At 36.0% G+C, this 144,179-nt stretch overlaps 3 protein-coding genes across 5 annotated transcripts in view; 1 reads left to right on the top strand and 2 right to left on the bottom strand.

Moving 5' to 3' along the window:
• LOC145684322 (E3 ubiquitin-protein ligase AMFR-like) overlaps positions 1-10,058 on the bottom strand; it is a 271,548-nt gene extending 261,490 nt beyond the window's left edge. The window contains exon 1 of the mRNA XM_081756518.1: positions 9,596-10,058. Within this exon, the coding sequence (XP_081612644.1) occupies positions 9,596-9,883 (288 nt within the window). The 5' untranslated portion in view covers positions 9,884-10,058. The remainder of the gene's footprint in view (positions 1-9,595) is intronic.
• Positions 10,059-40,931: 30,873 nt separating this feature from the next.
• On the bottom strand, positions 40,932-118,141 carry mi (cyclin E-interacting protein minus). Of its 2 annotated transcripts, none has more exons than XM_081756497.1 (9): positions 117,989-118,141; positions 82,607-82,672; positions 71,505-71,627; positions 60,684-62,559; positions 59,575-59,790; positions 57,386-57,485; positions 52,404-52,655; positions 45,684-46,203; positions 40,932-42,310 (listed from the first exon to the last, which is right to left on the bottom strand). In XM_081756497.1, the coding sequence occupies exons 2-9, from the start codon at positions 82,616-82,618 to the stop codon at positions 41,927-41,929; spliced, it is 3,483 nt and encodes a 1,160-aa protein (XP_081612623.1). In that variant the 5' UTR covers positions 82,619-82,672; positions 117,989-118,141; the 3' UTR covers positions 40,932-41,926. The 2 variants fall into 2 exon arrangements, with proteins under 2 accessions (XP_081612623.1, XP_081612631.1); XM_081756505.1 differs by lacking the exon at positions 117,989-118,141 and adding an exon at positions 117,668-117,907.
• Positions 118,142-118,366: 225 nt separating this feature from the next.
• PIG-V (phosphatidylinositol glycan anchor biosynthesis class V) lies at positions 118,367-142,934 on the top strand. 2 transcript variants are annotated; one of them, XM_081756484.1, is made up of 2 exons: positions 118,367-120,619; positions 142,119-142,934. In XM_081756484.1, the coding sequence occupies exon 1, from the start codon at positions 118,709-118,711 to the stop codon at positions 120,260-120,262; it is 1,554 nt and encodes a 517-aa protein (XP_081612610.1). In that variant the 5' UTR covers positions 118,367-118,708; the 3' UTR covers positions 120,263-120,619; positions 142,119-142,934. The 2 variants fall into 2 exon arrangements, with proteins under 2 accessions (XP_081612610.1, XP_081612601.1); XM_081756475.1 differs by lacking the exon at positions 142,119-142,934 and adding an exon at positions 128,423-136,920.
• The last annotated feature ends 1,245 nt before the right edge of the window (positions 142,935-144,179 follow it).

The raw sequence follows: 144,179 nt of genomic DNA, 5'->3' as shown, positions 1-144,179 counted from the left end.
GTAATTCCGATTTACACATGTATAATCAATCTACACTGAACCTTAAAAAAAAAAAAAAAAAAAAAAAAAAAATGATAACTACATGGTTACCCATTTGACATGTAAAATATATTGTTCTATAATACTAGAAAAAAGAAATCAATCATTACACGTATGATGTGAAATACATGGTAATTCCTAGGCACAACCTACTGAAATGCTTTTCAAGTGAAGCAATAAGCTCACTCACTAGAAACATAAGAACTAGTATTATTATCCACATATGCAGAGGCGTCAATTACTTTCCTGAGTTAGATATAATAATATACAATGGAAAACTAGGAACTCTACTTATGTCTTGTTCCCCCTCTCTCCTCCTCTTTCCCACAAGCAAAACTTTAAATGACGTTACAGCGTCTTACTTTGTGGAAGTATACAAAAAGAACATAGTCTCTGTATGTAAGTCGATCTTGTAAGTGTGTGGGGTAATTAGCGTAAACTAAAAAGAGTAGGCCTAGTAGGTGTTTGAGTGTGATGAACTCTTCATAAGCGTTTGTACATACGGTGTAAGTACAACATAAGAACCAAACGGAATGTACGGTTTAAAGTCGTCCTCTATTATCATGCAGGCTGGATACTGGATATCTATGATCGAGAAGTTTCATCTGTATAATTTGTATGCATTTATATATATTCTCTCTGTTCGTAGTTCATCAGTTGAGATGCGAAACGAACAAGATACCAGAAACAGCCTACGTTGTCGCGGTCAGTTGATGTAGTCAAGAAAAAACAATACGGATTACGCAAAGATATTCCTATGCTTATATCATCTCACAATAAAATGATGACCATGCGTTAAAGTTTGCATACGAAGCAAGACGCATTATGTACAGTACGTTGAAACAATTTCTTCAATGTCATTTCTTGTCTTGAAGAAAAGATTAAAAATAATAATAATAAATCATTTAAGTCCTTGCTACACAATGAAAAAAAGCTATCTACTATACAACATGAAGTACCCATACTCCTATTAACCGCCATTGAACTTGCTGCTATAAATTTAAACTAATTAATGGAATAGATACGTGTACTATTGAATACTGAAACATTTCGTGAAACTTTTTTTTTTTTTTTTTTTTAACTCTGGTTTTGAATAGTGTGTCTGTAATTTCACGGTTCCTTTCGATCGTAAACTAGCGGAAGCTGAACAACTAACCAAAAGAGCAGGTGGTAGTTTGCCAGGATGTAAACCATCGTGCTCTCATGTGTTTAATACATGTCCACAACGTTGGAACACCGGGAATTTGTTAAATCGCACTGGCGGGAAAGAATAACTTAGTAGACTATGTATCCGGTACAGAAAGGGGGGAACAAGCCAGTGCACTTTCTTTTTATCGAAATGAAGAGCTTTGCTTCCGCTAACTTTGTCCCAAGCACAGTAAACTTGCCTCTGTCGATGATTTTTGGTAAATGTCTAACTTAGAAAGTAATGATTGGATATGATCATACCAACATCAGTGGCGTAGTAAAAGTAGGTAGTCTCCACTTTTGGGTCCTGCCACACACAGGATAGATAACTTCAACATTTCTTGAAAATAAAAATATAAGATTAAATTTTAAATATTGTTCATCTATAGTTCTTATCTACAGGAAGATGCAGTTCTTAAATACGTTGCAGTACCCTTAATCGTAATTCCCAACCTACCATCTCTTCATTTCCATTTCTCATAATACTAGAACCACAGGGTAAATGAACTGGTCATCCATCCACTACAAAAATACATCCATTTTATGCGGCAATTGTATACAATAAATACAACAGTTATAAATGTAAACATAGGCTAATAAAATCAAAATACTCTATTCAGGGAGGAATTTTCGAAACAGAGTGAGGAGAGAAAAATCTGTCACTGAAATTTAATCGTAAAACAAATGACTTTAGCTTCTTATCTTTGAAATTGCAAGCCCTAAGGAACAGAAAAGTGAATCTGCCAGGTAATTCAAGAAGTTCCGCATATAATCATTGGTCATTACTATATACAGAGAAAAGAAGAATTTCTAGTAATAGTCAGTAGACTCGCACCTATTCTGTATCGTGGTTCACGAAGTCATTGACTTGCGACCAAGGCATTTTAAGAGGAACGGCTTTTCTGTCTACTATACTGAATCGTAGATTTATTTTCGAATTCCAGTTATTTTCTGCACTAAATACATATGAACTGAGATTAATTCATGTCCCTCATGAAGAAGTTCTAAAACGCTGATGAGAAAAGAAGACTATCCGAACCTAAGAGTGTCCATAAAAAGAAAGTTCTGTCCCGCAATAATATGTTCACCGGAACAAAAAAATCTGACCGTATAACAGAGGTATCATCGTGTTTGTATTGTTAACATATATTTTCTGTATCTTTACAATTCTCTTAAATAAGTGAGCAATATTACCTTAGCATTGTTCCTGTGAAATAAGACACTTTTGCACAAGTAACGTACATCACTGTATATATTCCAATATTATTTATTGTTGGGTAGATAGTCATCATCCTACGGGTGAACATAGCCTCTTGGCTAAAGGTGTTTCAATTATACTTAAGTATCCAGTATTTTCTAACGGTAGGTTCAATTTGTACCTGCCATGCCCTGCAATCTCCATCCGAGTCAAATATCAGAATAGGACGGAAAGTTGTTAATTTGGGCTAATAAAATGACGACTCAAAATATTTTCTGGATTTTCAAAATCAATTACAATTCTTCTAGATTTATACTAGGTAAGTCCTTTAGCCTAGCCGACATAACCGTGGGAGGTAAAATTCAAAGATTTTTAAATTACGTAAACTCAAAAACCCAATCATCATCACATCCTAATAAAGAAAAGAATCTATAGCAATCTACCTTTTGGAATGGCAGCACACTACTGAGGTTTACTCTGAATTTTAAAAATTTATCTATTGCCATATAAATTAAAGAAAAATCAATACACATTTCAACGCAAAATGCAAATGCTACTACAGCCTCAATAGCTTCTCAATAATATTAAAGAAAAAGTACTTATGTACTACTATTCCGGGTTGTTGGAATTTTTCCCAGCCAAAAATCTCGTGCTTTTTTCTTTTTTTCAAAAAGGAGTAAAACCCAAAAAAAAAGTGCACCTCCAAAAATATACTTCAAAACTTGCACTGAAATAATAACCTTAATGTAATTATAATGACGGTACTCTTTTTTTTTTCAATCACGTTATTTAGTACATGCTTTAGTTTCAAAATTGGCTTAATATATGTATTTGGTAAGAGATCATCATCAGAACAGAATTCCACTGAAAAAAAAAGTTCCGGAATCAAACATAACGAATTTTGTTTGCGTTTGATCAAATTTGTTACAGATTAATTATTAAAATCTATTATATAAAAATTAAAAGGATCTTGACTGTGATTGCATCACGGGAAAATGGGGAAACTCTTTGAAATGGATTTTTTGGATGTACAGTACTTAACCATGTGCATACAACAGGTATTTATCATGTTACTTTGATTCAAGGCCACAACCTAGGAGGGATAGAGGTGTTTTTTTTAATTTTTTTTTTAAGTATGTCACAAGGACATTAAGTTAGGAAGATGAAACTCAATATATAAGCTTCTCATTAAAAGTAAATGGGGTCATGTTCCCGCGTTGTTTAATATTTTGTTTTAAGTGGAGGGAGATTCCTTCCGTCATATAGAAAGCGATGTTGCCTGTTGTTTGTGACTGTATCACGTGCAAACGGTTGAAAAGTCGGAAATGAAATTCCGAACATAGTACCCACCTTCAGCTGTTTTTTTCTTACATTGCTGAGATTAAAGGGCTCAGCCTAATGGAAGTAAGAAATTTAACATTTTTCCCAGAAAGGCATATCACAGGAGACTGTCAGGTTAGAAAGATTCCATTGGGTATATAAGCTCCTCATAAAAAATAAGAGGAAACATCTCTCTCAGTTTCTCAAAATTTCCGTTTTAAGGGGCCAAAACGAGTATTTTCTATTATCTCTCTCTTCACATTTGAATCGACGTTGCATGTTGTTTGTGATCGTGTCACGGGAAACAGCTGAACAGTTAGAAATGAGTTTCTGTACACAATTAATACCTACCTCAAGATGGGATTTTATCATGTAACTGGAAATGAGAATTTAAAAAAATCCATTTTCAACAATTCAGTTCCTCCAAATACAGGCCTATTAAATAACACCCATTTTAGTAGAGAACTTTTTATCTTTGGCTCCTGAACTTGAGGTACTATCCCAGTATTTAACTGGCATGTCTTGAGGGAAATTAAAGGCATCTTCCAGGGACTTGAATCCTGAGTGTATCAGGGGATTTTATTCCTATTATTATACAGAACTATTCATCTTTTTGTTTGTTATTCTACAAAATTGTCTACTTCCTTCTTTCTAGAAATCAGGGTTGATATGTTTAAAACAAAATGTTTAAAACAAGTGTTTAAAACATGTTTAAAACGAGGGCTGTTGTTTTATTCAGTTTGTTTTAAACGTTTTAAACAAATTGTTTTAAACGTGTTTTTTTTCGATGCTGGTTGGACATGTTTAAAACAACTAAAATATCAGATTGAAGAAGCTAATTTAATTTTCTAACAAACAACCCATCCTCCGCAGGGTTTGTGCATGGAGTAAATTACAAGCAGAGTTATATTCTTATTATAACAGCAATTACTGAACGAAATTCTGCACATCAGTGTGCTTATAACTAAACCAACAGAAGTTCAAGTGAAGTATTTGAACATTTCATGAGATATACACCATTGAAAAGCTTATAGACCACAACTTCCAACGAGATAATATGCGTCAAATTCCCGCCGTATTCGTAGAAAAAGAACAGACATAAAAAATCATTAAAAATATGAAAATATTGACTTTGCGGGGCCCTGGCAACCCTTGCAGTTACCTGCGCTGACAAAATGATGCTAATGTGTAGGCCACATACTTGTGACAATAATATAAGAAATGGTAGCCATTGCTGCCATTGCGTAATGAATTCGTTTTATGTAGGAAATATTTTTTTAAAAAATATGCGCAGAAAAACATTCATTGAATTAGACATTCTCTCCCCTCCCCCACTATAGTACCACGTCCATATGCAAATCATTTTTGCTGCACACATCATGTATACGAACAAGAATTATGCTTCTAGACCACTTCAGTGAAATATATCTTGTGTTATACGGGACCGTCCCGAAAATAAATGTAAATTAACCAAATTTGACCCCCTCTTCCTCTATAAACAACAAGTACACATACAGGTTACTATCATGTAGGGGACTACTTCATTGCTTCACATACCAATTTTTATGGATGTACCACACAGAGGGGAAGAATACCCGCCAAAACCTGATGAAAAAAAATTGATGAAAAAAAAATCCATCCTCCCTCTCTCGGCCGTACATACGTACCCCGTATATACATAAAATGCAAGTGACGGAAAGCTTTATCTCTCAAAAATACTTTGGTACCAAATCACCTTTCTAGCTTAATTAAGGACTGAGCTATTGATGTTTGTTGTAAAAATAAATGTAATTTACGTCAAAAAACTGAAACTCCAAAAATTGGCTAACTTTGTCCCCTCCCTGCTCCCCATAATAAGCAAGAAGTACAAATCAGGGTTGGCAAAAACCATGGTTTTTATTGAAAAAACAAAAAAAACATGGTTTTTTTTTTGGTTTAAACCAGGTTCTTTTGGTTTAAATAATTTGCTCTATATATTCATATCATATATGGACAGAAATAAGTTTGTTTCGCCTTGATGTTATTATGCAACTACCGGGTTATGCTGGAAGGGATCACATAAGCTTAAAGCGGAATAAAAATCGTTTCTCGAGTTACATCCGAGAGAAATTGTCCTCCATTTGAACTCGGAACCAGGACTAATTGGCCACAAATGCGATACGTCTGCCGACTCACTCACGAAGGAATCCTGATAAAAATACGTTGTACTGATCTTTACATGCTTCTTAATATAACTGTCAAGAATCATTTCAGAAGGACAAAAAGATAAACTGTTGCACAAGTGAAAGCATTATACAGAATTACATATGGACAATTTCAAAGTACTACGGAGTACAGAAGAACTAATTTAGTTCGAGTTAGTTAACAGCAACTTTTATTGGTCCAAATTAAAGAAATACAACGACTTAATTTGCATATTAGTAAGAAAAGTGAATAAAGATACGAATTATTTGAGTCCACTTTGGCTCAGACTCATTTATACATAAATAAATACCAAAGAGACTTCTCATTTCACTAAATGTCTCTCGTGGGGTCTGACCCCCCTCCCCCCACACAAAAAGTACGGCATTTCGATGTATTTTATCAATAGTAAACATTAAAACGAAACAATATTTAGAATTTTTCTTTGATTGCAATTAAATAAAAACAATAATAACAACTACAAAAAAAATCACAAAACAAACATTTATAAACTTATATATGTATATAAAGTTACTTATGCAGTATAATCTTTTTGAGTAATGAATGGGGAATTTAGGTCTGAATATAATACGAATAATATACGGGAGTGAAACGTGATAACCCACAAACGTGTGTTCATCAAGATTTTACAAACACTTACACTTTTAGGAACATTTTTCGTTTTTTGGTTTAAACCAGCCAACCCTGGTACAAAAACACGATATTACCATGTAGTAACCTACTTCATTGCTTCATGTAACAATTTTTATGAATCTATCCCCCAAGAGGGGGAACGGCCCCCAAAAAACTGTTGAAAACAAAAAAAAACACGATATTTACCCTCCTCCCACATACATAAAATGCACACCAGGAAAGTTGCATCTTTGAGGAATAAATTAGTACCAAAACCATATTCCAGCATTAATTTGAGGTTTAAGACAGCCATTGAGGTTTAAAGCTCTGACACAGCAGTTGAGTCAATGGGAGTTTAAAGATGAAGAATGCAGACTACCAGTAGAACGTAACACAAAGAAACTAAACTACATATTCTGTGAACGGAGATCGGGAAAATCCCGATTTTTTCTCCGGAATTGAACATTTGGGCGGATCGAGATTAGGGAAGTTCCCGAAATTTGATATAGCGGTTGAATATAGATGGCAAGCAGTACCTAAGAGTGTAAAAATGTAATATATATGCTTATGTAGATTATTGTTTTAAACAAAATAAACGTTTTAAACATGTTTTTTTCTTGTTTAAAACAAAGTACTTTGTTTTAAACATTAAAAACGTTTTAAACAAAAAAAAACATGTTTTAAACATAAAAAACGTTTTTTATGATTTTTTTTAAAAAAACATGTTTTTTTTCAACCCTGCTAGAAATCGAAATTAAAGCGAGTGTTAATGGTGCAAAGTGTGTCTCACGAAAGGCGATGGGGCTTTACGTTTCCCTTATGCGACATTTTTTTTTTCTCGTTATTTTTAAATTTAGTTCAATGTCTTACGATTACACATCGAGGTGTAAGGCAGACGGTGATGATGAGATGGATGATAATGGTGATATGACGAAGGTAGGAGGAAACGGGAGAATCCCCGAGAAAACTATGCACACGGTGTTTGTCCACCACAAAGCCCACTTGGTGGATGCTGGGATCGAAACCCACGTCTGAGGTGAGCCACCGCGATCTCACAAGTGAATTCCATCGTTTTATGTGTACAATAGAACATGAACGCTTAAATGGTATTTTAAGTATGAATGTGGGTTTAAATACACGTACAAAATAAACAAAACCCAATTTTGACCAATGAAATTCACCGGGTTTTTTCAAAAACTGGATTTTTCACAACCATCCTCCTCCTACTATTACTACTAATAATATAACTGGGATGGTGGCGGCTTCTTTATGACTGAATGCCTACAATATCATTTCACAGTTAACAGAAAGATATAAAACTGCCATTATTGGAGTGAGTTGCAAAATTTTACACTCACATTTCTATATACAGTGTCACATTCCATTTATTGGTTCCGTTTACCTTGGCATGAAGTTGCCATATAGAAGTTTCGAATATGGACATAAATCAGAAGGAACCCTCAAATATTGGATTTATCAGACAAAAATAAAATAAATAATAACAAATGTAATGAAAGGATATGGGGTACTGGTTCCTGACTGTATCTAGTAATTCTAAGCGCCAACAACGATACCTTTAGTTCATAAACAATGCTAAGACGACCTCAAAGAATGGAAGTATAAGGAAAAGTTCATATATAAAAGCGTGAAGTAAACTAATAGCTATGCTGAATATCTCCAGTAGGTAATAATTTACTCTATGCTTGTAGTTCATTATCTATGGTAAAAAGGTACTTCTCGAGATCTTCTACCGCACACAAAAACCGGTGACTAATCATGAATATGTGATGAGATTGTCATTCAATGTCTTCAAGCTGATAATTGTGGAAAAGGTCTTGGACATCCTTTTAGAATTTTAAAAATAGATACTTTCGGCTGTAAGAAATAACAAGCTGTGAATATTACCTCTGTATAATTCAGGATAAACACGTAACGCACTGAAATTGAGCACCTAGTCATATTTTACACTTGCAATTTGGTCATAGCTATAAAAACAAAACTATTGTCACCCTTTAAATTATATTTCGTCTACTTCCTCTGAAATCTGGAAAATACCAAATTACAATAATAAGCAATGTAACAAATATAAACGTTGATCCGGCATACAAAAAAATAAACTATTTGTCTCATCCTATATACTTCTATATCTTATGGGGGATCCCTAGCCGCTCCCATTATAGGAAATACAATAACAGTATGTGTCGTCAGTTATTTGCTCAGAGTACGGGAAAAACTTACCGAACCCAATAATGACTTAAAACGTCATATTATTTACTGCAAATCTGAGCTTCATAAAAAGTAATTATACTCTTCATCGCTCACAATTACAGACAACACCGCCACCACACACATTAGCATAACTATATAAGTATTCAGCAAATATAATTAATCCCTGAGAAATACCAATATCGCCAATAGTTTAAGTACCTTATATTATATTTATCTATATATAAGCCCAGAAACGAGTGTACACAGAAAAAACAAACTATACAGAAATAAATGTCACGTTGTGGAACGCCCACAAAAACTCTATTACGAACGTACGTACGTATAATCCTACCCAAAGTATTTTCCGTGCGTCAGGTCAGGTGAAATTGCCACTTAACGGATTACTGTTGATCTCGAAACAATAAAATATAAATTTGTTTCTGGACATTCCGTTGAACTAACTATATTATCCCTCAATGAACAAATCAAACAACCAGCAACATGAAAACATACGGTATACTTGTAAACAATTACGCATATTTACTGTACCTTAAAAATCATATTGTAAAGTTCGAAATACTAGGGGCATACACTTTACTCAAATAACATCGCTGTTTTCATGCGAGTTTTAACTCTTCCTTTTAATGTGCAAGGAAAATTCACTCTGAATAGTAAGTTTCAGCGTCATATTATTCCCAGACCTTATGTCAAACTGTTTTAGTTGTTCCATACATCTACTTGTATTAAAGAGCTTCTTTTTTTTAATTATGAATGTAACCTATATACATTGTTATGGTATGATTTTTGAGATAAAATTCAAAAACTTACCCATATGCATAGTGGTTCTTGGATCATGAAAGTTACTATCTCACTTGGTTGGAAACCCACTGATACATCTTCTTTGACAGAATTAGTACTTAACACGATTTCCGAATCATTTTTCTCTGTACCATCCTTTTCTTGTTGCACTAAAGTTGATGTATTGTTCAATTTCCAGTTCGGATCACTAGTTACTTGGGCTGCATAATAAACTGAGCATGATAATAACACAACACTGATCACTGTATACGCTTGTAAACTTGGTAAAGGTAGTCTGTCAAGTAAAATTACAGGCATTTTGCACAGCACGATAATTAACTTCGATAGAATATCTACTTCAAATCATATCAATACAACGACATAATAGCCTTTCACGCACCGTACTCGATCGCCGGTTACATTTACAACTAACCTTGTCTTGCAGCCATTCCCCATATACATCACACACGCCCAGTTTACACTAGCAGACGGAATGATTCAACACGAAAAGAAAATAGTTCCACACTTTGCGGAGGAATACAATAACACGAAAGAAAAAGACAGGTTTCAAAGGTCATATAGATAGTAATGTTGTAAATTTCTTCCTAAAAACATGCATACAAAGGTCAATATTGCAAAAATACTAACGCGCATTAATACATAACAGGATGGCAGCTGGTGATGACGAGTGTTTCGTCATATCCTTTATCATAAGCGACTGCGTTTAAAATGAAATATGTGTTATACAATTCTAATCCTTACTCAATTTATAAAACAAAAGTAACAATGCTAACTGAATTTTTCAAGGATGTTTATTATAATAATTTATATGATTACCAAAATAACTATGAAGCACTGTTAAACGTAAAGAAGCTTTCTCTCGAAACAGTATCCCCGGCCAAGTAGGTTTGAGGTGGACAACATCGTGACCGTGGGTTTTCTCGAAATACTCCCACTTTCTCATTCCACCAATTCTTCCACCATCATTCTCTTGCTTTAATTATCGTCAATCGTGGGACGATAAAATGTAAAATTTCAAAACAGAGCAGTGCGATGTCGAAAAACAAACAAACAATTACTTTTTAAAATGTACAATTTCTTTAGACCAGGCGTTCACAGATCATCTTGGGAGTTTAGAATATCTTTCTGAAGAATAATATAAATCAAAATTGCATAGTAAAAAAAAAAAATGTAATAATAAACTCAAGTGTTCTCCCTGTGCTCCCACTCATGGAGAATTAGAGCGGAAACATGAGTTTTCCAATCTGTTTAGGTTGCAGGACGTTTTGTAAGTTCTACAAGCCGCATCCTTTCTCGTTGGTTTAGTTCTGTAAATCCAGAGCTCAATAGTATGTTTTCATAGAACCCTGGTCTACCGTAGGGCCACATGCTAATCAGATGGATATGAAGGAGCTATTATTATTATTATTATTATTATTATTATTATTATTATTATTATTATTATTATTATTATTATTATTATTATTTGTAGTAGTAGTGGTAGTAGTAGTAGTTGTTGTTGTTGAGTTGATTTTGAGTTTAACGTCCCTCTCAGCAGCGAAGCTATATGAGACGGGACCTACTGATTAACGGGGAATCCGAACCATGTGAGCTTCCGCCGGGAATGTAGTAGTAGTTGTAATAATAATAATAATAATAATAATAATAATAATAATAATAATAATAATAATAATAATAATAATAATAATAATAATAATAATTTATGGATCTTGTTACATTTAAAGGTGACAAAATGTGTTTATTTCTCCATTCATATTCTCACTTTTACTTCTCGTTTATATTTTATATTTCTTTAATAATAATCGTAGGTTCCGTTAGTTACTTGTTTTCTGTGGCGTCTTTGGAGGGAAATAACATAGAGTAAAGATCAAATTTTACATCTACAAGCTAAAGTGGAGAAAATCTTAGGTAGTCTAAAAAGTGTTGAGCCTTTGTAGGTGGAAATTGAGAATAGCCTTATTGTGATTTGAAAATAATGTTATGAAATCATATAATATCCTAACTATTTATGAAACTACATGAACTAACATAAAACAACGGGTACTTCAAGTTGACGTGGAAAGTTGAAATTTGGCATTATTGTAGCTTTGCGGGACTAATCCACAGGAAAATTGCCAAAAGTGAATATTTTTAATTTTTAGGGAATTATAGGGGCGATTAAGAAATTCCCTATGTTATTTTAATTGGCCTTTTTTTGGACCTATAATCTCATATTTCAGGTACTTGGAATTGTAATAAAAACTTGAAATTCGGTATGCTTATACGTTTTCTATAGGATTATTTAACAAAATAACTAAAAATATGTTTTCAATTTTAGAGTGGTTTATGGGGGACTGAAAAATCTTCCTTCCCACGTTATTTATATGTAACATCTACACCCAAACTTATTGGGCACTTCTTGTAGGGCTACAATGATAAAATTTGGCATGATTGTAACTTTTCGGGATTAACCCACACGAAAATTGTCAAAAATAAATATTTTTAATTTTTAGGGAATCTAAAGGGGCGAAGAAATTCCCCCATGTTATTTAAATGGACTTTGGGGGGGGGCTATAATCTCAAATTTTAGGTACGGAATTGGAATTTTAAAAAACTGAAATTCGGTATGATTGTACGTTTTCGTAGTGTTACCCAAGTAAATCACTAAAAATAAAAATTTCCAACTTTAGAGAGGTTTTATGGGGGAAATGAAAAATCTTTTCCCATGTTATTTATATGGAACATCTTCTACACCCCAAAATGTTTAGGCACTTCCGGTAGGATTAGAATGACGAACTTTGGCATGATTGTAGCCTTCCGGGACTAACCCACAAGAAAATTGCCAAAAGTTAATATTTTTACTTTTTAAGGGGTCTAAGGGGTGTGTGAAGAAATTCTCGTTATTTAAATAAGCGTTTCTTTGGGATGCAAAATCTTATCTTTTAAATAGTTGAAATACGAAAACAAAATTGAAATTCGGTAGAAGTGTGGGTTTAAGAGGTGCGAGGGTCTTGGGGGCAAACCCCCAGCTGGGCCACATTCAGGAAATGTTAAGAGTACAGTAAATGCACGAAATTCTCTCTTGAAGTAAAGGTTATTACATAGGAGATGCCAGGCAGTAGGTCGAGCAAACGCAGGGGTCTGGGGGCGGAGCCCCCAGCTAACTAAGGCTACTATACCTAATATACACACAATAACTTTGTTCGATACTTCTGCCATTTTTCCGACAACACCATAATCCTGTCACTGTAGAACTTCCGTAGTTTCCGATCAAAAAATTGTGGCACGTGGTTATCACAGGCCTATTCTGGAATCAGCACCATTCAGGAAGTTTTCCAGAGTTTTGAAACAAATCATAGTCTGACGGTGTCAGGTCGGGCTATATAGTGGATGTATTAAAAGCTCTGACGGGTCGTTAAAGATGTATGCAGCACGGGATTGTCAGTGTTGTATACAACACCCTTTCTATTGACCAGTTGCAGTCGTTTCTTTTAACTTGCTACGTGCATTTGCGCTAATTGTAGTCACCTTGCACTTGCTAGTTTTAAATATACAGGTTCATATCTATTGTTCTGGCGGAAGCAGTTCGTGATGCACAATGCTTTTTCAATTCCACTAAACGCACAGCATAAGCTTCCTTGGACGTCAATGTGGGATTTGTCACCGACTGTGAAGCTTCTCGCTTCGACACGATCCTTTTCGCACACTGTTGTTCTAGCTTATCCACTTTAAATCACTTGTGAGCCGTGACTAACTGCTTCAGTATCGCTCTAGTCTGTTTCATTTCAGTAGAGATCCACAGACAGAAATGTTTTTGAGTCAGATCATGTGGCACCTTATCATTTAGCTAGTGATGTAACTAGAGGGGACGAACGGGCCTTGTGCCACCGGCGCCGGATTGGAAGGGCGCAAAATTGGGGAAATACTTGGGGAAGCGTTATGGTTTGATTGGTCAGAGGGGTGCTAAGGCGAGTTCTTGTCCCAGGCAACAACTAGATTAGTTGCGTCACTGTACCTAGCTACTTTCGGTAGCCAGCTTTCTCCAAATTGTTTAGGTCATTGGTGATGTCATGATTGCTTACGTGCCAATGTTGCTTACCAGAATATCATCCACCTTTTCTGTGATTGATCATCCACTGTGAGGAGCATCTTGGACATGGAAATTTCAGAAACGAAAGCGACTGAACCATCTTTTGGCTGTTGCTTTTGATAAGATATTTTGCCATAAACAGCCCAAATTTTTCCACGAGTTTGTGCAGCTTTTGTGCCTTTATTGAAAAAAAAAGTTGTAAAATATAGTGTGGTTTTGTGGAAAGTTCATTCATTTTCACGGCGCAACACCTTATGTCTTATAAAGAGAATTGTAATAGTTTCTGCATATCTACTAGTTTCGACTGTCAGCTGTCAAATGACGTTAGGGTGTCCTGCTGCAATTCATATACCTTGAGATTTGGGACACTAACACCATCTCGTGCGCAAAAGGCTCAATACTTTTTCTTAGTGCACCTGATATACCGGTATACGTATTCTTGTTTGTTGGGGGACCGGTCAAAACTCCCACAGCCAAAACACCTACACTCAAGAAATGTCAAAACGCCCACACAAACGGTCATAACCCCCACACAAATGGACAAATCTCCCAAATACACGAACGGTCATAAACCCCACAGCCACCCCACACTCAAGAAATGTCAAAACACCCACACGATCGGTCATAACCCCCACACAAATGGACAAATCTCCCAAATACACGAACGGTCATAACCCCCACACTGGTAATCGGTCATAGCCTCCAACCGTCATAACTCCCACACAAATGGACAAAACAGCCACACATAGCAACGGTCACAATCTCCACATAAATGGACAAAACCCCCACACAAATGGACAAAACTCCCACATGCAGAAATTGTCACAACTGCCACACAAATGGACAAAACTCCCACATGCAGAAATTGTCACAACTGCCACACAAATGGACAATACCCCCACACAATCGGACAAATCTCCCACACTCTGAAATGATCCTGGTTGCATGTCTTGCCCTTGTACTTTTTAATAACATTTTTTTTTTCACTTAAACTGATGTTGCAACTATTCTTCTTGTACTGTTTTCTAATGACAGAAACACTAAAGTAGGCGTCATAAAGAGCCGCAACAAAGACGTGCAAACACGATCATTTCAGAGTGTGGGGGATTTGTCCGATTGTGTGGGGGCTTTGTCCATTTGTGTGGCAGTTGTGACAATTTCTGCATGTGGGAGTTTTGACCATTTGTGTGGGGTTTTTGTCCATTTATGTGGGGATTATGACCGTTGCTATGTGTGGCTGTTTTGTCCATTTGTGTGGGAGTTTTGACCGATTTTGTGGGCGTTTTGACATTTCTTGAGTGTGGGGGTTTTGACCTAGACCCGTTTGTTGGTTATAGTTTAACGTCCCTCCTCAACAGTGTTTCTTTCAGGCATATTTTTTGCGGGGGGGAGAAGCAGTGCCTCAGGAACTCTGAGAGTGCTCCCCCAGAGGAGATATGATTAATATGTACTGTAAAAGTAATCAAGAAATATCTTTTTGTGAAGATCTGTGTTCCATTGGGGCCCTCACACCGTGAGTTAAATGAGAATGAAGATAAGGCGAAAATCATTTATTGGTGTGGGTATATCCAACATACTACTTGGTTGTGGCAGTTCAGTATCACCGTGAACTTGCATAAGGATAGAGTGAACATGGGACCTCCACAGAGCGTCATAAAGGCGTGTATGATGTACGAGTGTAACTGGGGCCAACCGTCGCTGCAGTGGGGCAGAAGATATGCCAGGCCTTTGGTGAGGGTGTCGTGACTACGCGGACAGTGCAGCGGTGGTTAACAAGTTTAAGGACGGTGACGAAACACTTGAAGACGCACCACGTACCGGAAGACCAACACATGTACAAAATGAAGATCTCCATGCAGCAATTGAGGCAAACAGTGACCAAACATGTGAGGAACTGGGACTACAAATCAGTGTGAGAGGAGAAACCATTCGGCAGCACCTCCATCAACTTCGGAAGCAATACTAGTTGAGTCGATGATCTCACATAATTTGACTCCGGACCAGAAGGCAACGCCAGCAAATACCTGTGTTTCTTTGCTATCTCGTCTGAGGAAGGAGACATTTCTGGACAGAGTGTTGACATGTGATGAGAAGTAGGTCTTGTACGAAGATCCACGGCGCCGTCATCATTGGTTAGCATCCTATGAACCGGTTCCAAAACAGCCGAAACCAGCGCTGAACCAGAAGAAGGTCCACCTATGTGTTAGGTGGATTGCTCACGGCATCGTGCATCGGGAACTGCTACCAGCTGTTCAGAGCATCAATGCAACTGTGTACTGTCAGCAGTTGAGCCGTGTTTAAAAAAAAAACTCAAAACTCTGGAGCCAGCACTTCTGAATCACAAAGGGGTCCTACTGTTACAAGACAACACCAAACCCCATGTGGCTAGGATGACCCGGGACACCATTCTACGCCTTGGATGGAAAACACTATTGCATCCGCCATACTCCCCGACATTGCACTGTCCAATTATAATCTGTTTCACTCCTTGGACAATCATCTTAGAGGCAGGAAGCCAGTTCAAATCCTTAGTAGAAGTGCAGAATGCACTTGATACCTTCTTCGCTTCACGGCCCACCAAGCTCTACCGCAATGTAATCCATGGAAGCCACCGAAGTCATCGTTTTCCGTTAATGTCTCGACTCCATTAACAAACTTGGCCGAGATAATCTCTGCATTCTTATCTATTGCAGAAAACAGAATTAAAAATTTGCTTACATGTATGAGATATGGTCTATAGATAGTCACCGTTAAAGTCGTTATCCGTTATTGTCTTGACTCCATTAACAAACTTGGCCGAGATAATCTCTGCATTCTTATCTATTGCAGAAAACAGAATTAAAGAAATACGTTGTTATCTTTTAGTAGATTGATTCCATGAACAAACTTGGTTGAGATCATCGCTGTGGCTATCTTAAGAGGCCTTATCACTGCGAAATTAAAATACCGCTAATTTTACAGTAATTATGTGATATCTTTAAATAGATAAAAGATAATCGAAATGTGGAACAAGAGCGCCCTAGACAATATTATTTTGCATGAGGTACCGTTATCACGAGTCACCTAGTAGCTTTCCGTTTGCAGTCATTTAGAAACGCGAAAATAAATGCCGGGTTTCTAAATGGCTTAAAATCGAAAGTAGATAAGTAAATGGTGATAATAATATCTCATGTAAAATAATATTGTCTAGGGAGGTCTTGTTCCACTTTTTGAATATCTTTTATCTATTTGAAGATATCACAGAATTACTGTAAAATTAGCGGTATTTTTAACTTCGCCGTGATGGGGCCTCTTAAAAACAGAATTAGAAAATTCACCTATATATATGTATGAGATATCGGCTATAGATGCCCACTTTTAAAGTCGAAGTTATTATTTAATCTGTTAACGGACTGATTCCATTAACGAACTTGTCCGTGAGCGAACTATTGTAATCCCTCTAGCTATCTATTGCAGAAAACAGAATTTAAAAGTTCGCTTATATGTATGGGTGTGGGCTATAGATAATTACCGTTATCCGTTAATCCTTTAACCTGATTCGCTACATTAACAACCTCATCTGAGACAATCGCTCTATTACAAATAACAGAATTCAAAATTTTGGATCCGTTCAAGAGTTACCGTGCGGAGTAGTAGATGTACAGTACGTAGTAACAACACGGTTCTATAATCTTCAGTGCGTGATCCTAATAAATGGTGGTAGTCCATTTGTAGTCATACATCCATGAGTTGTATAGCTGCAAAACCATCGACTGGGCTACACATGTTCTTGTTTACTTGTCACTACTATCTTTCATCAACGACAACTCCTTCTTCTCTCCTTGTTGATAGCTATGAAGGCGAGCAGGAAACAAATTGACATCACAGAGTGTTCAATCAGAAATGGGTGGTCTAGAAGATGCTGTTGTTCACAATTGAAGTCATGAATTTTTAGTGAAGGGCTTCCTTTACGCTGGATCAGATTTTGTACCGTTAGAAATGTTTTGACAAACTGATGTAATGTTTAGATGCTCTATTCCAAAGGTGAAAATCTGGGACATTGTACTTTCATCTGTTAAAATGCGCGAAGTGAAAGGGGTAAAGTTGCATTCATGTACCAAATATACAAACCTAAAACAAAATATTGTATATTGATGTACTTTATACAGGGTGGCCCAAAAGTAGGTATACAGTACCCTACTGATTAGCTCATTGCATTTTATATCATTTCTTATTGTTATCCTTCAGGTAGACTTAGTTACTTTATTATTTGTTCTTAATGTGTTCTTACATCTTAAGTTCGGAAGAGCTGAAGCAAATAAACCCATAAACTAGAATGTTATACTTGATCAATGCAGGGGTGTATACCTACTTTTGGACCAGCCTGTATATTGATGAAAATAACTAATGCAATCTTACAGTATTGAGAAATTCCTGCTCCTGCTCCATTTTCATCGCTCTGGGTACGGATGAATGAGTACTTTCTTGAATCATGCAGTTGTTGAAGTAATATCTTGTCTTTAAATATTTTCTGGTGAAACTGTACAAATGACAAATTGATAAAATGTGTCTTTATTTTTACACATGCTCCAATGATGTTGATGTTCAGTTTATTTCTTTCGTCTGTTCGTAATGAATTTATAACGAAAATCCACACTCCTCGGATAGCAGACGTTGGTACCGGGAAGAGCAAGGGCGAATTATTCTACTACAGATGAAAATGCTAAAAACATCGATTCCTTCGTTATGAAATGTTTTTAAAATTTATTCCCAGCTGTCTTCCATAGACAAATCATTTTAACTGGGATTCGATATCGGCCTCTTGGATTCTGTTACTTTTTTGACAAGTTTATATTGCTCGAAGTACTGGTAGTCATCTATGTATATAGTATGAATGACCGAAGTGTTTAGAATAACTGTCAATGATAATTAACTACAGCTCATCCGTATGCAATATTTTTTCTTCTTTTTGAGATCAAATAAAATCAGAATAACGATGTAAGATATTGAACACGATTTTTGAGACCTTTTTTTTTTTTTTTTTTTGAATATATCTCATGTAGAAATACGAAGCTACTTAGTGTAAGGAAATATTGTAATAAAACAAGTTTAAATATCAGTTTCTGATCTCTAGAAGGATGCAAAGAGAAATACCAACAATATTACAAGATATATTGTTATGGGTTTGTCAGTTAATGTTTTAACTCCTTTGCGCTTTGAGCTGCAATATCCATAAACTGAAGAGATTTTTTAAAATAAGATTTTTTTTCTCTTGTTCGATGAAAACGGATATTTATGTCCCGAAATTCTTTAACGTAATGTAGATTCCAGTACGATCCCTGAAATTCCGGGATGTATAGCGACCCTATAGTAGAAACGTTCCAATTATAAAGCATAGTAGTTAAGTTACTACAACGATCATCCACGCTTCGTTATTATTATGTTCTTGTGTCTAAGGCCGTGTCCAAAAGATACAAGTGCACATTCGAAGTACGCTTCTTTCCGGAACTGACGTCACCTAGTGTGCGTCAAAAGGTCCAAGTTCACAAGTCTGCGAGTGCATAGTGCGTAGTGTGCGAGGATGTACACTAGGTTCATTTACTTGTGTGCTTAATATGGCGGTTTCTCGTAAAATGACCTAATAAAATTTTAAAATGCATATTCTTAATGTTTTTGTTGAAGTGAATATATTTGTGGGCTAATCTAATAATAATTTACTTGATAAATATACAAATTAGTGATTTTACAAGTGGAATATAAAAATGTTACACAAAATATAAACATATTTACGTTATGTTCTTTGAGTATGCAATGGAAGTGTGTGGGGAAAGCAACCAAATAGTTTCTTTAATAATGATATAAAAACATTTGTGCTTAAATATTACATGGTTTATGTAGCTTAATTGAAATAATTACACTATCAGTAATGCAACTATTTGCACGCAAATGACGAATTTTAATGACGTATGAATTAAAATGTTAAGCCCTAGCATAAAATAACGAATATTTAGATTATTCATTTCTCTATAGCTGCAGCTGCAAATGTTAATTCGTAGGTAGATTGGCCTATATATATATATATATATATATATATATATATATATATATATATATATATATATATATATATATATATATATATATATATATATATATATATATATATATATATATATATATATATAGATATAGATATAGATATAGATATAGATATATATATAGATATAGATATATATATATAGATATATATTTTAGTTTTAATTCTAAACAAATTCCTTTCAAAGCTACCATATTTCCTTGCACTTGAAAAATATGTAATATGCCAACTACCGCACATTTTGCATGTCGGACACCTGCCCAAAAGTGAAATACAGATCAAGAACTTCTTTCTCCACATTTGTCAAAGTTTTCACAAATTCCTCTTGATAAGTCTTTACTTTGGCCATTTCATTTTTTTATGCTTCGATCTTTTGTTTCCGGTTTTGAAAACTTACTACGGCCTGTTGCCGTATATATGTGAGTTAGTAGCTAGGTTGGTTTCTTTCTGTACCAAAGTTTAATATTCAATTCACATAGTGTTCCCGAGCGAGCGTCAGCGAGTGAAGGCGGGTTAGAGCCTCGCAGAGCACGTTCTTTTCTGTCTTCGTTACGAATCGGTTCATTGAACGATTCATTGAATTAAATGGCCAAAGTAATTGCCCTTCTCTTAATTCATATAATCCCATTACCGTGCCCACTGTGAAACGATTATGAACAAATAATTCCTTCCATATAATTAAACATTGAGAGTCATTACATTACATACTGTATTTTTTCATGGAACCGTCTCTTAATTTTCATAAAATTCTTATTATATTAGTAGTAAGTTTTTTTTAAAGGTTATATTTGAACAAGGGGATTTGTTTCGTTACTAATAACCTTTTTCGCAGTGGGAAGTATGTAGGAGAGACAGTGGGTATATTTCAAGAGAGATGTAGGACGTCGAATGCGTAGTGAAGTGCACGCAAATGTTGAAGTGTATACAATGTACAGAACGCCATTTAAGCGGGCTTATAAGATAGTAACGTTACTATCTTATAAGCCCGGTTATTCACCTTATATGTGATCCTTGTAAATTGGTATCTCATAGTGACATAATAGCTTTTTCCTGTAAATTTTGGTCGTTATATTGTTGAACTACACCACTTCTTTCCTTGTCATTCTTGTTAGTGTTAACTTTTGGTGTAGATTAAGAATATGCAGAATCCGAAAATTTACGGGTAAAATCTATAGATTCGCAAAATAATGAGTAACATCTAAGGAAATTCAATATTAGCGCAATATGGTAGAAATAGTCCAATCAATATGCCTGTACCTGAAACAATATAGTAGAACTACGACAGCTATAGTGTTATTGTTGTGTATCTACCGTACAGGAAGCAATTGTACCCAATATGAACTCTCTCCCAAAGTAGTTTTGAGCCACATTATTGTAAATAGCGCTCCCCTTGGTATCTTCGATGTTCTAAGGCTCTTGTAAGTTGCCTACTTTCACTTGCAATAAAATTCCTAAGCTACTTCGCAACAGTGTCGTCAGCGCCCTAACCACCAGTGTTACTCTTCTTACGGGGGATTAATAAATATTCCCTCGCGCAACCATGTCTAATAGAAGGGAACATCGCCAATAGTTTAGTGGTTTTTATGCTGTTACGAGTTTATTGTGCACCAGGCCCGTAGCAAGCCCAAAAACTTAGGGGGGGGGGCGGTAGAAGTTAGAGGGGCCGACCCAATCATATACTTCATCACCATATTATAGTTCATTTGCAAGCCTACCGTGAAACTTTCTTAGGGGCCAGCCAGAGTTTGGGGGGGCCTAGCCCCCCGTTAATACGGACCTGTTGTGCACATAAGACAACACACACATATATATTATATATGTATTGCCTTTACGCTCCGCTCTTGTTAATCTGAGCGTGAAAGATCCGAAATGACAAATATATGCAAATACAGCAAAGCTGAAACTGTTGGCGTACATAAAAAAAAAAACTCTTAAGTCATTTCATGGTTACCCCATATTGTCAATCTGTACTGTATATTTATCTGTAATATAACTGGAAAGTCATAGACCTACATTTAAAAAAAGCATGTTTATTTTTTGTAGTACGCGAAATTCTCTCTTCTTTTGTTATCAATGTTCCACATTCCACCTCCATTAGGCGCTGTAAGCAAGTGCGGATCAAAAGCTAATTTGACGAAGTGTACACTATTTAGCGTGCACTCCATTCGTAGACTTCGAGTGTGCATCCTCGAAGTGTGCACTATGGACTTTTGGACACGGCCTAAGATTCATATTTATAATATACTTACATAATGTTAATTCCCTAAAATATCGGTATGAATCGTTTAGTAAAAATAGTCAATTATATATATAAAAATATGACTTTATATCTAGACTAGTGTTTGAAAATGTTTTTTCAAAATTGAGGGAAAGGGAAAAAAGAAAAATTAAACTATAGAAAAATCTTTCAATTTTATGTCCCACGATTATGCTCTTTCAGCTAAGGGAGACGATGATTGAAGTAAGTGAATGATGATGAAAGAGTGGTGGAATGAGAAAGTGGGAGGAAAGGGGAGGACACCGAGAAAGCGCACGAACACGATGTCGTCCACCACATGCTCACTTGCCGGGGATCAAACCAAGGTTACCATGCACCAAAGGTAAGCGCTCTACTATGGAGCCACTGTGGCCCTCAAACTAAACTATAGAGCTCAAAAGGCTTAATCCCTGCGAAATTAAAATACCGTTAATTTTACAGTAATTATGTGATATCTTCAAATAGATAAATGATAATGCGGAACAAGAGCGCGCTAGACAATATTATTTTGCATGGGGTACCGTTATCACGAGTCACCTAGTTGCTTTCCATTTGCAACCATTTAGAAACGCGAAAATAAATGCCGATTTTCTAAATGGCTGGAAATCGAAAGCAGATAAGTGAGTCCGTGATAACGGTATCTCATGTAAAATAATATTGCCTAGGGCGCTCTTGTTTCACATTTCGATTATCTTTTATCTATTTGAAGATATCACATAATTACTGTAAAATTAGCGGTATTTTAATTTCGCAGGGATTAGGCCTCTTAATGCAAACTTTGAATTATTTCCAGAGTAAATCCTCTTGGCATCAGAGCATTCTACACACAACTCGTTTAATCTGTAGTATAAGAAAGAAATAATACATACTAAACTGATTATGTCATGCTGAGAAACAGGTTTCGAAATCAGGTCAGGATCTGCAGGAAATTTTCCAGACGCAGATGTTGATACCTATGATGTGGATGGTTAACTATTATAATTTTGAGAATCATAACTCTAAGGAATACACACAAGTAGATACAGCATCCAAAAGGAAAAAAAATGCAAATTACTATTGATTGCAAGTTACTATTATTACATTGTAGATCAATAGCAGACGGTCTTTATGAAATGCGCTAGAATTATAATTTGTGCTTAATTTGAAGGGAAGTAACTACAATAATCTTGTTAAACGGAAAACAAGTTGTTACCGTACCAGACTTGCTCTATAATTCCGTCTTTACGAGAAACTTTGTGGAAGTGCATTGGTTCAAATTCCAAAGTAGTGTAAATATACGTTTCATATACACAAAATGATTTAAATGTCCTGCAACTTTTGGAGATTTTTTTTCTTTTGTTGCAGGTTGCAAGTGGTGTTAATTAAAGCAAGAAATTTGTAGTACAGTATTACAGCTGCATGGTGTACATTACACACTGCAGGAAAGAAGTTTCATTCTGGGAGTTTGAATTACGACACCACTGCGGTGCGCTATGCAGATACACATCCCTGGAAGGCATTCATAAGAACATAAACAACTAAACGCCTGATAAACTCAAGAAAACTGAGAGCGTGTGAGATGCCCCTAAAGTAGGGTTGCCATTCGTCCCGGAAAATTCGGGACAATCACGGAATCAAGATGTGCGTCCCGAAAATATTTCTCGGAACGCTTAAATGTCCCGGATTTCAGCGAAAAAGGAAGGTAGGGAATATTATATTTTGCTTTTTTCATAGGATTAGAGTATATAATTTTCTCTTCAACTTCTGATGCAAGCATACATGCAAGTTGTTAGTTTGTTAAAAATAACAGAAATAAATAAAAAAAATCAACGAAAGAAGTGTTTTGAAGATAACAAAAGCCGCCAGAACATGTTACCAATGAATTAATAGTTCTAAAAAAAAAACGTGTGAAAGGAAACGTCATACCTTAAATGAGTAAAAAAAAGACTAGGAAAGACATGAAACATAACAACAACAACAACAACAACAGATCCTGAGAAATTATATTTAAAAAATGCTTACCAGGGGGAGGGAGTAAATCATCTGCTTACGTTTGCTTAACTAGGGAGGAAGATCTACTAAAATAACTAAAAATGTGATTACGTAATACTTGCACAACTCTATCCGATGGAAGAAAGTAAATTAATATATAACACTTCTTTACATTTTAAGCATTTCAAAGATTCTCGTAGTTTAGTAGAGTCCCGGATTTACATTTTTGAAATATAGCAACCTTACTCCAAAGTGGCAGACCGACGGTACTTACTAGTATCTGCCTACAAGACCAGAAACTCGTCCCGTCTCGTTTCTCATTAAAAAAAAAAAAAAAAAAGTACGTTTTTAAATTCGAGACAACAAGATGTGAGAAACAATGCAATTCTCGTGTCGTTTTGGTGACGAGACGTTTTACGAGACTCGTGGACAAGTCTTAGATCTGAAACACTGTTTTAGTGTTACAGGACTCATAGTATAAAAACTATGAATTGATGAAGTGATTATACGAACACAATGAAGATTTTATCAACATTTAAAGATAGTAAATCATTACAGAACATACTCCAATAATAAAATGTTTTAAATCTTATTTTATCACACCTTTTGACGCGAAAGGATTCTGGTAACTTCTAGATTAGTTTTAAAAATAGGCCAAAAATTTTCTACATAAATTTACAGAGCGAGACGAGACGAGAAAAGCTCTCAGAATCAAAATGAGACGTGAAAGCATCTTATTTCTAATCTTACACTACTTCTCACGCAGAACAAAATGATACATATCAGTGTAGCAATGAAGAACAGTCAGCAGTCCTTGCTCAGGTTGTCTAATCAGGGTGGTGTATCTAGTGATGGGCACAAAAAGTTTTTTTTTTTTTTGGTTTTCGGTTTTTAGAAAAAACGGTTCGGTTTTTTTACCGGATCCGGATCCGGTTTTCTTCAAAACAGATTCCGTTTTTTTTTTCAAATTTGTTCTATTTCTGACCAGAATAATGTCTAGTTGTTCTCCGGAAACCGAATCCGTTTCCACAGATATAGTTTTACATGTTTTCCAAAAGATTTCACCGAAATGTCGGTTTTTCGCGTTTCCTAGAAACCGGTTTTGCCCATCCCTAGGTGTATCATACGCTACAGCACGTACGGCTGTGAGGAAATCATTACAAAAAGTTTGCGTACAAAATAAGAATTGTGCAGAAGTTAGTATTCCTAGAGCATGTTGAGTATAATCAATGGTTCGTAGAATATGTCACGCATGATGGGTTCATGGGTTCAAGTTGAATAACTGCTATTGCTGAGAGAAGGCTTCGTTTCATCTTCTTGGGTATGTGAATTCACAAAATTCCCGTTTATGGTCGACCGACATTCCACACGTACTGCATGAGTCTACTCTTTATACTCATATAACTGGCGCATGATGTGCCATGTTACGAAAGAGAATTTCCATTCTCTTCTTCCGTTAGACGATCAACACAAACATTATCTTCAGCTGGTCAGATATTTTTTTGCTACTCTCATTTACAAAGAAAATATCATGGTTTCAACAGGACACTGCAAGCTCTTAAGCCACTCATGTACCCATGAAGTAAGTATTTTAATTTGTTGTTACCAATTATGTGGACGAACTATTTCCAAGCCACAGTGGCCATTCCGGTCTCCTGACCTACTCCAATCAGACATCTTCTTATGGGGATATCTGAAGTCAGTAGCTTAAACAAGCACACAAGTGACCAAAGCGTTTGCCCTAACGTTGGTTTGCGGTTGTAAAACATCTTTGAGACATAAGCATTTTATGATAGGCAAAATCGTTTATTTCAAACAACGAATTTCACTTTTAATTCAACGACATTTTATGATTGCTAATTACCTTGAATTCAATCAACCAATATTCACCGTACGATCAACGTTTATTTTTGATGGTTAAGTTGAAACTGGTTGTCAATTTGGTTGCTTTTCTGGTGAAAATTGATTGGTTGAAAACTTATTGCGGCAAAGCTGGCTATGTTGGCTAATACTAATTTGTTTACTGAAGAAAAACATTCAATGAACTGAGAGCAACGCTCTACAGCGTATTCAGGAACATGATCTGAAGGGGGCGCATGTGTGAAGTAAATAGTGGCCGTGACTTTTTGATCACTCTGTAACTTGAGTGTAGAAAGAAAGGACAAAGATCTTACGTACTCAATGTTACAGTTAAGGTACGAGACGGTAGAAATCAGTTTTACTGAGATAACTTGCATTAGGTCAGGGTCCTCGAAACAGCTACAAGCACGAGTTACCGTACTTGTCGGACTTCCTTTCTTTCATGCCAATTGATAAGCATGGCCAACCAGATTGTGTCACATCCACGGAAGAATGATAAAGAGTAGGAAATAACCTTGGCCTATTATTATACCTTTCCTTCTTCACTATATCGGCAAAATGAGAGGTTCCATTGAGCTGAAAATCAACTATTTTGCTAATCACTTTCTTATATGGGAAAAAAATGTTAACATATAGACCACGGCGTCATGACCAAAGTAATGATACATTTTATTTCTAGAACAGGGTTTCTCAACCTGGGGATCGCAAGAGACTTTCATGGGGGACGCGAAGGTAAGCGGAAGAGAGAAATATAATTAGAATCTAATACCGGAAAATTTTATTTCGAATTTTGTTCTGACAGGCATATTTTTTTTAATTTTATACATACTGTTAACAACAAAAATATAGGTCTAAACATTATTTTTACAGGTACGTTTAAAAATCAATTTAAATGAAAGACGTACGATATGAAACTAATGAGAACTGCAACTTGAAATACCAGAAAAATACAAACGCAACAAAACCTGCATATTGAAACACAATTAAAATTGAAAGCTAATGAGATATCTGAGCATGGCATGATTTCACTAATACGTAAATGTCCGGTTCAATTTTCGTAAATGTTATCAAGTCATTTAAAATACTCGATAACTTTTTAACAACTGTCCAAGTTTTTTTAAAACCAAAATTAGAAATCATTTTTTTTTTATCATGTGACCCAAAATTAAGAGGTCATGGAAGTTTTAAAAATTTTCAAACGGACCTCATTTTGAAACAGTATGACGGATCGGATTCGATATTTGTAATATGAATGAACTGACCAAATTTGGTTTTAATCCATTCGCTTTTAGAGAAGTTACTGTATCCAGTATATACGTACTACAAGAAATGGTTTCTACTGTTATAGAAATGGATGATATTGTGAAATCTCCGCAATAGGTATGTTAAAACTCCCACACAAAGTTATTACAAACCAGAAATTATAAGAGGGACGCTGGCAAGAGGATGTGATAAAATGGGGGTCGTGATACGAATTAGATTAAGAATACAAAGTAGAGTCAAATGCTTCTTGTTTTTTGTCTTTCCGTCAACTTGAAGATAAGATATTTCCCGATTATGCATAATCCTCCAAAACAAGTGTAAATCATTAAGAGTTCAAGACATTTCTTGCATTTAAAGAGCTCGCACTGTAATGGTTAATCCCTAGGCCTACTGCTTGTTTGATTAAAGATTTGTCTGAAGTACACATCTGCTCTTATCATATCCTGAAAATACTCGTCTACTAATAGAAAGATACATATGCATACAGGTATAGCTGTAACATACGCGTATACATACGTGTGATTGTCCAGGATATAAATAAAAAGCAATTTAAATACATATTCTTAGCACTATGAAATTACATTCATGTGAATATTTAGAAATTCTCCTTCTCTGCTGGTTTAGTGGTTAGCGTGCGCGCCTTTGGTACAGTGGTTCGATTTCCAGAGGAAAATAATTATAATTTGAACACATCATGGCGGTTCAGATTCCACCTTAAACTGTAGATCCACGTCTCAGAGAACCTCGGTGCTGAAATGTGACGCTTAACTTCAATAAACAAACAAACCAATATCTAGAAATTCAAGCACAGAATAAATGCAGGGAGAAAATATTTTTTTTAACGTTCCACGTTATCCCTTTTACGTTAAGAGCTCCTTCCTGGCTAAGCGGTTAGCGTATGCATCTTCGACGAGTAAGATGTGGGATCGATTCCCGGCGGGAGTTAATGTGGTTCGGATACCACATTAAGCTATAGGTCCACGTTTTATATAACCTCGGTGAACTAAACTAACCTACCTGAAATTATATCAACCTGGGAGCTTGAACGCCTCTGCTCTGATGAAACGACATATGCTACTAAGCCTATATTGGATTTATTTCATGTTGTTTACTGGAGATTTTATTATCCTTGCGTCTATTTTCTATTTCTGTTAATGTGTTAACTTAATGTTGTTTTTAACAAAGAGCAACATACGAAATATATAGAGAAATGTATACGTAAAATTTTTAATTTCTTGAAAATTGACGTACACGAGTCAGAATTTATTTTGACGGAATAAGCACATCATACTGAGTTAAGTGATACCTTGGGTTTGGCTACACTGTATGTAGTTCTCCAGAAATAAGGCATAAAAGAAAATTTTTGATTGAAATATATTGTATCTTTTGATCCAAGAAAGAAAAAAGCGCACAATTACTGAACATAAGTTTGTTACACATCATTAGTGAAAAACATAGGTAAGTTTCTAAGTTTGAAGTTGATAATTGAAAAACAAGCACTCAAATCATCTTACTACTTTCATTTTAAATGTTCATAAAACATTCTTCGAAGTTCACTAACTCTTACCAGTATTCCTTTACTTTTTCCGGTCTTCTCAAATTCCCTAACTTTTCCAGATTTGTCACCACCCTCGAAATAATTACTAAACCCATTTGTTTCCGTGTTTCGACAAAATTATATTTCCTGAATGCCCTTATAGTTGTACCATCTACTTCTCAAACTTATTGGGGATTTATACATTAGATCTCAATATACAGGGTGTTTCAAAAAGAACCTTAAAAGTCCAGGGTGAAAAAAATGATAAAAACATACTACAAAAACGGGATAAACTGCAAAATACTCATAAGATCTTCAATTTTCAGCTAAGCTATTACAAATGCTCTATGCGTCCACCAGCTGAATTATTTCCACAATTTCATCGGAAGTGCGAGGGCGATGCACAAGCATCCTGTCTCTTCAGATTGGCGATACCAACGACGAATGTTTTTTTGGGTGCGGATGGATCAATGCCAAAACGTCGACGATAAACACGCTACACCGAAATCACTGACTCAGTCTTTGCAAACTGTAGCACACAGAACGCCTTCTATTGAGCGGACGCCATCTTACTTCTGACACTGCAAGCTGAGAAGACGCATTGACAGACATCTAACGGCGATTTTCCGAAACTCTCGACCACGCCTATTCAAACACTCATTTCCTTGCCGGCACGTCCCATGTTCCGAAAATTATTACCGCCTAAAATCAAGTCGTTCTCTTTAAAACACGGTGCACAACCCCCAAAACACTCAGCAGCCACTATTAACGAAAGTCTGTTCCGAAATAAAGACAGCATTTGTAAATCTACATTCTGTACCACAACTGTTGTTCAAGTAAAAACATACGACAAATTTTAAAATATTTCTCAAATAATAAAAGAACAATTAAACAAACTACTATTGGTACTGATATTTTATTCTCAAAACAGGTAACTACATAAACAGCATATTGGCAGTACTTTTATTTTTTTGGCATTAAACATACGTATTTATATCCCAACCATATAACATTTCTCCAGCATATATTGTTCATATATACATATATAAACACACTCAGTCACTCAACTACATATGTACACAGAGAGATATACCGGTATATACATAAGGTTCTCTGAAAATGTATACTACGTTTATCATTCATTCAACGAAATCTATACTCTGAGTAAAAATGTTTCTACAATGAAAAGATAAATTCACTCTTACTATTTTGGGATGTACTTTAGGTATGAAAACATAAGTCACATATTTTGTTTCAACCATAAAACAAATGATAAATAAGTTGAGGTAATTCTCAAAATAGAGTTATCTATTAACATTTATTACATTTTTAATTGCTTGCATTTTACGATATTTTTGACATCAGTAATATCTAAAATGCAAATAAACAGTCGATAGCAGACGTATCCCTTCTTCTACATATGTTATCATTTACTTCATTAACGAACAGATCAAACTGATACGTTACAATTCTCTAACTTACCAACAACATTGGTTCATTTTCTCCGAAGAACGTAGTATGCAATTTTTGCAGCAGACTGGATCAACATGTTATGTATGCCAGTTCTTAATTCATTCCAACTGCATTTAGAACTTCATATAAAATTCATTATAAGGACGTCTAACTATCAAGTTACAACGTACGCAGGGAAGCACAATAATTTTTGGATTAAAAATAAATACAGAAACTTATAGAAAAATAGTATATTATACTTTTACTCCATTCTCATACAACTTCAGTTAAATATGTATTTCCGAAGGTCACTTTCAAAGACACAACATTTGTTTTAACTATTATCCCTCCGTTTCAGCACAAGAACATAGCAGTAATGCAAAGCATGAGTAATGATTCATGGACATACACAATCAGCAAGTATTTACGATTTGTTGTACTACCATGTCACATGCTACTGAAGATCATTCTTGGAAGCATCCATGAACTGACAACCATCAGGCTATAAAACGGAACTGTCTTCAACCAAGTGAACCAACATTTCTTTACTACTGCACAGAAGCCCTTTCTAAGCGTTTAAAATGACTCTTTAAAAAATATTTAATTGAGAACAAGGCATAACATATACGCTTAACTATGGAAATAAATAAGACGAAGAAACAATAAGAGAAAAAGGAAAGAGCGAATGATGTGCAGGTGTTTTTAATCAGCGCAAGTTTATATTTTTGCACGTGCTTCAGAAAACGATTGGTAGGTAAAATACAGAGGCTGATCAGTTTCCATCCAAACAATAACATCTGTTAAACGCAGACCAACAAAACTACCCGAGTAAAGTGTATCAGTTTCTCAACTATTGTGTTGAAGGAGGCAAAATGCCGCTTGGGTACACGGTCTCTCTTTTCCATGCAACTTTTAGCATTTCCTGCATAGCCGAATAGTATTGGAAAAACGGCTTTGTGTTCTACTATTAACAACGGAACATTTTCATTGTTAACAGTAGTTAATTAAACTTATGCACAGCAGCCTCCTCCACAACCCACATCAATGAAATCGTATCCAAAAAGGTGGTCAATGAAAGTGCTACAGAAGATCCGAAAAAAAAGGAAAAATCAAAATCAATGCAGCTTGTTACTGTTTTATTCCCAGTATACACAGACGAAATACCGGGTGACGACATCCGTCTTGTGAACTAAGCTTAAAATCACACGGCTAGATCATCGGTGGACTTTACAGACGCATGGAAGCTGCAACTGGTATCCATGCAATACCCTTTAAGAGTCAAGATGCTAGCCATATGGATCACTGTATTTTCGGAAGCGGCGCCTTTCATTAGGCCGGCTTCGCACGATAAATTACGTCTAGAAAACCTAGTGGAACAAGATACTGTTGGTACAGATGTAGCAGAAACTGTATATTATGCAATAGTTTACACCAGTGGTAATCACATCAAGCATGATCCATATTGGTGAGGTGGAAAACATCAAGTAAGCATCAACTTCAATTTGTTCGAATAGAATCGGATCAACTTTTGTATTACTTTTAATATACGTTAAACGTTTTAAGTGCAAGTTCAGATGACTGGGTGTAATGGATTAATGGAGAATGTGAATGAACTTTTATGCTTCATGTACTTTTAGAGGCGTTTTTGTGTCTGATGAAGATACTGGTAATAGTACCGAAACGTTTCCTATTACGTATGTGTACCTTGGTTAAGATTATACTAGTTTACCAGTATAGAAGATCAAATAATAATTCAATAAAACATTCATTTATATTTAATACGTAGCCTTCGCTCTGTGGTATTTATTTCTCAAGTAGGGACGTTTATCGTGCTTTACATTACTGATATCTATGACTATCATCAATTACTATAATTTCGGACAACAATGTATGTATTTTCGTTGCTTATTCGCAACACTCTTTAATAAGCTCTAATGTATACAGATGCATTGCTAACAAATTGTCTTAATAGTATTACCAATAAATAACTCAAAATATTGTCAGAAATTATTTCAATTGACGATATTTGGTAATATGCTTCAATGTTTCCTATTCACGCTCTGTTACATTGCATTGAAGTCAACTTTTCTCCACACTTTCACAATACGGAGGAATCTAATAATCGCTTATATTATATGAGGCACATGTTTTCATCTTTTAAAGAAAACAACAATGCTATATAATACACAGTCTCCTTTTACACAAAAGTAAGCAGAAAATAAATTACGCCATATTGGAAATCTTGTTTTATATGTATATGAGCTTAATACTTTTAAAAATGTACCAATCGATAGGATTGTATTTGCTGAGCTATTTCTCCTTAATGATGGCGAAAAACCCTATTAATTAACAAGCAGGAGCTCAATCCTTCTCTTTCATAAGTCCGTCTCGAGATTTGGATACAGCATGAACAGGGTTTCCACTCAACCTAAATAATCGAACTTACGGCCTTTTAACAGAATTATATAAAGATGTAATGTAATGGTTATGTATTTACGTACGATGTAACATAGAGTTCCGATGATTTTCTTAAAGAGTGAAGTAAATTCCGGAATATATACATTAAAAATGTAACTTGAAGAGTTTTATATGTTATCGCAACCATGCCGTAAACGATTCAGCTAAGTATTTATCACTGATCTTTAAGATTAGAAAATGTTTCGTCTTACGTTACTAATATTCACACAAGAAAGCTATACACATACAAAGTAAGCGGAAACAGTTTTTAAGCTCTTGTATAACTTAAACGTATTTTTATTAGTCTGATTGAATTCTGTTCCTTTCGGAGCTAAGTTGGTTAATTTTGTTCTTAATCCTTAAGAAGATGACTTACTATTTACGTGAGCTCATAACCACGCTGGAAGTTTGATAAGGTAAAATTGACAGGTAACAGACCATCATGCAAGATAAAAAGATTTCCTCATTTAGCCAAAGAGAAAGCTGGACTACAGGACCAATTCAGCATTGAGATTTCACCAAATTTTCAGTCAATGTGTGGCGCTAATACATAGGTATACACATTTCTGATTACATGGATTAATATTTAGATACATTCCTTAGTTTAATTTATTAGACGTCTAAAGACTGTCTTCTGTTCCATGCATCTTAAAGACACAATTTGCGTATTATCTTTTAGCAGTTTTCATTTTAACTTCCAGGCAAAACAAGATGATGAAGCTAACAGTAAATAGTACATTTTCAATACATTTTTACTTCCTGCAATTCAACTTTGCAACACAACAGTGCCGATTCTATAGCCTGTTTTAATTATTTCGATAAACATAATCAATTCTTAAATTAATACACTAGCATTTTAAACTGTGGTTATTTCACGTATGGTGCTTCGAAGTCACAATTTTCGTATCATAAAAAATGTCTAGTTTTCATATCTTCTATATGCGTTCGATCTACTTGAAATATTTAATTTCGGATTTTAACATTTATTTCTGATTATACATAACTTTAGCTTTATTCAAACTCTTGTTCCTTGGAATACAATCTATCAATTAGTAATAGTTTTAACCTTGCACATCACTGAACCAATACACCACTTTTTGTTCTGTATAGGTCATATATTAATATCGATTTCTAACTACAAAAAAATATGTTTTACAAATCCCTGAAATCTTTAGTTGATGATTGAAAATATTAATCCTAAATATGTCTACAATATTATTTAAAATATTTAACAGCTTTGAATCATGATTGAAAATAAAGTTTTATTTTATTGAAATGCAACTATTTTACCTATGTAGTAGTATGCACTATTCAGTATGCATCAACATACTATTCAGTCTTTTGCCTATTAGTTTACATTACATGAAAATAGACGTATGAAGATTATACAACAACATAACAAATAATTATTTTTTTTTCCTAGGGAAGAAAGAAAACAGGGTAATCATCACTTCTTCTCTCAAGACATATGTTAACACTATATGAAGCTTACTGCCTCAAACACAAAACACAAAGAAATAAATAGAAGTTTAGTTGTTCTTTTGATTACAAAAGTGCTTTCCATAAACACTTAATAGCTTTTACAATAAAGAAACCATCAATGAGTATGTGACATCAGAGCAAAACAGTCTATAATTCATTGTATTAACCCTCGCACTACCAAAGGAAGTCATTTTGTGCCCACTTATTAAGATAAAATATATCTCACAAGAGAAACAAATTAGAACCTTCCACAAAAATCTACAGGGAACGAAGTGAACAATACACATAATAAAACTGTTATTTATTATGATGATATCTAGGAGGAACAGTTCTAAATGACAGTCACATCTCCTACCAACGGGAAGTACTCTGTGCCCACCACATAAGGTTGGTGTAAAGGGACAAGTTTTGCCGATAGATGTCACTACAGTTTTCGTATCTCTCCCTTGTTTTTATTATTATTATTATTATTATTATTATTATTATTATTATTATTATTTTTTAATTTGTATTTTTACCTTTCACGAAAATTTACGATTTCTGTTACAAATTTCAGCCTAGAGGCTTCAAAATTTTAAAGAAGGAACTTCATAACCTATCAAAGGGAACAATCCATGCTGATTTTTTATTTAGAATTTTCTTCATTGTTGAAACAGTTCCATTGTTAATGGTTTGGATATCCATTTCAACAATGAAGAAAATTCTAAAAAAAATCTGCATGGATTATTGCCTTCGATAGATTATGAAGTTCCTTTTCTAAAAATTTTAAGTCTGTAGGTTGAAATTTGTAAGAGAAATCGTGAATTTTCGTGAAAGGTAAAAAATACATGCGAGAGATACAAAGACTGTAGTGCCATCTATCGGGAAAACTTGTCCCTTTAAACCAACCTTAAAATAGCAAATTTTAAGACACACACTAACAAGTTCAATTTGAAACAACGTAAGGTATAGTTTTAGCTAAACATGTTGAGCAATAACATATTTTCTTACAATTTGTAAAGAAACGATTAGGAGAGTAATTACATAAATTTTCTGAGGTGAGCACAAAGTACCCTCCCCCCCTTCCCCCGTTGGTAGTCCGATGAAATAATATCTACCATATGATTTTAATAAAATCACAAATTTCATATTGATTAAACACGTTTCTCAAATCTTTATTAAATCTCTAATTTAAGAGAATAATAATTTGATCTTCTAATAGATATATGGAAATGAAAGCTTTCGATTATATCTTGTTTAGATGAATCTAAACTGAACTTTGTCACGACTCCCGTATATCCTTTGTGACTTATTTCAAAGAATATAGATCAGAAAATAAAAATGGAAGATGTTCTATAATAGGAATAGAACAAATAACCTTCTGGTGTTTCCTTGAAAGAAGGAAGTCAGAAATTGACGGAACACGCAGATCTAGAAAGAAAATGAAATGAAATAGTTAAGTTTTACGTCCCACGCTTATGCCGACTAGGCTAAAGGAGACGGTGATGAGAAATTAACGAAATGGTAGAATGAAAAAAGTAAGAGGAAACTGGAGAAAACCCACACACACGGTGTTTGTCCACCACAAAGTTCACTTGGTGCGAACTAGGATCGCACCAAGGACCCCAGGCACCAGAGGTAAATGCTTTACCACTGAGCCACCTAGATCTAGAACGAGTATGCTAATAATTCAAAGTGTAGAACTGACTTCTAGCTATTATTAATTCAAGTTGGTGGAATAGAAATTAATGCCATTAAAAGCATTTGATATTCTTTTGTTTGTCCTTCAATTATTCGAATTATTATTGGAACTACTGTTAATATTCGAAAGAACTATTTTCTTTGAGTGTTTTGAATTTTAACAGCACCTAGTTGAGAACTTCTACCTGTGAAAGATTTACTCTATAAATGTATAGAGTAAAAATAGAAATCAAAACGGTTTCAAGAAATTATTACACATTAGTACCAACTAATATAAAAGATTATTAACAGGAAAACTATTAAAAAAAAAGCTTCATTTCCATATATCTTAAATGACAATATATTATTGCCTTCTTAAAAAACAGGACAACTTGAAAGAAAAGACATTTCTGAGAAAGAAAACTTGAAATAACAAAAAATGAATATAGCACGTACGCAGAAATGTAAAAAGACTTTAAATACATGTTATATACAGACTTAGAAAAAAAGACTATGATACTGTACAAAATACTAATATTCAAAACTGGAAATATCGTGCTAACAAAAAATACAACTAATCAAATAAAAGATAGGAAAATCAAGAGACAGGATGTCAGTAAAAAATAATTATTAACAGGGAAAAAAATACTTTAAAATACAAAGTCTTTACAAGAGACAAGATAATTATTAAATTAGAATTTTGAACAAACGAATAAAAGTTTTGAAAGAACGTCAAACGTCATAGCATAAAAGAATCTGTCACTGAGCAACATTTTTTTTTTTACTTTGTTTTACTTTAATGATCATGGTCTGCAGGCATATAACAATCAAAGCCGGTTTAAGAGTTTTTTTTTTTTTTTTTTTATTGACTCAAAAAGATCCCAACAAGGATTTTTGAAGAAAAGACAATTGTCAATTCTAAAAATAGATACAGCAGAATCTGTATACAGAACTACATTTTTAGAAACAGCTCATAGTGATTAAAAAAAATGCAAAAAATCAAACTGTTAAAAGGTTTTTTCTAACTGTAAGTCGCAACTTTATTTACATTATTTAATTTCATAACTGTCTACTTATTTATCTAGTAAATGAAACAATGATCCGTGTTTCTGAAGCAACACTTACCTCGATAAATTAGTAGTTCTTTCTGTGACGTCATAACTACTTAGGCTATAAATAACTACGCATTTTTTTTTATAAGACACTGGTTGGCTTGTTTTATATTAAGTATAAATTACTGTTCTGTCATATATATCACTAAGCTGTTCTTTAGTATTTTAGAAATTGTATTTAAATTGTAAATCAAACAGATAATAATAATTATTATTATTAGTTTCAGGATTTCCTACATTTAGCACAGCGCTTTATGTATTGGTCATGATTATTTAATTCATAAACAGTTGAAAGTAATTTCTAAATATTTTAACTTACTTCTGTAAACTAGAAAGTATTTACTTAGTATTCAAATATATGTATATACAGGGTGTTATTAAAAGTTCAGGGTCATAGGCCAATTGCGTTTCGAGTAATGATACAAAAAATGGAAAGCTGTTGGAAATGGGTGATTTTCAATTTGAAATGGTGGAATTCTTCCAATCGCCCCAGTCGTTTGGGCCCCATACTGGTTAGGCACCCTATGTTAATTAAAAAAGTAAGGATTCCAGTTCGGCACGCTGTTCGAACGTAACGTAAAGGTACACAAAAATAACATGGCGGACGTGCTCATTGTTGTACGAGGAACCTAGAACGCCTCGAAACCGCTTCCAACAATGGTGTATTGTTGGTATAGTGAGGACTCAAGGGAACACAACAGCCTGGTAAATTGACAAAGTTGCTTTTTCATTTAACATAGAGTGCCTTACCAGTGTAGAACCCAAATGGATGGTTTGATTGAAAAAATTACACCATTTTAGATTGAAAACCAACAATTTCGAAAAGTTTTCTCTATTTCCATTTTTTCGTATCTTTATACATAACAGAGTTGGTCTATGGGTCCCTTTATACATAACAGAGTTGGCCTATGGGTCCCAAATTTTTGATACACCCTGTATAAAGTACAAAACAAACATTCATGGGAAGCGTGTAAAATAGTAATGTTAACTATATGACATGTCGTTAGTTTAAAACAACTACTTTATTTCTGCGCGTGTTCAATTACTGCGTTACACGAAACAAAATTTAATAATAAATTATAACGATTTTAGCCCTTGAAGAATTATAGTGGTAAGAAATGAATACCTTGCAAAATACATTTCTGTATAGGTATTCAAAACTAATATGAAAAATTTTCATGATTAGGGCAGAATGTTTGGTGCCAAGTAAACAATTACACTTCAATTAGTAACAAAATAACTCCAGTCCAAGAGCAGAAAGAAAGAAAACTAAATTATTACTTTTAGTTCCATAATTTCTTATGATAAGATTTTTTTGATTTCTTATGATCGCCTCAAAACGCTGCAGTTTAACGTTCAAAAAGTCAATACTATCTGACAAAACATCTGTTATCAGTAACTTATAAATTATTTTATTAGAGATAAAAAAAAAATATCAAAGCTTAATTAGCTTTGAATTAGTTATAGAAAGGATACTGAAATATTTCCACTTACTTCACTCTTATTAGATAATATAGCTTTATATACAAAGGAATTCAACGTTGAAAGAGATGGTAAAAAGAAAATGTATTTTTTAAACAATTAAATTATTTCCATTCTTCCAAAGAAAATTACTTCAAACTTATGGGAGGGCTGTAATTTAAAAAGATGTAACACAATTTTAGAGAGAAAAAAAAAAAATTAAATTTACAATTGTGAAATTTTTAAAGGATCTTCATAACGCTCAACACTACCTTTTTTTCTGAATTGTTGTGAATGATCCATTAGTAATAAACAATTTGGAAAGTAAGATATTTAATATCCTACTAATGAAACTTACTAAATTAAGAAGTAATTCTATCAAGAACTTTCAATGTAAAAATCTGACGGTTAGAAAATTCTGAAATCATAAATTGCGGCCAAAAATTTCTTGACTGTTATAAAAGACCTGAAACTATTTTATGAGTTTATTTAATAACACTTTTTAAATACTAAATCGCTTCATTTGAAGAAGAAAACATTTGAACTACTCCATAAAGCAGATATCATGTTCGCCTGCCAATCTCTAATTTCAGTCATCAATTTTCATTGTTTCAGTAAACATTCTCAAGCAGTATAAATGATATACAGGAAGAAGTGGGTTAAAACATAGAACTGAACCGAAAACACAGAATGATGTATTAAAAAAAGGCAGGGAATTGCTACTATAAATGTGTATAACTCGATCTCTTATTCAAATCTCAATACGTACTCTTCTGGTTCTTTGCGGAAGGTTTCTTTTGGATATGATACTTGACGAGGGGTAATTAATTACCTACCAGTGCCCGAAAAATCATGGTCGCCAGATGCCATGACGACTGGAAACACGAGTCTGGCATCTAGCTTTCTTTGACTTAAAAAAAAAAAAAAAAAAAAAAAAAAAAAAAAAAAAAAAAAAAAAAAAAACCTGCTAGTAGTTCTAGTTTTAGTGTTTAGATGGATTAAAAATAAATTACAATAAATTCGCTATGAAGTTCAAAGTTTTGAATTTACGTTGAACCGTAACATTAATGGCCCAATCGAGCATTTTGATCCATCCAGAAGAATGGACAATTAGTATTTCAATGCTGCTCCGTAAACCTTTACTTGTATTACCTTCAAGTGAGAGATGACTTGTAGATTTTTTTTTAAATACCAATAACTATAATGTAAGGCCAAAAGATGCAGGCCTCTATTGGATTTATATTTCAGAACTGGTGCCTAAGTCAGAAGAAAATTTTTCGAGCTCCGTCACCTATCGAGAATCCTTGTCCAAATTTAATTTGGGATTTTAGTTTTAATTAAATACGTTTAGAGAATTTTCATTTCAATATAGTTCTTAATTCTGTTTATTACTTTTCCCTCATTTACTTTAGGTCTCCCTTTTATACCCAGACTAATCAGATTGGATGTACACTCATGTCCAAAATTATTGTCGCATGTCTATAAATGTGTTGTTGTAGGAGTATAACTTGATAACGAATTGCACGGTATTTCTTATAACGTTTATTATGTGTATAATCGGCAAAGACATATATGTGGCAAATTTCATGTCAAAAGAGCAGTAAATAAGAACAATAAAACGCAAATAAAACTTACTTGTGCATTTAGCAACATTTTGTTTTACTCATTCTAATTTTCGTATTTACAATTATTTTAATATGAAATTTACTACAAATAAACATTTCCTGATTATACACATAGTATCAGTATTAGAAGTACCCTGCAAAATCATTATCAAATTATATTTTTACAAGAAGACAGTTATAGATATGCGACAATCACTTTGGACATGAGTGTACATCTCTTCTTCACATTGACGACCAACTTCAGAATGAACACCAAGCTCTGTAAAATAACTCTTGTACACCGTCAAATTTTCATGAAAGTTTTTTTCTGAACATGAAAAAGCTGATCTAAAATTAGACTGTGAAGATTTTCCCTAAAGTTTTGATGGCTTTAAAAGCAAACAAAAACATCAATCAGAACAAAAATAAATGAATGTTCCTTCGTAACCCGGCCGAACCGAAAATTCGAAAGAAAGAAAAATGCATTGTTAATTTTAAACTAGCTTTCCGACCTCAAAACAAACAAGGAGAAAACTTGACCTCACAAATGAATTACACACACTTCGACGTTCATTCAACTTGTATGAAGTGCCATGCCAACGTAACGGAAACGCTATGAGTATAACAAACGCAATGTGTAAACCAGAAAGAAGACATATTAGTTTCGAAAAATGTAATCCTCAACCTGGTTTCTTTAGACATATCACCAAGATCCAACATAAAGTAAATGTAGTAACTAGAACCAGAAGTTTTAGAAATAGACTCTCTTGATAATAGGAGACACCTTCTCATTTAGCGTTACAACCAAGAGAGATTATAAAAAATCTGGAAACAAAACAGCACAGGTCAAGTTATACACTTTTAGTAGCATTTCCCCTCTGCGTCATTTTTTAAAACACGTTTTATGTTGTGTTTTGTTGTATATTTTGTTTCACCCCTCCCTATACCATTGCTGGTAGTTACCAAAATTTGAAGATTTGTAAGTAAAATTAAAGATTAGCATACAAGCATGCACGCCCTTTATGCACTGGACAGCTTACTTTATATTCTCTCACTGGTTACCTACATTTACTATGTGGGAAGTGTAATGAAGAGCCTTACGTGACGCTTGGGTTATTGCGAACATGAATGAACACTTACTTTTAACAATTATGACCATCTATACGCGGAATTCATTCTGTATAAAGAATTAAGCCAAATTCTAAAAGAATCTGACGTTTGAAATTCACGTTGGCTACATTTTATAAGTTAACTCAATTATAATTTTGACTCACACATACATTCTTCATAAATTATTAATTTAATATTTTATGTATTATTTAGTACCGAATTCATTTCTTGAAAAATTGCATTAATTTCTCATACTGCTAACTGATGTACGAAAACAGTTTTAGAAGTCACTGTGTTTATAAAATTCTCAATCAAACATAATAAATCATACGTATATAATATTTTCATTTTCTATTGTAATTAGCTCTCATATGAAGTAAATTAGTTGTTAAAAGGTACGTTATCTGGTCATATTGGTGTTTTCTAACGCCTGATTATTACTTGCAGACATATAAATCTAATTATTAACTTTTCGCACCTGCTATGAAGGTTTAAAGTTAATAAATAGTTACATAAGTTTCAGAATGATGTCACTGAAATTTTAGACACATTTTTCGAATCTCTTGGTTTACTTATTTACTATTATATTGAAAAATATTATTTGGTTTAAATCTCCTGAGAGCATAACGTATAATGTCATTTACAGCCTCCTTTAGCATTGACTTTTAACATCAAGAAAACAATGTTACTGAAGTGAATATTATGCATATTGTAGTCACATTCTCTTATATATTCTAACAGTAAACTTACCATTGGTAGGAACTGATTTCTCATATGAGAAAAAGCAGAAAATGTCAGAGTAATTTTGTTACAAGACTATTTTACATGTCAAAACTAATTACTCTGCACTTTCCTCAAAATCACTGTAATGATTATGACTGATAATCAAATAAATTTTAATGCTGTTGTTTGACAAATAATGCTGATGCTTAGGACTTCACAATGAACAACTTGTACACAGCTTAAGAGTTTACAACCCAGCAGATTGTGATGATCGTGGATCCAGGCTGCTACTAGTCTCGGAACGTGGCGTACTTGCGATAGAGCTACAATGTGATCTACAGTCCATCAAAAAATCATCGATCTGCAGTGCTTTGAACTCCGATGTTTCTTTGTCACTGTTTAAATACTTTTGTTGCGTTTTAATAACTTCCTTCACGTGTTGCAACGCTAACTGTTTCATTCGACCACTGGTGCTTCCCTCTCGATGACGACGGTAATCTCGTGGACCAACCAAATCCGGGAGCAATAATTTACATAACGCAAATAACTGTTTGACACAAGAGCGAAATAAAACATCTGATTTATCAATACCTTCTGATTCCAATGCAAGGACCACTGCTCTGTGAAGTTTCTGGAAAGTGAAAAAGCATACATTTAATAATAATAATTTTAAAAATATATATTAATATACATTTAAAAGAATGTACACGTATAAAGCTTCATGTAAAGTAACGATTAACAGAGCAGTATACAGAGGTGAAGAACTGGGTAATAATATCTGGCTTACTTTCTATATCTTTTATATTTTTCATTGTCTGTAAGTTATTAACTAAAATTCAAGAAATAGGGTTCAGTTTAGCGAAGAACTTTAGCACACTTTGAATAAACATACACGTATCGATCAGTAAATACATCTAAGCAGTTATATTCATGAAAGTCACGGGAATAAATTACTACTTTTACACGCGAAATTCTAAATAATTTGAGTACACTTTCCATATCCAACACTGCATGGAAACGGAGATTCAAATCGTGTTCAATCATAGTTCTAACTCTGCTAAAAAGTGAAACCGAGTTGAACATGCTTTGCAATTTAAAATCACTCTTTGCACGAAACCACCATAATATGGATATTTTTCATGATTTACCGTTAAAAATTTAATGTAGGTTTTTAAAATATTGACAGAAGGTTGTTCGCTTTATATCCGACCATTTTTGACGGGTTACTCACCTTAATAAATACCGCGCTGTCACCACCAATCATATTCTTTTGGATCACCAGCATTGTGGACTATCACACAGCATCGCAGTTTCCACTGCAGCAAGCATCTGGCGCAAGATAAGAATGGGGATTGTCCCACTCTTTCCTGCGAGCTTCCCAGAGACCATAAAGGGTGCGCGAACGGTGATGTTGAAGACGCCGTTTCAGCAGTCCAAATGCGCAAAAATTCATTGGACTAGTATCTGAGTTTTTCACAGGAATGACACGAATTCCTAATTCCTCTGCCATTTCCTGATAAAAACATTATAATGTTCTGGCGGTACGACACGAAGCCTTACCCACATGGATCATCACCTGGTTCACATCCATGCCATATAATTGTACGATGTCTCTAATAGATAGGTGTTGGAATTCATTTATTTATTTAACAATCACCAGATACAGCTCAGAGGCCATTTTATACTGGGTAATGGATTCTTGGAAGTATCTTGCATTTGCCTTCACGTTTTTGTCCACCTTACGTATCATCAACTTACCCTGATATCCGAATCCCATAACAATCATAAAGCCACGAGAGAAACTTTCCCTGCACTGACGAACAAAGTTGCTGCGCCTCTTGCCGTCAATGTCACAGTATCTGATCGCCCGAATGTGACCACTAGCAATGAGATGGACATATGATTCATCCATCGTGACAACTTCCTTCCATTTGGAACCCGCCAGGTACTTTTCATAGTTTTCTGCAGTTCGTCTTACGTTCGGCAATGTGATGCGGTAGCAGGTGGTGTACATGGGCCTTCCGCATACACCTCAGTCTAAGGCGCTTGCGAATTGTTTTGTTCACAGTTGACGGTGCGAGGTGGAATCTGTGGCCCATATCACGTTGCATCGGGGGATTTTCTTGGCACGCCAATTGACGGATCCCCCTTAGCACTATGGCTATCACTTTACTTGCAACCCTTCTCCAGGTGGTTTTCGTGGTGAATGTTTCGCAAGGGGAGCCTGTTGTGCGTGACGGGCCACAATAGCTTTCGCAGTAGTCACCCCGAGTATTAACTTATTCTCCCGACACTGTTTCACAATGCATACGTGCGAAAGCTTAGCATGGAAAAGGACCATTACGTAATCCTCTCGATTCCGGTTGATTTTCGGCGCCATTTGGTATCACTCACTATCAACATTTACGCACCTACAAGGTTACACACAAAACTGCTCCCGCCAGGAAACCCATAGTTCCAGCACGATACGCCAGGTGGCAGCACCGAAGAGGAAATGGTCGGATATACAGCGAACAACCTTCTGCATATAAATATATTCATTACCTTAATATGTTCAATAATAACACGAATATATGGAAATGTTTTACCCTATTTATATCTGGTTGTTCCATCTGAAATGACCGTTTTAGCACGTATGTCTTAATTATGTCATGAACACAATTATTGAAATACTCGTACTTAATCAAAGTATGCTCCATCTATATCAATACACTTTTCTCAGCGACTACAAAGTATTTTTATGTCAGTTTCAAAGGGCTTCCCGATTGATAAAGCGTTTGTTCATCAAGAGAACATCCAAATGTTCAGAAATAGTAGTCAGTAGGAGACAAGGTGTCCCCTACTGAATATAACGAACACCGAACACCACAATAACACATCCTCTTCATTTTCGACCCTGCCTCTGCAACTTTAATAACCATGTTAAACCACGAGTAATGTTAAAAAATGCGTAATAACTTTAACAGAAAGCTACTATTATGGACCCCGCCATCGCTTATTGATGTCGTAAATAATGACCTGCTGTTGACGGCTATAAAATATTTTTACTTTGCCATGTAAGCAGACTCGATCCACTCCATCGAATCAACTAGCATTTGCTACGTCTTTTCCTTTTTGATACAGAGCCAGTTTTTGTATTTAGTCTTAGCGTTTAACCGTTGGTAAGTCTAAGATAAAAAACGAAAATTCTGAACCAGTGTCTAACAACATTTAATAAAAAAAATATTATTTATGTGTTATTGCAATCTGCTGTTCCTTGTATTTTTTTTTTCTCTCATGGTCTTAGCCTTCATATATTCTTGTTGTTGTTTTCACTTATTTACTAGTTTCCTGCACACACTACATTTCGTTATTATTATGTATTTGTATAACTCAAAATCAACTCAACTCAACTGTTTTCTCTTTTACTCTATGTTTTCAATTTTTCAAGTATAATCTGTCATTTCCTGTTTTAGCTACTTTGTGTCACCTTCGATTCTGTGTCATATTTGACATAATGAATATCTAGCCTGAAACCAATGTATATTTTATATTACCATGAATATATTGCTCGAAATCTAATGTAACACATTGTTGGAAAGTTTATTTAATTCCCTTGAATCAAGTCATGAATAAACTCTCTATGCTAATTACGTCAGAAGAAATAATGAATTGAAGTTTGCGGTATGCGCTAAAGTTGACTTATTTCTAATTTCGAGCTTCTATAATTCTACAACTATATAACACAAGATGCTTGATTTTATCCTAACTTCATATCTCGATCAAATCTACGAAATACTATAGCTTCGTAAAAATCATACTTTTGTTTATTGATGTCACAAGGAATGGTCTAAATGAGGATTCCGTGCAGAGATGCCTATGCGGATGGGGCCGAATATGTTCAGTACCAATACTAGCCGCATTAAAGTGAAGTACAAGTACCCCAACAGTCAATGTACAGATAGTAACGAAATAATTATTGAGCATTATAAAATTTTCGGATTACCTTGTACTTTCATATTTACCTGTGTGTGATTTTTACTTAATTTTCCTGGAGGTGCATAATTTGGAGAATCCGGTAGGTTACTTGACAGATTGTGAGTCGAAACTTTTCTTTTATCAGCAGTGATAGTCCTTGAAGGCAACGTGGTGTTACTAGAACCATGATTACCATGCAACCTACATGCAGCAGTCTTGGCATAATTTTTCGAAACTTCAGAACACAAACACACAGTTTCATCTCTAACACTTCTCTTGAACACATCTTGTCCTAAGGAGGCTGCAATTGCTTGAGATCCTCGAGAGCACTCGAGCTTTTTTGACAGACGCCTTGAGATATGATTTTTAGAGTTGTTTACTTCAATGTAATCCACACTTTTGCTCTTGTGTACTGGTTTACCACCATGCTGATTATTCGTCGTTAATGTTTTCAAAGGATTCTGAGTATCGTTTTTATGATTTTCACGGTCAAGCACTAACTTCCTTCTAGCGAACGCTGGAGTTTTCTCCCTTGTAGCCACTGGTTTCAGCTGATGACGAGGTTTTCTGTAAAAGACAATAGATGTTGATTAATGTTTTCTGGTTAAGTACATATACTAGTCCAACTTACAGTTCTACTTTAGAAAAATGTCCACTCATTTCTCTTTTAAAGGTCGTATGGTCACGACCATTCGCTGGAAACTTTAACAATTCCCAACTAGTAATTGCAGCGATGGTTTCCAATCTTTTTGCGACTGACGACATACTTCACTGAACTCCCACAACATCGGTACACACTTATTTGATTTTTTATATAACTAAAATATATCTGTAATAGTGTACGACTATAAGCTTCTATAAAGTAGTGTTTTTATGAATCACTACCGAGGATTGTTACGGCAGCTGGAGGGACTGACTGGTACAGTCTGCCTTAAAATTGATAACTCATTATTAAATGCTTTATGATTTTTAAATTCTAAAATTTTGAGACACCATATGGGACTGCACGACACACAGGTTGGAAAACAATGCATTAAAAATTCACGTTTGTTTAATTTAACGATATGCACGGAAAATAATACAAGGCTTTTCAAAAAGAGGTGGATGACCATTTTTTAAACAATCTTCACATCTTGAGCACAAGAAACCTAACATAGTGATAATCCTAATTAGCATGAGAAATAATTTTCTCGCCTTGGATAATACCAAATTGTAAATAATGTTTTCGCTTCCGTAATTTGCGCATTTTAAAAATCTATTTTGGCCACTCAAAAATCGGGGAGCGTAAAACATGCGATTTTTTTAAATAGAAATATTGATCTGAGCTCTGCTCTAGTATATGGTAGTGAAGAATACCAATACTTCTGTCAGTAGGCTGTTTTATTGTAATTCTGTACCATAGGATTAATCTTGAATTAACAATACCGTGAAATACGAAATGAAATCTAAGTTTAACGTTCCACGGTTAAGCCGGTTAGGCTAAAAGAGACGATCCGTGAAATACGAGAACTGGACTTTGACGTACAACTACTAATTTCAAACACCAGAGGTTTCCAAACTGGGGATCATGAAGAGCGAACAAGGGGAATGTGAGCTACTGACAGAAAAAAAAAATGTAATTACAAATATAAAAATGCTGTAACAAAGAGACGTTAAATTAGTTATCAAGCAAACACAACATAACTAATGAGTAACAACTAAGTCTATGGTTCCATTAAGAAAGAAAAAATGCACTACAATGCTATGGAGATGTATTGTTGGAAACAAATAGAAATTCGGGAGACTTATTATCATTTTTATTGAAGATTTGAGAATTCAAAACTGCATCTGAGATCGTAAAAGGAGGGAAGTCAGACCAACAGGATGTAAGGGGAGGGGTCTGTGAGGTGTGCAGAATTTAGAAAAGAGGGTGTGAATTATGCAGGGTTCATACAGAGGCGCTTGAAGTATAAAGGGTTTACAAAGTTGGCGCCACGTTATATATATGAGAACCACTGTCATACACAGTGGTCAAAATTGGAAATTAGTTACTACCGGTATGCCTATATATAAACATTTTTTAAAACTTTTAAACAATACTCCTGTCATATCCTTCTTTATCACAATAAATGCATCTTTTATTTAGTTATCCTGGGTGAGAACTGTAATAAAGTAGGGGACATAATAAGTATACATGATTAAACATTGCGTACTTCATTGTGCAAACGGATTAGCTTTCATTTTAAATTTTAAATCTTAATTTACTATCAGCATGTTGAGCTGGTGCTGTAGGCTCAACGTTGAGCGCTAACTTAAGGAAGGTACACAAGCTAAGCTCTTCGAGAACAAGGTATTCATAAAATGTAGACTGAATATAAAATCCGTGCTAAGTGCCAAAAATGCAAAAGTTCAGTTTAATGTAAATATCTGGCCTATGTACCTAACACTGCTCAGTGTAAAAAAGGCTGTCTAGTATTCACTGTGGAAGTAGTTCAAATAATCCCCAAAAGAATGTGCGTGGGTATATGTCTCATCAGTTCTGAAGTAAAATCTGGGCTGTTTAACTAAACATTTTTGTTTTGGCACTTAGCACGGATTTTATAGTCAGTCTACAAATGATTTGATATAATGAAACTTAATTACTTTAGCCTGCGTGTTCTGTTCCTCTTTGGCATCAATTTATTCACTTCTTATACTTGATTCGCTAGAACAACTGCGAACTTCTGGGCAAATGCTGTTTCAAATAGCACATGCATGTAAAATTTTTACATCTTATTTCTCACTAGACCTCAAACGACCATTTTAGTACTGCAGTATATGAACATATACAGATGGTGATCAGAAAAATGGAAACACCTGAACGAAATTGCAACTTACCAGATTAATATGGTGTCGGGCCACCTTTCGCCTTCAGAACAGCCTTGATGCGACGTGGGATGGAGGCATAGAGGTCGTGAATGGTAGCAAGTGGAATTTTACACCATTCCTCGTGCAGGGCATCGGCCAGTTCTGTGAGAGAGGATGGAGGTGGAAATCGTCGCCGGAGTCGTGTTTCCAAGACGGCCACAGATGTCCAATTATGTTGAGATCTGGGGATTGGGCGGGCCAGGGGAGGTGTTGAACTTCATCCCGATGTTCCTCAAACCACGCTGCAACAACGCCAGCTGTGTGAATGGGTACGTTATCATCCTGGAAGATGGCGTCATTGTCCGGGAACAACATCCGGACCATAAGATGCAAGTGGTCTCCTAAAATTGCGACATAATTGTTGGCAGTGATTCGTCCGCTAAGTGTGACCACAGGACCCAATGAAAACCATGATATGGCGGCCCACAGCATCACCGAGCCGCCGCCATGTTTCACAGTTGGGCGGAGACACTGCAGATCATAAGCTTCTTTGGGCGTTCTCCACACATAAACACGGCCCGTGGTTGGGAATAGGGTAAAAGATGACTCATCCGACCATATCACACGTTTCCAGTCCTCAACGGTCGAAGTTGCATGGTCGCGGCACCATTTGCGGCGTGCGAAAGCGGTCCCTGATGAGCGGTTTGGCCTGTGCAACACGACCCCGTAAGTTCATGTCATGTAATTCGCGGCGGACTGTGATTGTCGAAACAGGGTGGGGGAGGTGCTGATTGAGTTCCTCCGTCACTTGCTCCGCAGTGACACGACGGTTCTGCATGACAATGCGCTTTAATACCCGGCGTGACCTGTCACTCATGATTTTCTTCCGCCCACTGTTCCGCTTCCCCGATGTGGTTTTCCCGTGTGTTGTGTAGGCCGTCATCACCTTCGACACTGTCCCACGCGACACACCTAACACAGTAGCCATGCCGTCACACTCACTCCACATAACCGCGCACCAACAATTTGCCCTCTTTGAAAATCTGAGAGGTCTCCAGTTTACACTACCTCCGTCTGCTGCAGCCACTGGACACTGCAGTTCCACTGCGCCTGACGAAGTATGGAGACCGACCTAACACACCACCACCAACGGTCCGGCGCCACGACACCACTGCCAACCCATACATCTGACGTGTTGCCAATTACAGGTGTTTCTATTTTTCTGATCACTATCTGTATATTCATAGTTCTTTCAGTTTTTGTCAGTAGTTGAGGCAATTTTAAAAATAAGAGGATGATTAAAATAAGATGCAAAAATTTCACTCATGTCTGCTACTTGTAACTGCATCTGGCCAGGAGTTCGCAACAGTCTCAGCGAATCAAGTATAAGAAGAGACATGGTTCACACTCTCTTTCCCCCAGAAAATTTCAGGATATTTCCAGGACGTTTGCAGAACAAATAATAAATTTTTCAGGACTTCGACAAAGAAGGTATAACGGGATTGCAACTGTAGATTCAAAACTCACAACAGTGAAATGAAAAGTGCAATAGCTTATGAAGTGGATATTAATGCAACTACAGTATTAATACACAAAGCAGAGAGTTTTTTTTTTTTTTTTTTGCGCCTCTCTACTCCCCTTATAGTCACCCAATCCACCCGCATCCAGCACACGGATTTTCATTCTTTCTACATGACATTTTAATTGTGCACCGGACAAATTTATACAAAGAACAAAAATCTATTTTTCGTACATGGCATCTTCATTGCGTGACAGATATAATCAGGGGAAAAAAGGAATTAAATTACAAATTTTTCAACTGAGTATGGAGCTATGTGATTTCCTCATCTATAGACATAATACCTTTCTTCTTCAGCGAAGCTGCTTTACAGATAGCATTTGACTTTGTCAATAAAGTAAAGTGAGACTTCTGCTCTGCTTCATGTGGAAACTGGTTTGCTTCAATCTCCCAGTTCCACCTAGATATGACCTTGTCACAAATAACACTCATATTAAATTTTACTTCGAGTAAGTACTGTTGCGATAATAGACTGATTATGGAGGATTGATACTGGTACAAAGCACAGTTTCTAGAGGATAGTGCCAGTGAAGACAGCATCCAAGAATGGGTTGACAGACTAGTGGAACCTACCATCTTGTTGGGACAAAGAAAGCTCACCAACCACCCACACATGCAAAATCATGACAAATTATTATTCAGCACAAAAACAGGAATAGCAATCAATTAAGACCTTCATTATAATTATGAAAAATCTGACATTCAGTATTTCTGTAATTTCAAGGACAGAAATGCATTTTCAAGGACATTTCCAGGATGTTTCCAGGACAAAATCAATTCAAGGACAATTTCAGGATTTCCAGGACGAGTGGGAACCCTGAAGAGAACAAACTGATTCCAAAGAGGAACAGAACATGCAACCTACTAGGGTAATATAGTTTCATTATACTAGTACAAGTTCCGTAAAATAAAATGAAATCACTAACGTTTTATAAAATGCTTTAAGCTGAATGAGAGAAGTGACAGTTATGAGAATCAGAAGATTCAACTGATTTTTCCTTACACTATGCCCTCTATAGGTAAGAATTTAGTGAAAAACAAGAGTATATAAAAAGGATTGGACTGAGAATCCTTTATCATGTCACTGCACTAACTAATGCGCGATCAAGGCAATGTGGTACAGTCTACATCATAATTCAAAACTAATGAATCAAGCTTCTTTGTCACCCACAAAAGAGACCAAGATAAACTAAAAGTGACATCGTATTAGAGAGAAGTACTATTTCCATAATGATCATTCAGCAATACGTTTAAAAACCAATGGCTTTAAATTTTTCAATGTATGCTAATACCGAATAGCAATATAACATTTCATTAATTTCAACCCAGCCTCTGTTGAATTAATTTGAACTATCTACTTCAGAATTAATTTGAAATCACGAAAATTAATGAAATGTTATATTGTTATTCGATATTAGCGTACATTGAAAATTTTGAAGTGAATTATTTCTAAACCATTAAATTTCTATATATATTCGAATAACCTTATAAGTGGAAAGTTCAAACAGGAACGGGAATTTTCATATCATTCTTATAAAGAGTGCACCATAAACATGACGCACTGGGCAAACACATGCGTCTCTGAACTTGCCATTAGTAATAGTAGCTACTCTTTTCATCCCTTCTTGTCAGTTGTAATCATGCCGGAGCAAGAAATAACATTAGTTACTACAGGGAATTATTAAAATTTTGATATATGAAGGTATGCGTCCATCTCATATATATGCAGGGATTTGGATGAGTATCTGAATCCAAAGTAAATGATGGGTGCAAGCCATTCAGAGAGACGACCTGGAAAATAACTGAAAATGAACTACATGCTTATAGGCCATGAACCTCAACCAATAAAGACTACCATACAGCTGTTGAAGAACCCACTCGAGAAGAAAAGAATTACTAATATAGAAATCGCTGTCATATTTAACAAAGTGAAAAGTAGGTGGGTTCCCGGTATTTTGAAGCCTGAACATACACAAAGAAGATTAGTGGCTATCACACTTCCGCGGCGACACGAAAAGGATGGAGAATACTTTTGAACACTATCGTGTAACTAATAATGGAATATGGGTAGGGTACATTACTTGACTCCGGAAAGAAGAAAGCTAATTCCAGTACGAAGGTAATTGACCCTATGCAAGAATGAGTCAATATACAGACCCTAGTTCACTATTTTGGGATAGGTAAAGTTCCTAAGCGCTAATACAAGTGTATTGTAGTGGCAGGACACGACAAGAGAAACTACGTATAAGCCATTTCATCATGTTTAACAAATAATCTGTACCAAATCACGTGTAACCGAAGGTTACTTCACAAATAATTGTAGTTATGAACCTGCATTCACGAAATATCAAGGGCTACTCACTTCGGTTCAATCAAGATCTGTCTCCTTTCAGTTGCATTCGTGATGGCTGATGAAGGGAAAGCAGTCTTTCGTTTGGTCAGGTAATTCCCACTGGTTTGTTTACTCATGGTGCTGATTTCCGTTTTTCTCTTCCTGGCCATCGTCTGTGAAAACCATTCAGTGCACGTCGATGCGGTCTCCACTCCAACACACCTCTTCGACAGCTTCTGGATGAGTTGCTCCAATTCTTCGGATCTCTCACTCCGGTTATAACTATACAAGAAAAATATAAACACATTGATAAAGAAATTCATGGCGAAAAAAATGCATTAACTATATACCGCGTTCTCTTACCTGTATGTAACAATCTGATTTTGTGCTTAACCATTTAGTGGGCCATTTTTTTCTCTCCTAGAAGTGATAGGAGGATGCCTCTTCCATGTTATGACTGTAATGGGAATAACGCTTCCCAGTGCATAAAATAAAAACATAGGCTCTTTTGGAGGGAAGTATGCTTTTCATTGCCCACAAAAAGGTCAATCACTTTTTAAACAGAATGAAATGAAATCTTTGGGTTTAACGTCCCACGATTATGATTTTAGGCTAAGGGAGACGATGATTAAAGCAAGTGAATGATCGAAGAGCTGGTGGAATGAGAATGTGCGAAGAAACGGGAGTACAATGTTGCTTAGCCGGGATCAAACCATAAATCCCACGCACTCGAGGTAAGCGCTCTACCCCTGAGCTATCGTGCCCCCACCCCCCATGTTCTAACCATAAATGTTCTTAGTAATTTCTTTTAGCTAATTACAAGTGTGTGACTTTGCGAATAAAACTTCACTGTTTAACACGCGGACGCCGTTGTATAGTAGAGCATAATTAATTCATGCAAAGAGGGTTACGGAAATAGTTCTCTTTCTTTAATATAATCTTTTACCGACCATTATTGTTGTATCGTTAACATACTTTGAAACCTCACATTGTAATTGGTTGGTTTGTTGACTATGGTTCAGAGTCCCTTCCAGAACAGCCGCTCCATGATACGTTGACCTATAACTTAATGTAGGACCCGAACTATATGTATTCCCAGATACACGCTGGCTCTGTGATGCTCACCTCTGCAGGGTGGCCACTCATTTGGAATTTCAAAATTCCCTGACTTTTCCAGAAAATTTCTAGAGAGATCTAAAATTGGTATATATAGGAACCTTGGGCAACTCAGGGACACGAACCCCTAAATTCCAGTAAAATTATTGCTTTTAATTATTCTTTTGTGATTCCAGGCCCCCGGGCATTTGTCCCCTATTCCCCCTCCCCTGTCGCCGGCCCTGCAAACCCGTAAACCATTATTAAACACAAATCATGTGAGTTATACGGCAAAGAAGTCCATGTGTTAAGAAAAAGAATTACTCGAAAACATGGTATTTTGATCCAGGCCCATAGCTAGGAAATGGCCAATGGAGGTGGAGCCCGCACCCTGCGACAATCCTCAACTCCCTTGACTGAAATTTTCAATTCTTTTTTAAACAAATATATGTTTAAAAAATAAGTAGTCAATAATTCTTAAATTTATTTTCTTGGAAAAACACCATTACAGAATTTACATAAAATCGGTTTAAAATTGCAAAATTCAAATCAAGAAACTGTTCTACTCATTATCTACTTATTATTCGTTAATTTGCAATCAAATATTTCTCCGGATTTAACAACAAATATACAATACCTTCACCAGATGTGCTTATTAGCAACCTCTGTCATATTGCAGTACAAGGTTATGCTATCGTTCTTTGACGTCACAAATGAATGGAGAGGACAATTATGGAGCTACCTGTATTAAGAAGTAGCGGACTTCGGTCTAGAAAGCCGGGATTAACAACTTTAGGTAGGCCCGGGTCCCAAAGGTTTTGTCGTGCCAGCAGTGGCGTGCGGTGGTTATGCAACCGGGGAACAGGTCGACATAGATGGGAAATATTGTGTAACAAAACAACGGAACTGAAGTAAATGAGCACTATTAAAATGTGCTTTTAAGAAATCAGAAAAATTTGTTTGAAGCTGATTTTTTTTTTTTTTTTTTTAGAACAATAGTACATGCAGTAGCGGAATTGGGTGTAAAAACTAGGGGGAGGGGAATGCCATTACTTCAAATTGGTGGTCAAAAGGTCAAATATCTGTAAAAAAGCATGGCACAAAAAGTACTGCCGCCACTGAGTACAAATGCATGTGGAATCCACACAGTTTTTGATTCCACATAGAAATATACGCATTAACCAAAATTCCATACATTTTGTGGAATTCGACACACATTCGGAACTCTTCCGGCAGAAATACTCAACTATCGTTCAGCCTTTATATTAATCACGTGACCACCAAAACGGGATGCAGGGGCGCAGCCCCGAGCGAATTCTGGAAATCAAGCAGCCATCGAACTAAACAAGTATGTTAATTACAAAATGGTCCCGATTTCGCTCCAGCTCAATTCATGGGCAGCACTAAATGACAAAAGAATATGAAGAAGGTATGCGCAGCCCAAACCAGCAGAGCTAGATAAACGAAACCTGGAAGGAAGGAGAAATCTGGGGGCGAAGCCCCCAGCGACCAGAGCTATTTTGTATATAAATAAACCGGCTAAATGGCTAGGAATACAGCAGAACGTAAATTTTCTCCCGAGTAAAAATTCCATGTTTTTCATCAAAATTCCCTGACTTTTCCAGAATTAAAAAATTCCCTGACTTTTCCCGGTTTTCCAGGTGAGTGGCCACCCTGCTCTGGTGCTAGTAATAGTAAACTCGGGTTCAATAGCAGATCGTGTAAACGTTAGTAGGTGACAAAGCGAACATGGGTTTTATCAAGGTTCTCCCGTTTCCTCACACGTGCTCATTCCACCAATTATCCCACAATCATTTATTTTCATTAACCAGCCGTCTCCTTTGAACATACATGTGATATTAAACTATATACTTCATTTTTCACTTTACATACACTACTACAAAGGTTCCAACAACGAAAATGAAATCTTTGAGTTTTACGTCCCACGATTTTGCCGGTTAGGCTAAAGGAGACGGTGATGATGAGTAATGAATGAAATGGTGGAATGAAGAAAGTGGGAGGAAACGGGAGAACCCCGATAAAACCCACGCACAAGGTGTTTGTCCACCACAAAGTTCACTTGGCGGGGGCTGGGATTGAACCCGGAACCCCAAGCACCAGAGGTGAACGCTCTACCACTGAGCCACCGCGGCCCCAGGTTCCAACAACGAATATACGAATGCTACCAAATTAGCCAAACAGAAGTTCTGAAAGCTTATAACCACTGATTCAGAACATGTAAAATAAAAGTAATATTCACATTGCTTTCATGGAAAGTACACGAATGTGAAAGGATAACATAAATAAGGATATTAGGAACATGGCAAACAACAATCCTAGGCGAACTGACACGGAACATAATACGATCAAATGGAGAGTGTTTCTGCGGCAATGAACCTTTAGGTTCTTCAAGCCATATATTTACTTAATGAACTATCATCGGAAAGATAATTAAAAACGTGACTGTGCGAATGAACCCTCAGGTTTATCGACTGTAATTTACAGGTAAAGAAGAAAAATACAACGTGCAAGAATTTGTCTAACTACGCAAGATTTTTTAGTTCATATCGGACCGAATTTAGCACTATTAACTGGAGAACTATACGTATGCTGCTGTGAGCAGAAAAGTGTCTGAAGTTGTAGATACGTCAATGTCGTCATATGGCGCCTAAAAACTGTCACTGGGAAAGGTATGTCATCCGCCTTTTCCAGGTTCGTTTTTCCAACATAAGCACACTGAAAGTCGGGAGAATGGATTCACATTCGGGATGAATGCGAAAGCTACTGTGGCCTGTTACACAAACCAGGAGCCCGTGATGAAACAGTTGTCCACGAACAGTTCCAGGAAGAGAGGTTTCACGGGAAGTGAAACTAGCAATGCTGAACTGGCCAGGATAAGCGTGCAGGAAAATCCACTGACTTTACGTGCGATAGGCTGACGATTCAATTCGGCACCTTGAACTATGAACACAACCTTTCGTACGTGGCTCCATCTTGCCAGGTTAACACTGGATATGCCCACTCTCGATCTCAACCTATTCAAACACCCTCATGTTAGCCATCCTTTGTCACAATCAGGTGTTCAAGTTTCCGAAATCCTTTCCCAGCCAGTGGAAAGGGAGACTTGAGCCTTCCACAACTGTAACCTGATTTTTCTATCAGTGATTTTAAGTTCCTTTGATGTTTGTAGGAGACTTTTTAAAAATGAAATGAAATCTTTCAGTTTTACGTCCCACGGTTATGCCAGTTAGGCTAAAGGAAACGCTGATGATGTGAAATGAATAAATGGTGGAAGAAGAAAGTGGGAGGAAACGGGAGAACCCCGAGAAAACCCACGAGCACGGTGTTTGTCCACCACAAAGTCCACACGGCGCGAATTGGAATCGAACCAGGGACCCCAAGCACCGGAGGTGAACGCTCTACAACTGAACCACCGCGCCGCCCCCTGAAACTTTTTTGAACTGCAATCTTTGCGCGTGCGGTTCATCCTCATATAATGGATGAGTTCTTTCACTGAACTTTCTTCCTTTCTTTATTCGCTGCTGTTTCTCTTTTGAATAGAATGTGATGGCAAAGCCATTCGATTGGAATGGATTGTAATAATTCTGCAGGTGTCATTAAGAGTTATGTCTACCTGTATGGCATCAGTTGGATTATATAAACAGGACAAGTGTATTCTGCATCGGAATAATACAATTCCATTGCACAACTTCGGATTTATTATTATACTTTTGAAATAATACTTATTGTAATTAGTAATTATGAAACTTTTGAAACAGTTAAATACCAAAACTGTATTAAGATTTCTAGGACACATTGTAACTTATACTTCACAAATGTAGCAATGAACTCAATTATCATGTCTAATTTCAATTTTAGCTACATATTATTGTCTATATGTAGCTAACGATACTTACTATATATCAAAATACTGTTCGTTCTTCATTTCAGGCCACCTGGACAGGATTACTTCTTCAAATGAAACAGTTGGTTTAAATATACTGCCCTTAGACATATCTGAAAATAAAAAAACTCGTCTGATAAAATTTTCTAAATTAAATTAATAATAAAAGGATAAGGAAATCATTAAGTTTTACGTCCCACGATTATGCCGGCGAGGCTAAAGGAGACGGTGATGATCACAAATGAATGAACCATATCATCTTATGTCACTCAACAAAAACACACTCCAGCAACTGTTGTAGCAAGGAAGAAAAAAAAAAAAGAAAGAAAAAAAAACCCTGTCAGCTGGTACTTTCCAAATCCACAATAAAGAATTATTCAACAAGCAGGTAGCATTAAACATGGTCTTGGAAACTGACATGCTCGTTATCAGCACAGAAATACTGGATACAAAGAACACCGAACACCACAATTAGAACACCTCTTCACTTTAGATAATGCCTCTGCTACTTGAATAACCACGTTAAACAAGCAGAAAGCTGTTACAATACCTCCCCCCCCTCCTCCCTCTTCTCGATCGCCTTTCTATACAATATGCTATCATAAATAAAGACATGTTGTTGATGGTTCTATAAGAAATTTTTCTTTCGACACGTTGCCCCGATCAAATTGCATTTGTTACTTTTTTTTCCTTTTTTAGACACAACCAGTATTTTGTGTTTAATCTAGCCATATAAGTATTGTAAAGTTTACTACAAAATTAAAATGATGAACTAAAACACGTAAACAATGAAACACAATTTCGCACTTAATACACGACAATTAAGCGTATACACTCAACTCCAGACTGTTTACTGCTATTTATTCATTTAGAATTACTTGTAATAATGTTTTTATTACTTTGTATCAGCTATGCGCATTTGGATATTTACAAAATTCTATTTTCTAGCAATAAACACTACCGCGAAAGTGAACTAAAATTTCACAACAGAAATAGTGCATAAACATTTTATTCCTGAGAAAAGTAAAATCGTATTTCGGAATACTATTTATACGGGTGAGTATTTATACTGCAAATTTGTAGTTTTACGATTCCTGAAAACGCCTTACCGTTATTGACAGACGAAAACTAATTACTTACATTTATACTTCATATTAAAGCATTGCTTTAATGTCTCACAAACGGATAGAAATTACTCAATTAATGATATAAGAACGAACTGAGTGTGACGAGGGGCAGAAATGGAAGAATCCCGAAAAATAAAAACGACTACTACTCGGTGTTTATCAACCACAAAACCCATATCGCGTACCCATGGTTTGAATGCAGAAGGACCGCTCTACCGACTACGTTATCGAATTTGTGTATAAGTTAGTATTAACATGTACAATATTTTAAACCCGTAATCTGAAATATGATCAATTGCTTGACCAGTTTTATTTATATAATGTAACGCTTGATAATGACCCGTCAAGTAATAAGAATTATGCGTGTGTCGAATATGAATTTCCCATTGGATCGTTGATCCAACTGAATTTTGTGGATGATTCACTAGTATGATATTTCACTGCACAATCTAAACCAAAAGGTAATGCGCACAACTACAGATAAGTTTCTAAGTTTGAATTTCCCAATTAAGGAATAAGCACTCAAGCACATCTGAAATAGTTTTAAATTTTCCACTTTAAATGTTTTTCGAGGTTTGTTGGCACCCTGACTGTGGTACAGCATCCTTCATTAATGCACAGATCAGTTCCTTGCTATTATAGTAATCAGATTTTTTTGTTGTTCCTTCCAATATTTCTTCTGAATTTCCACTCAAAACAAAAACTGATCAAGAAATTAATTTATTGGAGTTAGAAGATAACGTAACACTGCATAGACGAATTAAATTAATTTGCGATAAGTTTATTTTGCCTGATGTTCGCAGAATACCTGGAGGGAATGGACAAGGTTCTGTGTTCGAAGGTTCTTACAAAACATAATACCCCACAAAATAAATTGAAAACAACAGAGATTTTTTTTTTTTTCAATTTTTTTGAACTATAAACTTTTTGGCTAACACTACAAAGGCTAACATTGCTTAACAAACCCACTCATGATTATAAGCAGCATGCCCAGTAGATCAAAGAAAGACTAAAAAGATATGGATACTAAGAAGCTCAGTCATTTATCAGTCTGTCATCACTCATTACAACTCACCAACAGACATGAAGTTTTCAGGTGTTGGCTCCCCTGTCTTCTTTAAATGCTCTAAAATACTAGAGCAGTCGATGGCGGGTCTGCAAACAGTAGGTGGAGGAGGAACACCACTCAGTGCCTCCTTTAAGCGAGAGATTAAAGAGTCTTCATTAGACGATCGTAACAATTCCGGTGAAGAATCGGTGACAGAGTCACTTGGACTTGGTGCTGCTGGATCTGTGACAAAAATTAATAAAACAGTAATAACAATAATAAGACAATGACTTACAATTGATTGATTTATACGAGGTTTTAATGGGGACGTCAGTGTGGAGAGGCTATTGGTCCCCGTCACAAAAGGTAAATGACCGACACATATTGCTTACAAAAGAAATACAAAATAAAATTGACTATCAAAACCATTACTTCTAAAACAGATAAAGGGAATAAACGCTCCATGACTTAGAACTGTCACAAATAAAAGTGATGTAAAAAGGTACGTTTTGCAACCCTAGAAAACTGCATTGTATTTCTTCGTAAATTTTAGATTAAATAGATAAATTAAAGGGCATCTTTCAGAGTATATTCTAATAAAATATTTTTCTTCTAATTTTCAAAATAACAGAAAACGAAATTGCTTGAAATTCATGTAGATTTTTCAGCACCGGAGCTGTGTAAAACGCGAAGCTAGTTCAACAGAAATTCCGACCACATATACTCCCATCGGGAATCAAAGCAGATACCATACACATAGAAGACATATATGCTAGCCACTCGATATACAGGAGCCCCAAAGAACGAACACTGTTAGAAATAAAAGTCAATTATCTATAAAATAATAATACTGGTCTGAAATACTACTTAAAACGGGGAAAAAAAAGTGCATCATCCCTGAATCATGACTGACTTGTACAGCGGTGGACACTTCTAAATGGTACACTTTAGCCGTAAATTTCCATATGGCTGTACCATTTAGAAGTGTCCACCGCTGTACAAGTTGTTACAGAGAAATTATAATTTAAAGACATTTGGTCTTATAAAACATTTTGGAAATGCTAGTCTGTATTTATATTTCTGTTATTTTGAAAACCAAACAAACAGATGATATACGAATTTTCTAATGCTTTTACCTATTATCCAGCCTGCGTCGTCACTTGGTGAGAAAAGAGCCGGAGAGTATGGGGCTGACATGTCTGGAGACTCTCTCGTGCTATTCACATTTTGTGAATCATCTGGAACTTGAGCTGTTGGTTGGGAACTCCTTTCCTCGAGGAGACACAACGACGAAGAATCAGCAAAACTACACTGAGAATCACTCTGTTGAACGGCCGTTGTTCCTTTTTCTATCGGGAGACAATTTTTATCTACATCTGCACATTCGATATTCGATATAGAAATTATTGCACTGTCCTCGGTTGTAGAATTTTCACAATTGGAGTCACTGGGATTTGCACACAACGAAACAGTATCTTCTGAGCAACACATTTGCATTTCTTGCACAAGCATAGTATTAGGAACTTCACTGCATATAAGATCAGTTTCACTTGTCCTAACATAGGACACTTCGACATTCTCATTCATTTGATCACCTAAACAGGAATTTTCCTCGTAACACAAACCGTTTTCACTTACACCATTCTCCCGCCCCAGTTGAACAACTCCAACCGTATGGACTTCATATAACCCCCTGTCACTATCCATACTGACACTGGTATCATGTCCACTTACTTCTAACTTATCTGGTACATCAAATGAACTTGTATCATGTTCCAAAGTTCTTTCGAAAGAGGTGCTTGACAAATTCTGAGGTTCGGGAGCTGCTAGTATAGTACTATCGTCTAAGGTGTGCAACGCAGAAATAACGCCTTGCTGAACTTCATCGCCAATGTTGCTACAGTCACTAAAATTATCTTCTGGATCATTGATAGCACTCAGTCCGTTGTCTTCGAAGTTATTTTCTATTACTTCGTTATGTTCAACACAATCAACAGTTTTTTCCAGAGATGAATTTGGCAATTGTTGTGAGTCGTAACTAGTCGATATGCTATCACAAACATCGTTATTCTGCACACTAAATGATGCAGAATCAACCACTGGATTCACTTCACTACTCGTACTACGGCAGTCACTACCATTGACAAAATCTTCGGTGGTATATTTCTCGTTCCTGCTACACTTATATTCAAAGTTTTGTCCATTATAATTGGTGTCTTTCTCAGTCTTACAAATATTTAAACTAGAAATATCGTTAGTTATTTGAAAACAGTTATCTACAGGATTTGACTGAGCGGTTTCGTCAAAATTTCTCGAAACAAACTTGTCACTGACAAAATTATCTTCAGTCGGTTTATTTTCCGTCTGCATGTCGAAATGTTTAATCAGCCTCTCCGCTAATAAACACAACTGTTCACCATTCTCTGGATATAACTTCTCTCTTTTAGGCACTATAACATCACAGTTCAAGGTTTTCGACTGCATATAGCTTGCACTATCCAAGGCACGATTCTGTCCTGAATTGATATCACTTACATGATTAGAAACACTATCATAGCTGTAATAACTAAATTTATTACCATTAGCTACCAAGTACTTTTTAGGACTACAGCTATCATATAATGTACCCTGATGACTAGGAACGTACGATAAATTTGTACCACTTAAGTATGGCGGATGTAATAATGTATTTTTACTGTATTTAAGTGGACTATAATACCCGGTGGACTTCAAAGGACTATCTCCCATTAACCCAGGAACCTGATTTGCGAATACGTCATTAACACCATAATAGTTTCGAGGCAACCACGAGTTAGCTAAAGATGAATCATATCGTCCATATTTGAATTTAACATCAACTTCTTTGTTAGAATTTCCTGTGTCACAACCATTAAAAGGCACATACGTAAAATCACACTGTTTAGGCTTAACTAAACCCACACTACTGTTCCAACCACCATTGGCTTTGATGGTTAAATCCAAGATTTCGTCTTCTAGTTTTGGACTTTCCTCCTGAAAGAAAGAAAGAAAGAAAAAAAAAAAAAAGTAAGGAATTAGTACGACCAATATCATTGTGGAAAAATATTGACCTAATAAGTCGAGGATGTAAATAATATTAGACTGAAATATACACACAGTTCGGGTAACCGTTTCCTTTCGCTTCGTTATTCAATTCGTGTGGATTCTCGTGTAAACAAATTCAATTTAGTATAGTTTATTATATTTTTTGCAACTATTCTATTACTACTGCTATCTTTTTTTTTTTTTTTTTTTTTTTTTAATTTTTCATTCGTACTTATATACACAAGGGAAGACAACACAAACATTAACATGTGTATGGATGGAGAAACTATCAATTTACAAATTAAAGGGATTTTAAATATTACTAAACAAACAAAAGAATAATACTAACAATAGTTTACAAAGGACGAGATCGACGGACTAATCGGATTTCTATCAAAGCTTTGTAGTCACCAGGGGGTTTGAATGTGTGAACACGTATACCGAAAGAGATTACACTAGCAATGAGGTTATGAAAAGTCAAATGAAATTTTTCAGTTTTATGTCCCATGTCTATCCCTGTAGGCTAACAGCGACGGATGATTAATGAAAATGGATGATTATGAACGGAACTGATGGAATGAGAATGTAGGAAAAAAAACAAGAGAAAACCTACAAACTCATATGGCCTGGTATCGAACCAGAGACCCTCCGCTACAGAGGCGTGCGCTCTATCACCGAGCCACTATGCCCCATGAAGTTTACGAGTTAGTGTCAGAAGCCATATTCGTGAAAAATAAAATAAAAAATAAATAAAACAAAAATAAGTGAGCGTGTGTTCAAAACCAATCTCTACGGCTTAATATAACCGAAAGTTTCTCTCTTCAGAAACAAAGGCTCACCATTTTATGACAATCCAATCTCCAGTCAGTTGTTATACCCACCATAAGAGATATCAAAAAGTACCGCGTATCTTCCCCCTCATCTCTGTGCAGCCTGCAATTAAGTTGTTTCGTATTTGCAGGCACTATCAAGTCACAAAAATGTCGCATGTTGGTTCGACTACAAGAAGAATATTCCCAGGGAATGATGGATGTAACAATTGCACTTTGCTGCAGCAAAAAAGTACTCAGTCGATTAAGCTGAAATTTACCACTAAGTGGTGCCAGGTTTGACAGAACCCTATTCAATCTACGTTAAGAGGGTGGTTAATAAAGAGCAAAAAACACATACATAGGTGGCACTACCTACATGTGTGATACATCAAAATGTTCCACATTTTTTAATGAATTGAACAATATAAACGTTAGTATGGTTCACACCTATATTGACTACATACTGAAGAAAATATGTAGTTTATTCTTTGAGATAAATTTTTTTTCGGACGATTTTCTCAAAAATGACTCAACCGATTTTGCTCATATTTCATAAATCAATATTTTATTAATAACCTGACAGTATGACGTAACTCATTTGTCCTGGAAAATTCTACGAGTTTATTCTTTGGGATGAGCTTTTTGAACGATTTTTTCGAAAACGACTCAGGTGATTTTGTTCATATTTTATGAGTAAATGTTTTCATTAATAACCTTAATGTATGGTATAAGACTTTTGCTATAAAAAATCCGCAATGGCTAGTTTACTTTTTCGAGGAGTTTTCTTCTTAGGGCAAAATTGTCCTAAAACGCCTTATGATTTTATTCATTTCTCAGAAAAAAAATGCTTTATTAATAACTAAAGGTTACCACGACTGATTCGACTGCAATGAGACTCTTCTCAGAAGATGATGAATGCAGCTTCGGTGCAGCAAAAAGTACTCAGTTGATCGAGCTGAAATTTAGTACACAGACTAAGACGTGCCAGGTCTGAAAGGACGCTACTCAATAGAGGTTAAGGGGTGATTAATAAATCGCAAAATAATATAACTAATACATACATGGAGTCACTTACGAGAGCTGTCCAGAAGGTCACAGACGTTTTGGAATAAAATAGTAACAGAATGAACAAACCAAATTGTATTATATAGATTTTAAAGGTACGCCCTTAAGCTATTTTTTCACATAATCGCCACTTATTATACCATTGCACAAGTTTTTCAATACCGTCGCGATAGAAATCTCCGTCTGCGATTTCAACCACTGGCATGCAGTTCACCGTCAGTATCAACGCGTTGTGTAGCGAGCCATGTCTTCATCGCTGAGAAGAGGTGGTAGTCGCTCGGCGCCAAATCCGGGCTGTATGGTGGGTAATCGGACACCTCCCATTCAAAACCATCCAAGAGCTCTCGGGTACGCCTGGCCGTGTGTGGATGTGCGTGGTTGTGAAAAACAACACCTTCGCACTAAGTTGTCCCCGGCGCTTGTTTTAAATCGCGCGCCCTAACTTTTCAATTTGCTTGTGATTTTTTGCCAACAAAACCTAATCACAGGATGCACCTAACAAGAGGCGGGAGTTTCTATTGCAGTGCACATTGTAACACGTCACAGAAAGCACAGTAAAAGCGTACAAGAGCTCACGCTACCACAGCTGGATGCATACTGATATACAAAAACAGAAGCGGACTAGGAGTACAAGGGCCCACCCGGAGAATGATGCTTAAGGGCCTTGACGAATACCGAGTTGGTCTGGAGTCTGGACTGTCCTTTTAGGAATGAACTCTTAGCTGGAGATTTGGACGGATTCCATGAAAATCCCCCTACAGTAAGGAAACTGTGTTAGGCATGGAGTTGGAAACGCGATTTGTGGCGCTGGAAAGAACCGGATCCCCTGAGCACAGCGGTGATGTTAGAAAATAGTCCCGTGGCCCGAAACCCAAGAATTCGGACCCCACATGTTTGGGATCAGGTCCCTTCTATTCGATATCAAATATATTGCGCTGTCCCTTATTGACATTAAACATCACAGTATTGTCTTGTAATGTTCGGTTGAATAACATTCAGGCAAGATAATAAGCAAACTTACTTTTGTGACCAAAAGGCATGGAGAATGTAGAATGATCATCCTTTGAGGCCCAATTTCTTAGACTTCGGGCCCCAGGCCAGATCTACGACATCACCGGTGTGCTCAGGGGAAACTGACCCTTTCCAATGCAACCATCCACGTCGAAAAACTCCATGCTTCATTGGTGAACAGAGGGGACCCTACCCTATACTCTCGGGACTCGATATCTGAGGACATCAGGGCCCGGGCTCAATTTGCGACATCACCGCTGTGCTCAGGGTACCACGACCTTTCTATTGCCACCTACAATGCCAAGAACTACATATTTCATTGGTGAATTGAAGTGACCCAGCTCGAAACTTCGGAGCCCGATTTCTTGGGCTTCGGGCCCGTTTCCTGACATCACTGCTGAGCTCATGGACCATCATTTATCGCTATCACTTTCGTCCATCAACTCGATGTCTAACATGGTTTCCTTACCATAGGAGAATCAGCTTCATGCTCTTTATACAGAAGGCTGCTTCAGCCTTATGGTAGTGAAGTACAGACCAGTGCCCTAAGGCGTAAAACCCCGTTTGCACCAGCGAACATGTTCGATGTGACAGCCCCATTGGTGGACGATTGCACGACATCGTAGTTTCCACTGAAGGAGACCTCTATTGAGCACTGCCTGATCCAATTTCGCCCATTTTCCAAAGGTCACCAAGTGTGGTCGGACGACGCTTATTGATGTTCCGTTTGAGGAGGCCGAAAACACAGAAGTCCGTAGGGATGCATCTGGTGACTTGACGGGGATGTCTCGAAATGGATAGCCTTTACACCTGTCTCCTGTTCCGTTCGTGTCATGTAGGCCACCGTTCGTTTGGCAGTATGGCTACTGGTCTTGTCCTGGTGGATTAACACTCTGTCAGAGGCATTGCCATACAAAGCCGGGGCATGTTGGCGATAGATGGGTTCCAGTACATGATCGATATAATATACTGCATTTACCTTGACATTTGATGACACCCCGTGTATTGGAAGCTTTCCTTTTGCACAGAAACCCGTCACTACCATAAATCCCTTTGGAAAACTCTCCTTGCAGGAGCGAACCCACTTTGCATGATAGGTTCCATCACTGCGGCGGCAGTAAATTGCACGCATCTGCTGGGATCCTGTCAAATAGACCCATGCTTCATCTAACGTGATCACATAACGTCATTTGTCACCTCCCAGGTAACCTTCATACAGGCTTTAGCATGCCACCCGCCGTTCTGCGATGTGCGTTGGCTTCAGAACATGGACCTGCCGCTTGTGTGCACTTCGTCCCAAATTGTCGCGTATGATTGGCGTACAGTTGCAGTTGACCGTCCAACACGCCTCGCTATGTCACGTTGGGAGGGTGGATTCTCCTGGGTCACAAACCGGCGAATTTTGGCAATGACGTCTTGACTGCGTTGTGGAGCCGGTTACTTCTTTTGTCCCCTTTGACGACGCATGGCAATAGTTTGCTCTGGGTTTGCATTGCGATGGATGGCAGCATGAATTCCCTTATCAGACACTGTGAAATCTTTCTTCTTGCACTGTGTTCTTATTCGGCTATAGCTGTAGCCTATATCAGAAAGTGCTATCATGTAGCCCTCCCCAAAAGGGTCAATTTTCGGCCGCATTCTGCTCACACACGTCTCTCCTCTGCACAGCTTGAACACAAGTGTCTGGCTACTCCGTACAGCTTGCGTCACGTTGCTGACGCGAAACTAGCGCCTCTGGTGGAGACTGCAAATTGCTACCATAAGGATGAAACAGCATTCTGTAGTATATGTTATCGATTGCACATCACATTATTGAATACATAGATTATGGAGGAGATTACATTTTCGAGTTAATAGCTTAACATTTATTTTTGAGACTTTTTTATTGTCTTATTGATTTTTCAACAAACAAGGCTACGGGTTGGGCAGGGATCCCCTTTTCCTAGTGCCCACCCCCTCGCTAGCACTACTGTCCCGTTAGTTACGTCACTGGTTACTATGAATGAGTTATAACTAATCGAGCAATATCTTGAGTGATTTTTCAGAGGGCAGAGCCCACCCGGAAATTTCCGGGTATCCGGGCGGCCCAGTCCGCCTCTGTACAAAAAGTATGCCAAAAGCATGCGCGCCATATGGACATTTCCATTGTATTGTTGACTCATTTGCGGCCATGTTTCCGCTGAGCTATGGCAACCATTATTTATAGGTGAATGTCCTGGGCCACGACCTCTTCCCACACCAAATTGTATGCGTGCAACGCAAACAGGAAATTGGGCACTTTTTGAACATCTTCTTTGCATGCACTAAAACTTCTTCCTGTACATCTACTAATCTGTTGATAGTGTATTCTAACATCGATTATAAGGGAACTTCTGCAGACACGTCTGTAACAAGTATTCCTGACAGATAACATTTCTCTTTGGCAGATTTTACTTTATGACATGATGGGCACAGCCTAGTCCAACATTTTGGCCTGATCGCGAATAATATTGTATTGGTGCGTTGAGAGATCTGCGTTGACTATTAAAGCATCAGACTGTTCTGGAGAGAGTTCAGGTGCCTTTAGGTTCGAAGGACCAACTGACGAGACTTCTTTATCCCAGTTCCTTGAAAATTCACTCACAACTGAAGTATAATTCCTCTTTCCTTCTTGTCTAAGTTTTAGTTCAATGGCCAACGACAGTTTCACATGGCTTGTTTTTTAAATCAGACTCTTTACTTTACGTTTCTCTAGCTTTCTACTGCAGTCACTGAAGGACTTGTGTGGCCTTCCAACATGATCTTGGGTTGTATTAGGCTGCGATGTCATGAGGTAAGGAAATTGAAGACTTCCTTCAAGCCAAGAAGAATTATTTTGCAAAAAACGTTCGCGATGTCTTGATGCTGTCTTTCACTTCACTTCAAGTTTGTAACTACAAGTCCCAAGTGTCGCCTTAATAAACGATAAATCATCAGATAATGGGGAGCCGCCAAATGATCGCTTAACATGTGTCAGTAAGGCACCAAATCTCATCGAACTTAAATTCTGTACCCATAACTCAAATAAAGTGTGATAGGGAATTGGTAACGACATTGTAATTAAGAATCAAAATCCTTCAACTGCGCAAATTTGTGCAATAAACTTTTCATTTTTCAAAAGTCTGAGTTACTGCTCAGTAACTTATATACAATTTAACATTTCAATATGATTGTATGTTTAATACTTACAGTTTTCCGTACCCTTTTTCAGAACGAACAGAATGTTTTGAAACGAAACATCACAATTCAGAACAGACATAATACAACCACCACTACATGCCCACCTTCTATTTGATGTTACATGACTTGTGTAATCCACACTGAGCAAGCCTAGTCGCATCATAGATTTTCGAACGCGCACTACTAAACCACTGAGCAGGTGTTCTGACAAGTTCGGCCTTTTCTATGGGCTAGATTAGATAACAGAATTGGAAACAAATATTGTTGTGATAAACTATGGTTATTCTATTACTGGAATAACAAGCAGTTGTATGCATATTAATCACTAGGAAAAATGGATTTTGTCTTCCTAGATCATCAAAATGTCACACTGTACGGCGTCCATGAAACAACTGGGGGTTTGGCTGTACCATCGTACCCCTCCTCCCTTCCCCGGACCGACAATTCAAATTCGTGGTTCCGCGCTATTACATATTTCTCATCCTAATCTCCAGCTTCGACTACTCTTTTGAAAAACTCCTTTGATGGTTTTGTTCCACGCCCATCAGCTCATTTGCTAATTGATCGGTGATCTCTTGCGTTTACGTTCAAAAGTGCAAGCAACATAGATTGACCACAAGTGAGGTAATGGTAAGATGCAGATAAGGAAGTAATCTGTTATTTTATTATTCAAGAAATAAACACGTAAGAATAAGATGACAGAAAGCAGGAATACTTCCTTGACAGTAAAGTAAATGAACTGAAAAAAAAAAAAAAAAAAAAAAAAAAAAAAAAAAAAAAAACCTGAAATGTGACTTCAATATGGATTTGACAGATAATTTAGAGTGTTCATGATTTCAAATAAGTAATATTTTTCACTAAGTCCAATTCAATATGAAATACCTCCAAAATTTGAAATAAAAATAATACATAATGTTTCGTAAATACATGACACCTTTACATCTCTTCACAGTGGTAACAAAGAAATGCCTTTCGGAATATCTTATGTGTTACTTTGTCTCGAGTCCGAAGGCTTGAAGACCTCTTGTTCCAATCACTGGCCCTGTACGAAAGGATTTTATTCAGATACTCAAACAAGTTCAGACGTCGCAAAAGGCTCTATGACACAAATACTGTTGGTGACTTGAATGTTCCGTCTCCAGACTCTAGGTATCAGAAAGTGAATCTTCTGATTCTGAGCACGGAAACATCACAAACACGGAACCAGTTTCACGTTAACTGATGGTATTTGTAATTCGGACTCTCGAGTCAAAAAAGTTATCTCTACTTAGTCCCATGCATCAAAAAAGCTAATACAATAAGCTGCATTGATTCAAGAACTAATATAATGAGCTGCATTGATTCAAGACAAAATCAAGATCATTCTGTAAGGAAAAATATTATGATTGATTTTCGTGATTTCCTGAACTGTTATCGAAAGAGATTCGGGCAACGTATGCCTGTGTTTAAGTTCATTTTCGATAGTCGTAACAAACCTTTACAAAGTTACAACTCTGATTGTGAAAGTTTTGTTTTGTCGTTCTGTAAACCAATATCTCAAAAACTGCCTGTTTACAAAAAATGCGATCATGGTTGAGGACATCTCAGAATTTCGTGTTAGCTTACGAAATATCTCTACTTAATTTCCCAGTGTTCCTTGGTCAAGCTCGGCCATCAAATACAACAAGATTTATTACTTAGATGATGGGATATTTGCCAACCAAATTTCGCTTAGATCCGGCTAGTAGTTACCCAGATATAAAGTACTCTCACTCCCACACACTCCCCCCCCCTCTCTCTCTCTCTCTATATATATATATATATATGTGTGTGTGTGTGTGTGTGTGTGTGTGTGGCGTCCAGAAAAAAAGGTCCTACAATACGCCGCCCAGCAGCTGCACTACGCGCAATCATGGTCTCCGAAAAAGTTTCACTGGATCATACACCGTTATCTTCCTAAGAACGGGAATATCAGGGAACGGCTGCTGGAAGATATCGTAGCAACATTAATACGATTTTGTTGCAAAAATACGCTTCTACCAAAGCAACTCCCTATTCATGGACAGAACTCATTGAAGATTGTCTATCCTTCATCTTTGACCTCTTGTCAACTCTTAATGTATCCTAAACTTGACGCTACTGTTCTGTGATGTCAAATATTTTCCAAACTCCCTCACAAATATCGCAATGACAATACCCGTGAATATTCGCATTTTTCAATTATTACATCTAAAACTTGGTGTCATTTGAATCGCACTGTGTATCTTTGATCGATTTGGTTCATTTAGGAAGTTATATTGATTTATGCACCTAAAAAAAGCGAATTCACTCTTGTTGTGTATGCATATATGAAACAGTTTTAATTGTTCATGTATTTGACAATAAAGGACTTTATCATAATGTGACAGTGTTGTGTTGTTATTAAAAACCATCGAACTTGTACTTGTCGACAAAGAACTACGAACAATTTACATTACAAGTGACTATGAGTCTGCATTATTATTAGTTAAATAAATATATAATTGAAAAAACTGACCATTTCTTCAACCTGTAAGAACCTCTGTACTTCAAGTAATTCATCTATTTGCCTTGAAAAACAATGCAACATCGAAATAATAGATTCCGTTTAATCAGCATTTAAGCCTGCAACACTTGAGCATTTTACAAGTAACTTGTGTTCACTGCACTCAGTTTCTAATTTCTGATGGATAAACGTATTTCTTCCTTTATAATCAGTAAAGATTGGTATAGAAATGTAAACAATGACAATTATGAAGTTGAAATTACTCATAAACATACAAATATATTATAAAGATTTTTAGTACTTACTATTCCAGTCTTTTCCTCTTCATACAACTCCACCTGACATTTCAATATCACACCTTCTATTCTCCGTACTTTTTTAAATGCGTTTTCAGCCTCCAGTTGAGTAAAGCCAAGGAAAGCCTCGTCCTAATGGTAACAAGGCAGAATTATCAAAACGAATAATTTAGGAGATCGTAGTCATTTAAAGGTTCGCTATACATATAAAATCAGAAATTCTAGTTTTACGACCTATATTCTAAGGAGACAGAAATTGAAGTGAATGATGATGATGAAGATGAGAATAATCGTTGAATTAAAAAAACGGAAGGAATAGGGAACTCCACAAATATGGTGCTGTCAACTAGAAATTCAAACGGTCAGGATTCGAACCAAGGGCCAACCACTAAGGCCCACCTGAAATTACGAGGCGTATCCATATTTTGAATGGTACGAAGCAGTGTTTAAAGTTTCACAGTAGCGATCAGCGTTTATTGTTGTGCTGGTAAGCATAAACTCGCACAACACTACCCCTATTCTGTCCAGAACACACTGGCCATCACTTTGCCGTCAGACGCTGTTTGTTTAAAGTTTCGCGGCTTTAAACTTTTCTTTAGTTTCAGGTGTCGTGTAGTTCTCCCAGGTTTTGTCACCGCGACAATTAACTCCAAAAATTCCTCCTCCTGTTCTGCACAGCGCTCCAGAATCCGCGGGCCGCTTCAACACGTTGCCGTTTAGCATTCGGCATTGGCCTTCGGTGAGCATTTTGGGGACCCCCTCGCACACACCTTGTGATAATGCAAATGTTCGGTCAAAATCATGTGAATCGTACTCTTACTGACTTCAGGGATCCATTCTCACAGCTCGCGCACTGTCACATGTCGATCTTCAAGCATTGCTTGCTCCACTTTTGCAATTGTTTCGGCCGTAACCGAAGGCCGACCAGAACACTGTTCATCATGGATGTCTGTATGTCCAATCCTAAACTCTCACACCCACTTTCGCACGTTTCTGACGTCTATACACGGGGATCCATACACTTCACTTAAAAGATGATGAATGTCAATCGGGGTAGTGCCCTTGGCACTCAAAAAACGGATCCCTGCACGCAACTCGCACCTGGCGGGAGATGCGAGAGGAAGCTCCAACGCGAATGGCTGCCCATTCCTAATTGAGCGTCGCAACGGGCTCTGTGAAATGATGTTAAAAGAGGAGCCAAAGTACACGCCAGTGTTGCCAGATCTCACGGCTTCAGCGTCTTGGAAACTTTACTTTACGGACACACCTCGTATGATAACGCAGCGAATTTTGTTAAGTTGGCCACAGTATACTGTATCTGTAAAACTAAGTAGAAGTTAATCAAGAGGTTCCGACATTATGATCTAGCTGCTGAATAGGACGAAAAAAATATCGAATGTAAATATACTGCTTCCGGAAACACGTATACTTCTGCCATTCCCATGGTATTGGATGGATGTTTCAAAGTTACTTGTGTTACCCCAGCAAAGATCCCAAAGTCCTGGTCTTGTGGTCGAGTCCCCACACTGGTAGTAGCCACTATGATTCGCTCCAGCAAATAGAAGTATTATATCATAATGTTACCAAAACCGAAATAGAAAATTATCTGTCCTCGACTCATTTTTCAGCAGACTGTCATTAATTCTCGGCTACGCATTATACGAAAGGATTACGATTACATACAGGAAAGTCGGATCACGATGATTCACATAAAGGCTTAACAACAGAAGAAGTTGTAGAATATCATGCAAATAACAAAACGGAAAACACAAAGGTAAAAATTTCAACATATGAAGGAATATCACATAAGACCTGGACGCTTAATAGATAAGTAAAATTGTAAACCCATACTATAGTGCGTCCAGTAAGAGAACGTCTCTGACAGCTCGCAGTGACATTGCCATTACTCGCGTGTCAAAGTTTTTTTTTTTTTCGGTGCAACTGTAGTGGCAATTTAATTAATGATATAAGACAGAGTGATCGTGGTTGGTAACACTGGTATCAAAGTAGGGGCTGCAATGTCCCACCGCATGTGGTAAGAAACGTCAGAGACCATCTCTTGTTGGCCGTGCTATAGCAGATATTCGCAAATCCTCGTATATATTAACATTATTTACTTCAATACATAGAAAATCATTTCAAATATTGGCCAAACTGCCGCAGATGGCGGCACGTGAGCCTCTTTTCTACGTTGTATTGCCGTATTACTTATTTGTTCTTTCTTCAATGATGATCATTCACTTTGGGTATCTTTTAGTTTCTCTCCCAATCTTGCACAAATAAGATCTCCAGTGTTACTTATTTCACAAAATATAGCTCAGACAGCGAAGGGGGTTAGGAGCACGGCTCGTTGTTTTCTACCTTTATCACAATTTAGACAAAAACAAGGTATTTGGTTCTGGAGCCATAAAACGAGTTGGGGGAGATTCTAAATGCTTTCACTTTTTTCTTATTCTGATGCTGATGTTTCGTCTGATTCTGTTTATTTCCCGTATTACTTTTCTTTTTCGTTTTTTATTTATTTATTTTTTTTAAAATTTATTTCGGGGCACCCATATGCGGAAATTAACCTCAAATATCTTTTGTTGCTATTTTCGGCAATGTCGTAATAAAAAAATCATGGTTTTTATTGAAAAAAACAACAAAAAACCTGATTTTTTTTGGTTTAAACCTGTTTTTTCTTGTTTAAACCATTTTTTTTTTTGTTTCAATAATTTGCTCTATGTATTTATATTACATATGGACAGAAATAAGTTTGTTTCGCCTTGCTGTTATTATGCAATGACTGGGTTATGTTGGAAGGGTATCCAAACAGCTTCCCGGCTTACATCCCAGAGAAATTGTCCTCCATTTGGACTCGAATTCGGGACTAATTGGCCACAAATGCAATGAGTCTGCCGACTCACTCACGAAGGACTCCTGATAAAAATACGTTGTACTGATCTTTACATACTTGTTAATATAATTGTCAAGAGTCATTTCAGGACAAAAAGATAAACAGTTGCACAAGTGAAACCATTATACAGAATTACATATAAATCGGGAAACTCCCGCGTTAGCCATTGGGAAAATCCTGTTATTACTTTAAATGCAAAGCAAATCCTGTTATTGCTTTGCATGTAAAATCTAAGGTCAACGTATCATAATCAGTACGCTAAAACTGAGGTATTAAATTCCAAATTTAGTATTTAGATATCATTCAATAAAATTAAAACGAAGTCCAACCCAAGATAATGTTGGCAGCTACGTAGGCACTCGATAAATTTTGTCAATGTCTATCAATACATTTAGGCAACCTTTGCTTCTTTTAAAGCAACAAGCATTCAGGCAAGCAAAAACATACAATTTTTGCTTCGTTTCGTATGTTTAGGCTTAACGTCTTTATGTAATACCGAGGTTATAAAGAAGACTTTCGCTTTAAAGTGACATCCAAACCGCTAATTGATTGGTTTACACATGAAAGAAGGGTTATGGTTCGACCGAGAACTGAACATGGGACAACTTGATTAAAAGGTGAAAAGGAGATAAAACTAATGCAGATGGTTTGATATGTGGAAACGTCACCATGAAGTTCACACGATTTAAAGCATTTTTAGTTTTTTTTATTCTTTTTGGTTCAAAACTTTAAAAAAAAAAAAAAAAAAAAAAAACAGCTGGTTTAAACCAATCAACCCGGGTAATCACAGAGAAGGAAAAAATTCTAAATATCTAACAACATTGGATCCGATCAAGTATACTCCTTAGCATTTTATTCTGAACTAGTGATGCCGAACATTGCTGAAGCGACCGATCGTAATATATATAGAAGTAAGTATCCTCAAAAACACAATGTTCTACTAAAATCGGAGTGTTTTTTAATAAATACTTGGAAACTAAGTTAAATAAATCTGGGAAGAACGTGCTTCACCATTATTGCTTCATTTCAATTGCAAACAATTCAGACGACTGGAAATTCACAAAAAATTTTAGATTGGACAAAATCGTATTTCTTACGAAAGTTATAATTTTATATTTAAATCTTCGAGGTAGGGAGAGTGAGTCCTCGTATTTAATTGACTTCAGCTGTAACTGGTGACTGGGCCGTGGTGGTTCATTGGTAGAGCGTATTTGCAGAAGTATGGGGTTCCTGATTCTATCCCAGCCCGCGCCCCGTAAACTTTGTGTGGAGATATACTGTGTGAGCGAGTTTTCTCGGGGTTCTCCTGTTTCCTCCCACTTTCGTCATTCTACCATTATCATTCATCTCATCATTAGTCTTCCTTAGCTGCGGTGCTTAGTCGTGGGACGTTAAACTAAAAAGAGTGATGATTATGTGAAAACTTCAATAAATATATATCATATTGTGTTAAAATCGAATAATATTTACCAAAGTTACCACAAAACATCTTTTTAAATACGAAAGTGTGCCTGTGTGTGTGTACGGAGGGGAAGTTTCATTTTGTCGTTCGGGATTAATTTAAATCCAAATAGCAGGAATAAAGCCTAAATAGTATATGAGGCGCCCAATGGCAGAACTTTCTTTTTTCTTTCTGCGATGAGCTTTTGTAAGTCAAAACTTTCTGCAGGAAGTCTGCAAAGTTTTTTTTTGCAGATGAAATACTTGGATTGTTAAAAAAAAAAAATCCGCTTTGCGCGACATAAAAACCAGTTCAAACTATATATTTATGCGAGTGGTCCGTGCATTTAAGACATCTACAAATAGCAGGCATGTTTTCATATTTTTCTGTTGGCTAGTTTTTTCCCCTCTGGCAATTTTTCTGCAGAGGCGCGGGAAATTTTCTGCGATCACATCGCAGATCGCGGCATGTTCTGCTGTGGGGATGAGGCACCTAGCATCAAAATCTGCCACATTCATTTAGCTTAATTTCGAGTAATTTTGCAAATCGTGCATTGAATCTCCACATATACACGTACGAAGTCCCATATTTGAACTAGTTTCTTAGTATGATATACTAAGCTTTTAAACAAAATAATGTTTCCATGGAATTTCTTTAGATAAAACATACAACAAACGATATTTAACTCAATTTCAATGGATTTGACGGCGTTTGATACTCGGCGCCTCATATGTCTTATTCCATAAAAATTAATATTTTTACAAAAGATATCTTGGATCGTATGTTTTAATCGGAGAGGTGAAGGTTTTAATCGGAATCGAATTTAGCCCCTTATCACATTAAGGGGCTAAATTCATCGGTCAGTCTTCAGTGATCTCAGTTCTAAGCACTCGGGATTAAGGAAAGGTGTCAAAGGAAATGCACACGAGGTGCATGTCGAAAAAAAAAAAAAAAAAAAGCCGTATTTTTTTTTTAAAGCGGATTTCGTAACACTGGTGAAGTTGAGTATAAGCAGAAGCATGCCCTGGTATTTTGTGCCTGCAACACACACAGAATCGACTGAGTGGAGTTACGTACGTGGGAGTAGTGGTAAGGTAAAATGGCTGCCGTAATACAGGGTGTCCAATATACAATGCAATCTGGAGTTTGGGATAGTAGAACGTTTGAACCTGAAGCGATACCCAAATAATGGTTATACCAAAATGAAGCCTTGTTCATTCATATATTTTTAAACTAGGAAGCAACGATTGAAGTACACTAGGACCACACACAGTGTTACCAGATGTAACCGAAGGTGTAAATGAATTCTTTTGCAAAACATGTAAATTGACTCATAACTCATACGTATGGATGTTCTATCGTTAATTTTCAGTTTGATTAGTTAAAATAGCTTGGAAAATACGGAGCAGAAAAAATAATTTTTCATTTCCACCGATAAGCAATCGGATTAGGCCTCTGTAAGGGGGAACTAGGAAAATCGTAGTTTTCATAAATTAACAATCTGAATTGGCAACAATGCTGATGTTTCAGTGCGTCGAAAGGTGTGTTAGGATCTGTCTACATTATCCAATTCCTGAAAACAACGAAAAACGAACTTTGAAATTATCATGATAAAACTTTTCCTTGCATGCACCCGGTAACACTGCTATTATGACGAACAGTTATCAGCTCTACAGCAGATGCTGGAAGTGCCTCCTGTTTCGATTCAAACATAGATTCACACGTTTCACCGAATCTTGCAGCAACTTTACGAAGAGTTCAAGTGTTAATCTTATCAATGGCACTGCGAATGTTCTTTTCAGGTCTTGTATAGTTCGAGGATTGTTCTTGTATACCTCTTGCTTTAAGTAGTCCCATAGAAATGAATAGCAGTGTTGCCGGGTGCATATAAGTAAAAGTTTTATCATGGTAATTTCAAAGTTCGTTTTTAGCTGTTTTCACGAATTCCATAATGTAGACAGGTCCTTAACACATCTTTTGATGCACAGGAACATCAGCAGTGTTGCCAATTCAGATTGTTATTTATGAAAACTACGATTTTCCAATTCTTCCATTATTCCATTGCCTTAATCATCGCCTTAGTCAAAAGAACATAACCTGGGACGTTAAACTGAAAGATTTCATTGTTTTCAGTGCAGTTACGTTTGTTGTTTCTGTTGAAATACGCTGGTGCGCTGTATCCTAGCATGTCTTGGGTATGAGGCGACACCAGTTGCAGTCGCAGCGTCAGTGTGAATGGTTCAGTGTGGGCAGCTGAAATGCTTTGTCAAATTGGGCATCCCGTCAAATGTGAGACAAGGTCCGTGATTCGATTTTTGACAGCAAGGAATGTGTCAGCCGTGAAAATTCATCGCCAGATATATGAAGTGTACGGCCCAAATGCAGTGAGTGACAGTTAGGTCTAAGGTGCGTCAATGGGTGCGATCGTTCAAGGACAAGCGGGACGAATGTTCATGATGAACCGCCATCGGATCAACCTTTTGTAATCACAGACGAATTGGTGCGTGCAGATAACGTAAAAATCCATGAAAACCGTCAATTCAGATTTCCACGTTGTCACTAGAAGTTCCACACGATGCATGATCGGTCCTGTACAAAATCGTTTCTGAAACCTTGAAGTTGCGAAAACTGTGTGCGCGATGGGTTCCCAGACTGCTCAGTGAGGAAAACAAAAATACTTGACTGGTTTGTACTTTGATCTTTTCGACCTGATACAAAGGGAAAAAAAGAGATCAATTGTTCCACATTGTCAAAAAGGACGAAATCTGGCTTTTCCATATGACTGCACCATGGAAGCGGAAATCAATAGAATTGCGACACACATCTCCAGTCAAAATAAAGCCAACAGACAATATCTACACGCAAGATTATGGCTACTGTATTCTGGGATCGCCATGGTATCCTGTAGTCGAGTTTATGCCACGAGCAACAAAAATCAACTCAGCTGCGTACTGTGCTACCATGAAAAAGCTTCGACGTGATATACAGAATAAGCGCCGAGATGTTTTGTTGCTGCATGACAATGCACGCCTCATTCTAATTGCTCAAACTCAAGAGTTTATCAGATCTTTTACCCACCATACAGCCTGGACCTTGCGTCGAGTGAATATCATCTGTTCCCCTACCAGAAGCAGTTTCTCACTGGTCGGCAGTTTGACACCAATGAAGAAGTGAAAACAATGGTTGACTATTGGCTTCGGTCACAGGCGAGTGATTTCTACGATGTGGAAATATAAAAAGAAGCTCTACGTTTCAGGAAATCACCAGCATCCATAATAATTCCTTCATTACTACGAGAACGTAGTTTATTATTATTATTAAACTAGGTAAAGAAAAATGTATGAGGATACTAAATTTGGTGAAACAATATTTCATTTCTTCAGTTTTCTGTTACTCCTATAAACTTTATTCTGTTTAGATGCATTAGAACAATTCAGACAGCTTTCCACGGTGATCTAACATTTTTTTCACTTAAGGCCGCGTCTAACGTTTTCAGCTGAAATCATTTCTCCGTATACGATAACATAGTGAATTATTATTATTATTATTATTATTAATAATAATAATAATAATAAAACTAATTAAATGTGGCTGAACAGCTCTGATCTTTGCAAAACGGTGGATGATAGAATTTTTATGATCATCATATACGGATTCAGCAGTACCGAATTTAGTTTGAAACACCAAAAATTATGTCAGAGAGAAATTCTTCAATTTTTTTTGTCGACTTGTGTATTCGGCGTCCCGGTAACTTATAATCTTCGTTAATGCATAAATTTCAACCACACCGTAATTCTTCTTCCTCCCTGTGCCGAAATGAGGAAAAACAGCTCCGTATGCAATCAGATCAGGTGAAGATTTATTTGGTTACAAAATTTGGTGGCTCTAGGTCACTCCTTTCTATGCGAAAGGCTGATGACAGACAGAAAAACATACATTATTGTTATTAAAGATATATATGTCATTTGGCTTGTCTTTTTTTTTTTTTCAATTTGTTGTTTATTAATGTTGGTTAAAAGGGACAAGTTTTGGCTGTAGATGTCACTACAGGCTTCGTATCTCTCGCATGTATTTTTTACGTTTCACGAAAATTCACAATGTCTCTTACAAATTTCAACTTAGAGACTTCAAATTTTTTGAGAAGGAACTTCATAACCTATCGAAGGAAACAATCCGTGTCGATTTTTTTTTATTTAGAATCTTCTGCATTGTTGAAATGGATATTCAAACCTTTAACAATGAACTGTTTCAACAATGACGAAATTCCTAAATAAAAAATTGGCACGGATTGTTGTCTTCGATAGGTTATGAAATTCCTTCTCTAAATATTTGAAGTCTCTAGGTTGAAATTTGTGAGAAGTCGTTAGTTATTGTGTAACGTAATAAATACATGCGAGAGATACGAAGACTAGTGACATTTATCGGCAAAACTTGTCCCTTTAAACCAACCTTAACAGACATGCCTAGTTTTCTTATACTCTGAAAGGAAACATATCTTGAATATACTTGGATGTGAATATACTTACTTATACTTTTCAACGTTTCCAAAACTGATCTTAAGAAATGGAGTGAAAATAAGTTATATTTTTATAGAACGTCAGGAATAAAGGAGAATATGTGCATTCCACACGGCTCTCATTTCCTGTTCCCTTATTACTTCTGCTCTATATTGAGCCGAATTTGAATATGCCACTTACATAGGAAATTCTGTATTACCACTACTTATTGTGTTTGATCTATAGGCTACCTCTACTAATTATTGCCCGGCATTGGAGTTTATATTGCAGGGGACTGCGTTGTAACTGGACCATGAGTATTACATCCCACTCCTCTTTACAGGATCTAAGGCCGGAGACGGTGAGGACTCGACGCTGGGACAGGCGCCGCTTGAGGACTCCGAAAACACAATAGTCCATTGGGCTGGCACCTGGACTCTTGACAGTGATATCAGAGAAGGGACCTGACGAAATTCCAGTTCCCTGTTCCATATGGTGACAGAATTTCAGCGATGTTTTCGTCGTGTAATTAGATGCCTTGTCTTGCTGCAGTTCAACCTGATTCACGTCTTGTTCATACAATGCTGGTATATTTCAGTCAGAACATGAGTCTGGTAGTATGCAGCATTGATTTTGACGTTTCGCTCAACCTTTCGGAGAAGCGATTTGTCCCTGTACAAGAAACCAGCCACAATCACGAACCCTTTTGGGAAACTGCGCACTAGCAGAAGAACGTGTTTTAGCCCCTGGCGTCAACAGGTAAGTAATGGTACGAACTTTACCACAGTCTGTGAGGTAAATCTATACCTCTTTAAGGGTAACATCGATCACCGGCGAGATAACATCCATACAGTTCTCTGCAGTTTCTTTTTGCTCTGCCACATGGTACAGTTTCAGAGGGTGTGTCTACTGCTCTTGCGAGCGACCGTGAGACGTAAATCCCTGTGAATGGCGCGGTTGGTTGTTGTCTGCAATGTGCGGCATTTGCTGGCCTTATACTGTGTATGGAGATTTTCAGAAGTTGCCATACGCCGAATAGCGGTGAGGTCCTTTTCACGGGAGGCCGATTTCTAGCTGCTTAGTCGATGTATGTGACACTGTGCCGCATATTTCCGTATGAACGATTCACAGTGGCACGACCTACACTAAAATTACGCACTTGACACATTTCTACGATGAGACACACCGTGAACTTAGCAACGGGAAGAGCCACAATGAACCTCTCCACGGATTTGTTCAGTTTCGGCGGCATCAGATTACGTTCGACCATACTGCTCTACTGCGTGGGTAGCACGATATTGTTGCTTGTCTCGTGCCAATCTCACGGTGATGGCTTGCGCATGCGGGTACAAAATTTTTTGCATTGTTGAACATTTGGACTGAAAAGGGAAATTTTGATATTTTGAAGGGATTTTATGCTGCGTCAGATTTGCAACGCTGACCGGAGATTAACGAATAAACACAAATATGTTTTTTTTTCTTTTTCCCGATATCGAAGTTGCCAATTGTTTATCGTCCAAACAAACACATGGCTCCTTTAGGCCTGCCATCTACTGACAAAACTTTTTTTCTTTTCTGTCAGTAAGGTGCTGTCACCTAAGGAGAAATAGTAGAACTAAATCGTGCCTTGCTAGAAGTCTTCACGGGCTTGGGCCCAGCCCGCGGGCCGTACTCGGGCCTACATAGCATATATTACTTCGGGCTCGGGCCTAACTTTGTAAATGTTGTGTACAACGATATTTATTGGACGTTTGCACCATTCTTTCTGGAGAACTTTTAAAGCACAACTGCAAAATTAAACTTCTAGTTGTTGTAAAATAAAAATACAATTTTGTGTAAATTATAAAGTTACTGTAATTCGGGCTCATTTGATTATCACACGAGCTCGGGCCGGGCCTGGCCCGGGTAAAAATTGCGGCCCGTGCAGACCTTATGCCTTACACTCACTAAAAGAAATCATCACCATCTCCAGGATTAAATACGACCCTAAATAAAAGACACATTTTCACAAGATTCCCATGGATATCACTGGAAAGCAAGGGGCTAATTAAAAATCAAACAAATGTGTACAATGTCGTAAGCGTTCAGTAAAGTATCGTCAAAACACTTGGAAACCACTAGTTTAAGCCATGCTCAAACCTATAAATATATTACATCTAAGAATACAATCAATCTGAAATTCAAAAATAAAGGAATAGCTAGTAATGCAATGGAATAAATCAAATAATGGTATAATAAATAAATAATTAACTACACAAGAAACAGAATGAAAACTAACCTGATATTCCATAGCAGATTATTACGTTTCCTGGTCATTTCCCGAATTTGAATGTAAGACAATACTCTAGAATACAGAAACAAACCAATTATAAATATTATAAAAATGTACATATACAAATAAATTATAATAATAATTTATATAAAATCGCCTTCTCTAGAAAAATAATTTATCAAGTTAAAAAAAGCTCGTTTTCTTAATAAATAAAGTGACTTTAATCCATATAATTATTGTTATACTTATTATTACGAAAAGCAAAGTGATGAACAACACGAAAATAAAATCAGAGTCCTTCAATATACGAAACGAAATAAATCAACGCCATCTAGTCTTCACTGAACATGATTATCAAGTTACTGAAAGGTGGCCTCTGACAGATAGCTGCACATGTTGTAAACAAAACGAGAGGGAGGATTGTTCGCCAATCACAGCAGTATTATTTCACGCTGTTGCTAGGCAACGAAGGTCACTGACCACGCTGTTGCCGGTAGGTGAGACGACTTGTTAAACGTCTTATGTTTGTCGCCAGAGCTGCTGTCTCTGTTGTGGAGCCTCTGACAACAGGACCTCCAGTACTCCACGTGCTCTACCTAACTGTCAGAAGCCACCTTTCCTTGCGCACACAGTAGCGTCGTGGGACAGCTTCGATCGTATGAGCGCCGGCAGTTATTTCAAAATGTCTGACTGATGATTCGTTTTGCTGACGTGCTGTAATTGACTTCTTTTCAAAGAAAGAATAAAATTCACAGTAGATTTCATTATACACATTGCAGGGATGCTAGCAGTGTTACAAATGAGTAAGAACATTTTATACTAGTCCGTAGGATTAAGTCAAAATTGTGCATTTTATATGTAAAAGCATGAAACTTGCTGTACGTGTTATTTATATAGAATTAATAATTTTGAGCGTTGTAGGCATCGTCGGATTACCCTTTGAGCCGCCATATTGGAAAATGGCGGCCAAAATTGGTTTTTAGCCTATAACTTTTGAACGAATAGTCCGATCTTAATTTTTCTTTTTTTATTTTAAAGCTCTTTTTAAGGCAAAACTTTTTTACTATAACAAAGATTTCCGTAAACTTTAAGGTTTCAGCACAATTTTTAAAAATATATAGATTTTTCGATGAAATTTGACTTCTTCATTCTATAACTTTTATATGGTGCAGAAAATCACTTCTTATCTCTGAATAAAAGAAAATGATAATTTCATTATCTTTCCTTTGATATATGTTAAGCTATAATTTGAACTACCGTTTCCTCATAAATCGTTACTCAAAATAAGCATGTTAAGGAAATATAAGGTGCTCAGTTATAACGAACTCTTACAATTTCAAAGTTACCACTATCCAGTTTCATTCTTTTAGATATAAAATGAACAATTTTGTTTAATCCACCAAACTGTAGTTAGAATCAGCACTCAAGTTCTTTGTTGAGTGCGTTAATTTCTATATATCCTACAGCATTTTGTTTTTGAAATCATGTAAACAAGTTTTCGTTTGTTTAATTTTGTTATATTTGTACAATACTTAACTTGCAGGTCATAACTCTTTTCTCTTTCCTTTTTATATCTTTCAGGTCTAGAGATACAAGCAACAGAAGCGAATATTATGCACTTCTGAACTGGTGAAATCTACTCTAAAGGTCTTCGCCTAGGATCAAAACATTTCGTAGATCAAACGAAAGTCCAAAAAAGAAAAATAAAATGAAAAGAACATTCAAGTTAGTTGAAGGTGGTAGCCCTCCACCTCCCAAAACTACTAGTACAGATTGGGAAAAATGTATTTTTTGTCAAAAAACCAAAGTTGACAAGCTCACTTGTCCAGCGGACTAGGAATCCCGGAATGCAGCTTCTGGATATGGGACAATTGAGAAGAATCTCTTGTCGTTACAAGCGGTTCAGGGTCTTCCTGAGGAGATAGGTTCACTTGAACGACTGAACGACGGAAGTGGTATTAGAACAACTCTTTTAAAGAACAAAGCAAAGTTCCACCGGAAGTGTAACTTACGTTACAATAAAAAAGAAGTCGATCGAGCTACTCAACGTTGGGCGAAGAAAAGGAAGGTGGTGTGTTCTTCAGAAAGCAATAGTTCGGAACAACCAGAAATTGAACAGAACGAACCTTCTACAAGTCGTTATACACGAGGAAGAGGTGCAATCTCACAGGACAAATCTGAAAAGGCGTGTTTTTTCTGTGATAACAAAGATCCCCTGCTCCAAGACAAACCCCTGTCACTTGTTACGACCTTTAAAGTTGATAGCCGAGTGCGGCAGTGCGCTGTGAATTTGCAAGGTGAATCTCTCATAGCAAAATTGAGTGAGGGTGACATGATCGCTAGAGATGCTGTGTATCACGCGAAGTGTCTCACGAGCTTAAATGCAAAACTACATGGTCCGACACAGAAAAACGATTCACAGAAATTAATACTCAAAAGTTCTTTTGCGGAGCTTATGTCTTTTATTGAATTCTGCCTTGAAAATGAAGAAGAGGCGCCAGTTTTTAAACTAAGCGAGTTAAAGAGAATGTATTGCACAAGAATTAAGCAGCTTGGGGGAGAAGCATCTAATGTGCATTCAACTAGACTAAACCTGACTAGTTAGCTAACTTTCCTGAACTTGAGGCGTACCCAGAAGGTAGAGATGTTCTTATCGTTAACAACAGAGAAGTGAGACGTTCTCTGAGGCAAACATGTATTCTAGACAATGAGTCAGAAGCGGTTATCCTAGCTCGTGCTGCGAGAATATTGCGCAGAGATATTCTCAATCATAAACAGCCGCCATTTGATGGATCATTTTCAGAAGGATGTCAAGAGAGGTCAGTTCCTCCTACCTTGGTGAGTTTCCTGTCCATGGTCATGCACGAACCCAGAATTCAAAGTGAAGAGGCAGCCAACGCATCACAGTCAAGTCTTACTTTAGCAGAGTTGATTAGTTACCACACTTGCAAAGACCGGCGTCGTACATCTATAGGAAGCAGACATTCTCGAGCTCAAGAGACACCAGTTCCATTATTTTTAGGTAGTTATATCCACTCAAAAATGCGTTCGAAGGATTTAATTGATGTTTTGTTTAACTTGGGAATATCAGTGTCATATGATCGAGTGCTAAGTTTATCAGCAGATTTAGGTAACTCCGCCATTATCCATTTTTGCAACATTGGAGCTGTAGTCCCTCCAAATTTGAAGATTGGTATCTTTACAACTTCAGCAGTTGACAATATAGACCATAATCCCAGTGCAACAAGCTCAGAAGGTTCATTTCATGGTACTGGAATTTCTCTTTTTCAGCAATCTGAAAAGACTAACACTGGTTTAAATCAAACAATCAACTTCACGATCAAGTCCAGCAAGAAAGTCATGAAACTGCCAACAAGCTATTCAGCTGTCCCTCCCATTTCGATCACTAAACTAATAAGTTCTCCCCCGAAAATCAAAACTTTTGATCGTTCATCAAAACAACCAGCAGATGAAAATGTTGAAAATGAATATTCCTGGTGCAAGCATGTTTCAGAGCTTGTTGACAAAAAGGGAACAAATGAAGAAACAAACACCAATGCAAGCTGGTCTGCGTTTCATAGTCAGAAGGAAACAGGAAATCCAATATCATCTACTAGAACTGCACTTCTTCCTCTGTTTCAAGACGATTCTAAGTCAGTTGCTATGTTACGACATTCCATGGATGTAATTAGAAAAGAAACTGACATTACTAATCCTGGACAAACGCCAGCAATTACGTGTGATCAACCATTGTTCAAAATTATGAAGGAAATACAATGGACTTGGCCTAATAGTTACAGAGAGGATCATTTTGTTATTGTTCTTGGTGGATTGCACATCAAGTTAGCACTACTAAAGTGCATAGGAAATTTGTTAGACGGCAGTGGGTGGACTTACGCTCTGGAGGAAGCCAAAATTACATCCTCAGGAACAGCGAACTCATTTTTGAATGTTGTCCACATAAAGAAGACCTTGCAGGCACATCATGTAACAACATGCGCATTGTAGAAGCTTCGGAGGGAAGCATACAAGGAATTTTGTGAAGGAAAAGATCAGACTGCAATTATCTCTGAAGAAGAATGGTGTATATCTCAGCAGGAAAGACACCCTCAGTTCCATTTTTGGAACCTCATTCTCCAAACAGAACTGGAAATTTTTGCATGGGATAAAGCAATACATGAAGGAAATTTTGAAAAGTATGTCGGAACATTATTTAAACTCCAGTGGCTTTTCCATGCTCTAGATCATCACAACTACGCAAGATATGTTGCTGTTCATCTTCGAGACATGATGCTATTGGAGAGAAAGCATCCTGAAGTATATCAAGAATTTCAAAAAGGAAAATTTACTGCCAATAAAACTGGTCGCCAGTTTTCTAATATGCCTCTTGATGAAGCTCACGAGCAGAACAATGCGATAGTCAAAGATACTGGAGGAGCAATAGGCCTGACTGAAAATACCGATGCTCTGCTTCGGTGGATGGTTTGTGGGCCGGAAGTCGCACGCATTGTTGAGGAATTCAAAACCCAAATAAAACACCCTGAATGTGACGAATGGTCTCATCATGAAAACAGGCCACGGAAACAAACCAAGTTTTTAGATAGAGTTTGTAACTTGATTATTGCAATCAAGGAAATGGGAAACCCATTTACAGATAAAAGTGGCGATTTGTTGATCCTCAACACAAGGGAGATTATGGAGAAGGAAGTTGTTAATTCCTTAAAGTCAATAAAAAAGAATGGAAAAGAATTGAGTGAGAAGTTTTCACGGAAAGACTGATTGACTGTGAAAAGCCAGTTGATGCCCCTATGACCCGAAACAAATTCCAACTCTTCAACTGCAAGCATAAGAAATCAAATAAATCCAATACCTCCACAACAATGAAAACTTTGAAACGGGATCGAAGTGTATTCTTAAAATTGTATATTGCTTGTCAGATTCGGCAGGGCGATATTGATGATTTTTTCTGCCATGAAAACCACGTATATCCTCCGTCGCTTTCAGATGATGGATCGTTAAACTGTAAGGGGAAGTCTGACTTGATGAAATGTTTAGAGACCTTGCTTGCAACAGAAGATGATAGTGTCTTTAGTGCGTGTGATGATCCTGATGGTCCAGATGTTGATATGATGATCCTTGATGGTACAGCTGTTGTGCACATGATTACGCCAGAGAAAACTGATACCTTCCATGATTATTCACAAAAAAATTATCAAGTACATTGCAAAACAGTTTCAGAAACCTGGTTTAAGCAGAATAGACATCGTATTTGACGTCTACAAGTCAGACAGCCTGAAGTTTTGCATTCGAGCTAAAAGAGGAAAAGGAACTCGTCGTCGGGTTGAACTGTTAAAGAGAACACCAACTAACTGGTCTGATTTCCTAAAAGAAGATGTAAACAAGCGGGAGCTTTTCCACTTGTTGGCTACCCAAATAGCATCCGGATCATATGAAGGAGATGTTGTAGTTACTTTGGAGGAAGATGTTCTTTGCTCCTACTCAGATCCTTCAAGATATTCGTTGGATGAGTTACACCCCTGCACACATGAAGAAGCTGATACCCGAATGTTTCTGCATGCAGCTCATGGCGTTGCACAAGGAAGAAAAAGAATCCTCATTAGAAGTGTGGATACAGATGTGGTGGTTTTAGCAGTACATTATTCTAATGTTCTGGATCGTCATCTATGGGTTGCTTTTGGCACATCGAAAACCTTTCGCACCCTCAACATAACAGAAATTGCTGAAGCATTGGGAAGAGAAAAATGCAAAGTCCTACCAGCTTTCCATGCCCTAACGGGCTGTGATACTACTTCGAAATTCTCAGGAAGGGGTAAAGTATCTTGCTGGGCAACGTGGAATAGCTACCCAGAAGTGACCCATGCACTCAGTGTTCTTGCTAGCACACCTTCGGTACAAGAAGTTGATGCTGTTATGCCTTTTATCGAAAAGTTTGTTATATTACTATATGATCGTTGTAGCGAAGAAACTAATGTAAACAAAGCCAGACTTGTGTTGTTTGCACGGAAAAACAGGGATTTGGACAATATTCCACCAACGCTTGACGCCCTTAAACAGCATGTCCTTAGAGTACCATACCAGGCTGGTCACGTATGGGGACAGGCACTTCAAACAGCTCCTCATCTTTCTGATTTGCATATGTTTGGCTGGACTCGAGACTCGGAATCTTCAACATGGCAACCAAAATGGATCACACAACCTCCTGCTGCTGTAGAATCTCGTGAGCTAATTAGGTGCAAGTGTAAAATCTCGTGTTCGATGTTGTGCCAATGTGTGAAAGCCGATTTACCTTGCACTCATCTTTGTGCATGTGGTGGTTGTGACTTAAACTAACTTTTCTTTTCCACATGTAAAAGTGTTATTCTGCATTCAAGAAAAGTAATGCACATCTCTTTTTATGTTCATTTTCATAATAGGGTAATTATAGAGTAATAGAGTAATAATAGAGTATAATATCTAAATATTCTTCTATTATTATTTCGTTCTGTAAAAGTAAACTTATAATAAAGAAAAAAAATTACAAGTGCTGGTAGAAACAACCATATATTAAATTTAAAACTTCAGAGGCAGAATAAATTTTCTTAATGACATGTTAGTTTTGATCAATGATTTCTATAGAAACCGTTGCTCAAGTTATAGCTTAACATATATCAATGGAAAGATCATGAAATTATTATCTTCTTGTATTCAGAGATCAAAAGTGATTTTGTGAACCATATAAAAGTTATAGAATGAAGAAACCAATTTTCATCGAAAAATCTTTAGATTTTTAAAAATTGTGCTGAAACCTTAAAGTTTAGAGAAATCTTTGTTATAATAAAAAAGTTTTGCCTTAAAAAGAGCTTTAAAATAAAAAAAGAAAAATGAAAATCGGACTATCCATTCAAAAGTTATAAGCTAAAAACCAATTTTGGCCGCCATTTTCCAATATGGCGGCTCAAAGGGCAATCCGCCGATGCCTACAACGCTCAAAATTATTAATTCTATATAAATAACACGTACAGCAAGTTTCATGCTTTTACATATAAAATGCACAATTCTCATAAAAAGTTGCCTTAAGCCTCCGGACTAATACATAAAAACACAAGAATCAAAGATCAGCCTCGAAGCGGTCCCACACAAATTGCCTCCATAAAACGCGATATGGAAAGTTTTGACAACACCATTAAAGATGATAGCCGGATCATTGTGGATATAACTGCAGCAAACAGTTCCTATAGAGCACAGTGCAGTGCTGGAAATGATCGTAAGAACTTATCGAAAAATTTGTTGGCACTGGGTACCACATTTATAGATGGTTGAACACACAATGTAAAGCGAAAAATTAAAGCTCAAGAACTTCTTTAGAGATTCGAAAGGAAGACGATTATTTTTATTGGGTATTGTTGCTACCGATGATTAAAGCTGATTCCATCATTATAAACCGAAGCAACACAAGACAATATGAAATGGTACTATTCCATTTTGCTGACACACAAAGAAAAGTTCCATCTGCTGGCAAAGTTATGGAGACCGTCTTGCATTCTGGCTGAATTCCTTGAACCTGGGGATACCATAAATGCCAGCCGTTAAGTGAAAACATTTCATAAGTTCCTTCGTGTATTACGGAACGAATTTCCTGAAAAGAAAATTATCATTCAACATAGTAAGACATGTCCGGATACTGCTCAGTTCACCAGAGAGGAAGTCGGGATAGGAAATTCTGCCATACCATCCCTATAATTCAACGCCACCAGACGAAAAAACAAAAAACTGCTTCGGGTCTGTTAGCTGCTGAACCGGAGTACTAACACAAGGTTATTTTTAAGCTGACAGAAAGGTGGAAGAAATGCATACAAAGAAATGGAAATTAGTTGAAAAGTAGTCTATAGATTAAGATAATGTCTGCTTTTCCTTATGGAAATGAAATCTTTGAGTTTTACGTTCCACGGTTATGCCGGTTAGGCTAAAGGAGACGGTGATGATGAGTAATGAATGAAATGGTGGAATGAAGAAAGTGGGAGGAAACGGGAGAACCCCGAGAAAATCCACGCTCACGGTGTTTGTCCACCACAAAGTTCACTTGGCGGGGGCTGGGATCGAACCCAGGAACCCAAGCACCAGAGGTGAACGCTCTACCACTGAGCCACCGCGGCCCTCCCTTATGAAAAATTATTACTTCATCCCTTTGCTATGACCCTCGTACTATCAAGAAATAAATATTGGTACATATTGCATTTCTAGCTGAAAGATATTTTACGTACATCTTTAAATTTTTATCACCGATTTTAATAGAGAATGGACACAAAACCACCTTCTTCTTCATCAAAAACGTAGTCAATAGCAAACGAAGTTGCCCACTAAAGAACGTTCATTAAGGTTACCACTCGTCCGGGTTTGACCCGGACATTCCGGAAATTAAACAATTCGTCCGGAGCAACATCTACTCCGGATGCCAAATGTCCGGGAATGTGAAAATTTATAAATCTACATTTCGTATCCATATCATAATACATAAGCAGTCGTGGTTCAAACAAATGGCACAATATTTTGCGTCATGTACCAACCAGATGACTTTCTCTTTATCCTGCTCCGACTCGACTGTTGGAAAAATAGCCCACCTTTTATTATTATTATTATTATTATTATTTATTTATTTATTTATTTATTTATTTATTTATAGTTTGGGCGAAGATGAATGTGAGCCGCTGATTTGAAAATTTGTTTCCAGTGACTTCGAAAGTGATAATTCAGTAACTCCAGAAGAAGTATACCTGTATTTCTACCACACTGTTTTGGACATTTTCCATAGCAGAATCCTGTTGCCTGAAGAAAGCAACAGTTCTTCCCCTAAGTTGTTTGAAATCATGGAAGGTTTGTTAAATAAACTTAAGGAAAGATTACACGATGAATTTTATGGTTAATCTGTATTTCAGGGAGCTTCTATCTAAAGAAAAGAATAATATGAAGAGTAAATTTAATGGATTCTATTGACTACATGCAACAGTGGTATGATTCCAGTGATGTAAATCCTTTCTATTGCTTTAGCAGATTTAAGTTAACAATTATGCTGGAGTGGTCACATCTTGAGGAAGTAGCGACTAAATTTAATTTAACCGAACAGATAAATGTGGATGCGCTGTACTCTGAACTTGTTTCGGTTAAAAAAAGGTCTCGCTGATATCATCTGCAGGGGAAAAAGATAGTCCGTGTGAAACGAAGTGGAACTTCTTGTTTCAGAAGTGTGGAAATGAAAATCTGCCAAATATGTACAAATTGATTCAATTTACTCCCATAAGTAATGCTTTCATCGAATGTGTTTTTCCTATTATTGGAAATATTTGGTTCGATAGTCGCAATCATCTAGATGTTAAGTGTTGTGAAAACAGAGGTACAGTGTAAAGTTAATTTTTTCTCAGAACTTGCTCAGAATTTAGTGACAAAAACCTAGCTTCTTGAAGCTGCGAAAAGTAACAGGAAGTATTCATTTAAGTATAAGCAAACTTAAACGGCAGTTAACTTTATAAGTACTAATATGAGGTTTGAGATCACATTTGAAGTTAATTGATAAGCATTGTAGTAATGTTCCATACAATGTGTATGTCTAACGTACCCGAATTTCGTCCTATGTACATGTTTAACTTCGATAAACTAGAGTCACAAAGCAAAAGAAAATATGTAAATATGTTAATGAGAGCAAATCTGAGGTCGCATTCTAAATGAGAATAAGAAAAAAGAAACTTCTTTTCAAGAAAGAAAAGTTGCTATCTTGAAAAAAAAAAAAAAAAAAGCGTTTTTTACTTCTTCCCTTTTGCAATGCGACTCGAGGATCGCTTTCTTTAAAAATACAATTTTTCACTTATTCTCTTTTACCTTGTTACGCTAATAACAAATAAAAACATTTTTGTAATATTGAGAGTCTAGCCTTGCATGTGGGCGTATAAAAGGGATGCATTATAACTAATTTTGCATATCTATCTTTTGACTTCAATTCTCGAGATGTCCGGGATTTATCCAGATGAAAAAAAAAAAATGAAACGAAATCTTTCACTTTTACGTCGCACGGTTATGCCGGTTAGGCTAAAGGAGACGGTGATGTTGAGTAATGAATGAAACGGTGGAATGAAGAAAGTGGGAGAACCCCGAGAAAACCCACACACACGGTGTTTGTCCACCACAAAGTTCACTTGGCGGGGGCTGGGATCGAACCCGGGTCCCCAAGCACCATAGGTAAACAATCTACCATTGAGCCACCGCGGTCCCTTTATCCAGATAAAAGGTGGTAACCCTAACGTAAACATATTTTTATGTATTATTGTTCTTAACTTCCTTATTTCAATGAATTTTCAGTAATCTGTAGAGAGAATTACGCTTCATACAGAAAACTGAATTTCAATTAGCTTATTCATTCCCAATTTATCCAAACATATAGACTCTTGAGATCGTACAAGGTTTTCCATTTATTTGATCAAAACAGTAAAGAACAAAACGCAAACAAGTAGTCGTATTCTTCATTAAGCAACTAATAATAAACAGGAATAAGAATAAATCATTCATTACGTTGATCTCATCTTCTGTCAAAGAAAGAGTGATACTCGGATTAAATTCTGACGAGATTCTCCTGAACAATTTTATGCAGTTAATTTGGTAAGTCACTAAAACAATCCGGTAAATGTATCTGGGAAAACAATGTGTGAACATACAAGATATATGATAAATAAACGAAATAATTGCTTTATATCACACCAATTTCTCTTGAGATGTAAACAAATAATATACAATGATAAAAAAATGTACGACTGGGAAGAAAATAGAACAGGTCTCCGGCTTACAGTGCTGGTACGTTAATTTATAATCTACGCTATATCTTATCAGGATTTTTTTTTTTTTTTTTTTTTTTTTGGACAGAACAAAAATACGGTACCGGTTCGGCAAAGTTCTAGAACACAGGTCCCCCTTCCCATTTAGCTGTAATAAAGACCCAAAACAGCGTACCATGCGGGGCCCTAACCCGCCTTTACTCGCTCACGCTCGCTCGGCAATTGGGAACCTCTGTTCTAGAACCTTTCCTACAGGTTCCTTAGTTTGTCCTGAAGTTTAACGTCCGGTAAATTCAATAAGGGTCAGTTCATTTCAAATCATCCAGCTAAAATATCAAATGAAACCCATAGTCTTAGAATGGCATGAAAATTTTTCTGTTTACTCTACTTACCATCCTTATTGATCACACCAAATTTTAATTTGATATCTTATATACTTTTTAGTTAGGTAAAATATACGTTTTTGTTGTTGCCGAGGGTTAAAAAGATTACGACATTGATATACTAAAAAGATCATAACTTTGTTAATTCTCATCATATCACAATGATTTTTTCACTAAAATGATCACAAAAAGATACAGAATAAGGTAAAAATACATTCAGATACTTGTACTTGAATTGTTGTGGTAAATATTACCTCAAACCTGGATATTATGACTTTTTTAAAGAAAAAAACATAAAATTTTAAAATACAGTAAAAACTTAAAAGCACTACATAAACCAAAGTATTTTTCATGTATTTATAAGCCTAAAGGCATGAGCTAATGTGTTCTGAAAGAAAAACTGTGGGTTTTTAACTGCAAATATTTTTTAACCATTTATCTTTAGAGTACGGCCAGGTATTTCAAGAAAATCGTAGTCCTTCATGTTGGCAGCCCTAGTGTTGTCCCTAATTGTCACAGGGACATGAACCATATCTCGTTGCAAAGCTTATGGAACACAGATTCCAACAAGGTAACTTTTGTGGCCCCTTATTCCCTACCCACAGAAGAAGAAGAAGAAAATTATTTTTTTTTTAATATTTTGTTGGACTCTGGCAACACTGTTCATTGTCGTACGCAGGGAAAAAAAATCTTACATACACACCAGACATTGGGTGGAATCAATTAAAAAAAAAAAGGCATAGGTGCAATAACTTGCGAGGGAAAAATTCGAAACCTCGTATATACTATGGTCAACCTGTATATATTTTACGAAGGAACTGTGGTCTACTAGGGATGGCCAATTCCGGAATTTTTACTTTCCGGAATCCGGAAAGTAAAATCGGAAAATTCCGGAATTCGGAAAAAATATTTTTTCTTTTTGTAATCCTAAGAATGTATGATGCAAGTTAAGCTGAAAATTATATCCTAAAGTATACACTACTCAATCTTCCCATGGTTAATGAGATGTAGTCCAAAAGTACGATGTACTCCTAATATTTAATTTTTGTTTTACTGTGATATTGTCCAGACGTAAGACATATATCACACTGAGATAAACAACTTGACATAATGAAGATGTTATCATACGTAGTTTTCCAGAAAATCGTGAGAAACGAATTTTTATGAAGTTAAAATATGCGTCGCTTGTTGCCAGTGTGATGCAATTGGTAACTTTTATGCTGGAATAGTCTTATTATTATTATTATTATTATTATTATTATTAATAATAATAATAATAATAATAATAATAATAATAATAATAATAATAATAATAATAATAATAATAATAATTGTTTATGTACTGTAAAAGAAAAATATGAACCGTTAAGTAGTAGATTTTATCTGTTGTTTTTTGATATCTTCTAACAGTAATAACAAACTGCTTGTAAATACGCAATGATTATCAAGGACAATGGCATATTAATGTAAGGACTACTCTGCAGACTGGCAATAAACAATAACAGATAAACAATAGTTACAAAGAAAAAAAAAGTAACTAACTTGGGCACGTCAGAATGTTCGCGAGAATATAGGGACGCATTGAGACGCAAAGAGCGTGGTGTTATTACTCAAAGGGCCGTACGATGATGAAGGCATTAACGTTAATGTTAATGGCACTGATGAGCACTTACTTGCTCTAACGGTTAACCTCATTTTTGAGATGATTCTTAGAAGTGGGCGTGTTGGCATGCAGTTAGAAGACTTATATCAATTATTTAAAAAGCACACGTTACCTGTGGAGTACTAACGATTTGCGTCACTATCGAACACTAACGTAGCACTAGCGACGTTAAAAGTCGAAATTAGAGTCTGACATAAGTGGCTTGTCAACTTCACGGACATTATATTTTCCTTGAATGCGAGAATTTTGCGCCCGGGAAATTTGCGCCCTACCACAAAAATAGGAAAAAATGCGCTCGCAATATATTTGCACTGGGATGTTTGCGCCCTACCCTAAAAAGAGGGGAAAATGCGCCGGCTATATATTTGCACTGGGATGTTAGCGCCCTACAATTCAACTTATTTTTGTATTGTGTAAAGTACATGGTGTCTAGCAAATTTCTCTCAGCAATTTCCCGACTTTTTCCAGACTTTTCCCGATCATTTCCAAATTTTTCCCGACTCATTCTAAAAAAATGTTTTCGTAAAATTAGGAAAGATTGAATGTAATGAAAAAGTGTACAAGTTTTTACCTGATCATAGAATGTCTCCTTCTTCATATATACAATGAAACAACCTAATCGTGCAATTTTTTGATCTCCTCCTCTATGGTAGCAACCTGTTCTGACAACTGACTGTTTCTTTGCTTCAAATTCCTTTCGTCTCTGTTCTGCTCTTCTTTTCTCAGCGGCCCTGCGATCTTTTTCCTGACATCACTTTTCTGCGGTGTTCTTCGGCTTCCTTGAATCTCGCGTATGCGTTTCTCATTGATAGAATCATCTGCTTTAGGATAGGAATGGCTTGTATGCCACCAGCCTCATTGACAGCATCATACACTACACGCTGCGCTACTAAAGAATCCTCTGACAAATTTTCAACTACTAATTTCTTGTTTACCGAAAAACCCCTTTCTAATGCTACATTACCGTGGGAAAGAATTAGGCATATCTTTACTACTTTGCACAGATATACATCATTTGGTGGTAACACTCATCCAGAAGTCATCAAGTCTGTGTTCATTTCTTTTGTACGACTCCATTTTCTCCCGCACTTGTGTCTGATCTACTAGAGCATTGTATTCTCTGTCTGCCTTTTCTGCATCAGACGCTGAGGCAATATCACTCTGCACTAAAATTTCGAACGTTGCTCTCATTTGTTTAACAGCTTCTTCCTGTGAATGACCAACGGTTAAGGGATTAAGAAACGTCAGCGCTTTTGTAAGGGAATATTTTAGCGGGGACCTCTCCCGCAGCTTGGACACTAAATGTTGATAACATTCACGTACTTGCTTTCGGAAACACATTTCCTTTTCACTAACTTCTGTACATCTCCTCAGTGCTGACCTAGTTGCATACCCAAGGTCAATTTTCTTGATACGAATTAAATTAATATATAAGTTTTCACTTTTCTCCATAACATCAATAGCACTGATACTCTTCCTGGCCATTATTTCTTTTTTAACGAAGCGAGACAATACTTTAAATAACTGAGTAAGGCTACCATGCAAAAATGGAGTCATAGGAGTGTCTGACTTATATTCAGTCAGGAAAGGCTCACAGTCCTCAGCAAGAGATTTGAAAAACGCTAATTTTGCATAGAGCAACTTGTCGTTCAAATTTCTAGCTACTATTCTGAAACTGTTACAGTTGGGTTCTTTGTCTGTTACCTTAACCGTTTCAACATACTTTCTCACATGCGGTAATATTTCTTGGCTTCGCTTGGCTACCTTCGCATTTTCTACCCAACGAATATGGCAAAATGGAAGTGGAAACAATGACGGACCTGTTATTTCAGAATGCTGGGCACGCCTTGCTGGTACCATTTCGTACAAGTTATACAAGGCTCTAAGAGAAGAAATCAAATCCCATCCAGTTTTTTGTATGCCAGTCTTAAAACCACCGTGAACAACGTGAAGACCACACGAGCCAAGTTCAAGGAGCTGTGGAGCGTCTGTACCAAGGGAGGCACAACGTTCCTCTTTCATTAGCCGTAAAAGCGCCCAATTTACATTTGGCCCATCCACTGAAACTTACAAAAACGGATCAAGCGATTGCAATACATTCTGCAAACCTTGTAGTAGATCTGTAGCTGTACTATGATCCATAAAAACAGAATTCAAATACCGTGTTCTGACTCTGTTCGTGTTATCGTCCCAGAAGCGTACACTTACATCCATTTGAGTTCTTTGCGCAACACTATTTACTTCATCAAATCAAATGACATGATGTTCGCACTCTTGTAATACGGACTTAAGTTCACGTTGAAAGTATGGACACAATCCGTACACGATGCTATATGACATTTTATCCTTGTGCAATTTCATCTCGCTAGCAATTGTAGTGTCTGGAAACATCCTAGTGAAAAGAAGAACACTACTTTCAGCACTGCGTAAAGAGTTGTGATTCATCACCTCGTTTATACACCACAAAATCTCCGCCTGTGTGACTCTATCTTTTAGTTTATATTTGTCCAGGGTCGAAGTAGACCTACGAGTGGGAGAGCATGTTTCGCTGGATGAGCATGGAACAGGACCAGTGCTGGTGCCAGGTTGATCTACATTTAATGAAGACGCAGGAACATCTAAAATTTCTTTAGGTTTTGTTGGGAAATGATATGTCATTGCGAAAGTCTTCTGTCGAGTCGCTGCAAGGTTTTGATGCTTCTTGCTCTTTGAATGACTGGTAAGAGCTGTACGTCCCATGGTGCCAAACAAAAATGTGTCATGACACCACACACATTCTGCAGTTAACTTCGTCTTCCCTTCTTTTACCCAGGGAAATTCATCTTTCCACCTTTCTTGAAAATTCGTTGACTGCATGATGTGCGTCAGACTCTGAAAACACAAAAGATAAATGGCAAAACTACGCGAATATGTTCGGTGCTGAGCTAATTCGTGGCCTAATCGACGATTACGTAAATAAACGTTAACCTAACGTTAGGAAAACTTTGTTTAGGGTTTTTTTTTTTTTTTTTTTTTGTAATAGTTGGTAAAAAGTGTTGAATTATTTACGAAATCATTCCCCAGATAAACTTACCTGTACGTGAAAAACAATCCAACATTTAATTTATACTAAATATTATATACGCATAGTACGATGCAACGCCCAATTAACCACCCGTTACTCTTGAAACGCAAAAACCTTTCTGCTGTCAGCAAACACTGTTGCCAACCACTCGCTCACCACTCTTCTTCCCCCAGCACCACAGCAGGAGACAAACCGCGCGCCTCACATAAATCGCAGAAAATCCACGGTGTACGAGATGCAACGCGTACCACGTGACCACTTCTACGTAGAAAATAAAAAAAAAAACGGTTGAGATGGATCGCGATGTATTTAGGAACACTTTTTAAAAAAATACGATGTAAACGTACTACATCGCGATGCATTTGGGAACGCGAGGTTTATCGAAGTCGCTCCGACAAGCGTCAGCATCATTTCCAACATGTGGAATTTAATTCCATTTTTCCCGACTTTTTTCCGCAAATTCCAGACAAATCCCCGAATTCCCGACCATTTTTTAAATTTAAGACAAATTCCCGACTTTCCCGATTTTCCCGACTGCTAGACACCCTGAAAGTAACTTCCACTCACACTTGAACTAGGCTTGCCTCTCATCGTCTCAGTGAGTTACTCCATCCGTTATAATATTCCGAACAAATGAAAAAAATACAATTTTAGTTCACTAAAGGGCAATCCATACAAATACAATTTTCCATTATACTACAAAATTTACAATAAAAATATAAATGACTGATATATAATTATTTATTAATATAATCAAAGAGTATAATTTAATCTACAAAAGGCTGTTTGGCTCTACCCAGATATTTCTGTTCACAGTCCTTGCGAGTTGTTTGGCTTTTCAGGACACAAAATATAGAAAAGAAAATGTAAAGTGAATGTAAAATCAGTTCAGTAATATTATCAAGAAAACTATGTACAGTGTGTTTACTTGCTGGAATTACACTTCAAACACACAATTGCGTTCAGTCGTTCTTTCAGAAAAAATGTTCCGGGGGGCACACTTAGTATTCCGGAGGGGGGTCACTGCTGGTACTATTTTATTTATTATTATATTATAGACGTATTATTTTGGTCTCCTCCGAGGGGGGCACTCTGAGAGCTCTGGGGAGGCCAGTGTTCCCCCAAAATCATCTCTGGAAGAAGCAGTGATTGTGTTGATCCGTTGTGTTCTTTTAGCTTATATTGAAGTTTATTCTCCCCTTATATAGCCACAATGAAAATAAATCACAAATGGCGTGGTTGTAGGGGGAGGATTGTTTATGCTGTAATGTCAGCCCTTCCGAGCAAATGCGTAAGCTCCAATAGGTTCTTTTATTTCGCAGGGCTCAAACTTCTCGGTGGAGGCACATCGCAGGCCCAATTTTCCCTGTTCTTGAGGTAGGGCGCAAATTTCCCAGAGCAAAATTCTCGACACCGTTCGAATGACCTCGGAAGACTATATCTTTTTCAATACTTTTTTATATTCTTTTACTCGAGATTTCTTCATAGGTTCTTATTAAAATACTTACTAATATATCCTCATTTTATTGTCCTAACCAATCAATATGGGCATGTTGTCAGTAAAATATTTAGATTGATCGAGCCTCTGGTGTGTAACCACAGTATTTCATATCATCCCCCCATTAGAAATCTTGGCTAAACGAACCAATATATGTTGCCAATAAAATAGTTTAGAATGATTGAGCCCCTGGTAAATAACCACAGTATTTCGTAACAGACCTCCCCTTCCTATTACCATATTCTAGCTACGTGCCTGACTCAGCTAATTCTCTACATTCTTTACCAAGCACACATTTTCTAAAGCGGAAAATGCTCTCTAAATACCTAAGCTCATTATTTTCAGCAGATGCACAAATTGGGTAACATTCTATCTACATGAATGCTATATATGTCGATTACTGGAAACCGCTTCTCGCTATCTATTACCATATTTACTTATAATGATTAACATTAAAACCGGAATTGGTTGATTTGTACCGCTTCTGGTTTGAATATTACATTCATCAGGGAACTCGATTCTTAACTATTGACTCTGTACATCATGGCCAAAATTGATTGGTAATCCATAAGATAGTTCTTGAGACTGTTTGTTTCACTGACGGACAGAATGAATATATGGCTATAGAGTTTTGATAAACTAAATTCGTTAATGAGTGATGATGGAACAAATATAAGAAAGGGAACCAAGAGTAGGCCTAAGTAGTAGGCCCCCCCGTATGTCCAGCCGAGTCAGCAAAAATTTTTGTGACGTCATAGGTCAAAGGTCAATGACCTTGGCCCGGGGTCAATGACCTAGGGGTACATAGGACCACCCCCTCTAAATTTTGGCAGGGGTACCTTGGCCCACCCCCTAAATTTTGGCAGGGGTACATAGGACCACCCCCCTTAAATTTTGGAAATTGCCAAATCTAAAAATTTGGTATGGTAGCCTAGGACCATAGTATGTACCTCTATTAGTATTGGGTGTCTATGTCGTTCCCTTTCATGGGTAAAAAATTGCCAAAAATTCAAATTTCGGGGGTTTTTGGCCTAATTTATCCTCTTGGATGAGGTGTTATTACCCTATATGGTTATATGGGTGTATACAGGGGTCCATTCCCTTTCATAAGACATGGGTATATTAATGTACCCCTTGAAAAATTTGGGAGGGGTACCTTGGCCCACCCCTTAAATTTTGGAAATTGTCCAATTTAAACATTTGGTATTATAGTATAGGACCCTAATATGTATTATGATAAATTTGGATGGTCCACCTCGTTCCCTTTTAGGGGTACCAAATTGCCAAAATATAAACGTAAGCAATACGTAGTACCACGTGTTTGGTTTTGACCTAATTTATCCCCTTGGATGAGGTGTTATTATCCTATATAGTTATATGGTCATGTATAGGGGTCCATTACCTATCATAAGACATGGGTATATTAATGCACCCCTTGAAAAATTTGGGAGGGGTACCTTGGCCCACCCCTTCAATTTTGGAAATTGCCAAATCTAAAAATTTGGTGTGGTAGCCTAGGACCATAGTATGTACCTCTATCAGTATTGGGTGTCTATGTCGTTCCCTTTCATGGGTAAAAAATTGCCAAAAATTTAAATTTCGGGGTTTTTTGACCTAATTTATCCCCTTTGATGAGGTATTATTACCCTATATAGTTATATGGACGTATACAGGGGTCCATTACTTTTCATAACATATGGGTATATTAATGCACCCCTTGAAAAATTTGGGAGGGGTACCTTGGCCCACCCCTTAAATTTTGGAAATTGACCAATTTAAACATTGGGTATTATAGTACAGGACCCTAATATGTATCATGATAAATTTGGGCGGTCCACCTCGTTTCCTTCCAGGGGCACAAAATTGCCAAAATATAAACGTAAGCAATACGTTATACCACGTGTTTGGTCTTTTGGCCCAATTTATCCTCTTGGATGAGGTTCTATTACCTTATATGGTTATATGGTTATGTATAGGGGTCCATTACCTATCATAAGACATAGGTACATTTGTGCACTCCTTTAAAAATTTGGGAGGGGTACTTTGGCCCACCCCTTAAATTTTGGAAATTGCTCATTTTATATATTTGGTATTATAGTACTGGACCCTAACATGTATTATGATAAATTTGGGTAGTTCACCTTGTTCCCTTTTAGTACAGGACCTCATTATGTATCATGATAAATTTGGATGGTCCATCTCGTTCCCTTTCATGGGTACGAAATTGCCAAATTTAGGTACAACCACGTGTTTGTTTTTTGATTTAATTTATTCCCTTGGATGAGGTCCTATTACCTTATATGGTTATATGGCCATGTATAGGGGTCCATTTCCTATCATAAGACATAGGTACATTTTTGCACGCCTTTAAATTTTTGGGAGAGGTACCTTCGCCCACCCCTTTAATTTTGGAAATTGTTCAATTTAAACACTTGGTATTACAGTATAGGACCCTAATATGGATCACTATAAATTTGGGTGGTCCACATCGTTCCCTTTTTAGGGGTACAAAATTGCCAAATTTTAGTACAACCACGTGTTTGGTCTTTTGGCCCAATGTATCCTCTTGGATGATGTCCTATTACCTTATATGGTTATATTGTAATGTATAGGTGTTCATTTCCTATCATAAGACATAGGTACATTGGTGCATCCCTTTCAATTTTAGGAGAGGTACGTACCTTGGCCCGTCCCTTAAATTTTGGAATTTTTTTGATTTAAGCATTCGGTATTATAGTACAGGACCTTAATATGTATCATGATAAATTTGGATGGTCCACATCGTCCACTTTCATGGGTACGAAATTGCCAAAATATAAACGTAAGCAATACGTTGTACCACGTGTTTGACATTTTGACCCAATTTATCTCTTGGATGAGGTCCTATTACCTTATATGTTTATATGGTTATGTATAGGGGTCTATTCCCTATCATAAGACATAGGTACATTTGTGCACCCCTTTAAAATTTGTTAGGGGTACCTTGGCCCATCCCTTAAATTTTAGAAATTGCTCATTTTTATATATATTTGGTATTATAGTACTGGACCCTAACATGTATTATGATAAATTTGGGTGGTTTACCTCGTTTCTCTTTCATGGGTACATGTTATATGGGTATGTACAGAGGTTTATTACCTTTATATGTTTATGTTCCCTTTTAAATTTGGGGACTTATCAAATAACAAAATTCGGTAAACCTTTTTCTAGGACCCAATGTATCCTCTTGGATGAGGTCCTATTACCTTATATGGTTATATTGTAATGTATAGGTAGATGTTGGTGTTCCTCTTATGGCCAAATATTCAAAATTTAAAGGTTATTGACAGGCTTTATTATTGAATAAGTACAGGATTTATTACTTTTTCATAACACACAGGTGTATTTGTGTACCAATCTTAAATTTTGGGAGGGGTACATTTCTTATTGTCATATCAATAATTGGTAATGGTTCTTAAAATTGGATAGTATCTCATTCATTGGGTAAATCATTGTGATCACGTGATCAGGACATTGGAACATTGAAACTTTGTAGGATAATTTGAGAATTGCGTCATTGGTTTTGATTATTCCCGCCAAATATAAACGTAAGCAAGACGTTGTACCACGTGATTGTCCTTGATGAGGTAGTGTACAGGGATTCATTTCCTTTGTTGTGGTACTTCTTAAGTTTGAGTACACACACACTTCTAGAAAACAGTTGGTTCTACTCAGGTAAACAATTGACGGACATTATTGACATTATTGAACATATAATGATATGATTAACTCTAAGACTTAGGTATATCAAGAGAAGTATTCTTTAAATTTGGGAATGGTGATAAACAGAATTTTAACATAAGGTGCGAAATTTGAAACAATACATTGAACTTTAGTCACAGCTCATAGTCTAAGATCTTTGGTGGTGATTGATTTGAAATCTGATAGCTAACCTTATTGAATTTTATGACTCATAGACGAAAGGCAATACATGCTACAACACTGGCAAAGTTATTATTAATGCAATTTGATTGGTTGATCACTATCTGTCGTGCAATCTGATTGGCTGATCACTATCTTTCGTGCAATCTGATTGGTTGATGATTTTCAAATCTTTGCTGTATTCAGTTTTAAGTTTTGTTTAACATTTAAAAATCTTGGTTTCGTTCAACATTTTGCACTCACTGATAAATATGATCAAAACCGTTTATTTGTTAATCGAATAGTTAAAAACCGGATAAAGTTTGACGGTTAACCGTGAAACGTAAAATTTTTTTGCTTGAAATTTTTTGTTTGAAAATTTTTTCGTTTCAAAATTTTGTTTGAGATTTTTTCGTTTGAAATTTTTGTTTGAAATTTTTTTCGTTTGAAAATTTTTGTTCGAAAATTTTGTTTAAAATTTTTTGTTTAAAATTTTTCGTTTCCAAATTTTTTGTTTGAAATTTTTTGTTTCAAAATTTTGTTTGAAATTTTTTTCGTTTCAAAATTTTGTTTGAAAATTTTTGTTCTCGAAATTTTTGTTTTCAAAGTTTGAGTTGACATTTTTAAAAGTTTGTGCACTTATTAGTAAAGAACCGGAACTGTTTAGAGCAAAAACCTTTGACAACATTGTGGTGCAATAGTACACGTCAGAACCTGGGTTTGTACTTGAAATGAAAAAACACAATTCATTGAAATGGATCATTTTATTACACTCCACATACATCCATACCAGATAGTGGTTCTGGATATTGTCGATACAATGTATTTTGAACTTCTTGCACTAGTTTGTCTTTAGCATATAATTTTAATTCCAGTTGAAGTCTTTTAAGGTCTAGGTTTTTGTTCTAAACAGTTCCGATTCTTTACTAATAAGTGCACAAACTTTTAAAAATGTCAACTCAAACTTTGAAAACAAAAATTTCGAGAACAAAAATTTTCAAACAAAATTTTGAAACGAAAAAAATTTCAAACAAAATTTTGAAACAAAAAATTTCAAACAAAAAATTTGGAAACGAAAAATTTTAAACAAAAAATTTTAAACAAAATTTTCGAACAAAAATTTTCAAACGAAAAAAATTTCAAACAAAAATTTCAAACGAAAAAATCTCAAACAAAATTTTGAAACGAAAAAATTTTCAAACAAAAAATTTCAAGCAAAAAAATTTTACGTTTCACGGTTAACCGTCAAACTTTATCCGGTTTTTAACTATTCGATTAACAAATAAACGGTTTTGATCATATTTATCAGTGAGTGCAAAATGTTGAACGAAACCAAGATTTTTAAATGTTAAACAAAACTTAAAACTGAATACAGCAAAGATTTGAAAATCATCAACCAATCAGATTGCACGAAAGATAGTGATCAGCCAATCAGATTGCACGACAGATAGTGATCAACCAATCAAATTGCATTAATAATAACTTTGCCAGTGTTGTAGCATGTATTGCCTTTCGTCTATGAGTCATAAAATTCAATAAGGTTAGCTATCAGATTTCAAATCAATCACCACCAAAGATCTTAGACTATGAGCTGTGACTAAAGTTCAATGTATTGTTTCAAATTTCGCACCTTATGTTAAAATTCTGTTTATCACCATTCCCAAATTTAAAGAATACTTCTCTTGATATACCTAAGTCTTAGAGTTAATCATATCATTATATGTTCAATAATGTCAATAATGTCCGTCAATTGTTTACCTGAGTAGAACCAACTGTTTTCTAGAAGTGTGTGTGTACTCAAACTTAAGAAGTACCACAACAAAGGAAATGAATCCCTGTACACTACCTCATCAAGGACAATCACGTGGTACAACGTCTTGCTTACGTTTATATTTGGCGGGAATAATCAAAACCAATGACGCAATTCTCAAATTATCCTACAAAGTTTCAATGTTCCAATGTCCTGATCACGTGATCACAATGATTTACCCAATGAATGAGATACTATCCAATTTTAAGAACCATTACCAATTATTGATATGACAATAAGAAATGTACCCCTCCCAAAATTTAAGATTGGTACACAAATACACCTGTGTGTTATGAAAAAGTAATAAATCCTGTACTTATTCAATAATAAAGCCGGTCAATAACCTTTAAATTTTGAATATTTGGCCATAAGAGGAACACCAACATCTACCTATACATTACAATATAACCATATAAGGTAATAGGACCTCATCCAAGAGGATACATTGGGTCCTAGAAAAAGGTTTACCGAATTTTGTTATTTGATAAGTCCCCAAATTTAAAAGGGAACATAAACATATAAAGGTAATAAACCTCTGTACATACCCATATAACATGTACCCATGAAAGAGAAACGAGGTAAACCACCCAAATTTATCATAATACATGTTAGGGTCCAGTACTATAATACCAAATATATATAAAAATGAGCAATTTCTAAAATTTAAGGGATGGGCCAAGGTACCCCTAACAAATTTTAAAGGGGTGCACAAATGTACCTATGTCTTATGATAGGGAATAGACCCCTATACATAACCATATAAACATATAAGGTAATAGGACCTCATCCAAGAGATAAATTGGGTCAAAATGTCAAACACGTGGTACAACGTATTGCTTACGTTTATATTTTGGCAATTTCGTACCCATGAAAGTGGACGATGTGGACCATCCAAATTTATCATGATACATATTAAGGTCCTGTACTATAATACCGAATGCTTAAATCAAAAAAATTCCAAAATTTAAGGGACGGGCCAAGGTACGTACCTCTCCTAAAATTGAAAGGGATGCACCAATGTACCTATGTCTTATGATAGGAAATGAACACCTATACATTACAATATAACCATATAAGGTAATAGGACATCATCCAAGAGGATACATTGGGCCAAAAGACCAAACACGTGGTTGTACTAAAATTTGGCAATTTTGTACCCCTAAAAAGGGAACGATGTGGACCACCCAAATTTATAGTGATCCATATTAGGGTCCTATACTGTAATACCAAGTGTTTAAATTGAACAATTTCCAAAATTAAAGGGGTGGGCGAAGGTACCTCTCCCAAAAATTTAAAGGCGTGCAAAAATGTACCTATGTCTTATGATAGGAAATGGACCCCTATACATGGCCATATAACCATATAAGGTAATAGGACCTCATCCAAGGGAATAAATTAAATCAAAAAACAAACACGTGGTTGTACCTAAATTTGGCAATTTCGTACCCATGAAAGGGAACGAGATGGACCATCCAAATTTATCATGATACATAATGAGGTCCTGTACTAAAAGGGAACAAGGTGAACTACCCAAATTTATCATAATACATGTTAGGGTCCAGTACTATAATACCAAATATATAAAATGAGCAATTTCCAAAATTTAAGGGGTGGGCCAAAGTACCCCTCCCAAATTTTTAAAGGAGTGCACAAATGTACCTATGTCTTATGATAGGTAATGGACCCCTATACATAACCATATAACCATATAAGGTAATAGAACCTCATCCAAGAGGATAAATTGGGCCAAAAGACCAAACACGTGGTATAACGTATTGCTTACGTTTATATTTTGGCAATTTTGTGCCCCTGGAAGGAAACGAGGTGGACCGCCCAAATTTATCATGATACATATTAGGGTCCTGTACTATAATACCCAATGTTTAAATTGGTCAATTTCCAAAATTTAAGGGGTGGGCCAAGGTACCCCTCCCAAATTTTTCAAGGGGTGCATTAATATACCCATATGTTATGAAAAGTAATGGACCCCTGTATACGTCCATATAACTATATAGGGTAATAATACCTCATCAAAGGGGATAAATTAGGTCAAAAAACCCCGAAATTTAAATTTTTGGCAATTTTTTACCCATGAAAGGGAACGACATAGACACCCAATACTGATAGAGGTACATACTATGGTCCTAGGCTACCACACCAAATTTTTAGATTTGGCAATTTCCAAAATTGAAGGGGTGGGCCAAGGTACCCCTCCCAAATTTTTCAAGGGGTGCATTAATATACCCATGTCTTATGATAGGTAATGGACCCCTATACATGACCATATAACTATATAGGATAATAACACCTCATCCAAGGGGATAAATTAGGTCAAAACCAAACACGTGGTACTACGTATTGCTTACGTTTATATTTTGGCAATTTGGTACCCCTAAAAGGGAACGAGGTGGACCATCCAAATTTATCATAATACATATTAGGGTCCTATACTATAATACCAAATGTTTAAATTGGACAATTTCCAAAATTTAAGGGGTGGGCCAAGGTACCCCTCCCAAATTTTTCAAGGGGTACATTAATATACCCATGTCTTATGAAAGGGAATGGACCCCTGTATACACCCATATAACCATATAGGGTAATAACACCTCATCCAAGAGGATAAATTAGGTCAAAAACCCCCGAAATTTGAATTTTTGGCAATTTTTTACCCATGAAAGGGAACGACATAGACACCCAATACTAATAGAGGTACATACTATGGTCCTAGGCTACCATACCAAATTTTTAGATTTGGCAATTTCCAAAATTTAAGGGGGGTGGTCCTATGTACCCCTGCCAAAATTTAGGGGGTGGGCCAAGGTACCCCTGCCAAAATTTAGAGGGGGTGGTCCTATGTACCCCTAGGTCATTGACCCCGGGCCAAGGTCATTGACCTTTGACCTATGACGTCACAAAAATTTTTGCTGACTCGGCTGGACATACGGGGGGGCCTACTACTGCCTACCACCGGGAATATTTTCGAACACAAAATTAGCCTTCGAAAACCCACATGTCCTGGGTTAGAATGCCATAGATGAAAACTCTACCACTGAGTCATCAATCACCCGCTTATTAGTTTTATTAATTATTATATTAATATAAATTAATGAATGCCTGCTTATGTTAATTATTGAACAATTACGTTGTATACTTCGTAAAGTCAAAAATTATAAATTTGTATTTACTGTACATACAGTGAGCGCAGAAAGTGTTCGTACACCTATGCTATTGAAACGAGAATGCCTGCGAAAAAGAAACAGAAAATTTAAGAAGTGTAATAACACACACAATATGAATAATGAAAACTAAGCTTTATGAATATATCAATAAAGAACCACAAAGACAAGTTTAATGGTCAGAAAGTAAATAAATTCCGTAGAAAGTGTATAGAGTAGACCAGTGGCGGCGGTTGGACGTTAAAAGTGGGAGGGCAAGACATGATCTGAATATTTGCATATAAATGTTTGTTTTCCTGCTTGTTTCTAATATTTTATTTGACGAAAGGTTGTATAACTAAAAGGATACTATCTTTTTCAGTTAAAATACCATATATAATATTTCATATTTTATTAAGTAACTTGACAAGAGCAACGCCAGTAGGTAGTAGCCCTTTGTACTCTTAAACAACGAAAGTGTAAGAGGAGATTTGATTCCTTGCTCATGAACACCTTAAAATTATGTCTGGAAAATTGTGTGATCAGATTATTGAATAACAAATTTGCAAAACAAATAAATAGAAAGGATAATATTAATCATAGTAATAAATAATGATTAGGGGCACGAGTTTTTCGCACTAAGAATTTGAAAATTTCGCGTTTCGTTTTTCATATTTCGCGTTTTGTTGCATTTTCCAAATAACTTCTGCATTTTTTAGCTCTTGTGAAAAAGATATTCCCCGACATTTTTATAATTGTTCCTTCTATTCATAGATCACCACAGAAATAAACCATTCATAACCTAAAAACAAAATACACTGACTATTGCACTTGACATTGTAAATTTCACTTATAGAAAATTATATTTTTTAAAAATCAAATAAAAGAAAATCAGTAACTAAACTTACTATGAATAGGAAAGTTTTGCTGTCTTATGAAACACATAGGGACAAGTTACATTTAAGAATTAAACATAAGCATGTTACACATTTCCACATTTTCCTTCATTGTTATACGTTTGCCACTTATCACCAGTCAATACTTGGGGAAAGAAAACTCTCACAATTGGCATTGCTTGTCGGAAGCCACACATATGTAAGTGCGTTTACAACAAATTTCAAACAATCATCACTTCAGAACTTTTGTCCATTCAAGATATTTCTTTCTCTTGGATACACTGTACTTTCCAGACAAATCACTTGTCAAGAGTTCATAGAGTGCTTTGTAAAACTCCAAATGCGGTAGTTCATAATCAGATGCTTTCATATTTTTAAATGAAGGCCAAGCTTTAAAAAAACTTCCTAACGTAAGAATGTCTGGTTCACTGCCACATGCAATTACAGAAGGATCAAATAGCTTCCCAAAGCATTATATACTTCTATAGTTTTGGAGTCTTCTCTTTGCGAAGAAAGCTTCAAGGATGATCTTTATGCACATTTTTAAAAAGTCACATTCAACACTAGCCTCTTTCCACTTCGTAACAAACGTAAGTGTGCTTTAGTTTTTCCACCAAAGAGGCCCTGCAATATATTCTCTGTCCGAATTACCCAACATGCACCGTTCATGCCACGTTCTACCGTTCCGACAGCGGAAAACTGGCGTTTCCAAATTAATGAAAACGTACGTTTAAAATTTCGCATTATATCGCGAATTGTTAGAAATTTCGCACAAAACTGCCAATTTCGCGTTTTATCGCGCAACAGAAAACAATGAAAATATACATAGAACATCACAAAACGTTAAGAAACTGAAAATTATTTAATTCTGACGCATTTCATGTTGTCGCGCAATGCGAAAAACTCGTGCCTCTAATAATGATGTTTGTTTTGCAAAAGTCATATTGAAACAGGGATTAATGAACAACTTAATTTTTAATTACAAACATGCTATTAAATGTATATTACTCTTAGAAAATGAAAGACAGTATATACTATAAGCATAATAAAATTGCTACATTTAAAGAAATATTTGCTTTTGCAACTTCCCGAAACATGTTCCTTGCCATTAGGACCAGTTTTAATTTTCTTGGAGCACATCAAAACACAATACTACTTAGAATCACTCCGTACTCCAGTTATACAAAATAACACTAAAACCTAGAATTCTGTTGAATTCACTAAATTTAATTGTATATACACTCGTACATCTCTAACACACCACTTCATTCATACATTACACTACAGAACAATGAAAAAGTAGAAGTTGTTTCTTATTACGCTTTTCCACCCTTACTTTAGAAAGAAAAGACATTTTAAGAACTGTCAATTTTTGTGCAATTAAAAAATAATTTGTGAAACTTTTTTTTTTTTTTGGCGAAATGCTCCCTGAATTGGTTCAAAGCGGCTGACTGATACATCGAGCCCTTGTAAGAAGTGAAAGTATGCTGAAATTATTGTGCTCCAATAGGTTAATTTTGGTTTTTTTCTGTGGCAATTAAAACGCAATTCTTGTAGTTTTCTTTACTCCACGGGAAGACAACCAATACCTACTCACAAACGGCAAATATATGGCACCATTTTTTCTATGAACCAGCAATACATACAAAAACTTTATATTTCTAAATGAAACTATATACATTAATGAGTTACTTGAAAAAAGTGGGGGGGCAACTGCCCCCCTTTGCCCCCCCTAATCGCCGCCCATGGAGTAGACGCACAAAGTGATCGTACACCTGACGTACGAATACGAAACAAAGATACCACAACTGGGGTTCACTAGTATTCACCTGAGTATACACCTCTGTATAGCATGACAAGTAACAGAATGAGTTTCGTTGTGAATAGGAGTGAAAAACCTGCACGGTGGGCTGTCAAAATGGGAAGCAACCGAACAGAAACAAATGAGGAGACAAGAAAAGTAATTATTAAATTGCATAAGAAGGGTAAGTCTTTGAGAAAGATAGCAAACCTTGCAGACAGGCCTCGTTCAACAGTACAAACAATAATTGCGATGTATAATGTTTCTATCACTGTGCGAAACAAAACAAAAACTGGAAGACCAAGAGTGTTGAGTGATTAAGATAAACGTTACATTATTAGGGAAAGAAAAAAGGTTCCAAAAAGTAGTGCTGTGCAATTGGCAACGGATCTGGAAACACGCGGTGTTAAAGTATCAGCCAGTACAGTGCGGAATATTTGCAGGGTATCATGGTCGGATAGCCAGGAAAATGTTCTGGGTGAACAAGACAAATCGTATAAAGAGACTAAAGTTTGAAAAAGAGTATAAAGATAAGGGATCAGGCTTCTTTCTGGAATAGGGTCATATTTTCGGACGAAAGTAAATTTAATTTTATCGAGTCCAATGGGAGGCGTATGGTATGGTGCAAGGTGAATACAGAGATGAATCCTCAAAATCTCGTCCCTAAAGTAAGACACGGAGGAGGGTCCGTGCTCGTCTAGGGTTGTATGAGTGCCTCAGGAGTGGGTCGTCTCCACCTTATCGATGGAGTGATGATCCACAAAGTGTATATTAACATATTAAAGGAAAATCTCAATACTAGTGCGTAGAAGATGGTTCTTGAAAACAATTTATTGTTCAGCAAGACAACGATTCCAAACATACAGCGGAAAATATTCGATTGTGGCTACTCTATAATACCTTGAAACAGCTTCGCACACCTCTCCAATCCCCAGACATGAACCCCATAGAATATCTATGGTCTGTTCTGGAGACAAGAATCAGAAGGCACTGCTTCTCTACTAAAGAAGGGCTGAGAAGAGTTTTCAAAAAGAATGGGTCATAATCAGTCCCGAAGTTACAGAACTACGAACTACTACAGGTGAAATCAATGCCACGAAGACTACAGACAATCATTAACGCACAGGGTAATCCCACAAAATATTAAATAACGTAATATACTTTATAAGCATTAATTCAAGCATAAGTGTATGGTGACTTTTTGCGTTTACAAAAAAGGAATTCTCTCTTTTCTTCTGAACAAAACAGTGATTGTGTTTGTTTGGCCTTTCTCTTGTATATAGAAATAAAATGTATGAATGTGTAGTCTTAATTCTGGTTATATATATATATATATATTCCACCTCCCGTTCTCATGCTAGCTGTTTTCAATATAAAGTATGCACGGTGTACGAACACTTTCTGCGCTCACTGTAGGTATGTTGACAATAAGCGAATGTTATTAGAATATTTGTTGAGATTTCTTTTCCTTCACTGCCTTTCGCCTGGTTAAAAAGTAGTTTGCAGTGCTTTGGAGCAGCTGCAGGTGGGAACACGATAATGTTTGAGACATACCGGCGACTTTTTTGTGTGTGAAAATAAAACCTTTCTCATAAAGCACTAAATAACTGCAGTAGCAATTGTCTACGTAAGTGATAAAGACATATCCAACTACAAGAAACTAATACAGTATATATATTCATTATTGTGTTTCTCTTTTAACAGCTACTAGCTAGGGATGGCCAATTCCAGAATTTTTACTTTCTGGAATCCGGAAAGTAAAATCGGAAAAATTCCGATTTTTCTAAATTCCGGATTTTTTCTGAATTCCGGAATTTTTCCGATTTTTTTCTGAATTCCGGAAGATAAATTTTCCGATTCCGGAAAACAAAATTTCCGGAATCCGGATATTTTTGGCCATCCCTATGGTCTACCCTCAGGTTGGCAGCCCTGGCGACTTCCCCAATTGTCACAGAGACGCGAATGATACCTCGTTGCAAAGCTTACGGAACACAGGTTCCAACGAAGTAACTTTTGTGCCCTCCGGTTCCCAACCCACAAACGAAGATGAAAATCATCTTTGACTTTTGTGGGACTTTGGCAACACTGTTTTTTGTCATAAAAGAAAAATCACTTTCTCCTACGGATTCGGCATGGGGAGGCACAGTCTAAGTTCATTAGGAGCCGAGCAACAGAGGTTTGAAGTACTGGCGCTAAGAGAAAGGGATGAGCCAGGCATCTTCTAAGGGTTAAAATAGTGCACATTTTACTTTCTGAAAAACTCATTGAATGATTTACATGTAAGGTGTAATGAAATTATGACATTTTAATCAAGCTGAAGATGTTAAATTATCTAAGATGCAGTAAATTTATCAATGTTCTAGAACTAATACAACTGCGCATAAGCTTTTAGAGTAAACTTTAAAATCAAATAACCGAAATATAATTTTATTATTTTTACTCAAAAGGTTGTTATTAAATACTTGAAAAAAAGTTTTCCAGAAGTAAAAAGAGTGACTTATTTTAGTGACGGATGTGCCGCACAGTATAAAAACTGTAAGAACTTGCTCAATCTGTGCCCTCATGAAAAAGATTTTGGATTAAAAGCTACATGGTGTTTTTTGCCACCAGCCATGGGAAGTTTCCTTGTGACGGTATAGGTGGCACTGTCAAGCGCACCGTGACAAAAGCAAGTCTCCAACGTAGTCCTGGTAATGCTATTGATAATTCCGATATTTTTTTTTTTTTTTTTTTTTTTTTTTTTTTTTTTTTTTTTCAAGGAAAATATAGAAAATATAAAGTTCACAATGATTAGAAAAGAAACATTGATAGAGGCACGAAAAAACTTAGAAGGGTGTTTCACTCAAGCCAGGACAGTACCTGGAACACGTAGTTTTTATCACCTTGAGTCCAAATCTGAAGACTCCATTGCAACAAAACGAGTAAGTTTAGATGACAACTTTTGCACAATATTAAACTTTTCTGGAGAAAATCATTCGGTTAAAATGCCTGATGTGGGTGTGCACAATTACACTGCATGCCTTTATGATGATCGGTGGTATTTTGGATTAGTTTTGTCAAAACATGAAGATGAAGGTGACGAATTTATGCATCCCCATGGGCCTGCTCTATCTTTTCACTGGACCCCAAAAGATTATGTTTACTGGATTCCTACGAGTAACATAATTTCATGTGTAACCCCCCCAGTCACAAAAGCATCCGGAAGAATGTATTATTTTTCCGAAAAGGAAATTGGTTTAATCAATCTTCAGTGCAACAAGATGTTGAAACTAATGCAAACCAAGAAATAAAATGTTCTTAGTGTTTTATTTAAACATTTTCTGTAATTCCACTTCAGGACCTCTATGGTGTAAATAGTAAATGAACCACTTCAGGACTTTAACAGGTTGACTCCGAAGGTTAATTTAGGGTACTGGTCTCAGGAGGCCACAATTTTTTTTTTTTTACCTTTGGCTGAATTATGGATAGTCATGTCACATTTTTGTCATGATATTTTGCTTCTCCCGAAAATGTACCAATGGGAGAAGAGCACCATATGTCATGCTCATGGTCTCACAGTAATTTGTGACAATGAGCATCATATATGGTGCTCATGGCCCCACAAAAATAAGGTGAGCACCACATATGATGCTCATGTCAGTCAACCTGATAAGATTTGGTAAATTCTTTTTTCGTTCACTGATTATATTCAATCTGTTGTATGTGATGAATATGTGTAATTCATTAAATTCATAGTGAATAGCTATTTTCTTCTTCTTTAGTGAATTGGGAACCGGAGGGCACAAAAGTTACCTCGTTGGAACCTGTGTTCCATAAGCTTTGTAACGATGTATCATTCGCGTCTCTGTGACAATTACGAAAGTCGCCAGGGCTGCCAACCTGAGGGTAGACCACAGTTACTTCGTAAAATATATACAGGTTGACCATAGGTTTCGAATTTTTATCTCGCAAGCTATTGTACCTAGGCCCTTTAATTTTTATATGATTCCACCCAATGTCTGGTGTGTAAGAATTTTTTTCCTGCGTATGACAATGAACAGTGTTGCCAGAGTCCAACAAAATATTAAAAAAAAAACATCTTCTTCTTCTTCTTCTGTGGGTAGGGAATAAGGGGGCACAAAAGTTACCTTGTTGGAATCTGTGTTCCATAAGCTTTGCAACGAGATATGGTTCATGTCCCTGTGACAATTAGGAACAACACTAGGGCTGCCAACGTGAAGGACTACGATTTTCTTGAAATACCTGGCCGTACTCTAAAGATAAATGGTTAAAAAATATTTGCAGTTAAAAACCCACAGTTTTTCTTTCAGAACACATTAGCTCATGCCTTTAGGCTTATAAATACATGAAAAATACTTTGGTTTATGTAGTGCCTTTAAGTTTTTATTGTATTTTAAAATTTTATGTTTTTTCTTTAAAAAAGTCGTAATATCCAGGTTTGAGGTAATATTTACCACAACAATTCAAGTACAAGTATCTGAATGTATTTTTACCTTATTCTGTATCTTTTTGTGATCATTTTAGTGAAAAAATCATTGTGATATGATGAGAATTAACAAAGTTATGATCTTTTTAGTATATCAATGTCGTAATCTCTTTAACCCTCGGCAACAACAAAAACGTATATTTTACCTAACTAAAAACCTAAAAAATTTATAAAATATCAAATTAAAATTTGGTGTGATCAATAAGGATGGTAAGTAGAGTAAACAGAAAAATTTTCATGCTATTCTGAGACTATGGGTTTCATGACCTGGATGAATTGACATGGACTGACCCATAACATCTGAGACTATCAGTTAATGCCCCTGCCTGATATGGACTATGCCAAATGTAAAATCTAGCAGCAATAACATATGTTCGTCTGGACGCAATGCATTCTGTGCAGAAGGTATGACAAATTACTGTCTACATCTGTGAATGCACATGATTGATTGTGTAAACCGGTATATGTAGCTGACGTTCCTACAGCGTTCTTTCGCAGTACGTAAAGGTAAAGATGTTTACTTTACGTCCCACCAAAAATACAAGTACCGAGGTAAAAGCAAAGAAGCTACGAAGGTGAAAAATTCCTGGAGTATAAGAAGTATGAGAAACGAGACTGTGAATAGCAAATAAAAAATGTGATAAATGAACCTGCCCTAACTTCATTTCGCGAATATTCACCATTGCTAACGTGGCAGCTCATGAACGTGTCCATGCAGATGAACCCGACTTTACTTTGGAGGACTAGATTTAAACTATTTTGTAATGATTAATACAAGCTGGTTTGTGACTTTTAAGTTGTTCTGTGGCATACAGACTAGTGGGAATTTCTCTAACTATATCTACAAAGTAGTTTTCCAACTTGACAGGCGCCTCCTTTGGGTGGCAGGCGTGAAGAGCGAGCACGGAGGTGCAAGTTCCTGACAGAAATTGCCTGTGAAATTACGAATAAAGCACACACTTGTAATTGTCATTTACTATTTAGCAAACTTGGTAGACGTTACATGGTTGACATTTTGTTATGAGGGGGGAGTATGAAGTATGCAGGGTTTTACGAAGGGGGGACGCAAGGTAAATAGTATTGGGAATCACTGCAATAAAGGAATTGATGTGCGGCACATCGAAAAAATAATACATAGCGGTAAATAAAAACACATTTAAATAGAAATTAAAATTTGCATGTAGTAGTTAGTGTCTGCCCTTATTTCAAATTCAATCTGCACTCGGCACCTACTGAAATAATTTGAGGATAAATGTTACCGAAATTTCAACTGCTAGTAGCTAGTTGTCCTTGCTCAACTATCATTAATCTGAACGAAAATTATTACATACAATACATAAGGCAACATTTAAGCCTTTATTACGGGAAATTTTATGAATTGGAAGCGTAACGTGGAATATAACCCAAAGTATAATATCTTACCGTTAGTCAACTGTAATGTTTATCCAACACCTAAAAATTTGCTATTGAATTATTGTCATTCAAGTAAATTATAGCTTCAATGACTTCAAATTTATATAAATGGCATCAATTTCTCTGATAAAACCATCTAACATTTACATGATAGTCTTATTGTTTTGATTTTACACACCTTACGTAATATATTGTCAACTCGTAAGTTTCAATAATAATAACAATTTACATTTAACATATGTTGCACACACACACATTTCGTTTTGGAGAATATTCACAAGTTCTTTCTATAAACCCATGGAATTTCTTCCAATTGCTATCTGTTTGACTAATTGTTCAACTTTTAAAAACTTATGCCATAAGTAGATTCCAGAAACATGTTTCCCCATTCATGAAGCGACAGATACTTGATTCGTTACAACAAAATAACGCTCGAAGTATTTTCCACTTAAATGCCAATTTTGTTGCACAAGAATAAAAATTAATCATCATACATTACCTTTTTGTGCATTTCAGGTACTGGTTGGGCGATTAGGCACTAGAAAGTAACTATGTTTAAATAACTCAAACACACTGTACCAAACAAGAATTTAAATCCTATCCACCATTTCTTTTTCTCTTTACTGGTCTGATTTTCGACAGTCTTTTCTCCCGCCGTATGAATTTGTATGCAATGTTGTCAAATGTATTTCTTACTATGCATCCAGAGATTAGTAAACAATCCTGAGCCTTAAAGAAAACATTAAGTACAGATCAGGAAAAATAATACCATTATCTTTTCTATAATTCTAGCTTCATTTTTCTTAATTAAGTTCATTTCGTTATATTTATGAAATGAAAATGTCATCATTGCGACAGCAATTCGCTAGTCAATTGTCACAGCAGAGCACATATTCGTTTTAAACAAATTGTTGACAGTGTTTATGATGTCATAAACAGATAATCAACCTAGGAAAGACATTTATTTTATCAAACATACGTAAAAATAACTTAAATGAGATTCATAGCTTCATTAAACCGATTTGTTATGTTTTGTTGTCTCCGTTGATCATACTCATCACTATTTACAGAGTTTGCTGTTCACGTACTTTAAAAGCCTTCACAAACAATACAAAACTCCTCCCATTAACAGGTATGATGTCCATATGTGTTTCACTTTGTTGATTTTCAGTGATAAATAAACATAACACGGACGGAGAGGAATACATAGAGTGAGAAGATGTTTACACTGCGAGTGAAGATTTGGTGGTTTGCTTTATTTTCACGTGCTTTTGTGTTAATTATCCAGGTGTTGTTTAACGTCCTGATACCAGACCATGATGCTGGTGTATTTATTGCTCCGTCCAATCCACAGGATGCTAAGGGCTTTGGAGATAAAGTAGTGAATATTCTGCTCGGAGGATTGGTGCGATGGGATGCACAGTATTTTTTACATTTAGCAAATTTTGGATATACATATGAAAACTGTTTGGCGTTTTTCCCTTTATATCCAATGATAGTGAGATTTATTGCTATATTGCTGTTTTATTTTCTGCATGTGATTTTGTCCTACTACAGTGTTGTTTTAATTAGTGCGGTATTGATGAACATATTTTGTTTCGTGAAGTCTGCAGTAATACTGTTCGACCTTAGTAAAAAAGTACTCAGGGACGAGAACTTAGCATATAAAGCGGCTGTGTTTTATTGTGTTAATCCAGCAAGTATATTTTTTACGGCACCATATTCAGAAGCATTGTATGCTTACTTGACATTCTACGGTCTGCTGAAATATGACAGTGTACCTTCAGTCTTGTCATCGTTACCGTTTGGTCTTTCAGCCGCTACAAGGTCAAATGGTGTAATTAATGTTGGATTTATCATTCATAACAGATTCAAGGATCTAATAAAAACCATGTCTGCATATATAAGAAAAGTGAGGATAAAAAAGAAAATTTTTATTGCGCCGTTGTTGATTATTCCTGTCATATTTGCAGTTGTGCCACTCGTTGTCACTGTTATAATGGCACTTGCACCATTTGTTATGTTTCAGGTATATAGTTACTATAAATTTTGTGTAGTAGAGCATCATAACCTACCTCAGTTTCTTGTCGACTATGCTGAAACCAGGGGTTTGAAAGTTCCAGGCGAATCAACCTCAGAATGGTGCAATGCGAGTGTACCTCTTGCGTATTCATATGTACAAAGCTATTATTGGGAAGTTGGTTTTCTGAAGTATTATCAGTGGAAACAAATTCCGAATTTCTTGTTAGCTTTACCGGTGCTTACTATTATTTTGTCCCAAGGTTTTGTTTTTGCCAAACAAAATATGTGGCATACTTTGACATTGGGTTTGTTTTCTGAAGACGAAAGTGCCGCTGTGCTTGAGAAAAAGCGACAACAACGATACAGTGGCAAAAGCCATGGATATAAGCCTGAAATGTTTGTGTATATTGCTCATGCTGTATGTCTAGTAATATTTTGCGTGTTATTTATACACGTACAAGTTACAACAAGAATGATTGCTTCGGCGAGTCCCGTATTGTATTGGTTTGCCGCTTATTTGTCAACGCCAACAGACCTGGATTACCGGATGAGAGCAACTCAGTACTCATGGATTAATATAAATCGAGTAGAATCACAAACTGAATCGAATGACAATTTACAAAGTAAATGGAAGACTTTTATTTTGAACAAAACACCCGAATCAAGGAAAGCTAAACTTATAAAATATTATTTTATTTTCTACACGATCATTGGTACTGGCTTATTTAGCAATTATTATCCGTGGACATGAAGAGGCTATCTTTAGACCTCTTAGAAAAAGAATGTTTCTCTAATTATTCGAATATTACTGCCATTAAGTCGTAATTTATTTAGAATGAGATGTCAAGTTGCTGTTAATAACACGATGTAAGCAACTAGGGTTTTGATCTACTCTGCGACATGTATGCAGTGTTCTGAAAAGGTTGCTGGATGTGTGGAGAAGTTTAAAGTTTATCAGCTTCAGTGGGTTAAGCGAGGTGGGAAGAAGGTAGAGAGCTTAGTAAGCAAGATAAGAAGATATGTTTTTCTTTATTAAGCAGTGTCAATTCCACAGGAATCAAAATAACTTTTTAAGACTTTTTTCTTGAGAATTACGCCAAGTATCTATGTAAGTAGAGCTTTTTGCATACTCCGTGTATTTGAAGTTACTTGATAGTCTTCAGTTGTGTTTATTGAGCGAAAATGATAGTAAAAATTATTTTTTGGCATAAAATCTGAGACCTACGGTCTAGTTTGCAAATATCATAGAATATTAGATCTGTAGGGCTAGTGCTTGTAGCGTGTATAATATTTATACCGATTACAGTAATAAAATTATGGTACTATCCTATTTTATGGGCACATACTTTTGTAAAATTTACAGAATAAATATCTATTCAGATTTCAAGAGAGGAATATATAAATAATAAAATTCTATGTGATCTTACCTCTGCCGTAAGTAATAAGGTAGAAATATGTGTAATAAAGTGTATACTTTACTTCGCATTAACTCATAATGAAGCGATGATGAAATCAAGTACTACCTAAAGGCAATGACCAAAGTGATCGATCATGTGTAATCATGCAAGTGTTCCAAAGTTGTCCCAGACGCAAGGCACTGTTTTTATGCCATATGAAGTGTTTTTGCATTATTTTCGCTTATGCACTAATTCACCTTCGCTGACGCGCCCCAGCGTTTTTCTGCTACGCTACTGCCCTTACTCGGTTAGTGGTTTTTGCACTGTATTTTCATCCTATACGGCCGGACACGTATTTAATACTCCTATGTTCACCTGAAGTAAATCTGCAGCCTCAAATACCTTTTGGCCCCAAAGAAACAATTATTAAGGTAGTACGATTTCACTTCACGCTGAAAAAGTTGCAGAAGTAATCAATTTTGCTATGCGGCCATAAAATGGGATAGCACTTAAGTTATTTGTTTTCTTATTCCTTTGTAATATGTCGACATATGAACTAGAAAAGCGCTTTCAAATTGTGCATGTTTAAAGACATTCTTATTAATGTCGTATTGACTTAGGTCATTAGGCGTCTTGTACAGTTTCCTATTGTATAAGTCTTGTAAAATAGGACATAATACCAAGAACATAATAGGACATAGTAACATACCAAGTATGATTAGATAATGTCTTTCATATTTCAAGTTAGTCTAAATGCGTAAAAATACATCACACTTCTATGAACATGTTGGTATTTGATATATGTACATCAAAATTTCAACAATTATTTAAAATATATAAGGAGTAGAGGGAAATAGGTTAGAAAAGTTAGATAACATAACTTTAAAATATATTTATTAATACACATAAGGAAATAAACAGTGCAGATTACGAGTACTGGGGACATTTTTAAAACTAAATTATTAGATGGAGAATATGTAACTCATCTGCAAGTATAGAAACAACGTTTAAAAGAAAAAAAGAAAGATGTTGGCCCATTCCCATGCAATTGTGATGCAGATGTAGCTTTTAATGACCCGTAGAACTTTTCTATTTCAAGTCTGCTTCTGTTGGCGCTGCTGTCGACGTGTGTTTTCCCGTACTTCCCTCGAAAGAAGATGGACAAGTGGCTCTGGCCGAGATCTTTCAATAGTTGGATACGGACAGGGGTTGCCACAATGAATTACTTCACGGACTTCGCAGTGCACTGTCTTGTTATTCATTCTAATAAGTAGCCGTCGATCTTCACTCGTCAAGACCACACGCCTGAATGACAAATTGGTAACATACCCGAGGTCATTCACTTCTTTACGCAAAGGAAAGTGGGGGGATTTCCTCCTTAAGAAGGTCGGCAGAAGTGGGACCGAAGTATGTTTCACATATGGTCGCAATAACAAGATGGCCTTAGTGGGTGGTAATCGGAATTGTCCGAACAGTCGTATCCTCTTACTAGTGACATTGTAACTTAATGTGTGTCCAACGACGTTACCATAGTTTTGGTCCCCGTTACACTGTGATTAATGATTTACACATGTGAGTTCTTTCTTTCTTTCTATATAGAGAAGGGAAGATGAACAAACGTTGCCCAAGCATGCATATATGTATTGTTCCTTTTTAACGGAAGAAGAAATCCTCTGTTGAAAGTGTCAAATAACAAAGCAATACCGAGCACTCGGAGTTTACAGCCTACTTTTTCTTCGCCAAAACGTTTAAGACATTCCATTTCTTACTCATGTGTCGGAGAAGGTTATATTTTACTCACCCTCTATTCTCGCCGAGAGCTATCGTCTAGTTCGAATTTTGTTGGCAACACCGAATTTCGGAGAAAATATTTGTTTCATTATCATGTAGTAGGGGGAGAAGACTAATAGGTCAGTTTTCTATACTTTCCACTAAGCTCTTGCCTAAATAATATTTTCTGAGGGCATACTTGAAACAGAAAGGTTCTAGCACAGGATGATGCGTGTTCTGCGCACAGGTAATCGTATTAATAGTATATAATTTTACAGGTGTCATTTATGGCAATATAAATGTATAGGTATGTTGTTTATGGCAAAAAATTAAAACTACGCAGGCGTCAACAAAATAAGAGTCTAAAATCATTAGTGAATTAATAAGTTAAAATTAATATTTTTTAAATACTCAATTATGTATAATAAAAGCTAAATAAAGTCAACTTACCTTTGCGTGTTGGCTTGTGAATAAAAATAGGAAAAATATGCAAAGATACATTGACTTACAATCATAGTAGAAAATTTTGAACAATTAATTCTAGTGAACGGGGGACCCCTCCACTTTACCTGTTACAAGTAGGTTATTGGCATGCACCAACAAAAGAAGAGTGTGGAAGGCATCAGGATAGTATTTCCACCAATGAATGTAAGTTTTACTGTTATATAAATTTCTTCCCATACTATAATCTAATTTAAGGGGACGCGGTGGTTCAGTGGTAGAGCGTTTACGTCTGGTGCGTAGGTTCCGTGCTCCGATCCCCGACCAAAGAAATTTTTGATGGACAACATCGTGTCTGTGGGTTTTTTCGGGTACTCCCGCTTTCTCATTCCACCAATTCTTCTATCATGATTCACTTGCCTTAATCATCGTCTCTTTTAGCCTAAAGAGCATAACGTGGGACTTTAAACTGAAATATAATCTAATTTACCCACCAGTAACATATTCCTATGACGACCAAAACTTATAATGCGTTATTGGAAATTGAACATAGCAGATGTACATCCATTGATAGTGCTCAGTAGTATACAGCGCATACATAGTTACAGTTTATAAATCTTTCTTTTATATACTAATTATATGTTTAAAGTATTGTTTTATATGTATATCATATATATCTATTGTAGGAGTTCTTATGTGGACAGTATTTTACGAAGTACACATTCTTCTAATATGCGATAGACCCAATGCATTTGTGCGCTCTGATACTTCATGAAATATTTGTAATCGCAAGCGTATTTTCCTGTTCGGGACATGGTATAAGATTTCTGATAATATTGATGAATCTATCGTATTATGTATAAGTTCGGTTAAAGAACACAAAAGAAAATTAGCGCGTCTTGTTTCAAGAGCATGCAATAAATAATTTGGTAAAAGTGCAACATAATTTTCATATCGAATACATATTCCTGTATCCTAGTATAGTAAATAACGCACAAATTTAGATTCAGTTGGTTCTAGGTGGTGTGGGTATATTTTTGTGCACTAGCATTCCAAATTATCGATTAGTATTCTAGTTTGGGACGTACATATGAACTACATAGAATTTTAAGCATAAAACTTCTCAAATTGTCTAAATATTTCAGACATAATACTCAGTTGTCCTTCTTCAGTTGTGATAAATAGGCTTATCACGTATATTATCCTATGCAAAAGTCGGTCACATGCTAAGGTGGTGTAACTCCAGTGGAAGTGATTAAATAATTTTAAATTGGGAATTCCAGTAGGTATTGTCATCGTAGGCACAGATGTCAAAGATGAGTAAATTAAAGTATAATGCTAAAAAAAAATATTTTCCTTAAGCTCTGTAAGCAATTATTGTCCCCGTATTCTTAATCTGTAAGAAATAAACTGTATTCACGACAGTCAATTTCTATTCTATATGTAATTATATTGCTGTCTTGTACAATCTGCGGCAAAAAACCTGCAACATGAGCATATAAGTTTATTGTGAAATGACGAAGTCTTTTGCTCCAAAATAAGTGTGCATGGGAGGAGGCCGAGGTTTATCCTGGCGTGATTCGTTCCACTTAGACGTTATGTTCATTCCCTGTGCTGTTAGGCGTAGTTTCACAGTAAACTTACATTCTCATGTTGCAGGTTTTTTGCCGCAGATTGTACAAAGTCTGTGTGACTATAAAATTATAATGTCAGTGTTAGTCTTTTTATCTGCTAACTATGTATGACGTTTCAAAAGACAAGCTATGAAGTAAGTGTAGAAAAAAAAAACATAAAATTATCAAAATAATAATATTCTGTCCTTATAATTAGAAAGAGTTAATCCAGTAATAAAAATATTGTTGAGGTGTAATTATGTTTTGTTATCTGTGTTTCTGTTTCTGCTAACTTATTAAGTCAGTTTTTTCCGAAGAAAAACATTTGAACTGCTACAGTTTACATCCTTCTCTTTCATGGAGTGCGGAAAAAATATATTATTTACGTACATAAAAGTGCGTTCGTGTGCAATTCTTAACACTTTAGGAATAGTTAACGTAGCCTGATGCTAAATAATGGACTGATTTGTGTAAATAAATATTGTGTTCCGCTGTGAATCTGTATATCAAGAGACACAAGCATTACACATGATTTTCAGTGTTGCACTCCTAATTTATAAATCTTGCTTTCCTGAAGGCAGGGCGCAAAATTTCCGGTCGCCAGGGTCTTATTGGCGACTAGTGTTCAGTAGGAATAGTTTCTACCTAAACTCACAGGGCTGCGCATGAAAATAATTATCACTGAGTGAGAGAAAACACGGAATGTGAAAACTTCACAAGGGACGTTGAAAGTGAAGTCTTCACAACGTTGTAATTCGCTCCTCCTTTCATTACGAGATTCGCAAATTTGCTTCCAGTTGTCGCATTTTGTGCAGTTTCACTTATGAATACCGCTTTATGTGAGAGAGGCTTCAGCAGTCTCAACAAACTTAAGACTGCCTACAGAAATTCACTGAAAATTGACACACTGGAAGATTTGCTGACAATTTCCATCAATGGCTCTTCACTTAAGGAGTTTGATCCGAAAACTGCAATCGACAACGGGTACTTCAGTGCGAAGGGAGAGCGTTACACAAATGTGAAGTTTTAAGGTAAGATATTTTTTTTTAGAAAAAACATGTATATCAATTGTCCAATTCAAAATTGATTATTCTGAATCTAATTGTGTGGTTTTGAAATTTTATGCCCTGATGTAATCTCTTTCTTTGCCAAACCAAAGGCTGTGAAGTGGAGAGGATCTCTCATGTTTGTACGTGAGAGATACTGGAGACCATCATTTTTGGATTGGTGAGTGCGTCTGACTTAGAAATGTTGCGTCCTGCCTTAGGGAAAGTGTCACTTCAATAGTATGTAAGAGAACTATTCGATAAATATATGCAATGTATATATTTAAATAGTTTATAAAGAAAAAATAAGTGTTATTTTTGTTGATTATCTTTACGGTTTGTATAATTTTATTTTATTAATATATTTTTTTTCTTCTGTTATAGTTTATCATTATTAACAAAGTGAATTCCATTTGTCTTTCTTTCTTTTCAAGTATTGATTTGAACAGACCAAAGAAATTATTATTTTCAGTATAGGTATTATGAATATTTAATTTTTATACCATGGTAGATTGTTTATTTATTATTTGTTAGTTTATACTGAAAAGAATTTAAAGGATAAACACACACTCTCTACGTATGTATGAGCCAAGAAATACAATTCTCAAATCGTGTACAGTTAAGAATTCCTGAATATGTACAGAAGTTCTAGATATTGCTATTTTTTCTTGTTAATTGTATCTTTAAACTTGAAATGAATTAGTTCTCTTGAAGAAAGGATTTCCAGAGTACATAATAGATTACTGTTAGTTAATTTTATTTACTGCCTATTAACACTTTGTATGTTCTTACTTGTATTCTTAACTTGTTTTCAGCTTAGGAAAGCAGTAGCATTCTCTCGATTATCAACGGGTCATTATCACAATATTAAAAAAAAAAAAAAAAGGGAAAACGTCAGAGATCCGTATATATATATATCAACAACTTCCGAATTTTAAATTCACATTCATTTCAACAAACGAGTATCATATGATGTTTGCCTATATAAAGATGCGCAGAATTTGTATTGCCTTTTTAATTTATACTTTTTTAAGGAGGAAAAAATGAAATGAACTTCAACCCAGCTACAATCTAGCACATTTTAAGATTAACTAACAGTTGCCCATTATGTGCTCTTCGGATCCTAAAGAGATGGTTATGAAACATATGTAAATAATAACATCGTGAATTGTTTTCATATTGGTACCGCTAACTTATTCATGATATCCCATCGCGAATTTTTAGTGTTCCTTGTGAAAAACAAGAAATAAGTTGAATAAAATGTTTAGAAAAAAATAAAAAGTGAGAGCGGAGCTCTTCATTAGTATCTGGCTGTCCAAGGCAAGAGGATTAGTTTCCGAAATCATGCTAAGGAATATAACTATCCTTTCAGGGTTACCAGGGCACATAATAGGGCATGGATCATGTTTACAATATGGTATCTTTATTGTAGAACAGTTATCATAAAAATACGTTTCAATACTAGCATATAAAAGCTTTAAATTAATTTACATGATCAAAGATATTTGTCGAAATGTTAACTTAATAACAAATGTCGTTCGATTATATCTGTGCTTTAAAAAATCTTCTGTATTTTTTTCTAACATCTCTTGCATACTTTATAAATGGTACAAAGAAAGCGTCAATCTCGTACCAATACCAATTGTGCCAAAAGAAATTACGTGATCTCTTTATCTTCTGTCTTTTACGTTCCCAATAAAATTAGAAATCTTTGTAGAAAAGGATAAGTACAGAAATATAGCGAATTGTCAGTTAATAATTTAATCATGTACAGTAACATGCAGATATCATTTCCTTCAGAAGTATATAAGTTTCGTCAATACTATGTGAATGGGTTGACTAAATATTCTCTGTATTGAATTTCGATACGGAAATCTATAGTGGAGTTTGTCAGTCCATGGAAAAAGTAAATCCACTTTTGATTCAACAGAAGGTGCAAAAAGTTGATGTCTTCTCAACAGATTTCGTATAATTCTTTCTTCCATTGTATTTGTCACTTCTTGATGTGTTGTGGATTTAGTGCTAGAGCATTCGTGTCTTTCTGGAAGGTCACAGGTTCGATGAAACATTTCGACCGTGGATTTTCGCTTTTTCTCTCTCTCTCTCACTCACTCATTCCACCAGAAGAATTTCAATACATGTGGGGAAGTGAAAGTAATACTGCAAAAATACTGGTAATTTAGCATGATTGTGCAGACATGTTTGGGGAGAGCTCTTACTCTGAACCAGCCTCTTAGATCAGCACTGGTTACAAATTTGATCATGGCAAACTTTAAAGGGAAAAAAAAAAAAACTATAGATATAAAATTAATATTTCTTAAATGTTCGTAATCTCAACAAAATTCATTCTTAATCTCTGTTCAGCAATTATCAATTGAAGGAAAAAATTTATGTAAGTAAGACGGGTGGAATTCTTTGTTGATTTCACTATTGTATGATTACCTTCTCGTGTTTAAATAATCAATAATATTTTACTCTTGAAGCTGTCTCTTTGTCCTTGTAACTTAAACAACTAGTAGATGTTTAACTTTTTTATTAATATGAGGAGATATTTGTGCATTCAATATGCTAAATTGTAAAAATTATTTCTTGTAAATATGCTTAGTGTAAGGAAGACTGATTTTTAAAATGTATCTTCTTGCAGGTAGACATACCATATCACTAGAAATCTGTTTGCTCAATATTCGTAGGACCTGTAAGTGTGGCTTTTCCTCTGTTAATGATAGCCGATAAATGAAAGTGAAATGTACTCGTAAATCCGTTCCATCATACAAAACTTTCTTCACATGTTGTACAGGACATTGTACATTTCTGGTCCAAGAAAGAAACTAACATTGGCAGTGCAATAAATATCTCTTTCTTATGAGTAAATGGTTAGAGTTCGTAACTTCGGTGGGAGTACAAGATGTCACTGTACATGTTTTATTTTATGCAATGCTGTCACTGTTTGAATTCAGAGAAATTAAGTCATTGGACTAGTAAGGGATGTCGTAAATTTCTTTTTGGAATGCATGTTTTGAACTTCCAACATCCCATAGCCAATAATTATAGGCTGCAAGGTCTGAAGATTTTGCAGATCATTCCGTTAGACACTATTTTCGAATCCACCTAATTGGTAAATCATAGGAATTTTACTTTCGCAAAGTGGGGGAATGTGCAGTCATTGAATGTATTGTTGATTTCTTTCGAAAACTTAACATTTTTGAATCCTTGTAAATTGGATACAGTCAGCACAACACGTTATTAAGTGAATAGTTGTACTTATAATTATTTCATCCAGTACATGTAGTTGGGATCCGCTGTGAAATTGTAGGTTCACCTCTTATGTATCCCTGATTGGTTGCTTGATGTAAAGTTTAACGTGCCTTTCAGCACCGAGGCTATATGAGATGGGGACCTACAGCTTAATGCGGAATCCGAACCACATGAGCTCGCACCGGGAATCGAACTCCGCTCTTCCGAGGTGAAGACGCGTGCGGTAACCATATAACCACGAGAGAGTTCTTTATACAGACCGTGCTGTAAAGAGGAGATCTCACGATTCAAAATAAATAACAAAAATAAAAATGAAGAATATATTAAATCTAACAATTCGTTACATGATGGCACAGTACATTGATTGTAAAGATTATCTCCTGGCGAGAGCATATGTGGTTCGGATTTCACCTTAACCCTTTAATGGGCAAGCGTTGATAGCATTACCATTAAAATATTTAGTTGGTTTTTATGGTTGAACTATGTCTTCCTGGTCATAATTTCGTAATTTTTAAAGTATTTTTGTTCTTTGGTTGCAAAATACAGGGTGTTTATTTCAAAGCAACATTGCAATAAAATAGGTCTTATGTGTAACTACTGAGCAGCATTGCCCTATTATAGTAAAATATCATAAGAATACTCTCAGTGTTTATCAGCAGTTTCGTTGAAATATTTTCCTACAGAGCAAGAAACCACAAATAAATAATAATAATAATAAAAATAGAACTTTCGCGAACGTAGGAGGTAAAGCTTCTATAATACGAAATTTGAGGGAGATTAGAAGTATCTAAAGAAGCGACCCGCAAATCATGTATATGAATATTGTATGAAAGCAATAATGCCAATTAAATTATCACTAAAGTTATAATTCGTGCGGATAACGCAGTAGAATGCGATGTTGCTTGAGAGCAACACTGCCCACTAAAGGATTAAACTGTAGGTCCACATCTCTGTAGCCTCGTTGCTGAAAGGGACGCTAAACTAAAATTCAAATCAAAGATTATCAACATTTTGAAAACTTCCCTGATCATCAGTAGAACTATAAAACGGTTATGGGCTAAACTTGAATCTGATACCTTGTAATCTATTGGGCTAAAAAGAAATCCGCTAACAGAGCAAAATTCAATATTTGATTGTCATTTTTCACAGGAAGGTTATCTGGTAAAAGGATGGTGTGAACGAAAGAGTTGTTGCAAACCATTAATCTTGCATTAATTTACATACAAGTCCATTGCTTTCTACTTTTCGAGCCTAAATTCTTGGCCCTTTGTCAGGACAGTTGAAAAAAAAAGTAATATTAATAATAATGGGAAAAGGTTGAATAGATAAGAAAAAAAAAATATGTTATCAGTTTTTTCTTTAACAGGGTGTAAAGAATTTTTTGTACAAGATATGATGATGATAACTTTATGTGTATATATATATATATATCTTTTTAACCTTATTCCATTATATTTTTGTTCTGCAGTTGAACTGACAAAAGTCTTAAGAATTTGATTCGAAAGTTAGAAACTAAACTTGTGCATGAATAACTGAAACAAATAATTATTTGAACAAATTTGAATATTTTTTGTATGTGCACGAATATGATTAAAATTTTTCTATTCCAAATTATAGTTGTTCAGATATATACATAGAATTTTGTTCGACCAGAAACATCGTTGTGTCCTGTACTTTATGTCTGCCAAAATAGCCGAAGTGAGATAATTAAAATGTACATACAAATGACATTAAAAAACGTGATGTTGTTAACCTCTCAAGCCAGTATTAAATAGTCACTTGTTCAGTCCTGCAGCGATACTTAAATCTTCAGTTAAGAAAGAGGAAGAAGAAAAAACTTACAGTTTACATTGGAAAGCTTTCACTGCCATGGTAATGTTATTGAAAAAAAACAAACAAACAAACAAACAAAGAAGTAGGTAAAAAAAAAAATCGGTTATGTTAGGAACACACATTTTCATTGACAGGGAAAGTATAATTCATTTATACACAAAAGAATGAAAAGTCCATGATGTACATTACTCTTTGTGTCTTTGGGTTGTTGTGTTCAGGGTGGCCACAAAGTCTCGTTACCTCTGAAAAGAAATAACATAAACCACTAAACGTATGTAAATAACTACATAGAAAGAACTGAATGACATGTACAACAATGCTTTCAAGAAGATTTATTGAGATAGGAAATATTAAGTGTCCAAAGGATCAATCTGTCTACCGTCATTCTCATGACAAAGGATAATACGCCGCGACATTTTGCGGAGCATTACAGGTGTAACTTGAGTGAGAGCTTGTTTCACAGCTTCTGTCAGTTCGGCAGTGGTATCGTAACGGTTTTGTAGAACGATGCCCTTTATGTAGCGGCATTGCGCATTATCACAAGTGGCGAGACCTGGGCTTCGTGGTGGCCAGGCAAGTGGTACGGGCAGATCCGGACTACCATGACACAATCTGAAACAATGGAAAACCTTACATTAGCATTTATGAAGGGATAACGGGAAAACTTACATTAATATTTATCCAGGGATAACGGGAAAATTTATATTAGCATTTATCAAGGGGTAACGGGACTTTGTGGCCACCCTGTATCATTGAATTCGCACCTGTAGAAGAGTTGGTGTGTTAAAAATGAGTTGTTTCCTCCATTCAGTAAGTTGGCTTGGTATGTTCAATTTGAAACCCTCTTCACGTGACTCAATCCCGCATCACAATTTTAAAGCCAGAATCATGTTTGTTACCTCTTCCCAATTCGTTTGTAATATACATCCCATCGTTTAGTCAAATGTTTCCCAACCTTTTTTACCTGACGACCATTCATATTTCACAGCTCTTCCTCCTCCTCCCCTCCTTGCCGTGTGATTTTAGATGCAACATTGAGTTCTCAAATTTTCAATAATAACTAGCTGAACCTGCATTCTATATACTACGTATCATTCACATATGAGCATGAATCTCCTCACAACATCTGCACATGTCCCTTTACAGATACAAGTGAATGTAATTACGAATTACTTTATTTCTTTCAGTAGTGTGCGGCCTCTGAGGTTGGGAACTGCTTGTTTAGTCGTTTGAACTTCCAAGTGCCGTGCAGTTAGTTGTTCAGTTCTTCTATCTTCTTGAGTGATCTACCTGAGCTAATGTTTTCCTCACTGATCTTATTATATGCTTTTGCAAATGAAATTTTCAATCTTTTGCTTGGTATTGTCCAGAAAATGGTTAATTCGAAAAGTCTCGTGTCTGTGAGTGTCATAGAGTCAATTAACGACATAGGAGTGATCATTTTTTCTAAGATATCACACTTCGGAATACTTTTTCGGACTACTGAATTGAGAGGTTAATAATTCTGCTATTTGCGCACCTATATATATGTATGTGTGTTTTTCTGTGTCTTTAGCTAATATAAAAAGTTCAAGGTTATGGATAAATAAATGAGTTCTTAAATTCAACAATATTTAATGTGATTACTATGTTAAGCATTGTAGAAGTAACAGCTTTTATTGTGGATGATATATTCCTATTAGTGGAGATCATAGTAAATGTCGGATATAATCCGAATAATTTGGGCATTCCTAATTTAATAGAGTCATTACTTAAATCATATATTTTAGATATATTAGGAAAGTTTAAGTAAATTTAGGAGGAATTTCGTAGTTATGGTGTATCCCATGTAAGATGGTCCGCTGATCGTTCCGCAAAACTAGAAATGGAGATGCTATCGAGACATTCTTACGAGTTGTTTCCGGTGTTCATTGTGAAGGTATATGTAGTATATCTATAGTCTCCTTATAACTTTGCACATTTATTATGTGTGCATTATATGAGAGAAACAAATTTGGTTGAATACGTAAGAGCAAGAAAGAATCTTAGTTACAAAATCTCCATATGTTCGCAATGTCATTGTTTATCCACGTTTCAGTTATCGATATCTTGTACCTTCGTCCGTCACATATTCTCGTATAAAAATGTCTGTAACTGTTATGTCTGGGGAATGGGTTCCATGCAATTGAACCATCCCGTCCTATAGAGCACCTTCCAGTTACAATATTACGCTTGGTTGAAGGTCGCCCAGCTGTGACACAACACACGCAAAACATTCATACAGATATCTCCTGTCATTGTCTCCTTACTGAAGAAAAATGGTCCAAGGATTCAGTTATGCATGATACTAACCAATGTTCACCTTAGAACTGTCTGTCTCAAGTTCCATATATGAATGAGGATTTCCAGATTTCAGATCCTGATATTGTGTCTGTTTAACTTCGCAGACAAGGAAAGTTGCTTTATCTGAAAAATCGTATGTGAGGAACTCGGGATATTTAACCAATTTATCCAGCATTGTTACTGTGAATTATCGTTCAGTGCAAGCACTTGAACAGCTGGACTTTGTATGCATATAGGAGCCTGTGAGCACCTTAAGTACCGTGGACCGGAGAATTTATGGTTCCCTCATAACAGAAGAATGGATTTCTTCGGGCTTCGTAAGAACGAATCACGAACACATTTGACGTACTACGGTCGTGAACTCTTGATCCGACATGGCCCCCAGTCTTTAGTACCATTGGCGAATAGTAGGGAGAGGTGGGTGGATCTTCCAAACTTAATCCGGAAATATCGTTGCTTTTTCTGTCAAATTTAGTTCGAGGAACCACTGTGTTTCCTCTTTCATTTACATTTTTTTTTTAAAAAAAAGAAAGCTACGTTAATGGACACCAGAAGACCTAAAAGAAATAGAAAGGATTTTCCTAGCAGCGTACTGTGTAAATTCAGTGTGCACACAGTAAGCATTTTAAAAAGTGAATTTCAAATGAATAATTCGATAAGTGCATATTATTTCATTTATAGTTCATATTTTCTAACTTTTTAGTGCGGATTTGCATATATTAATTCTTTTTTTATATATAACATAAATCCGGACCTAAAAAAAAAAAAAAAAAAAACGATATTTTTAGGCTGTCAGTAATAAATGCGTCAAGTTGTAAAGGTTACATGTATGTATATAAATATACTACCCTGATATAAATAACTAGACACGTGTTGGTTAGAAACATGCAGTGTGATTGTGTGGGAACACCGAGCAAATGAAACGATCAATGACTATGACGTAAATGAGGGTGTTAGCATGCAGTACAAGTGACACCATAGCGCGCGATTGTAGCTGTAGGATGGAGTTTGCATAAGGTTGAAGATTCGAGCATTTAGAGTGTGGTAGAAGTCAAGAGCACCACTATGTGTACCGTTAGTAACTGCTAAGAAGATTATATTGCAGTTCAAATGGGTCCAAAAATACGCATAGACCAAATGTCGGGCGACCGAGACCAACGCAATGTCTGAAACGTGTGGTCATTCGGAATGCAATCTGTGCCGTTTTTTTTCCTTACGAGTTCGTAGCTGTGACGTCAATCGCTTGTTCTGAGAGTATGAGGCTGCTTTGCCAGAGAATAACATTCAGTTGGAAGGTTGCTCTAGAATGAGTTTTCTTGTATCAATATTAGTGCATTTCAGATTATATTCAAAACTATGTCAAACCCAGGTGTAGTGTTCTGTTCGAATTTTGTCTGCGTATTTAAAAGTGAAAAGTAGACGAAAAGAACGAGTTAAGTCCATTTTATCAATGTGCCCGTTCTTTTCGTTTCGTCCAAGGACTTTACGTATTTTTTCATTGCATACTATGGTGTATTTTCCTATGGTAATAGTTCTTTCACTTGCCTCATTTATATAAATTGAATTTATGTATTTGTAGGTGTGTCTAAGGAACTATACAACGGCATCAATAATTCATTTTCGGTAAAACGGTAACAATGGAATTCGGTACCCGTTCTTTCGGTATGCTCTTCACTTATTAGTATACACAGAACTGTAGTAAAATTGATCTATATGAATAATATTTGCAGTCTCTCTCTCGAAATTTGTCTTCTTGAGCACAGATTCCCTACCTATGAATACTGCAATAAGGATGATTATGATTTTTAAAAGATTACCAAATATTCGAATTATTTTTTTTTCCTCAATGCAATCATGAAGTTATTCCATTATCGAATTAGACTTTTCAGTTGTATCATCCAAATCATTAGGAATGATCCTGAAACGTGAAGTTTGAATTCTCATTAATATAAAAAAGCATACCCAGTAATTAATCTAGCAGAAAATTCGTATGTATCTTTAAAACCCGTTCATTATCGGTATAAATTAAATACTACCCAAATTCGATTGTTTATTGCTGGATGCGGTTATTCATTTCGGGTACAGTCAGCGACAAAAGTTATTTCCGTTTGATGAAATTAGTTTCGTAAATAACTTAAGAATGGAAGGCGAATTTGAATACAGTTTTCAGTAAATTAAAAAGAACATAATTTTCTGTACGTTCCAGCCATACCACCGGTATTTCTAAAATAAATTTTACCAAACGTAAAGAACTTTTGTCGCTGACTGTAAAAGTATACTGTTACGTTTGATTGGCCATCTTACTTGGCGATTAAACTATTAGGTATTTTAATACGTAGATACCCAGAATAGATTTAAAGCCTTTGAGTACATATTACATCTTGATGCCTCAGCCAATTGGTTTAGATTTTTTTTTTTTTTAATTAACGAGAATTTTAAAATTAAATTTAATTTACGTTATATTAAATTCATAAGGGGCAGCCGTGTGTTTCAGTGGTAGTGTGCAAACCTCTGATATATGAAGTCCTTGGTTCGATATCAGCTCACACTAAGTGTGAGCGTGGGTTTTTTCGAGTTACTCCCGTTTCTTCACACTTTCCTTCATTCCACCATTATTACCATCTCCCTTAACCTCGGAGCATAATCGTAAGACTTAAAAAAGAAATTTGCATAGATTTGAAGAAAAGGTCAGTAAAATCAAACCATTAAAATCCCCATACATAAAAAAAACATACTTTCCCATAAAAATCAATAGGCTGAAGAACAAGATGACGCATACATTTTTAACACTCTTAATTAAATTGTTTATTTCTTGTAACTAATAATAAACAAATTGGCTATAAAAACCAATTATTATAACAGTAGAGCTATTATATTAATGAAAGAATAATAACCATTTTATTAGTAACAGAGCACAATAGTGTAAACGAAATGCATATATAGGTAGTTGAACTAGTCAATTTAAAGTTTTAAATATATTGGGTAATAAATATAAAAGGCATTTTTCGATTTTTTTTTAAATATTTTAGATTTGTTTGTCATTTATTTTATAGTGTGTTGTGAATGGTTTAGGGACGAAATACCTGAAACTGGTTATATATATCGGGTGTTCTAAAAAGGGAGCACACGCACTACATAGCACTATTCTGTAAGTCAAAATAAAGCGAAAAATATATATAATTGTATGTGTATCTTTCGAGTCCTCGTCTCGAGACGCGAATTGCACTATGTGGCAACGTTGTAGATAAAGAACTGTATAGAGTAGATCTACCAACATCAAATAGTTACATCGATTCTCTCCAGATGACAGTTAAAGTCGATAGACGTTGACACTGATACCACTTAGCGTAAGAATCGATGGAACTGCTGACGTTGCTACATAGTGAAACTTGATCCCCCCATAGTGGGTGAAGAAAGTCACTGAGAGTGTACCATTACATAGCATTTTCTCGTTTATTTTTGTCTGAAGAGTAGCACTCTATTGTCCGTGGGCGCCATTTTCAGAACACGCGATATATATCTGGTGACACAAGGGCATAATGTGATATATAAGATTGTGATACGATTGTGACAGATCTGTTCTCTTGTCTTCACTTTAAATACTTATTTGTGGATTAGTGTTTTGTAAAATGATAATCAGCTGAGTTTTTACCTTCTCTGCTCTATTGTGTGATTATTGGGTCTAGTTATTGTTACATGTTGTTCTTTATTTCTAAACATAACTTTCGAAATGTAAAATAGGCTTTGAAAAATAGATCACGCACATTTTATGCATTGTCTTGCTAATTCCTGTTCAAAAACAAGTTGATAATATTAAAGCATGTCTTTATGAAAACTTACTTGTTAATATGTTTAAGGAATGCTTGTTAAGTTTTACTTAAAACAAGAGTAAAAGACAAAAATTAAAATTTAAAAAATATGATAATCTCTGAAGATAAGTATTTATAGCTGACAACATGTTCTCAACTACAGACAGAAGATTTTCTCATTCTTCAAGTTGAAAGTTTGACTTTTGTTTCCTAGTTACTTTGAGAAAAGGTGAATTGGTGCGATTTTTTCATTGCTTTGTGCTTCGTATTGGAACGGCGAAGTCCAGTCTATTCGCTGATATTTTGTTCCGATTACTTTTATATTACACGATACTCCTAATTGACTCCCAAAAATAATTACTAGAACATTAGTATAGTAGAGGGATCTCCTTTGAAGGACAAGTTTGGGAATTTACATTCGTGGCAGAGGGCAGAGGGTATTGCTTGTTCTTAGTGATTAAAGTTTGAAATAGTTAATATTGTTAGGTCCGAGTAAATTCGTACCAGCTACCGCGGTTTAGTGCATAATTTTTTAACAAAGGCATTTTCCTTGGCTTTATTTTATAAGCTTACTACCGGTAGTTCATATATATTAATGAAAGAGGAAACAACCAATTTTTTACACACACAGATTCTCTGTGCATGTGCATTCTATAACACACAAAGAGCAAAAAAGTGACTCGAATCCGGGACCTCCGGCATACCGTGCCGATGCGTTTAACCACTATGCCACTTAAAACAGCCACTCACTTTCAAAGTCAGTGCTCTTCACTCGGGCCACGTGGGTTGTGCCCCAGACCACTGCTGTGCTTGGACAATCCTGTGTCCATATACCGAGCACCTTGTGACGGTTGTAATTTCATATATATTAATGAAAGTATTTCATATATATATATATATATATATATATATATATATATATATATATATATATATATATATATATATATATATATATATATATATATATATATATATATATATATATATATATATATATATCTGGGAGAAGCTTGATGGACGCTTTCACACGTGCAACATTTTCTGACGTTGATACGGTCCAAGGTCGACCAAGCGATTTTTTCTTCGTGCAGAACCTGTTCCTTTAAAGTTTGATACACGAGATTGAATAGTTTTTCTATCTGGAATATCATGTTGGCCAAGTCCGAGCCGAATGTGAAATGCCCGCCGAGTAGTAATCACAGAACCATCATTACGAATATACTCCTCCATAACAAACGCACAATGCTCAGCGCGCCACGTCATTGCGACTACTGAAAATGGCATGTATACCGCTATCGATCGATACCCCCCCCCTCTCCACCACCGTATTCGCACAACTCTCATAGCGCCCTCTCCAAATACGGAAGTATGTTTGCTGAACCCTGTATTTATTATAAGTGAAACTTCCTGTATTTGGAATACAATAAAAGAAATACCAAACAAAAATTATACTCACGAGATCCTAAATGTCTCGGCATTCTGAATACACTCGTAACAAATAAATAATAATTTGCCCATCTCTTTGATTATCTATAACCAGCAAACATATTTTTTTTCTCTAGCATATGTTTATATATATATATATATATATATATATATATATATATATATATGTATTTAATTTGTTCTGTCAAAGCTTTAAGTTTTAACATCTTCCGACGTTCCTCAAGCTAATTTTCTTTTTCGAGTCTTTTTCGTACCACGATCCTTTTGAATCTATCTTAATTGATTGAGATGTTCTTCATATCTTCTATGGGCAGCCGGAAAAAATGTGCGTGACTCTTCTTTGAAATTCTTTGTATATCATAAAACAGATTTCCCTGACTTTCACGGTCAGTGTGAATCCTGAATAATAGAATAGAATATTTTTATTGGCGTTAAGCGTATGATTAGGCAATAAACAACGTCAAAGGATTGTCGCATGAATGCTTTAACATATTACACTAGCTATTTTCATACTTTACAATGGATACATATATATTACAACAAATTTCATATTCAAAGAAAGATACATAATTTTCTGCTATAAACTCCATGAGAATATTATTTTTGTCTTTCAGCCCTTGTACATTGAGATAGTATACATTAACTTCCCGAATATTATTATTTCCCATATTTGCATTACATGAACTTACTCTTGGAACATTATTTACATCCATAAAAATCATTAGAGTGCTCTTTGGGTTTCTTTCTTAGTCTACTTCGTTCGGTGCTAACACTTTCTACAGTTACCTGGGTACAGTTTTCAGGTATTTCATCTGTACCATTTTTAGAACACATAAAAGGTGTTCCTTCATGCTGTACACAACTACCCTCAATTCTACCTTGTTGCCTGGCATATTCAAACGAGCTACTTTCCTTGGTATCTCCAGGTTCATGGGCAATTGAATTACATGCAAATAACTGTGACGTGAAATTGCTTACTTCCGCAGTATAATATACTAGTGCGAGAGTCTATGAAATATTGTCTCTATTTTGTGTAATTTATTTCTTAAACTTCTTGCATTGATTATTACACACGTTTCACCTTCCTGTTGTAGTCGATAATGTTCAGACAATAAATATTCTAAAATAGACTCATAATAAAGATTCTTACAAATATGTCCTAATCCTGAATCTAAATCACCATCCATTTATTGCTAAGTTGCTACATTATTATCTTACTTTATTTCCTAAATAAGTCAATATCCTCTTCACTCCTAGTCCATAGCACTCTGTCATTTTCGCTTTTCCTTGCCAAAATCGTACAGTCACTAACCCATACATACTTAATATGTGGACGAAGATCTCTAGCTTTCTTGAAAAGGCCCTAGTTCCTTCTGTCAAATTGTCATTCAGATATACTCTTTTGTTTCCATCAGCACCACAAGTGTCAAGTCCGATTATGTCTTCACACTTGATTTCCTTTTTCTTCTTTTTTGCTTCCATAAGGTCTTCTTTCTTCCATCTATTCTTGAGTTTTACTAAAATTGGTCTTGGAATCCCGGTTGCTCTGGTGGGAATCCTGTGCGCTACAATAAACCACACAAAACGTTTAATGAGTCCTTTCCGTATCTCTTTATTTAACTACCACAGAAGATGTTTCTCTGCGTTGTGAAGGCCTTTTTTTTTTTTTTTTAATCCATTCGCATTCTTGCTATTAGTTCTTGTTCACATTTCATATCTTCACTAATGATGCTACCTACCACTGGTGAATTGTTGTTTTTCCTTCAGTTTCCACATACTGCACATTTCCAAGTTCTGCTTTTTCCAATCACAATTGTTGTCTTTTTAACATTTATTTTCGTCCTAGATTCTTCACAATTTTTCTCAAATTTTTTTATCGTTCAGTTATTTTGTTTCAGATTCCGTTATTTATTTATTTACTTATTTGTCACCTATAACAGGACTACTGTCCCAATTATAATAGCTGTCCCAATTATAATAGGCACACAAAAATTTAATTACGATTAGTTCTCTTACTGTTTACCTAAAAAAAACAATGACATCTTTTGTACCCTCTGTTTTAAACCCAAACTCCGCGTCAATTCCGTTATTTGTTCTAGCATGTAACCCTCTGTTCAATATTCGAAATACAATTTTTGCCCCATTTGTTATTAAACTAATTGCTTTTGTACTTGTTGCATCATTTTGCGTTCATTTTCCAAAGGAGTCATCATAGCCTATAAAATATTATAATGGCTATTCACATTTAATTATTTTCGCTAAAGATTCAACGTTCCTGCGTCATTTCTGAGTAAGGTTACATCGTTTGCATATTCTCAACGGTAGAGCGTTTACCCGAGGGTGAATGAGGTCCCTGGTTCGATCCCAGCTCGCGCCACGTGGACTTTGTAGTGGACAAACACCGTGTGCGTGGGTTTTATTGGGGTTCTCCCGTTTCCTCCCACTTTCTGCATTTCACCATTTATTCATTTATCATTACCATCTCCTTTAGCCTACATGGCATAATCGTGAGACGTAAAAGAAAGTTTTGATCGCCTGCATATACAAATAAATCATGGATAATCAAGATCAACTGGTAGAGCGTCCTAAGCGTTCCTGGTTCCATCCCCGGCCAAGTTAGTTTGTTGGGGACAATGTGTCCCTGAGTTTTCTTGAAGTTCTTCTGTTTCTTCCCATTATCATTCCACCAATGATTTCATAACAATTTACTTTCACCAATCATTTGTCTCCTTTAGTCTAGAGAACGATGGGACGTAAAATCAGAAATTTCATTTCGTTGTTGTCTTCCCGTTATCATTGATTTTTCTAATCGTGTATTTTGAAATTACGATAAAAAAGCATAACGATCGATATGGTTATCACTTATTCTAGCTTTAGAACTTCTTGTATAAAATACCTCTCATTTTCTGAGACATACAAGCTGTAGTCTTAAAGATGTATTTTATAATGTGTCTGATAAAGGCAAAGGTACTTTGCTGAAACTCTAATGATATTATTTATAAAATATTATATGCTTTGGTCCTTTTATTCTGTGAAAGATATGGTATTGTCCATACTTAAAACCGTTACAGTAAGAAGAAGTGTTAGCGAAAAAAAAAAAAAAAAAATAGAACTAAAACGTATATCCAGGCTTTTTTAGACTATAAAGCCCGTCTTGAATTTAGGACCTCTTCATTGAACAAGAAAAATCCTGTTTTATCTGTACATACATCATACAAGGTATTCATTGTGCGTGACCATTCTGTTAAACAATATTTAATTTTACTTTCAGCAGACTTAACAGTACTGTACTTACATTTATGTAAAATGGTGTACTAGTAACGATGTGGGAATTGATAGCAGAAGCCAGATTATAAGATACTTGTTTTATACTTTATCTATACTAAAATTGATCTATACTTGTTTTATCGTGTATCACATATCAATAATTACTTTTGTGATCTCATTTATACATATGTATGTGTGTTGTGTCATTTAGCACGTGATAATGGGTTTGTATTGTGTTACCATATGTTGCTGTAATTGCAGAGAAGGCATTTGTAAAATTATTTTTTGATATATTGAATTATTTACTTTTGTAAGTTAATAAAATTGTGTGTACGTGAAAAAAAGAGTAGCAAATAAATTTTTAATAGCGCTATTAAATGGAAATTTGTTTCTTTCTCTTTCTAGGTGATTGTTTAAAGTGAGTAAATCATATCTGGTACGCAGAGCACCTTATCAGAATTAAAGAATCTTATCGCAAAATATATATATACACTCTACCGCACAAAAGTTTTCGAACACCCCGGATTTTTGTAAGCATTTACTGTGATCCTATTACTTCGGCACGAGTACTTTACCGCCTTGCATCAGATGTACTCCTGCCTAAAGCATAGAATTTGACGACAGTTGAATTGAAGTTTGGGAGGTACTGCAGATGATATGTCGATTTATGATTCTTAAAATTGAAACCAAAAAAGACAATTTGATATATAAACAACAATGTGGAAGGTGAGGCAAGATTTGTTTGGAAAGTTTAGACAGAGGCAGTGTTGCCAGACCGATCAGTTGGAAAAGCAGAAAACGCAAAGATAAAAAACAGGAGAAAGCAGTAGACACATAAAGTGGCGTCGTTTGAGTGCAAATCCAGGTAGAGCAAAAAATTTGCCACTATCAAGGGGACAGTGGTCAAAACAAGCGGCCGATGATTAGGTAATCCTTTGGAGGCAAAAAGACAATCATGCCACCTTTATATTAATAATGTTTGATACACACGTGTGTGAAGTAAGACATAGTGAACGACGTCCCTCCGCATCACACCTCACTTTTACCCCTGCTTCCAATCCAAGTCCCAATCTAAACAACAAGTACTCGTAAATCTTACAGTAAGTCATAAAGATCGCCAAGCATCATGAACATAGAAGATGACGTACAGTTGTATCCTTGTATTCATATTAGATACAGCAAAGCTCTATAGCTATATGTTCTACAGAGCTTTGTGTATGCATACACAGAAATTTCCGCTTTTTATGTGAAGAAAAGATGAAAATTCAATATTAATAATAATATATTTCTTTAACTTCTCAAAGTAAGGAGAAAGCAGGAGATTGTTTACTTTTTATTTTCTTTCACAGTAGATCAGTAGAACGTAGAAAAACAGGAGATCTCTGCAAAATCAGTAGCTCTGGCAACACTGCATAAAGGGTCAATGCAGTGACAAAGATTTGAAAGAGAAAGTAAAGTAGTTTTCCAAATTTTGCAGTTATCTATACCTTATATATATACTGGCTTTAGAAAAGCTAAAAACGCCATTCTTTGAAAAATGTTTACAACTGTCAATATACATCCTTCTCTGCTCAATTATCGCTCAGTGGAAGCGTATATGTAATGTTCGTCGTTACTATCTCAACAAGCAACAATGGAGCATGTGAAACCATCGTAAGCACTTTTCAGAGTATGGTATTTTTGGCGTTTTAAACGTTACCATATCAACAAGCTATAAAGAACTGCAAAAAACTTGCAAACGGTACAAACTACGATAAAACTCAATACATCAATTAATTTCCGAGAAAATTATACATGAATTTCATGTATCACTTGCACCTATTCCCATTTGGAAAACCGGAAGTTGAATCCAAAATGGCGGCCGGGGTGGGTAACGTGTGTCAGAGAAGCAGTACTTGATCCAATTATTTTGCGTATGCCTACATTCATGTCCAATTACATCTAAAGAAATTAAAAGCAATTTTGTGTCCGAGCGTTATAGTAGTGTATAATTGAATTCCGGATGTATGAAGGCCCATAAATGTACAAATTACTGGTATGGGCCGCAAAAATTAGTACAATACACATTGGGCTACGGGGAACTTTGCATTTGAATAAATTTTACACGGGTCCCGAGGGGACACTTCGCGAATATACCTTGTAAGATCTTCCATAAACTATGTATTAGATATCTATGCTAAGTAATATATCACAAAGACAGTAATGACAATTTTTTGTATGTCAGTATACTTAATATCTCTACATATAGCAACTTCCGCCAAGGAGTATTGTGTTAAACAAACATTGTGTAGGTAAGTTTTTTTTTCGGGATTCTCGCTTTAGTGATCTCACAATTATCATACATCTCATCATCACCGTCTCCCTTAGCTTCGAAGCATAGTCCTGGGACGTTTATATGTACTAGTGTGTGCAAAACATAAGGACGACATAGATAAAGTAACATAAAATATTACGTAGTCGTGGGAA

This window comes from Thermobia domestica, chromosome 1 (assembly GCF_964235325.1).
Source record: "Thermobia domestica chromosome 1, izTheDome1.hap1.1, whole genome shotgun sequence".
NCBI classification, from domain to species: Eukaryota; Metazoa; Arthropoda; class Insecta; order Zygentoma; family Lepismatidae; genus Thermobia; species Thermobia domestica.
Note: the sequence above shows the minus strand (reverse complement) of the source record. Positions and strands in the feature narration are given on the sequence as shown.

Excerpts from the sequence above, each read along its gene's own strand:
- mi (XM_081756497.1), bottom strand. Across the intron at positions 59,791-60,683 it reads CGACGCAGGCTGGATAATAG|ATCCAGCAGCACCAAGTCCA; the intron begins GTAAAAGCATTA and ends TTTTTGTCACAG. Across the intron at positions 52,656-57,385 it reads GAACAGTATTTTGATATATA|TTATAACCGGAGTGAGAGAT; the intron begins GTAAGTATCGTT and ends TTTCTTGTATAG.
- PIG-V (XM_081756484.1), top strand. The coding sequence starts at position 118,709 with ATGTTTACACTGCGAGTGAAGATTTGGTGGTTTGCTTTATTTTCACGT.